Genomic DNA, 109,095 nt, shown 5'->3' on the forward strand with positions numbered 1-109,095 from the left:
TTAACTATTTGTAGGTACCTAGTATTACAGAAACTGTCTAATTTCATGTCCTCAGGTTTTACCTAGGAATCACTTATCTGAAAAATGCACCTTTGCACTGCAACAGTGCAGATTGGCTTTCTCAGGTTTTGTAGACTGCACCTATAAGTATTTTCTAAAACAAAGGAACACTAATGGGAGAAAAGGTGAAATGGGCTACATTGATCAGAAATATATAAGAACGATATGGGGTGGAAAGACCCAGAACTAAACAAAGCCTAGTTAGGAGGTGATGGTGTGCAATTCATAACAATAGAATCCCAGGTACTGATGAACACTAAGGTACTTCAGTATGTTCCCCCCTTTAATCAAGACTTTGTCCATGAATGAGTCTCTCAAGGGTGCTTTTCCAGGAAAGCAAAGGATGAAAACTATGCACAATATTTCCTGAATATGCACTTTGTAAGATACTTAATATACACTTAATAAAACCCAAGAAATACCTATAGATGTTGAGAAAAAGGTATAAAAAAAAAAAAAAAGCGGTGCATCAGTGATCCCCAGCCTTTCTATATAAACAGCGTTGCACTTCATTTGTCATTACTTCCTTAAAAAAAAACAAACACAAAAACATGCACAGCTAGTGCACATTGCACACTCTCTCTTTCCTTAGGTGATTATTGCCACACTGTCATGTGCACTGACTTGAATGGTATGCTTGCTGAAACTCAAGACTCCCATCAAGAATGAAAATCTGTCCTGAGCTGTCTGCACAAATGTGTTCTGGCAAAGTCTGATCAGAGTAATCCAGGAATGAAAGTTTGACCTAAGCTGTTTGGTTTTATCAACTCTAGACTCACTCAGTGTGAAATGCCACAGATTGAAGACTGTCCTCTCCCTAGGCAAAGCCTGAGTGTGACTGACCTTCAATAGCAGCCTGAAGGGAATACATAATCACATGGAAACACTTCAAAAGAGGAAAATGGAAGACAAGGGATGCAATAAATTGGGATGAAGTTCCAAGACTAGGAGCACAAGCAAAAGTTATCACTCCTTCAAAAATCCCAGCACCAATCAGTTTGCCAAGATAGGCTTAAGATCAATGATCTTGATCAGTGATCACAATGATGCTCACTGACACTAACAGAAAAGCAACCTTTTCTAAATTTAAGAACTGATTCTCAGTTCAATCATAACCTGTTTATGCAATTTTTCAGTATCCATATTTCCTCTCAAAGGAAGCACATCTGATATTCTTCAGTGCCACATGTGTTAGGAAGCATATAGAATTTATATGCAAATATATAAGTAACCTTTGTCAGAGTAGTACACCAATTCCTGTGTCTTCCCTATCATTTTGAATGCAGAAGGACTGAAATATATTGGAACTGAGACAGTTCTAGCACAGCTACTAAAAAGAAAGTTAGTCCACATTCCTTACTGGCTATGGAGAACTATTCAGTGTAGTGCACCTCAGTACACTGAGAAACCTAAGATGAGAGGAGTGGAAAAAAACAGTATTTCTACAGGTAGAACTGTTTGTGTTATTGTTACAGAGGAACCATTTTACACAAGGGATCACTGAGTGGATATGCTTGTGTTTCAGAGCTCACCGTTAGAGAGTGGAGGAAGATACCACCACTGGAAATGCAAAATAGCTATTTTGCTTAAAGGCCTGCATTCAGACTGAGCTCAAGAGATGGGGGTTATATTCCACTAACCAATCTGAATCTATTATCTAGATTTTATTCATCTTCACGATGAAAACAATTATAAAGGCACATTTTGCCTAGACAGAATGTAAGATGTGTAAACCAAGAGCTTGTCTAAAAAGGCAGCTAAGTACAAAACTTAAATAAAAGAGATCAGGACTGGCAGTTACCATGGCACCTAAAATATGGTGGTACACAAATACATATCTTCTAGCCTCAGAATTCTGCCATATTCCTTGCTATTCACAAGAAGAATCCACATAGCAAGCATATTTTTTTCAGCAAACTGAAGAATAAAATCTTCTCCAAATGTAGATTTTGTGACTGTTCTTTAAAAGGATTGTTGGCACACTGGGCATACATGATACCATGCAGTTACCCAGCTGGAGGGGAAGTGGGTTTAAAATTTTTGCCAGCCAAGCTTAATATGCTAATAACTAGGTCCTGGGAGATTCTTTATCTTCCGAGAAGTGAAGCTGCTGATTTCTTGAAGAAAAATTGAAGTATTTGGAGGGCTAGAGAGACAGAGAAAAAAGGAACCACAACTCTGTTACCATGACAAGTAGCATGCCACTAGAGAATTTCATGTGGTTATGAGGGTCCCCAAGTCCCAGTTCCCAGAAATGCTGCATTCATTATGGTCAGTGCCTGCTTACTGTAAGTTGTTCCTTGGGCCAAGTGTTGGCACAACTCTAGATGTCTTCCTGGGGAAATTTCCATGAGCCACCTTCCAGATGAAAAGAACCTGCCAAAGGCCATGTAGTACCACAGTGGCTTGAGCCACTGGAGTTCACACTTAGGCTGAAATAATTTTGTAATGCAAGACTGGTATCAGTTATAGTCTGAGGGCTAGGTTATACTCTATGAAGGCATTGTAGGAAATGCATCCTGGCCTGGCTGGACAGAGCAAGACATAGGGAGACGCCCAGGTGTCTGAGGTGAAACCCATAAGTATCACCTCATAGGTCTGCCAGAATAAACAAAGGAATACATGTAAACTACGCAGCTTGTATGGAGAGCAAATATACACTTAATCTTCTAGTGAATCACCTTTTTCACACAAAGATCATCAGTGATCCCTAGCAGAACAGCTGCTCAGACACATTCGGCTGTGGCCTCAGAAAACTCCCACACCAATGTCATGAGTAAAAAGCTATAAAAGAGCTGTTCTGCCAGGTTGGAGGGTCAAATAGCAGCCTGTAAATGTTTGTAATAGGGGAGAGTGTGGCCACAGATATTCATTTCTCTCTCAATGGCCTTATGCAGAAGTAAAAAGTCAAGAGAATTTTATTATTATTTTTTTTTTTAAACAGGAAAACAAAATATAGGTGCCCCTCACAAGAAATGAATCATTTCCATCACACTTTATCTTTTATATTGCTGGAGGATGGCTCTCAGTTTTGAATTTGCTCTGATTTTATTGTTTTTTGTTATGAAAAAAAAGATATATATTAGAAAGTGTCAACTCCTGAAACACTGATTTAGAATGAAGACTCTTCTGAAGAGTCTCATTCTTTTTATTTCCTTACAAGAGAACCAGGCAGGGGAAAAAATGAGAGTGATTTAAAAATCTCAGTACCAAAGAACAAAAACTTCTCAGTTTCAAACAAGAACCACTGACTAAAACAAACTCACTTCTTATTATATGCCATCAATTAAATGCATTATATCATGTTTTGTCTTCAGCTCATGTCTATGGAACTTACTGTGGTGGTTTTATTCAGGTGGGCAGCCAAGCTCCACCACAATCGCTCTCTCACTCCCCGTCCTCATAGGGAAAGGGAGAGAAAATATGATGAGAACGGTTCAAGGGTTGAGAAAAGGACAGGGAGATCACTCAACAATTACCGTGATGGGCAAAACAGACTCAGAGTAGGAAGATTAGAGAAATTTGTTGCCTATTACTAACAAACTAGGCAAGTGAGAAAACAAAGAAAGAAAACAAAACCACCTTCCCCCCATCCACCCTCTCCCACCTCCTCCCTCCGAGCAGCACAGGGAAATGGGGGAATGGGGGCTGCAGTTAGTCCCATAACACTTTGCCTCCATTACTCCTCTGTCACTTTCTGCCCCTGCTGCAGCATGGGCTGCAGGGGGACAGCCTGCTCTACTAGGGGCCTCTCCACAGGCCGCACGGGAACTTCTGCTGCGTGCCTGATGCAGGGTTGGTTCTCACTCCTCTCTCCCAGCTGCTGTGTAGCAGCAGGTTTTTTGTTTGTTTGTTTGTTTGTTTGTTTTCCCTTTCTTAAATATACTCTCACAGAGGCACAAACAACATCGCTTATTGGCTCAGCTCTGGCCAGTGGCAGGGCCCTTACCACACATGGGGCAGCTTCTGGATTCTTCTCACAGAAGCCAACCCTACAGCCCACCACTACCAAAATCTTGCTGTGTGAACACACTACACTTATATTGCTATAATTTGAATTAATAAATTTTAGCAAAACAGTAAACTCACAGAAAGAGTGTCTTTCTCACCTTATAAGATCCAGAAACCTTTCTGAGATAATGAAATTTCATGTGGACTATTCTCATACTTTTTTGTCCTTTATAATGACCTTTTTGTCTTGACAGACAAGTCAAGTTGTTTCCTTTTCCTCTTCTTGGAGAGTAGCCCACAGAGGAGCAGGAGGTCTGGGGGGAGCTGCTGCCCATGGTACAGACCCCGTGCTGGAGCAGTTTCCTCCTGGGGGATGGACACCATGATACGGAGCCGTGTGGGAGCAGTTCTTGAAGAGCTGCTGGATGTGGGCAGCCCCCGCAGGATCAGTATGAAATGGACGGCATCCTGTGGGAGGGACCCCACATGGAGCAGGGTACAGAGTGAGAAGGAATCAGCAGAGACCAAGTGTTATGGACTGACCACAACCCTATTCCCCTGTGCCACTTGGGGGGAGTTGGTAGAAGAGGGTGGATGAGGGAGAAAATGTTTTTAGCTTGCTTTCAGTTCTCACTGCTCTAGTTTGTTATCAGGAGGTAATAAATAATATTAATCTCCCTATGTCGAGTTTGTTTTGCCTGTGACAGTAATTGGCAAGTGATCTCCCTGTCTTTATCTCAACCCATGAGTCTCTTTTCATCACATTTTCTCCCCCTGTTCTATTGAGGAGGGGGAGTGAGAGAACAGTGCGGTCAAGCTTAGCTGCCCATCGGTGTGGAACCACCACAAACTTCCAGAAGAAACATGATAGTAAAGGTCAGAGTATTTCAAGCAGGAGCTGGACCACTGCTGAAAGGTTTATGAACTTTCAACTAAGTAACTGACTTAACTCTCAGTATTTCAGGCCACACACATTACAGTTGTTAAAGGGAGCAGCCCCTTCTCAACTTACAGTATTTCTATGTCCTTCTCAGCATTTGAATGGGGATGAAAGGCAGAAATAAATTAGGGGCAAGACTTGAAAACCGTCTAAATGAAGTTATGATTTTGAGTATCCCTCTTATATGTAATTCACAAAAGCAGGCGGTGGAACAGGAAAGAAAAGTAAGGATTTCTGCCATATACAGAAGGTGCTTACTGTCCTAAGAACATGATCCCATACAATAGTGCCAAATAGTAACACTGCAAGAAATGTGGTTTAAGTATGTGATGAGATTTAGTTTGAGAAAAGAATAAAATCTAATCAAAGGACAGGTTGGGATTGCTAGAAGAAAAGGGGAAGAAAAGTAAGAAGGGCAGCTCTGAAATGAAACAGAAAAACAAAACAAAACAAACAAACAAAAAAACCACACACATTTTAGCAGCAGCATTAGCAATTAGATCTAAAAATATTGGCAAATTTTGTATTCATTTTTTGCTTTTGATTTAAAAATTAAACCAAACATAATTATCAGTTGGTCACAACCAGACTAGATTCAATAAAAGTTAAATATGGAGTTTTTCTTCCCATAAACTCTATTTCCATCATGATTATAAAGTATAGTAAAAAGATACAACATAGTACAGGACTTGAGAAATCAATTATTTTTGGCTTACAGATTTATGTCAAAGTATTGTAAATACAAGTGACATGAAACAATGATCTATTATAAAATTATTACTATGTGATATCTTGTCTGAAGAAATTATATTGGCAGATCTTCACTTCCTCTTTGCACATGCAAGATGATGAAGAGGCTGTAAGTGTCAGGTATGTGAAATGCTTGAAATAGCTTTTGTGCTTATCTGCTGTTCCACTACAAAGCAAAGTCAGGCGATCAGGCCCAGCCAGCATGGGTTTATGGAAGGCAGGTCCTGCTTGACGAACCTGATCTCCTTCTACGACAAAGTGACGCGCTGGGTGGATGAGGGAAAGGCTGTGGATGTGGTCTACCTTGACTTCAGCAAGGCTTTTGACACCGTCTCCCACAGCATTCTCCTCAAGAAACTGGCTGCTCTTGGCTTGGACTGGCGCACGCTTCGTTGGGTTAGAAACTGGCTGGATAGCCGGGCCCAAAGAGTCGTGGTGAATGGAGCCAAGTCCAGTTGGAGGCCAGTCACTAGTGGCGTCCCCCAGGGCTCGGTGCTGGGGCCGGTCCTCTTTAACATCTTCATCAATGATCTGGATGATGGCATTGAGTGCACCCTCAGTAAGTTTGCAGATGACACCAAGCTAGGTGCCTGTGTCGATCTGCTCGAGGGTAGGAAGGCTCTGCAGGAGGATCTGGATAGGCTGCACCGATGGGCTGAGGTCAACTGTATGAAGTTCAACAAGGCCAAGTGCCGGGTCCTGCACCTGGGGCGCAATAACCCCAAGCAGAACTACAGGCTGGGAGAGGAATGGTTGGAGAGCTACCAGGCAGAGAAGGACCTGGGAGTGATGGTGGACAGTCGGCTGAATATGAGCCAGCAGTGTGCTCAGGTGGCCAAGAAGGCCAACGGCATCCTGGCTTGTATCAGAAACACTGTGACCAGCAGGGCTAGGGAGGTGATCGTCCCCCTGTACTCGGCTCTGGTGAGGCCGCACCTCGAGTACTGTGTTCAGTTTTGGGCCCCTCGCTACAAGAAGGACATCGAGGTGCTTGAGCGGGTCCAAAGAAGGGCGACGAAGCTGGTGAGGGGCCTGGAGAGCAAGTCCTATGAGGAGCGGCTGAAGGAGCTGGGCTTGTTCAGCCTAGAGAAGAGGAGGCTCAGGGGTGACCTTATTGCTCTGTATAAGTACATTAAAGGAGGCTGCAGCGAGGTGGGGGTTGGCCTGTTCTCCCATGTGCCTGGTGACAGGACGAGGGGGAATGGGCTAAAGTTACGCCAGGGGAGTTTTAGGTTAGATGTTAGAAAGAATTTCTTTACTGAAAGGGTTGTGAGGCACTGGAACGGGCTGCCCAGGGAGGTGGTGGAGTCACCATCCCTGGAAGTCTTCAAAAGACGTTTAGATGTAGAGCTTAGGGATATGGTTTAGTGGGGACTGTTAGTGTTAGGTTAGAGGTTGGACTTGATGATCTTGAGGTCTCTTCCAACCTAGAAATTCTGTGTGATTCTGTGTGAAAGTCATCTGTATGTAGGACAAACATATACACCAATTCTATGACTTTAAAAAAGGAAACTTCAGCCAGAGTTAGGAGTTGCTTACTGTACTCCTGTGAATATTCTTGCCTGACATTGGCTTACAAAGAACCAGTTTCAGAACTGCAAAATATTTCAAGGGTTTTGTTGAATAAACACATAGCATCCTCCTCAGATGCTTAGCTGGCTGCTTTCTCAAAACGTTACACTGATCTTCGTGGTCATTCTCTTTCTATCTGTTCTGATATAACAAGATAATGTTGTACTGTCTCAACCAAACTGTTTATCTCTAAAGTTTGGCTAACGTTCTTGTGGGCTATAACACAGGCAAAAACATAGGCAATATTTTAAGTATAAATGGGACATAGCACCTCCCCACATGACAGTATCTACATGTCATTAGCTCTGCTGAAGTTAATGGGGAGTAAGATGGGGGGATATGGTCATGTGAATTTTATTTAAACGTCTTAGTCCAGAAAAGAATATGAGAAAATGGAAAATTGCTACTATATGTATGACAAAAGTTACAATTTTTTCTTGTTTAAGATAACTAGCATGTACAAGAGTATGAAAGAGGTATGTCACACTGTTTCAGACTGCGGAATGCTATAGCCAAGGTATCAGGTTATAGCAAAAAACTCAGATGTGTGCCAAACTATGGAAAATATCACAGTCATGTATGGAAACCCCAGCAACAGCCAAATATTTTCTGGAATATCTGCCAGAGCAGAAAGAGCTCAAATCTGGTTCCACAGGCCCCATCTGCAAAGTCTTCTTTCTACCTGTCTATAGTTTTCCACCATATCTAACCAAAATATGCCTGATTTAGTTGCTTTTTTTCTCCTTTCTGTGGCATGGTGAGAATTACCCTAACTCCCAAAAGCTCTGCAATATGCCTATTAAAATTCTAGGCCTAGGCAAGACCTAAAAACACTGTTAGTGTCAATGTTGTTACACTAATCCAGTATATATATGTGGTCCTTGATGAGATTATTCTCCATTCACTTAAGGAATTCACATGGATAGCACTATGCTGTCATGAACAAGACATACCCTGCTGAAAACCATACCTGCACTGGCAGAAAAAGTCTGTTAACGTAAGAAAAAATTAGACAGCTTCAGTGCTGATCGATATTCATACGTACAATGAATTAGTTCAATACACTGTAGGACTCAGCAGTACAACTGCTAATGTGCAGACAAGATATGGAAACATTTAATGTCAGAGTTCCCAAGACTATTATGATTTTATTAAAATAATTCAAATTCAAATAATTCACCCAGGTAGTGGAAATGGCACCTGCATCTCTTTTTAAATGTTCAGGCACAATGTGACTGGAAAAGAAGTCAAGAATGAAAATTCAACTTGAATTATTTGATTGTAAAAATGCTGGATACATCCATTGTGAGCTTTCATCAGACTGACATTTCTTATCTACTGAAATATGTTTGATCTGGACCTTGGACCACTAGTGCTGATACTCAACCCTAAGCCCAGAGTACCAGGATATTCAAACAACAGAAGTTAGTTCTAATAAAAAGAATGAAACATTGTGATATGAAAGTCCAATAAGATCTAGAGAACCCAAGCTTCTGTCAGAATATAGTATTAACAGTATCAGCATGACATAAAAGTCTTACCTGGCAGCACACCTACAGAAAACACTTGCCTCTTACAAATTCCTCCACAGAGAAAAGAGAATCAAGATCAATCAAAATATAAGGTAAATATGAGATAATGCACAGGGGGCAATCCTGCCACAGAGGTTTAGAGAGCTTGAGTGCTCTGCTTCCTCTTCAAAAATAGTAGTAAGTACTATGTTGGTGAGTGAAGCAATGTTCCTTACAGTTTTCTTCCATGGGATTTTCTCATATATTTACCTGGAAAGCAAAAACATCTCCAAGAAGATGGTCAGGAACACATATTTCCTGCGATACCAACTCCTGAATCAGGTGATTGGTGTTATCCATGCATCCATATTAAATTTTGTCCTGATCTGGTTTCCTGTATCATCTTCCTTGAAAATTCCAGAAAGCTTCAAGGCCCCAAAAGAGACACAACTGAGAACCCTCACTATTTCAAACACTTGTGTACTGTCAGGAATAAACAGAGCGATGCTTGGCCTCCCAGTGAACATTCCTGCCATGCATTTCACACCATCTGGCCATTTCATGGGCTCCCACCCATTTTTGTCCCACTACCCATTTTTGTCCCTCTGCATGCTCTGCCACTAACTGCATATGGAAAAAGGGAATACCTTCTGGTTTCATACACTGTAAATAAGCATTTGTTCCACGGCCTACCCTGGTGCAATGCCCATCATTTTCTTTCATGTCTGCTGTCTCTCATTTTAAATGTACTGTCTTTTGGGTGTTTTGTTTTGTTTTGTCTTGTCTTGTTTTGTTTTTAGATAAGGGATTATCTTCTTTTTCCCTGCATTTTGACACAGTTTAACACAACGGTTTTCTGGTCCATGTCTGGGCTTTTATGCTCTGTCTGCATGAGCAAGCAGAGTGAACCAGTAGGAGCTGACACAGAGAGCTGAAGGGCTGTATGATATTTCATATAAGCATTTCGTGAGTGCACCAGCTGCCCTCTGGAGCACATTGTGCATTTCATTTTCATCTAAAACTTCTCCACAATCCAAACCAAAGTATAATAAATGGGAGTTTCATTTATAAACTACACTTCTGACCTGAAGCAGAAAACTAACTCAGACAGATGTCTTAACATTAGTCACATGAAAAATGAACAACAACAAAAAAAAAAGCCTCTGCCCTTTATACACTTTCAACGTTAATTGCTCAGCCATGAAGGTCTATTCTTTAGGCATGATTTTTCTCTCATGTATCAACTTGTGTTGCTAGATAATGCTAGCGAAGTTATTCTCAGTTTACTCAGGTGCGATGGAGACCAGAACTAGGCTTTGGATCCTGGGGCATACCACCCTGCAGGTTTTACACACATTTAAAATAAGTCGTTTCAAACTTGTCTTCTGGCTGCATACAATCACAGTCAAAATCCCCTAGTAAAACAGGTCAAGCTCTTTCCATCTTTCCCACTTCAATTTTCTTCACTCGGTCTTCCCACCTTCCATCTCCCTTTTTTCCTGTTTGTTTGGATGTCTGCTTTCCTCTCTACATGTCTTTATTCTGTGGCCAGCTCCACCCCCACATCCTTGCAGGCAGCTTTAACAAGCAAAACCTCCTCATCCATTTTTTTTTTCTCCTCAATATAATTTTACACTACATCACCCAGTCTTGTGGCTTTAGCTGCAACTGAGAAAAATAGCTCATGGTCCACCTTACAGCCAGTTCAGCCTTCCACTATGCCCACACTTTCTCCATCCTTGCCCTAGATCATCACCATGGCTTCCTTGTTTTTTCCTTTATAATTGGAAAAGCTGCAGCTTGATTTCTGTATTTCTTCTGTACTCCGGTCACATCTCTGGTTAAGAAACACCACTTTAATCTATATACCCTCTCTGGAAGTATCTTTCCCTCATACACTTAGGTACACACGTGGAGACTACTCTCATCCAGGAAAGGACTTTGTACCTGCTGCTGCTGAAACAGCAAGTTTTTCCAGTGCAGGTTGGTGTTGGATGCCTACCAACCCAAGGGCAGGTGGCATGTGTGAAGATGGGAGCTGGGGATGGAAAGAAATGGTGTTATGTAATATAAACAACATAGCACACTTTTGCAACATACCAAGGGTTTACAGCACTACTCATACTCAGCAAAGAGGTAAAAAATCTATCTCCATCGCCTGTCTTAAAGTTCTTAACAACTTTGGCACATTAGGAAGACACCTGTTTTAAATCACTTTCACATCCATCTACTTCCCTCTGCATTCCCTGGAATATCCTGCCAGTAGATTCCAGTTATTCAAACTTTAATCCATTATAAATGCTGTTAATCTAGTAGGACTGCTCACATGATTAAAGTTAATCATGTATAGATGTCTTAACCCAAGCACTCTAAAACTTACCAAATCCCAAGATAAAGTTCTGAAAACACAGGTGGAAGCATAAATGAAGCTACTGAGAAAAATCAGTGTAGAGATTCAATACTTTGAGAAAGTATATGTAGCAATGCTACTATTGAACCACTATAGAAGAGGGAAACAGAAAAATTTCTAAATAAAACACCATGCTTTCAGCTAGTTTTAGATTACTTTACCATACCAGCAATGAGTTCAAATGATTGTCATATACTGCTCTGAAACTGTGAGATATTTGGACAAGACAAAACATATCTTGTTTTCTCTTGTATTTATCTGCAAACTGTATCAACTACTCCAATCTAGACTTATGCATCAGTCAAAAATCAAAAAGCCTTAATGAGATGACAGAGAACAGCATTCCTATATTGCAGCAAGTGTTAGCATACCTGCTACAACGAAAGAAGTGCAAAGCCTCCTGGAGTGCTTCTAAGCTATGTTAGATTGGAGTAAAGTTTTCCTAATCATGTCCAACATGAAATTATTTAATTCTTCTACTGTAACTACTGCACTGGATAAGGAGAAATTTGGGGGTTACAACAGAAGCTAAACGATTTATTAATTCTACAATAAAATACATATAAATTCTACAATAGTAGTTTTCAGTAAACTACTAGAAGCCTAATTACTCGTACAAGTAGTATTCTAATATTTGGCTTAATTGAAGACTAGATAAAATTCTCATATTTTCATGTTTTTCTATGTTATCAGCATCTTTTTATTTGAATTATGTCTCAGAGCTCCCTTACTAGCAGACTTTAAGTACTGGGGGAACCATAAGCCAGCACATAACTGGCATACATAATAAAGCAATAGAGTTTTAATGAATAAAAGTATCATTATGTTCTTTACAGTAGCTTTATATTGTAGTAATGTGAAATCTCACTGAGTAAAAATGATTCTGAGCCTGTCTGGTGCTGATCGTTGGTAGTCAACTTGAGCACTTGTGCTTGTGTCAGATTTCACAACAAAATAACCTACTCAGCCTGCAGAGATCCCAAGTGGAATCATTACCCCAATCAGTGTCAGGGAACTCTGAGGATCCATAGCTCTAACTATGTGAACAATGCTCCCTTATGATGACAGCATAAATCTGTGGCATATCAGATGTGCAAAATGGTCTTAATTCCTGACATTCAGGGCTTTTTCCAGTGCTTTTGAAGCTGTAATTATTAAGTACCCTACAGGGAATTATTTTAATCTTCCCTGCTTCTCTTAACAAAGAATTGTTTTCTCAGCAGTTTTACTAAAATAAAGAAATAAAAGGAATGACCTTCACATATTTTATCAGAAAAAAACCTGCAGCCAATTATCTGAAAACAAGCAGCAACGCTTTGCAGTAGCAAAACTGATGACAGTGTAGTACAAAAATCAGAATTTAAACTTGGAGAGCCACAGAGGTCTCTCTGATTAGCTGGGCTGACAACCTGGTCCTTTTGTCTTACATAAAGTGGTCTCAGCAGTTACAGTATTGTTAAGTTATATAACTACCCAATAATCATAATAATAAAAAAGGATATTTCAATCTATACCCTGCTAATGAGAGGTATAGATCTCATTGAATGCTTGGGTATCTGGAAGAGCACTCCTTCTACTGATGGGATGAATTGAAAATCTGACCACGTATGGTGTCTGTTTTCTGAGCATAACCAACCCAGTGCTTTCCTTTTCCATCAGACTAGACCGTACTAAACATCATCTGCAGCTGCTTTCATACCCTGTCCAAGGATTTACACCAATTAGCCAGGCAGCCTTTGGGAACTACCTCTTGGAGAAAGGAAGAAATGAGTTTAATTTTGTTTTGTGATGTGCAGCAGTTGTTGCAAGACTGCTCTGCCTTAGAAGTCAAGGCAGTGAATTTCTATCTTGTTAAAAAAAAATAAAAATGCTCTTAACCTCCCGTTACAAGCCTTGCAAAATTGGAGCTTTCTTAGGCCAGAGGCCAAAAGCTTTCTTTTTACAATCTCTAAAGTCCATGTCAGGTTTCTGATTCACTATAAGCACAATACTTATTGTGAAACTCAGTTAAATGCTCTCCTGAACTTACTTCCTCAGCAACTTTATGGTATGAGAGGGAGAGTTTAATCCCCTTCTGAAACTGAACAATTAACTTAAAGTCAATTATGAAAACAGTGGGTCTTTATGCCAGTGATGGCTCACAGGCTTTTCAGCAGCATGTTGTTAGTCAGCAATTAAAGTGTTGCCTCCATGCCAAGGTTTAACATGATACAGGTGCTGCTAGATAATCTAAAGCCAAGTCTATGGAAAGCAGTAAAGCAGAAGGCTCTGTTGGGACAGATATCCACTCTCCTTCTCTTACTCTTCAGTGTTATGCAGATATGGTGGTTCCCAGAGACAAGAAAGTTGGCTGCTTCTTCTCTCATATGAAACACTTACATATGTTGATGGCTATGGGGAGATCAATAAAACTTCCCCCCAAATCCTTTTGTCTCTGTCCTAGTCTATGTCCTAGTGTACTGGCTGTACTCACATTGTTAGTGTATTTTCCCTCAGCATTCTGATTCTTCTCTTGAACACACATTATGAAAGTCATTGCATTTTGGAAAGCCACAAAACTGATCTGATCATTTACTATGAACTGCAATAATCACAAAACCTCCCTACCATGTATCATAATCTCTGGAATATTACCCAGTGCAGAAAATCCTGGAGATTTCCAAGTGTTTCCACTGGAGACTTGCTGACATGGTTCCACAGGTTTCTGCATCCATTCTCCTCACCTTGTTTTTGTAGAGTCACAAACGCTAGACAATACTCAGCCCCACTACTGAAGAGTAGAACAAGTACACTGGCGTTAAAAGAAGTAAACCCAGGAAACACACAACACTTTTTCCCACAGGTATACAAGGCAAGAATGCAGGGTCAGTGCAAAGAAGAACCTGTCTCATCGCATCTATTTCAGACAACCACATGTGCTCTGAAACTAGGGAACCAGCTTGTGTTTTGTGTAAGTGTGGATGTTAATCCAAGCTGTCCTGTGTCTCTGTGTGGGATCACCAAGTCTCAGTCTCATTGTAGCACATAAAGAATGAAAGGCACAGCCATCTCTCTTCTCAAAGAAGTTATTTGCTCAAGTTCACTCAAGTGGTCTTTAATCAGTCCCACACCTTTGGTATGCCTTGACACCACTTACCAGTGAGGTCCACTCCTGGTTTCGGGAGTCCTGAAAACCCAAACAGTAATAATGCTTATTTACATAGCATGCATGTGCTTCATGTATGTATGGATATACATTCAGATAGATAGATAGATAAATAGTGCTTTAAAAGCACAGAGTCACAGGTCTATGTGAAAAAGGCTTTGAGGCAATGGAGTCAAACATTATCCAAAACAAGCCAGACATGTTTCAGCTTGAGCCAGCATGTTCCGTTGGAGGTGTGATATGTTCTCTAATGACCATGGTTAGGGATTATCACATGTCCTTCTAGAAGGATGGATTTCTCCAGCTGACAGATTGAAGAATTCAGGCCCAGAGAGCTGTCACTGCTGTACAACTGCCTGTGAACAGGACAGAACAACTGTGCCAATCATTTCTTGTGATCACAAATATTCACCATAGGGTGCTTTATTACAAGGATGTAAAAAATGTACAACAGCCTATTCTAGCTGTAAGGGCTGTGTTTTTGATGAAAAGATGTCATAGAAAAACCCAACATCAGAACAACCAAAAACCCCACAAGTTTCGAGGAGTGAAATTACACCTGAGGTGAGTTTCCACATGCTTTTCTTTGAAGTGGCTGAAAACTGAACATTTTCCCCAAGCACCTGAGGAAGGAATGTACATTGAGATATTTCAGTGAGAATGTGATCCTGTTGTCTTCCATGGGGGGAGTATCTAGTAATTCTCAGGCTGATAAAGTGAGACTATGGGAACAGATTTGGTGCCATGTGTACCACAAATCAAAAGCCAAATACAGAGAGCCCACAACTGTTACTTGGGAAGCAGCATAAACTGCAGAGCACAACTGTGATTCATCCAAAAAAAGCCCAAAACTTAGAAACTGGTCCCACTGTGCATAGTGTGTTCCCGGCACAAAGCCTATACGTGCGCTCTGCAGAATAAGGCAATAGAACCAGGATAGCTGGAGGACAGAATGGAAAATGAATTCCCCACCAAATCGATGTACATCAGGCTGTACAAACCACTCTATTCAGCTGCTGCCACCAGTTAGCATCTTCCTCTCTAAGAAATCCTTCAAAAAGAATGAGATATTTACTTGGATACCTCAGATTTTTAAGAGAAGTAATTTAAGCACAAGTCATAATAAAAAGGAATAAAATAACCTTCAGACACACTCGGGGGATTAATCTTCCTCCCTTTTTCATATCTTTATCTGCTTTTCCCATCCTTCTCCCCTTATCTCATTCATAGGTAATATTAATATTTGCCTAGTCTTGATGTTATATTGGGTATCTTGAAAGTGAGTAAGGAGGCAAATTGCTAACCATAAATAAATGAAAGTCTGAAAACACAGAGCAAATACAGAAATACATAAAGGTCAGTTGTGTTGCTTTGACTGTCTTGTGTCCTGACTCTTCCCACTTTACTGTATTCCTTCATGTCATTTTCTGCTTTTGAAAACATTGCTGTGGGGCTTCTGGTTTAAAAGCCAGAAGCTTCTGGTTTAGAAGCTTCTTTCTTTCATCTATGAAAAGATGTAAGATGATTTCCATCATCTATGGAAAGATGATTCTTTCCGTATATACCTTCTTACTCATTTTCAAGGATGCCAGTGACCACAGGTATGCCTGTGCCTTTAAAGTGTTTCAAGCTTCAGGAAGACTTTCATCACCACAGGGCTAGACCCAGCTGAATTATTTGTGACATCTGCAGAAGATGAACAGGGACTTGGAGAAAAGGCTGTCAATGAACCTTGCAATGTGGCTGAATGCCTCATGTCTGCATTTCTGCTTTAAAGGGACTGTTCCTCATTAGCACTTAATACAGCCGAATATAGTCATGCATATAAGCCACATAAAATATGTATAGTAAACCATTGTTTTCTACCTGACCTAGATGAAAATTTTGTTCTCCCTTTTTAGCAGGTATTTCTGCTAAAAATTAGAGAGCTGGGGCTCCCTGCTCTCACTGTGCTTAGAACTACACCCCCACAGAGGAAATGTACAGATAGAAGTGAGATGTGTAGGATGTTTTGACTACAGTGACCTGTGTTCGTGAATTAATTTTTCAGTGATTAATTTTTCTTATAGTTACAGAAAGCTGCAAGCTAAAGGCATGGGAGGACTTCTGTAAAATAACAATGAACATGGCCAGAGGGGAGGGAAAATTGCATCAGGCATAAACACATTCTAAGTGCTGACTCACCCCACCCCACATTTCCTCCCTTGCTGCCTTCAAAACTCTCCTTAATCTCCTTATACTTTCAATTTACAGCTCAATTTACAACTTCAGTGCCCTGCCGCCCCCATTCTTTAGCTTTCTGTTTTCTTTCTACTCCTACACTTTTTTTCCTGATGCTTGCTGAACCACTGTTCTTGATGTCATCCATTACCTCAGACAGTCCCTTGGACTTAGGAAGGATGTCTGCAAAACAACTTCTAAAGCCCATCTGCGCACACTGTCTTGTATCTGCAACTGAGGGAAAACAGTCCTGAGCCTAATTTATTCTACCTTTTACTAATTATGAATAAAAGTGCTATGGAAGCACCTGCATGAGAAATTCAAATGACACTTTTTTTAGAGAGGTTACTTGGGTTGCAAGTTTAAAAGAGCTAATAAATGTGATTCTAAAGGATGAGGCTGACCTCAGCTTCATTTACAGAACCCAGACAGCTCCTTCACAAAGTGTGTCTGGAAAAGCACCATATCATTAAAAAAAAAAAAAAACACCTGAGATTGCATGTCCCAGTTTTGCATTGTCATAAATTGCAAAAAAAATAAGCCTACTCTAAGCTCTAAAACATACAACTTAGGTTATTTTATAATAACAACTATCTTCTAATTCACAGGACATATACCACAGAACTGACTGGAGAAAAAGAAGTGTTTATAGTATTGTTTTCTCATATTTGTATGCATCAGGACACGTTCTTATACCTGCAGCTAACACTGTGTTGGGTACTGGTGTTCCAACAGGAAGTTATGCTTAGAGCTGTCCTGGAATGACCCAGATGGGAATAAAATACATTTAATTGAGTATTTTAAAAATAAATATATTTGTTTTCAAACACAGGAATCACCATAGGCTTTACTGGTATAAGTCATTCATTCAAGTGGAAGTCTATGTAAGACAATGTGTCTACCTCAGAAATGCATACATGCAACATAAACAGTGTTAACTCATCTGAATTATTTCACAATATGGCTACAAGCCATAACATGAACACCACAATGCAACACATCTGGAAAATCAGTTGGGAAAAAGCTAAGAATGACTAAGCTAAATTTCCCAACCAACATACTACCTGTTTGAAGAAAGAAACAGAAGTGAGGACATGGTCCAGAAATTTTCACAGTGAGGAATCTGGAGACAGGATGCGTATCCCCCTGTCACATCAAGAAGCTCAGCAACATCCTCCTGCCCCAGAATGTGGCAGCTAAGAATCTATTCATGACACAGCAGTAGCCAATTTTTATTCCTGGAGCTGAATCTTAATTACCTTTCAGATTAACAGTTTTAAATACACATTGAACTTTTCTGTTGTACAATCAGCTTGTGAAGGGGTTGGTTGATTCATATGATATTACATGAAAGCCATTGTGTAATCTCACTAAAAGAATTGCTGTAGATCTCTCAAGCATGTAGCACATTAAAGATGCTATTTCCTTGCGGTCACATAAAACAGTATCAGTGCTCTTGTGGTTCAAAGAAACATCTGAAAAAGATACCATCCATCCTTAATATGCCATGAAGGCATATTACAGAGGATATTGACAAGTATTTCCATAGAATTATTACTTTTGTATGGAAAACTGGAAAAAAAAATAAAAAAAAACACACATACAAACCAAAAATTCTTAAGTAAATGTATTTATTAATGTTGCATTTCTTAATGCAGAGATACTTTTATTTCAAGTATACACTTACAATCCTGCTTCATTGTTCTTGATTCCAAAACAAAAGACAAGAACACCCTGGTCAACTGCTTTTTGATTAGAAGACTCAAACTGTGGTTTCAGATATTTATGCACAAATCTCATTGATAGCAGAATCAATATATTTGCACATGAACAGAGAATTTGCCTAAAAAAAATGAAAAAAAAAACCAACACTAAAAAAAATAACTCTTGCTATCTTAATATCCTTTTAACACAGAAAAGCTAATTGCATACATGAAAAAACATATATTCAGGATACTAAGATAAAGTCCTCAAAATCCATGTCACTGATAGCTACAACATTAACATGCAAATTAGTCTTTTAATATGGACAACCAGTTGTGACACAAATACAAACAACTCTTCCCTGATTCCATAGTTTTAACTAAGTATAATTCAGTGAATACTATTTGCAGAATGGACCTCTAACTGTCCTGTTACACCTGTGCTTTGCTTTAAGAAGTTAATTGCTGATTTTGCTATCAATGGTAATGAAACAATTTTCTATCCTTTCATATTTTACGTGAATATCAAATACAAAAAAAAGCGATCTCATTTATTAATGTGCAAAACTGGTGCAGCTCAGAGCAGAATACACTTAATCTGAAAACAATTATTGAAAAATATGGTTTTATGCTGAAAACAACTGCAATATCTTTAGTCTGTAGCAAGACAAGCACCTAGGGACACGTGGGCAATAGGAAATGCTTTTATAGTTGTTAGTAGCATCTTCTTTCGTCCTTCATACTAATAAAAAAACCTAATTCTAAAGCAGTAATGAAGAGCTAAACAGATTCTCTATTTCCAGTTTAATGATAGGATTTTCCTATGTAAATTTTGCCCTCTGAAAGTAAAATTCCCTTTTTACAACTCAAGGTTTCAGTCTCCAAACATACAGCTGGAGTTCCATCTAAATGCAACAAATGACCCAAAACAAGACCATCTTCTAGTTCTAGAGGTCACCTCGCTTGGGAACAACCAACCTGAACCAGGTCCTAAAGGAACGATGCGCTCACCATCCTGAAATACCGAGGCTGAGTTGGGCGCCAGTTATCAACCAGGGGGAGATCAGGTTCGTTCTCAGCATTCTTGGATAAGCTACGGAGCTTCGCCATCTGCAGGAGAGCAATATTGAAGTGTCATGACGGAAATCCCTTGGGAACAAATCCACAGCTCAACAGTTAAACCGAGGCACACCCAGCCCCAGAAGCTGGGAAGAAAACCTCCTTCAAAGTTGTGAGGTTGTCCTTCACCCCATCACCACTAGAACTGTACTCACCTTCTTTTCCTAGCACTAATATTCTTAGAAATAGTCAAGAGAAAAAACAATGGGTCCTATGTGAACAGGATTGTCAGATGTTAAGTACCGTCACTTACGTATTGTCTACAGAACTGTGTACAGCTACAGAAATAGGAAGTTCTTGGAATATGTGAATAGAGCAGCCTGTCCTAATAAGCTTCTATTCTAACCCTGCCTTAAGATCTGATTGTTAAGCAGCCACTGGAACTGAAAGGTGTTAAGGCTAAATTTTAAACTAAATTCTAAACTAATTGTTCACTTCTGTGGTGGGTCTGTAGCAGAGGATAAATTCTGCTGCAGTAACACAGAAAAAAATTACTAGTGACAGGAATATAAACCTGGATGATGACTTGGTCAAGTTTTCAGATGGTTTGTAAATAGTGTCTGCAGCTTCACTTTTTTTTGCTCATGTTTTAAATCAAGGTCTATTCCTGTTGAGGGATGCTGTAAAAATTTTGCCCATGCTTTTCAAAATTGTATAATGGTCTTCCTCTACAACTTTCAGATTTTCAAAGGAAGCAAAACACACACCCACTCAAAGATAGATTATATTCATTTGTTGCCACTGCCGTGCATGACATTAGATAGGAAGCATATCAGCTGTGATTCAGACACTTGACATTTCACGTTCTGAATGGCTTTCTGTGAAGAGGATTGCATACATTTTTCTGTGCATACACTTAAAAATGTAACCTCATGCGTGGCACACATCAAATTGGCTCATAACTGGCTTCAGTACTCTGATGAACCTAGCTTCTAGAGTACTGAGTTCAAGCACAGTGGAAGCAGAACTTCTGTCTGGGCTGTAAAAACTGTGTTCACTCATTCCAGTTTATGGATTCAGCTAGCTCACGCATCTCAATGCTGCTCTTCACCATGTGGCACAGCAAAGCCAACTATCTCAGTTTGTCTGACACATGATATATGAGGGTCACATTTACGATCAGCATAATATGCATCAGCTGGATTATTCATCTGAAACTGAGTTCCAGATTTCAGATGAAGAACAATTTGTATGAGAACTGTGAGAGATAAAAATAGTTCATCAGTTTTGGTAATGCTGAAAAAGTACTGTTAGAGAAGAGACTGATGCTTTTTGCTTTGTGGAAGACACCTACACTGAGTTAAAACAAACAAACAAACAAACAAAAAACCAACAAACAAAACCATCATTACATATATCCAGGCTATAACTACATAAAGGTGAAAAAAATTAGTCTGTAATTGGATAGCGGAATTCCACAGTTAAGTTCCTGTTCTTTCATTAAAGAGCAGCTAGGCCACCCTCTCTACATTTCACAGGGATTTTTGGTGAATTGATTTTTCCTACAGAGTAACTGATTACCAGTGCCTGCACTTATCCTTGTGGCTAATATGCTACTACCATCTGGCTGCAAAAGCATCCAAGTGATCCAAATGCATATGCACTTCAGATAAGCGCTATTAACAGGGCTGCAATGGTAATCCACCTTCTAGGATTAGAAATAATTAGTAACATGATCCTTTCCTATGAATACATTATTTAGACTGCAGATACTCTGGAGTAAGGAAAGTCTTTCTATTGCACTTGCATACAGCACTTCACATACAATACTAATTCTGCCTCAAAAGAGTTATCTCAGGAAAGAGACGATGTCCCATCTATATGTCAAAACTTTCTTTTTATCTTAAATGCTCCATTTTTTTGCAGTAGGGTCAGTTAGGGATCTGCCTGTATGTCTCCCAAGACTCACTAACTTCAGGTAAGCTGAAAAAAAACTATAACCCAAATACAGACTATAACCCAAATACAGACTATAACCCAAAGCTGGATCAATGATGTGATTGGATATTCCTTGCAAAACACATTTTAAATCAGAGATGCTCAGTAATGACTATACCTTCCCTAAAAAAATTTGTAGTTGATATTCTCTAATATAAATCTCTAAGCAGATTTATTTTGTAGAAACCAGCCAGAGCCTATTTGTATTTTTCACACAAGTACCAGCTTCAGAGTATCCCATATATTTTAATTTTTGGATGGGCAGAGAAACAGGAGGAAGATCAAATCCATAAACTGTGAGAATTAAGCTGTAAGTTATTTGAATACATTACCATATGTCACCTCTTGCCAGCTAAGGTTCACATCATACCTGAGTTCTATTATTTGAAAGATAAAGAGCCACATAAATGCAAAGTAGTAGCAAACAGATATTTTTTTTGTGATACATGGACATCAATGAATACAATGAAATGTCTTATCACCCTGATGACCTAAGATGAGAAGTTATGTGTCCATATATAACACCTACTTAACATGTCAGTCACTTGATTAATGTTCATTTTCTCACTGTGGAGTCTTGAAATTGGTGATATCATATCATTGCAGTCTGATAAATAGAGGAATAATCTCAGATGAGAAAACTGACTTGTGTGGTATTAGGCACTGGCTGAAAGGTGATGAAAGAGGGCATTCAAATTTCTATAAATGGGACTGGGGAGAATGAACATTAACAAGAAATACCTCTTCATAGTAAATGACCAGAGAAGGCTTTCAGGTTAATGTGAAATTATAGTTATCTGATGCTTCTCCTGTTTGTAAAGATACAGACAAGGGTATCAAGCATCAAACACAACACTTCCATAACTTTCTTGTGTACATGAGAGAATCAACAAACCTAGCAGATTTATATTCTGATAAAATATGTTTTTAAAGAAAAGCATACCATAAGACACATTTGAAAAGTACAATGTTCAAAAAGCTGGAAATGCCAAGCTGAATTAGATGAGATCTGTGGACTCTGGCTTCATTCAGTGCAATGTATTTATGGTACCTGTTTATTATTAGACTGACCCACAGCATTTCATTGCAGATGGTCACTTTTTCACAGCAGCTTTATTTCATAATTTTTCCAGTGATTGCCCTCAAACATCATGAAAAACAATAAACGCTTTACCTAAGGAAGCTTGAGAGAACACAAATGATTGAAAAAATCCTGCATAATCAAAGTTGTTGGTGCAAACCCAACAACAACCTTCAGCCAAATGCTTTAATGTTCTGATTTAAATGGCTAAAGAACACAAGTTAATGGTTACAGCTTTCCTACAGTGGGTCTGGGATAATGCAGGGTTTTGGGTTCTGTGTATGAGCCACGTCTAGATCCCTCCTTAACTACTAGCAAGAGTTAATACCATGAGAACACAGAGACAAGAACAAAAAGAGAATTACCTCTTTTCTTTAGCTGATGCCACAAGGGATCTCTTGCCCATGAGAGCAAGAACTCTCATAAATAGTAACTACTGCTTGCTACCAGTTCTGCCCCAAGCAGCTATAAACTCTTACCAGCTACATTGTGTTCTGACTTTACTGATTTATAAAGGTCTCTCTGATGGTTGCTGAGTTGAACAACCTTTCTAACAAGGGCTGGGAAACAATCAGTTGTTCCCAGTAGAGTAATAACAATCGGAGAATGTTAATGCAGAAGTCATACAGAGACAGATGAGAAGATGGGTCTAATAGGTTGATTGCATATATTAGGTTGTAGACTGCAGTCTTTTGAAGATTTTTGCAGGTTCTGTATGGATTCCCAAGATAGTTTCTAAGGCATCCAGTTCTTTACTGTCTTTTTAATCAAGCAATTTCTCACAGAAAGCAGTAAGCATTTCATTATCAAAAGATAAGATCAGTTTACTACTTGTAACTAAAAAGTGTGTAAAATATTATCTAATTGAAGTTTACCTGGTCTGAGCTGACTATGATAGGCTCTCTAAGTATAATCCAAGTGATGCACTCTTCACAAGGTGGAGTAGTGAAAGAACCATGGTATGTCCAGTAGTCATGAGACTTAGGGAAAAGAATTGAAGGATCGAAGTTTGGAAAAGGAGCTTCTTTCCCCTTAAAACAAAAAAGCAAACAACATTTTCAACAGCTCTAGTTAAGATTAAGTGAAGATTTAGCTCTGGCACAGAATTTGAAAACTATAAAGTCATGCCTCTTGATGTTTTTTGTCCTGAGAATTCCCAGCAATCTTCCTATTAAAAACAAACAAAAAGACCCACAAACCAAACAGAAAACATTGTTACCTTTGTTTTGATGGCATTTATTTCTTCAAGAATTCTCTTCATCTCTGGTTTAGGAGTTTTCCCTACCTGTAAGGAAGAAAGCATGAGCAAACCAGAGTTCTGCTGATCAGTTTTCTTCTTTCTGGTATTTTTAATATGTGCATCCAAACATATATTAACTATAAAATTATAATGCAACAACCCAACCTGTCACTCCTACCAGCTAAGTAAGATACGTATTTCATCTGTACCTTCTCAACCTTCTCTTTGTACTCTAACAGGTATTACGATCCAAATGAGGAAATCACATCAGTACAGAAACCCTGCATCACAGGTAATTACACAACACAGTTATTCCTATTGACAGTGAATTTTAGCCTGAGAAAGACAACCAACTCTCCAGACTCAAGTACAGACTTTGGAAAAAGTTTAATTCTAGTTTAAAGTCAAGACTTCATGGTCAGATCTCTTGTTTGCAATTGCTGATCTCAACACAGATGTCCATCTATCTCTGGTGAATATTAATTAAACAAGAGATAACAAAGGCTGGTATTTCAGGCTAAGACTGCATGCCCCAAAAAAGGATTTTTAAAAAGGATAAGTCCATTTTGCCTAGTAGAAAGCTCATGAAAAGCTTAGGAGATGTATCTGTCTCTGAAATCAGTCCACGACTAGCACAAAAAACAACTGATTGCTATTGGTCCAAGGGCTACTATTGACATTGTGTCCCTAAAGAAGGGAAAAATGCATATGAATTTACAGTTTCCAACAGCCACATGGTGACACTATAGCCACTGGGACAAGCGTATGGAATATTGAATGCCATTGGAAATATCATGACTCATGCTCTGTAACTTGAAAAGCATGCATTACTGAAAGTCAAGCCCTTCACTGTGGTATAATCCATAGAAAATACAGAAAAAAAAAACTCAGAAGTTTTTGCTTTTTAACCCTGCAAGAATAGAAATGTGTACAGTAGGAGTACAGAGAAGGAATATGTGCTTCTACTTACTTGCAAAAAAATGGCCAAAACAGCTATACCATCTGTTCTTCTCACAGCATCAAGGTAATTACTGTATTTTGGATTCCAGTGTAACAAATGTAGCTGGAAACAAAGAGAAACAAATATAAAGAGATCCATTACTGAACTGCAAACTATTAGAGGCTGAATTTAGAGTTCTTCATGTATATGAGAAAGTTTGGGGCCACAAAGAGTGAGGATTAGGCCTTCAAAAAAATTAGATGTCAATTCATACATGAATTATACAAGTCATATTACAATTTAGACTACTATTTTGCTTTAAAATGAACTACAAACATCTCAATGTTAAAAGAAGTTTCATCCTAAAGCTGAACATAGACAAGATGGCAGAACACACACAATTCAGAAGTGATCTACCAATACGTGATTCATTACCATTTAGTTTTCAAAATACAGTAAATCTAGTAAAGAACTTATAAAAATGTATGTTCTGTATATTATTAATCTACACTCTTCATCTTCCAATACCATCTTAAAGGCAGAAAATTAATGTAAGGCATTCCTTCTAATTTCTGTGTCACTTCAGCCATAATACTATATTTTCAGAAAAGTGTTTTAGTAAGTTTCCATTGCTTCTCAGTAATTCAGTCTTGATGTCCTGTGTTTCAAGCCACAGTGTCTTAAAAACATGGAAACTTTTATTTCACATATACAATTTTTCTTTTCTTATGGGGTAAGAATTACTTTAGCACAATTCACATTTATAAGAATCTGGAGAAGAAGATGCCACAGATAGTTAAAGATAATTGGACTATTTGAAATGCTGACAAATGACAGTTCTTGTCCCACTGAACAGAAATGAAAATCCTACTTTATAACATATTTTAAAGTAAAAAGCAGGGAGTCTTACCTCTCCTGCATATCTCACTCCATTCACAACATGTTCAGAGCCATGGTCATCAGACGAACCCCAATGAAAGTGAAGTTGACGCAGCCTGTAGACTCCTGGAAGTGGCCCACCTCTCAACACTGCAATTGATAATCTGCATCAGCATTAGACTCAGGTATTTTATTTTTATTTTTATTTTTTTTTTGTTAAGAAATATATATACATTTAAAATACTAACAAACAGTTACTGTACAGAGCTCCTACGTTCTCAGAGAACTGCATACCTCTTGGATATCTGCAAGAGCACTTCAGGCAACTGTTTTCAGCTACATCCACTTACAGACAGCTGAAAATGCATGCCTGGCTTCCATAATAGTCAATTGAGACCACTGTTTTAATTAATTTACATAAATGTGAGCATCTGAGCTATGCCTATCTACACAGGGCTGGCAGATATGGTACAGAATCTGTAGAAAAACTGTACATTTGTAAAGTTATATCTGGAGGCAAGGTGATTTACATTAGGTCATCAAAAATGATATGAGATACCTATGTTTGGGTAACTGAATTAAGCCTCTAATCAGAAGTCAAGCCTCTGAAGTAATTCTGCTTGCCTTAAGTAGGCACACAGCAGACGGTGACCTGAATTGTTCTCCAGAATCCATTGATTCAGTGTGACTCCATCTCCACTGGCTAGGCCTATATTTAAAAAAACACATGAGACACCTAAATTTAATATTTACCTATATGAAAGCACAAAAAAATAGCTATGATTAAGATCACCTGCTGAAATGCAAGGTGTTAAAGAAATTCCTGCAAAATTCTACAGATTTTATCTGCTATAGCAGACGATGACTTCTTTGTTTAAAAAGCTACGAAAACACTGATGCTGCTTCTGCTGCTGTAATGGCTGCTCCCTCTGGCTGTGGAAGAGGGGAGCAAATGAGCCAGAAAAGCAATCACTAAGAATGCAAACCATCTTCCTACAGAAAAGTTCAGCCTGTGACAAGCAATAGCCTGCACTCTAGATAATCTTAGCATTTTTACACAGCAGATGAAGGCAGTGTATTTGAAAGGAGCTCACAATAAAAAGGGAAGAACTTCTCAACATTCGCCAAATACTAATCAATCTTGAATTCTCATTCACTTCTTTTTTTGGAGATAGATGTTAATATGCATTCCTATAAGCCATTCAGCAGTTCCCAGGAACAGGTTTCTGTACATTAAAGAAAAATGTCCTTAAATCTGAAAAGATAAAGAATGAAATCCCTGATCACCTCAAGAAACAAAGTACTAAGGACATTAAGAATATTCTTTAATGAATATTAAGAGCAAGCTGTTACTTTCAAATGCCTTTTACTTGTTCCCACAGTCATTCAGTACCACAGCTGGTGCAGACACAGTAACAGTAGTAGCTGACAAAGCCATCAATTCTCCATTAAAATAGATCTGTAAGACCAAATAATCCAGTTTAAGGTAAAAACGTGTCATTATTTCCACAGATGGGCCATCAGCAGACAATCGGGCATTAGGTGAAGCTCTGCATCACCTCATGCCAACATATTCATGCTTCTCTCATCTATAAATAGGCAGTGGGTTTTGCTTAGCAAACTTTCAGCAGATAGAATGATGCAAAGATTAAGATGCCTCTAAGCCAACATCTCCCAATGGACAAAAGTTGTTGTTTTTTTTTTTTTAATATTATTTATTTATTTAAATTTAATTGCAAGTGTGCAGTATAAAAAACAGAAATATATGAAATGAGAGTAAGTAAATTATGGGACTCCCTCAAAATAACAGGGCCTAACTACAGGGAGAGTGTACCACCAGCCCAGGAAGGCAAGGGAGAAGAGAATTCAGCACTTTTTAGTGGCTAGAGGGCTCTTATCATTGCAAACTCTTGTCCTCCTGCTCTTTTTATCTAGGCTTGCACACTGACCCTCAGCAGTGCCTGCTACCAGGCACTGCAAAACACTAACAAAAATGTTGTGTCAGTCTGAAGAACTTGCTCGAATTCTGTGTCTTGCTAAAGTAAAACTGGTGGAGTTATGTAAACACAATTGTCTTCCTTGCTGGCTGTGAAGGCATACTCTGAAAGTCAAGTGGAAAAACACAGGGAGCACCAAACAGAGTCATGAAGTGAGTTGTGTTTATAAACACAAGAAGAACTAACTGCTCCTACAAGATTTATGATCCTTGCATGCTGCTGCATCCATAAAATGAACTGGTAAACCACAGTGAAATTAAATTAGTAAGGTATTACTGCTGAACAGCTGAAAAAGATACATCACCTTTGTTATGCTTTGTAACAACATACATGCTGCTTTGTAACAGAATGTGACAGTGTAAAAACTACAGCTTTGTAATGCCAGTGACAAATTTTAGCCATTATAAAATCCTCTGCTCAAATAGGATCTCAGTACTTAAACACGCTGGCTAATTGCAGGGGTCAAATGTGTTTGCTAAAAGCTTTCTGAACATACTTCCACAGTTCTCACTGAAATTTTCCTTGAGTCAACAGTGAATAGATACGCAAAAGAATTGCTCTTATTTGTATGTGAACTTTGTGCTCTTCAGGGGACAGACTGGGAAAAAGACTGTCCCTGACAGTCTGCCAGAGACCTTCACCTGAATGCAACACCCCCATTCCAGCTCTGTGCCTCTGGATCAGAGCCTGCTCTCACTGAGCTCCCACATTCTTGTGATCTCAGGTAGGGCTGGCATCCCGGTCTCCAGGGGCAGAAAGCTGACAACCCACTTCATAACCATAGCCTCAGAAGGCCCTTGACTGTCCAAGCATTTGTACCTCCAACAATAGCATGGAAGTCCAAAGTTTATAGAAACTCAGCTCCTAAATCCCCTGGACCCAAGTTCTGCAGTGCTCGTTTACACTCAATACTTTCCTGCAGACACCACAAATGATAAATGTGCTAAGAACTGAAGGAAGAAGTTAATTTTGCTGCCTTTAGCAATATGAAGTATAACCATGAAGTAAAGTGGTAGGCAGCATAGCTACCGGGGTACACAAGCACAGGGATTTAGCTGTGGTATTACTGTAACACCCACCAACTTCTTCCAATGTGAAGTCAGTACACAAAATGTTAAGTAACTTTTTGCAGTTACTCAACCAAATCTACCAAAACTAGATATCTACCAAAATCAACCAAAACTAGAGGGTCTATGGACAGACTTCCCCAGTTCTAATTAAAGTGACTGGGCTTTGTACTAATTGTTTATTCACCAGAAGCTGATTATCAAAATCTCATCTGCAAAGATAAACGAGGTTTCCCACAAGGTGGTACTCCAGGAAATGGTGCCCACAAGCACTTGTCATGCTATTAACAGACCTATAAGCAAAAGTTCTCACTATGTACAGTAATCATCTGCTTAACTTCTTTTTTCATCATCTACTCCCAAAAGGACACATTCCTTTGATAAGAAATCAAGAGAGTCTGAAAAAAATCATCAGGGTAGCCTTATAAAAAAGCATGCCTGCACTGAGGTCCTGCATAACTTATAAATAGCTGGAGATAAACTCTCCAATTGCTTGTATTAGAGTAGCTCCAAAGATAACAGCAACAGGCCCCTTTACAATATAAAATGTGAATTACATTAGATTGTCCTACTGCCAGAAACTTCTCTACAATAATTTGAGTTTAAGAGACTGTCCAAAAGATGAATATTCAAAGCCTTTCTGGCAGAGAAGACACAATGGAAGTAAAACTCTGAGAGAGGTGCGTAGTAATTTGTTTTTATCATCTTTGCAATCTACTAAGCAATTAGGGAATGTTTACGTCTACTTCATCTACTACTATTAAAAACCTAGATGTAACTACAGATACAAGTATGACCACTAACTGAATAACTTAGGAAAAGAAAAAAAGGCTTTAGTTTTCTGGCTAACTCTGAAATAATTCAGATAAAGTGATAGATAAATATATAGGTAGATAGAATGGTTTTGTTCCAAAGGAATAAAAGCTTCATTTTGATGTTATTGCTGTTATATATATTATGCAGCAAGTGGTTTCTTTACACACAAAATAAGTCACTATATGTATCCAAGAAGTTTCAAACTTGCTCAAGTCAGTAGGAGTATGCACAGTGGAATTTGTCCTGCAATTAGCATTATATTAGAGAAGGAACACCACCCACATACTCAACAGACAATGGTATAACAAAAAAGACATAACAATAAACACTGAATGTTTCTTGCCTTCAAAGAGTTGAGAAATACACCTACTTTTTTTTTTTTTTTCCAGTGAGTCACTTTTTATTTCTGAGATCAGAACACAACAGATACTGTGCAATTTATCTGAAAAAAATTCAGAAAGTTCCAAACCTTTCTTCTCTTTGTAGCCACAGTTCTGCATCTGTGTTATGTATTTCTGTACCTGGATACTCCCCATGATGCACAATCTCAGTAATTATAACAATAACTGACATTAATTCAAGATATATAACGCATTGATATATCTGATGCTGTTCCAACAAATAAAAGAGATGGTAACGAAAAAAAAAGTAAGAAATGGTCATGGAGGTCTTCCCATATGCCACAGCTACCTGTCTTTACTTATGTATAATGCTATCTGACACTAAGAATAATATTTTTATATAAATAACACTAAATATTACCACTTTGCTAGAAAGGTAATCAACCTCTTGATGATGTAGTAATCTGTGAGTTTTGATAGTGTACTACCTATTCCATTACACATATTTTGATACTCAGTTTTCATGAAACCCAAGTCATTTAATCTAAATTAAATTAGTGCATGTAGGCATTTAAGACCAACAAACCTATAAGCAAAATTCTGCATAGTAATTATAGCAGTCAATCCTAGTTATATTGTAATGAAGCTTATACTGTAGTTTAATTAGTCTGTTCACTATAGAAGATTGACTTTTTAATACTTTACTGAAATTGACATTTCTTCCTTTTCTTACCATTTCATGTGCTATAAATAATAACACAATTCTGTTGACCTTGATATAAAAATAAAGAGTGAGGTATGCATTTGATTTTTCTCTTTTATCTTAGTACTAATGCCATTTCATACTTTAATGGGATGTTTTTCCTTTGAAATATAGCCAACATTGTCAACATGAAACTTCAATGGTTATGCCAACGCAAACTAAATACTTCTAGCACCTGTTGAACAGAACAGACACATCTTTTCAAAATACATAGCCCCACTAATTCTTAAAAGATCTACATTATGAGTGTACCATATTACTTCTTGTATTAACTGTGAGTGATGAGATAAAAGATTCTGGGCATTAAAATATTTTGGATATTGAAACTGAAATACTGCAATTTCTCATCCTCATTAAGACAAAATTTTATGAATGTCAAAGTGATTAAGTGATTAACTAAAGTGACTTAGTGGTGATATCTGATTCAGTACTTCATTTATCAGACATTACATGGGTACAGTTTTCCATTATAGTGACTTCAGCCATATACATAGTTACAGATGTTCTGCTGGGCATGTCAAATAGCCCCAAATGGATTTCAGTCCTCATAGACAAAGCCTAGACTGCATGGGCCCCTGGAAAGCAACACAACAGCACTGTGGCAAGTACAGAAATTTACCCTTAACCTTAATACATGCCGCAACAAGCTTATCTGCAGTTTTCTCCATTCCCTAGGATTTAACCCATGGACTTTAAAAGTAGCCACAGGCCTTTCCCACCAGTTGTGAGGGGCACTGGAGTCACAGCATCCTGTATGTGCCATGCGCATGGCGCTACATAAAGACCTCCTTACAGCCATGAGCATTCAGAGCCCTCTGTCTTTCACACAGGCTGAGAACTATTCGCAAACATACCATAACAGCTCAAGGTAAAAACGTAACTAACCTGATCTATCGAAAGAGTCATCAAACACAATTCTGCAGGTTTTCCCATTATTGAGGATGGTCTTCGCTGCACCGGGGTCGTAACTAGCGAACCACGGCAGGAGGGAGCGATCATAATGCACTTCTTTGTTATTGATTTCAATAGGTGACTGATGGCGTCCTTTGGCAATCGGGTAATTTTTGTGCCACTGGTCTGGTCCTAGAAAAAAATACAGAGAAATATCATGAAAACCTTTTCCAGCTAGGTATGAATTGCACTTGTTTCACAACAATTGCAAGTTTGTCTTTGCCGTGCTATGGAACATAAACAAAATGTATTAGCAAGTGGGTTACTAATCACCTGGCTGTTAGTCATGGCCTGTCAAGAGCTGTGTAACAAACAATTAGATCATTCCAGCTGGGATATTACACACCACACGCTGTTCAGCTGAACCCAAACCCACACAGCACCCCCCAGATACCTTATGTAGCGGGTGCCTGACAACACACCGGGGGAGGAGATGAAAGGTGTGTGCTCAAAGCCAGGCAGTGGCTAGAAACAGGACGGGGTACCCCCAGAGGGTGACCCAGATGGCACACCTAGCCTCGGCCCCGGGCACCCCACTGCAGAGCAAAGCCTGTGCCGGTGCTCACCGTTGTCGCTGTCGTAGCCCCACGGGTAGTAGTTGGGGTTGATCATGGTGCCTCTGCCTCGCCCCAGCCCCTCCCAGCGGCTCTGGCAGGACAGCAGCCGGCCCTGACGGCTGCTTTTTATACCCTGCCGCCAGCTCCATGCCCGTCCCCGCCGAGAGGGACCGCGGGGCCCCGGGGCGGGGAGAGCCGCGCTCCCCGGTACCGCCCGCCGCCGCCCCGCCGTCAGGGGCCGCCCCGCATTTAGGGTGCACGGGGGGATGGCGGCGGGGGTCCGCTCTGTGGGGTGGCCCCGATGTGTGGCGAGCACTTAGGGGATGGAGGCAGGGGGTCGTCGGCCGTCCTGGATGGGGCAGAGATGCTGGAGCACACCGGGGCGGTGCTGGGAAGGGCTGCTGAGGGGACAGGGCTGCTGCTGCCTGCCCCAGCTCTGAGTGGGGTGTGGAAATGTGTGAAGCAGTCTCAGGGCTGCCAGAGTGAGCAGTCCAGTTTCCACAAATTTTCACAAATTTGGACGTAACTCCGCTGAGGAGAGTTACAGGTTCCATCGCCTCAGTTCTCTCCCTTACACAGGAGCAGCAATTCACCTGTGCACAGCCGGTACAGGCCTGCCCCAGCTGCTCAGCCACACTGCTGCTTGCCCTCGTGTTTCTCCAAGCTTAATGGACTTTGTGTGGACGTTTCTGGAAAGCCCACTTGCTGTGAGGCTGCCTCAGGTTAGATTAGGCTGGGTGTCTCCTGAGGGGACTGTGTTAGCAGTGTTTCCCACTTGATCCACAGTGCAGCACCAATTTGGAGGTCGTCTGGGAGGGACTGTGTCTGACAGCTTCTGCATGCAAATGGTTATCACAGATTCACACCCTTGCCTATAAAATTTCCACATATACAATTGGCATCCAGTGTTGCTCCCTGTCTCCCACTGTTGTCGTAAACAGCTTCCCCACAAAAACGGTGGTGTCATTTGTCCCTGGCTTTTAAAAAGGTGCTGCTTCCTACTGCAAGGATTCTTGGAAAGTGGAACTCACCCGAGCTGAAGATCCAGCTCTGCCTGCTGCAAATAAAGTCTCCATTATCGCATTAAACATAGGATCTGTTTGTTTTGCTTCTGTTCTCTTTTCATTTAGCAGGGTGTTATGCATCAAAGTGCACTTAAAATTGTAAGCATACTTGTTAGCATGTGCACGTTCCTTAGGCGACACACATGTGACGTGCAGAACTCAAATAACTTCTGAAAAATATTTGTTATCCTGGCACGTGGGGAATTATTAGATGAGTTAGATACGGAGACTAGCACACTGTTGTAAAATGGATGACAGACTAACTGGGCAGAAGAAAAGATATTGGCCTGAAAGGTGAATTACTGTGGTTTATGCTTTTGTAGACTTTCTGAATAACAAGTGGAATTATCTTAATAAATAGTAGTGAAGTGGGGAAAAAGTACAAGTCTGTCAAAGAAAAATGCAGATGGCACAGGTTATAAGTGTGGGGTTGTCATGTGGAAAAGTCCAGGACCCCTGAACACTGTGTAAGCTACAGTAGCAGAAAATGCTACACAATGGTCCAGAATCATGGTCTTGGCTGAAAGGTTTGTTTGTTCATTTGTTTGTTTGTTTCTGATCCAAAGTGGAAGTGAAAGAGGACAGGAAAGAGTGGGATTTTTAGTCATACAATGTCAATAAGGAAGGCCAGGGACTGCTTATAAAAAGCAGGTACAAAACAGGGCTTATCTGGATGTGTAGTTTCACTGGAGCTGGAGAGATGCTGGTATGACCTCCTCTGAAATAGGTTTGTTCTTCTTGTTGTGTGTACTGAGTAAAGCAGAATGAAGACTATTTGGAACAGGTGCTGGGGAGACCAGAGCACCAAAGAGCCTCTTTTACAAGAGGAGTCTATAAAAGCGCAGTGTTCTTTGCATAGCAAACAGGGGGAAGAGGGAAGTGACAGCTGTCTGTATATACACATCAGAGAGGTAAACACCAAGAAATGGGAAAAGTTACTGAAGCTAAAGAGCAAAGTCAATCAAAAAACAAACACATATGCATGTGCCACAAACAAAGGCAAGATAACTGATGAAGGTTTTGAGACACCCAAGGCAGTCCAGTAGTTTTTTAGTAGGAAAAGGGGGTCATGAACAACATAAACAGGAGCTACGTGTTCATTCTCTACGGAGCACATACTATTTCCCACCTCTTCCTCATTTTGTTACTCCTAGTTGCCACCATCTTCTTACTGTCATGACCCACACACAAATCTCTAGATCCAGAACAACTTCTGGTGACTCAGACCCTTGCCTGTCTTCTAGATAGAGCTACATTGCAAACATAACCACAGCCTATCTGTAGTAGCCCAGGACTATGAACAGCACCCTGGAAAACAAGTATAAGCATTTTCCAGTTTCTCAGCCTATTTTTGTGAAAACAATTTTATGTTGCTTCTTAAGTCCAAATTAGTGGTAAGTCAGGGAAACCACAGAGAGAAAATATCTGAGAAGAGAGAAAAAAATAAATGGAGTTCTGGTATGTGAGTATAGACATATGCATTGAAGCTAATCTTTGGGTCTCACCTGCCACATACAAATATTTCCACGACCTCACAATTTGTTTCAAATATGTGCCCTGCACCCACCAAGGAACCTGTCTCGGGTCACCCGTTTTTCACAATCAGACCATTTCTCATGTTCAGCCATGTCGTTGGGGCAGGATTACTTTGGGACTGTTAGGTAGGCATCTATGAATTTACAGTGAAAATGTGCACTAGTAGAATAGTAGATAATAACTAGTAGGTTGCAAGGGTGCACAATGCCCCCCAACACCTCTCTCCAGGTTAAATATTCATTCCTGTCTTTCTCAGAAAGTTCCTGAGAAGAATAACTTAAAAACATTGACCTTACTAGCAGAAAATCTGGTATGAGAAAACTATTAAAAGTGTTTGTTGGGCTTTTTTATTGTTGGACATGGCCTAAGCATTATTAAAGAAATGTTTTAAGTGAATACACAGATTGAATAGAAGAGAACAGTCACAATTAAATTTAGTCTAAAAAGGTTGAAACAAAGAGCTTTCACAGAGAAAAATGACATTCACTTTTGGACAATGACATATCCCAGTTTGCCACAAACCAGGTTACAACACACACACCAATGCCTCCAATGCAGACACTACCGGATTTAGTGAAATACTTTTACAGACAGCATGGCAATAACTAGTTTCAAAGCTATAGGAGAGTTATGGAAGAAAGTTATATGAGAAAAATTAAAAAATATATTAACATGTTCTCTATGTGATCTCTATGGCACTCTTTATGGCAAAAAAATAAAAAAATAATAACAAAATGCCCCCAAAGTACTGATATTTCACTGATTAAAATGCATGGCTATGTGTCTTCCCTGTGGAGTTCCGATTAGTCATTCATTATTTTTTCCTATACCACATATTTTCTCCATATACATTGCTAAGATTAACATCACTATAGGTTTAAAGAGAATCTTTTTTTACTTTGAGAACATAAGCTACTTCCTCTGGATCCCGCTTTTTTTCCCTCTGGCTCCTACATATTTTTTTTTTAAATGTGTTTCCTTCACATATGTGTTTATAGGCTGTATATCCTAAGATATAATAATAAGATATAATAATAATCTTAAGATTATTATTGATGCTAATTAGTCTTTATGTCTAGCACTAACAGGACCTATCATGGTAGACAGCACACAAACATATATTGAGACCTTTTTCAAAGGCCTGAGAGACAGATGGGAAGGAGGTAGGCAGTCAGGAGCACTAACAGTAGCTCATGATTACAAAGCAGATTAATGACACAGTAAAAAATAGTATTCCAGGATGGTTGATGATTCATCCCCTGCACAGATCACTAGAACCCAGACTTTCAAAAAATTTTGTTGTTCTAATTTCTTGATGGGAAACAGAAATTTATTTCAGGGCAGATCACAGGTCACAATTTGGTGGGTTGCGTTGGAACTAATAAATACCTCAGCTTTAGCTAATGACAAAGTCAGAAAAGAAAGAAACAAACGAACAGATTTGATTTCTGATTTAAAATCCACTTTAGAAATAATAGTAAAGTTCAGAGATAAAAGTAGTCAAGAAGTGAAGAAGACATCAGACAACACCCATTCTTTAAAAAAAATAAAAAGGCACATTCAATACACAGAACCCTATACACTTTATAATAGAATAGCTATTGTGGTGTTACTGTAAGATTACCCACATGGCATGTACACTGAAATCAAAGTCTCCATTCAAGAATGAAATCTGAGTTGAGACATCTGCTCATCTGTGCTCTGGCACTGAGTCTTAGAACAGTAAGAATTTGACTCATCTCTTCATAAAAATGGAGTATGAACATGGCTGCTGTGACATTCCTGCAATTTGGTGACTCTTCTCCACTAACGTATAGTTTGTGTTTTTTATTTGGTTTACATTGACCTTAAACTGTATGTCTGAAGGGAAAATGTCTAGTAAAATGTTAAACAGATGACTATGTCTCCCAGGGTAATTTGTTGAAGCTTATATAAACCATTTACTCTCAGTCCTTGGTATTAACTGATTTGATAAAAATTCTCAGGCTTAGGATTGGAACACACATAAGGAAAAATTGGAAAAGAAATCCAACCTCTTTATAAACTTAAATAGCCATGCTACTTCCCAGTCTAAGGTCCCCAGCCCTTGCTCTTTCTCCCAAAGGGAGACTACCCGAGCATGTGTGCTGATGCTTGTCTTTATCAGAAGATAATTTAGAGGCAAGACAAACCTGAGCACTTTTAGAATTACTGTACAAATCTTGCCCCTTACTTATTTTTTTTGAAGGACTGAAATATATCTGAACTGAAATAGTTCTGCAATGTAGCTAATGAGAGGAAAGTCCTAGAAGAGAAAGCAGAACATGAATCCACTTTGCTTACATGTCATGGAAAAGTGCTCAACAAAAGTGTCTTCTGTGTCAGTAAGCTAAAAACTCAGAGGAGCACAGTGGGAGGGTAGATCTGCAACTGAGAGGATCTTCAAGCCAAAGCCTTGATGCTGCTGATGGTGATGGCTATACAGATACAAAAACTGCTTCCAGAAATAGATAATAGGTTGTCTTTGCTCATGTTTCATAACCCACTTCCAGAGAGTGGAGGAGGTTGCTATTTCCAGCTATCCTGACATAGTGATTCCTCCCAAATGACTTTATTTAGGCTTTGCTCAAGGGACCAGGAATTAGTGCAAGGTCCTTGGCTGATTAGAAGACTATTACCTCTCTTTATTGTTTCCATCCCTCTAGATTATTCACTTCTTACATATGCATAAGACAGAAAATCATTAACTCAGGAGTGTGTAGTCTCAGCTTGAACATGTAGAAGAATAATTCCAGTTCAGAGAGACAAAGGCATACAGCTGGCCAAGGGATTTAGGTTGGGCAGTTACAGTTGCTTCTTATAAATATGTTGTTTGGACTTTATACTTCAACTAGATATTTTTCCACATAATAATAATCATGATTAAAACTAAGTTTGTTAGGATAAATGAAGAAATTATTAGAAGCTTATTCTGAATTTGGGTCCAAGGCATACACAAAACAGTTTCAATAAAAAGCTAAATATATTCAAAGTATCAGCCTAAGAATTGCTATATTTCTCATTAGCATGTGTATAAATATTAGCATAAATACCTGGATCTAGATTTATGCATTTCCAAAATTCATTAAATCACTATGTGCAAATTTTGCTTTCATTATAAATAAATGTGCATTTATTCTTCCAAGTTATTCATATTTCACAGAATCTCAGCAACTCAGATGCTTTCATCTCCAGCTGCAGAAATTTCCCAAGCTGACATTGTGCTGAGAACATGAGGAAGAATCTATTAAGCTATGGCTCTACCTAGCCACATCAAAGGGTCAAATTATATAGCCAGTGAATTTTTTTTTTATTTTTTATTTTTTTTTAGTGTGTAACATTGCCAGTCTCTTTCTTTTGCAATAGTAAAAAAGTAGAGGGTGGGATAAGTCTGTGGTATTTTTGTAATTCCTGTTACGAGGTCTAGAAAGAATCAGCTCCTGCTGCGTTAGTTTATTGCAGGACTTTCATCCAAATAATCTTGTTCCTTGCATACTTTGTTTTCAAAACTAAGTGAAGAAACAAATATAAAGACTGATTGAGAAAGTTCACTGTTAAAACAGAGAAATTCCTTCTTCCATTATGAGGCAGATCAACACTAATTACAAGATCAGACTCTCATCACGTGCTACCTACCACTTATACCACAACCCCAAATTTGGCTTATTCATATAAACACTGATATAAATTACATTTTTAATTCAAGCATTTTTCTTTTCCAGCCAGTATTTCCTTCCTTTTCTCTTCACACTTCTTCCCCATTCCTATCTTGTTTGTATGATGGAGAACAAGGTAATGGAAGAGCACTGCTCTCAAGTACTGAGCCTTTGTCAAAACGCTATGTCTACTGAGGCCATACTTACTTCTTTGGAATTATATCTATGTTTATAGAAGAGTGCTTCTGCAAGAGAATGAGCACAGTAACCCACCCATTCACTTCTGTTTTACACCCAGAATAAATTTATACTAAAATTTACAAAATGGAGTGAGGAGCAGAATGTATAGATATGAAACCTCTGGGAAACAACCTATCTATGGTTCCCGAGTTGTAAGCAGTAAGACTACAGCAGGTATTTCACAGTGCCTTCACAGATCACATCCAGAGACTTTAAATATGAAGTTTGGTGGTAAGTATACACAACAACTTAAGCAGAGACATCTGTATGTACTTTGTATAGGTTAGGGATCACCAAAAGGGTGCAAAGAATTCCTACTTCAGAAGAATGGCTACCAGCTCCTTCTGAAAAACACTGGCAAAGCAGTTATTTGAAGAAAGGAACATGCACAAATTCTTTAGTTCCTCCACCTTTATTGAATATAGTTCTCCCCTTTCCCCCCCAAAACAAAACAAAACAAAACAAAAGAAAACAAAACTTGGAAATCAGCTGATCACACCCAGAAAACTAACTTAAGAAATATTAAATAGAAAATATTTTCCAATCTGTCATGTCATGATTATAGCTCAACATAGCTGTGTTTTTATGGTAAAATATATGTAGAGAGGATACCATATGAATTTCATATTTTAAAATCAAAACCAGTTGAAAATATTGCTGAAGGCAATGGCACATTCTTTTAAGGGAGTGAATGAAGCACTGCTTTTCAAAAAGATATAGTCTGAAAGTGTCATCTTTGTCTCATATCTATACATGGAAAGTATCTGAAGGGGATAAAATCCCAGTATTATTAGCTACTAGGAAAGCCTCCTTGCTGAACTGCTGGTAAGCTACACTGCTACAGGTATTTGCACAGTAGGCATGTTATTCAGTAAATCTGGAAAATGCACATATCCAGGAGAGTAAAAGTACAAGGGAGATGTACTGACAAAAGGGAGATGTATTAGTACACACAACTTTGTATATACAAGCCTGCCTAAAACTGGTTTATAAAGACTCAACTTCAGACCTGCAGTGTATTTCAAAACTGTGTTGAGATCAACATCACATAACTGATTTGGCTAAGCGTTATGACATCATCTTGATGACATTTCTCTGTCTGTCTGCTTGGAAGTAATGTGATAACTATAGAATGGGCAGCACCATAGCACTCTAGCAGCTAAAATACCTCCACAGTTTCCTGCAGATCAAATAAACAGCCAGCTGCTCACACCAGTTAATACCGCACTGCCCAGCTATAAACTGAATTCTTTCCTTATTCATCTTCCCAATTAGGCATATTTACATATAAATCATTCACTGATTTATTGGCTGAACAGGAAAAAAAAATAAAAAAGGAAGAAAGAGAAGAAGAGAGATGTGAAACCTCTCTTGAGTGGCAGAGAGAATAGCTTAGGCCACAAGGAGAACGGGAACTGGGTATGGAAGAAGAATAGTAGAGGCTGATATGAATTCCTGGGGCAAGCAGAAAGGAGTAAGAAAGGGGACTCAATAGGAAGGGGCAGCAGTGAAGAAAAAGATGTAAAAAGACTTGTGGCATAAGAATTATTTGCATGACGGAAGATAGCCTGGTTGCCAGGAGTGCATAAAACAGAAAGGAGAAAAGAAAGGCAGAACACAGTGTCTGAGTGCAGAAGTGTAAAGAGATAACGGCAAGGTCAATAAATATGTCCAGTAAAAGCAGAAATGCACTGTGACAATCCTCCAGTATATAAAGTCTCCATCCTTAAAGTCTGGCAAGCCTATGATAAAAATGAAAGATGAAAATCAAAGAGATTCTGATAATTTAAATGAAATTAAGGTAGCTATTTATTCAGATACTATGAACAAGGCTTGCTGCAGTAAAATATCTTTCTAAGATAGACAGAGTGACATTTCTTTTATTTTACATAATGGCAAAACTGTAATGACCTGACCAGTGGCATGAAATACACCCTCAGCAAGTTCAGGGATGAAATGAGATGCTGCTCTCCAGAGGCACACAGAAAATCGGGTTCATGGGAACCTTGTGAAGTTCATCCAAGGCAGTGCAAGGTCCTGCCCTGGGCAGGAGCAAGCCCAGGCACCAGGACATGCTGGGGGAGTGATGTTTTCCCTCTCTTCAACACTTGCACAACTGCTCTGGAGGCCAGCTTTGAGCCCAGTAGCACAAAAAATACATTCACAGTGTTTTGAGTCCTGTGGAGGGTCAGTAAGTTGTTTAGTGCCTGGAGGAGGTGACATGCAAGGAGAAGCTGGTGTTATTCAGCCCATAGAGCAGGGTAAGTAAGATATGCCTGCTTCAGTTGTTCCACTTTGATGCCTTCATGCAGAAAGATTGCAGCATATTACAGAACAGATTCAGAATGACTGTTTTGTGCCTAGTACAAATATTAATATAGTGTAGCTTCCATTTTAGTTATGAATTTGTGGAAAACAATGCAACAAAACAGAAGCTGCAGAAGGCACCATATTGTTTTGCAGCAGACTGGCATGTGTAAGATGTTCATGTTGTGTTTTTCATTGAGCATGCCATAGTTGGTGTGACATGTCACAGCCAAGAAGCCAGTTTGTCATATGCCTTCTACTTCACTGAAATTTGTGCCAGGTTATGGAAAACATGGTAGGCATGAATGGAAACCTATTAACAGCCAGATCTTTGTCTACCAAAATAAAAAGAGCAGCATACTGAGTGAAATTAGGTTGCTAATATGTCACAATTTATCTGTTTTCTCACAGTTTATATTGTCAAAGAGCAGAATCTGATACTTGCAGACTAAGAGTAGATGGCTTATAAAATATCTTTTGGCCAGCAATTATTCTATTTTTATTGCTACTGATCTACAGAATTGCCTAGCTGCTATGGCTTTCTCCACTCTACCACTTACCTTATTTAAAAGTCCTCATGAACAGAATTCTGTACTAGAAAGAGAAAAAAATGCCAAGTTTGCTAGTATCAGTAATTTTGCACCTTCTCAGGTAAAGGTTTTTATATGTGGATGAGCTAGAAAAAAAAAAAAAGTAAACACATCTAAGTGAATGATCAAAATGTGTTGGCAGTCTTGTCTGGAACGCTGGTAAAACACTTGCTGTATTTCAGCATATGTTCCCATCTACCCACTTTGCAATGCAGTGCAGCTACAACACATAATTGTGAGCTCATTTGGATACTTTCTGAATGCCATCCAGCCATTTCTGTTGACTGCATTGTTTTGTCTGCTACCTTTCAATTCCTTTCAGAGCCCTGGAAAATATTTGCTTTTGTGCCTGTGTGCACTCACACAAACACACATTGCCCATGTGTAATTGCCAGAGGCAACAAGTTTGCTGCATTTAATATAAAGCAGGCTAGCTGAACAGACAAAAAAATACCAAGAGGAATATTACTGGGTGGGCAGAGGACCATGTGAAGTTCTGCATAATAGCTAGTATTAGGACAGTAGTGGAGATGCTAATGCAAGACAACCCAGAAGCATAGAAAGAACTCACTTGCAAGTCTACCTGACACTCTGACCAGAGCTGGGAACTCACAAAATCCTTCAACAAGTCTGGCAACTCTAATCAGACTGCTTCTGTGAAAAATCCAACAAGTGTATTTTTTCTTCCCAGACTGTACAGTTTGCAGCCTGCACTGACCATCTCCTGTGCAAAGGGAAGCATGCTTTCTTAGACCAGTTACAGGTAAGCAAGAAGACATCACCACAAAAAAAGATTGATGGTGGAAGGGCCCTCAGAAAGCCCTCCAAAATTTAAAGAAAAAGAAAATGAGAGCAAACTTTAGAACAAAACCTGCCACTAGAGACAACCCTAGGACAAGTTAAGCAGAGAGAGAGCCAACAAGGACTGTTGGTCTTATCAACTACAGAGAGAGAATGAAGCAGGAGAAGGAACCATGTCCGTAGCAAGATTTGAAGCCAGATGCATAACACTGAGCCATAGATTATTTTGGAAAATGAGTGAGAAGGATTTCTGGGCTGTGGCCAGTGTAATTATGTTTATGGAGTTGGATTTATCTTCTATTACGGTGAAAGCCGTACAATTTCCTTCCTCGGGTGCCATCCAGCGAGTGTACCAAATGGAGTAATTCTAAATAACAAAGTTGTTTGTATGCATTAACTAAGTGTCCATATCCTGATGGAATAATTAGATCATAAATTCCAGCCAACACTAATGTTCAGGGTAAATGGATTATACAGTGATTCCCAGTGACAAGGAGTCTATGGGAAAGCTTTCTCTAGGTAATACTACCTTGGTGCCCTATCCATCTGAGCTGTTTGGCAAAACTCCACATCCCCATTTCAGAGAATATGAATGTTCTTGCTTATTTCCACCACCAGTTCTGACTACTGAGGTTTGACATTTCGTATGCAGCAGACAGACCAGATGGTGAGACAGAAGCTGAGGCAAGGAGATGTTCAACAGCTTCTCTCCTTCTGACTGATTATAACCATTCATTGCTATGATACTTATTTACCAGTCCTGATTTTTTTTTTTTTCGCTACACACTCATAAATTGAATTAACTTACTCCTTTTTCTGCCACATAAGGTATTGAGTTTCCTTGCTGACATGGAAATATGTCCATTCATGATGCCTATCTAGGCAACACATTTAAAATAAGATACCTTTTATTCAACAGTTCAATCACAGTATATATTTCCAAGTGAAGAGGTTAGAGTAACATGAACAAGTGCGTTGTGAACTACCCCTCACAATCATACAATATGAAGATATGAATGCAAGTATTTATTTTAAGAAATGGATCCACTGCTTAACTTGAAGCTTTATTGCTCTACATGTAGTATGGCCGAGATGCTATTGTGAGGATCTTCCAGGCAAATCTTTTCTGAATCATGGACCTTAAATTCCTGATTAAAGATGCTTCAATACAACAAGAAAACAAACAAACAAACAAAACAAAACAAAACAAAAACAATAGAGATTTCCAATGTAGTGTTGCTTTTTGTGCTGCATTTAGAGAATTACAGAGAAATAAAATAGCAGAAATATCTAAAAACGACTAGCCCTTTAGGCAGATCTTGTGACAAGCAAACACCCACCTTGCTTCCAGCATGGACGACAGAGAGCTCAGCAAAATAGCATGAGCAGCAAATTTTGTCAGGTTTCCAAAAATTGACTGGTAACGCTCACTTTTATTAATTTTAAATAATACACTTTAAATTAATTTCATACTATTAATTTTTAGCCCTTGAAAGTTCAAATTGATTGAAATATAACACAAGAGAAAGCAAACCTCTTTGTAACTCAGTTCATACCTTTGAATAAAAGGTTACAGACAGGGATCTAGCAAGAAGTTGCTTTTATAAAGAACTGCCAGGCAAGATTCTCTCCCTGAGATCTTCACTCCTCATCAACTCTGAGATAAAAATAATGATTGCTGAATCCATAGCAAATATACCCTTTGTTTATTAAGGGTATGGGAAGAAGGTATAGGAGCTCTGGTTGGGAATGTTCAAAATGATTTATGAGACTCCTTACAGTGGTGCTGAAATAGTCTTAACATGAACACCGGTGTATGAAAGCGATCTTTTTAATTTTTGGTTAGTACTGTACATATCTTCTTTAATGTAAGTTCTATCTCAATTACTACTTTTAAGACAGAAGACATGTTCCATATCTTCAGCCTTAGATTTCACTCGTTCCATGCCTTTTTCAGAATTTTTCAGTGGAAGGTCTAGCAAAGTGCTCTAAGACACTAGGCATGGAAAGGTTTGTTTCTAAACTCGCATTGCCTACCTTTCCTGACAGAGACAATGAAATCACTGTTTCAATTATAGGTCTTACACATTGTTGGGCAACAAATCAACTTTCATCTGTTTATTCAAGGGTCAGTAGCATTTGTTTAGCTATAAATTTAGGTATGTTGCAGACACTGATGCTATCCATTGCTCTATGATGTCTGACAAGAAAAATTGTTCCTTGATTATATTCTTTCTCCTACAGAGATTTATTACACAGACAATGCACAACACCGTGGGAGCTATTAAATTAGTGTTTAATGGCTCGAAGCCTGCAGTGTTAAGGGGAAAAAAAAAAAAAAAGCCATCACTGTTCTCTGAAAGAAGTGAATTTTTAATGGAGTGTCTTTGCTTTTTAATTCAGCAGAGAAATTTTCATTACCATGCAGGGTGATTGAGACATCATGTGTAGAGAGAAAAGGGATCTGTAGGCTGAAAGAGCTAGTTAGACAGCCTCTCACTGACATGCAGGGCAATGCATCCTTTAGTCCTGGTCCCATAATTACTCAGGTCAGCAACTAATGTAGTAGTTATCATTGAGAGATTTTAATCTGTAACTCCTCTTACCTTGTGGTAGGATTCTCTGAGACTTTAAGAATGGAATTACGTATCCTCGCTGGACTTTTCTGAGCTTATGGAAGAAAAATAAAATAAAATAAAAAAGCACTTATATGCAGAGGCTTTGCATCACATAAACATGCAGGCAAAATATGAGATTTTTATGCAGAAATGGCTACCAGTCTGTAGCTATCAACATTTATTTAAATGCAGAATCCTATAGTCCAAGTATCAAAGTAGGGAGTATTCTTTACCATACATACAACATTATTTTTATATTAAACTCTATTTTAAAATCTTTACCATGACTTTCCTCCTTATTCTGTGTGGGAGGGCTTGTGCATGATTCAGTAGCACACATCAAGCTGGACTTGCCAGCGAGCAGGAGGAGAGCTGCACCTGAGAATATCCAAGGTCAGAGCTGGATAAATATAGCCCAGGGGCTAGGCAAGAAGCCTGAACAAATTTACAGCCTGGTCAAATTTACAGCCCCTGCAAACTGAGGGTCCTGGCATGAAGATCAGTACCACTGATGAAGCTAGGCAAGAAACATTATTAGTGATGTTAATTGCTCCATGATTCTGCCATTAAGTGGTGAAATGAACCAAGGTGTATATTACATTCAAAATCAGTGGCATGGGATGGGCCATCTACAAGGAGTTTTAAATACAAAGAGAAAGACATTTCAGCTTCTCTCATTGATATCATTCCCACCTACATCTTTTCTTCTCAGAGTTTCATCCAGCTGTCTGCTCTATCGCGTAGGTGAATAGCTGTTAGACTTCGTGGAGCTCCAGGTAGAGTATCCTTCAAGCTGTCACCAATTTCCTATTCAAGATCCACAGCAGGAACTGTGGATGGGGGCCAGGATCTTGTCTCTGAATGGCTCAAAAGGAGGAGGAGAGTCTGACAGCAGCCAGCAATAATCAAAACAGTGCAAGAAACTTTGAAAGCAATGCGTGGGAGATGTAAGATGTGTGAGAGGGGAGTGAGCTTGTGGATGCAGCATTTCTCCTTTTATCCTTTTCAAGATTCTCCATGTTACTCCATTACCTGTACCTCCATTCGCTTCTCTCACAAAACTATTTCAGCTCCCTTACAAAAACCTTAGAGCTTTTTATTAGAAAAAATGCTTCCGTCACCTCTGTCATGTCCAGAAAATAGAAAGAAGTGTGTAGGAGAACCACACAGCTATAGAAAACAGGGTAAGCTGGTGTAATGGCCTATCCACACCTCTGCTGATTGAAGAGTACAGTGGCTGCCAAATATTTGTGCCCCATCAGGTGTACAATAATGTGCAGAGTGGCAAAGAATTTCACTGCCTTCACCAAACATCTTTTGTTTGTGACCTGAGTTACATTCACACACCCCATTTGGCAAATATATCAATACTTTATTTCTCTCTTGCTTGCTTTTTCTCTCCTCTTTCAAACACCACTACAGTATAGTTTTTATATAATAATCAGATTATTTCAAGGATGCTGTTAACATAGCTGGCTCTTAAATCTAAACTCTATAATTTGAAAAATGAATGTATTTAATGCCTAATATCTGTGATGTGTCTTCACTGAGGAGGGCTTCATTCCACCAAATGCCAAGAATCAACAGACAGATCACTTCTGGGGTTTATTTAAACATGGCTATGGTGAGAGTTTAGTATTATGAATAGTCTTTATGTAGTACAGCAATACAGGTCTAATTTACAGGTCTGAATAGTGCTGGACTGAGATTCCAGTCATCAAGCACTGATTACACACTTGTCAAGGTAAGGAAAACCAGAAAACCATTCTGAGTCAAATTGAACGCCTTCATCTTAGCACACTTTGCCATAAAGCTGTCCACAGTAACTCCCTTCTGGGAGATCCTAGTGCTATCTTTTCTCCTTTATTGCCTTGGATTGTACTATTCTTACCAACTACATCATGTACAAAATTCTTTGCAAGGTCTGAAGCCATTTGCTTCCCTTCTAAACAAGTATAAAACCTGTACAATGGAAAGAAACATTTGCCTTACCTTTTAGATTTCTTTTAGTCTCGAGCAGTCATTTTTTTCCTTGAACTGAGCATGGAAACTTCCTCTCATGCTATGCCTTTCCCTTTTCTGTGTCATGACACCAAAAGTTTAAAATCCTGAAGTAAAATTTCTGAAATGAACACCCTTTTCTGGATATGGGCAGCCAGGCCAGCATTACAGTCACCAACAGGACAGAGAAGCAACATGGGCATTGTGATGAATTTGTCTGTTGTTCTTCTAGCTCTTATTCCACTACCTGAATCACACAGAATCAGAAGTTAAGCTTAGAAGGGCCCTCTCGAGGCCATCTGGTCCACCCCCCTGGTAAAGCAGGGGCACCTGGAGCAGGTTGCCCAAAACTGTGTTCAGACAGCCTTTGAAGATCTCCAAGGGAAACTCCACAACCTGTGGGCACTCCAGTCACCTTCACATTGAAAAAGTGCTTCCTGGTGTTCAGAGAGAGCCTCCTGTGTCCCGATGTGTGCCCATGGCATCTTGCCTTGTCACTGGGCACCACTGAGAAGAGCCTGGCTCTGCCCTGCACCCTCTGTTCAGGTATTTATGGATATTGATGAGATTCCCCCTGCACCAACCCTTCTCCAGGCAGAGCAGTCTCTCAGCCTCTCCTAACAGGAGAGGCGCTCCAGGCCCTTCACCATCTTGGTGGCCCTTCCTTGGACTCTCCAGCACGTCCATGTCTGTGTTGTACAGGGGGGCCCAGGACTGGGCACAGTACTGCAGGTGGGACCACATCAACACCGAGCAGAGTGGAAGCATCACTTCTCTTTTTTTCTGCAAGCAAGTGCCTAACGCAACCAACAATTAGCCTAATGCGAAATTGTTGGTGTTGTTGGCTCGCCTTTGGTATACGGAAATTATGGATGAGAGAACTCATTATAGTGGTAGGTACTCTCTGTAATTATTTGAAATCAATAGGGGTAAAGGATACTCAACTGGAAGCATTGTTCAGTAAAGGGTTTGGTCTGTGGCTTTCTGTATCCAAAGTAATCAAACCGCAGAGGAAACCAGAGGCAGCATATAGCCCAGGAATTCATCTCCTTGTTTGACATAAACACATACGTACCCCTCTCTGCCTGAGGGGGCATGTCCAGGGTCAGGGTGTGTTTAGTAGGAAGTTAGGTGAGGAGAAAGCAGCCCGTACCTCTGTTATTTTTGGAGTCCTCCAGATGCTGCACATGGGGCTTTGTGAATGACCAGCTCCTTGGACACTGTACGGGGGACATGCTAGTGGCAGGAATGACAGAAATGAGGACTGGCCTACGCAGGAAGTAAAGATCAAAATATCGGATGTAGAATTTAACTCAGCCATGGGTGTGTGGTATCTATTACTGTAAAGCAGTCTTTTATGTCGTGTTCTACCTGTAATTAACACATGGGTTATGTTCAGACGATCAGCTGATTTTACATGATCCATCACTGCATGAAATGAGCCCCATTTTGGCTTGATTGAGGGAGAGCAACTGTCTCTACTGTTGTAGACAAAAGTATAACTTCACAGTAGATGGGATGATGATCATACATTCCCCAGAAACTTTTAGGATGCTTGAATCTTTCTTTGTTCAGTGCCTTTGTTTCAATGCTTATTTCATTACTCCTGATGGACCAGAGGAAGTCTAGACTGCATTGTAGCTCAGGCCTCCTGTTATTTGCAAGTGGTATCAGACACTGTGAATGTTGGGGAACTGGCTCCACCATGTGGGCTATGGAAAGTGAACATTAGAAAGTCTAGCAAGAAACTTTAAGGGACTTCTAAATAATGATGATAAGGAAGCACACTGTATAATTGAATAAAATACAGCAAAATTTTGCCACCCTTTCTCTAGGCTATTTGTTAGTGGTATAGTGGCTATGGGAGAGCTACATTCAGAAAAGCAGGCTTTGGTAAGAGAGAAAATTGGGTAGAAAGTTAATACTGCATGAATGCTGAAAACCCATTCTCTTATATATATATATTAAATGAGAGGTACATAAAGTATTCAATTACTTCTTTGGTGTACCATATCCATAGCTGGATCTTCTCCAGACTGCCTGTTTTACTTGCTTTGGCAGCTTCACATTGCCTCTGGAAATAATGCTTTCCCTGAGACCAAGTGGGTCACATCAGAGGAAGCAGCTCTGCCAAGAGGCCCACAGCACCCAGGAAGCCATACCAGTGAAGTCCTGCAGGGAGCGACGAGGAGAGGCATGGCCAGTCACCAGAGGCGACCAAGGAAAGAGGCTACAAAGGGACTCACACAGAACTGTGTGGTATTTTTTGCAACCTAGCATATGATATGGACATTTCCTGACTCAGAGCAAGCCTGAAGGGAATATTTTCTTAATAAATTTGTTTGAGATACTCACATTTCTATTCTGCCTTTAGTAGACCTGACTTTTGTCTGTTAAAAAGCAAACAAACAAACAAAAACTATTCTACGTTATGTCACGAGACTCACTTTTGGGGTTCTGAGCCTTTTGATGGTGCTCGAAGGACAAGAGAGACAGTAGACCCTCCTTTTTCTAATTCCCAACACCTGCATTTGGTTACTCACCTCCACGGTAGGGCCTGCAATGTCTGAGCAGTGCTGAATGTGAAGTGAGTCAGTGCTGGAGGCCAGAGCTGATGGCTTCATGAAAATGTTCCTGCAAACCAGTTCCAGTGGATAGGCTTTTGTGCAGCCAAGGTTACATAGCTTGCCTCTTTTTGGTAACAAATACAAGCAAGCAAATTACTGTGTCAAGGAGTAAAAGCCTGTATGTAAGTGGTTAATATAGAGTAGCTGATATTAATTATTAACCCAAACCTGTATGCAGGCTCTCACCTCATGGAAGGCAGTTTATCTGCTTTCACTTGCAAAAAATTACCATTGCTTAGCTACTCTGCAATGCTTTTCTGTTTAGAGGCTCTTCTCTTTCTCCTCTTCCATCTTCCTTCACCACTCGTCTGCAGCCTACCGCAAATTCTGAAAATGCTGAAACTTTTCAGCAATCTGTTCCCCTACTCTCCCCAGACTTTTTGTGAAGTCTCCTTCACTTGTAATTGTTCTCTTGTCATTATCATTAATTCAACAGAATAAATCACAGGGTGGCACTGTTTTGCTTTCATGCCTGAGAACAATTGATGGAACTGCCACCTTCAGTGAAGGCAGCTTAATTTTGTAGATCACACAAACATGCACGTTAGAAGGGGTCTCCAGAGGTGATTTAGTCCAACCTCCTGCTCCCAGCAGGTCCAGTTAGAGCGTGCTGCTCAACAGCATGTGCACTCAAGGTCTGAGCATCTCCAAATTCAGGTGCCACTGCCCCTTTGGTTTATATATGTAAATATTTGACCACCCTTGTGTTTTCATTTTCTTTCTTTTCCTTTTCCTTTTCCTTTTCCTTTTCCTTTTCCTTTTCCTTTTCCTTTTCCTTTTCCTTTTTCTTTTTTCTTTTTCTTTTTTTTCTTTTTCTTTTTCTTTTCTTTTTCTTTTTCTTTTCTTTTTCTTTTTCTTTTTCTTTTTCTTTTTCTTTTTCTTTTTCTTTTTCTTTTTCTTTTTCTTTTTCTTTTTCTTTTTCTTTTTCTTTTTCTTTTTTTTTCTTTTTTTTTCTCTTTTCCTTTTCCTTTTCCTTTTCCTTTTCCTTTTCCTTTTCCTTTTCCTTTTCCTTTTCCTTTTCCTTTTCCTTTTCCCTCCTCCTTCTTCTTCTTCTTCTTCTTCTTTCTTTCTTTCTTTCTTTCTTTCTCTCTCTCTCTCTCTCTCTTTCTCTCTCTCTCCTTCTCTCCTTCTTTCTTCCTTTATCTTTCCCATTATATCTAAAAATTCCCCATGTTCCAGATTCTGCCACTTCTCATCTTCTTGCTGTACATTTTTGGGAAATGTCTAGCTTTTCTCCCCTTTTCTCCAGATTGTTTTAAGGGGTCTCCTTAACCTTCTCAGGTTGTAACAAACCCAGCTCTCTCAGCATCAGGATGCAGTATGTTGTGCTCCAGCCCCCTGAACTGACCTTCCATTGGACTCAGAACACTCTGTTGATGTCATCTCTTTATCTTGGAGTCAAAAACTGGACCCAGTACTCCAGAAGCAGCCTCCCAGCTGCTGAAGAGAAGGATGTTAACACTCCTCTCAACCTGCTGGCTATGCTCTTGCTAAAGCATTTTTGATTAGGGAATAGCAAGTCTTTTCCTCATTTAAGTGCATAGACATTTCTATTCAGTTAACTTGTCTTGACACGAATACTGAAATCTTGCCTTTTTGATATTAAAATCTCTGAGGATGAATTTTCATTTGTTCTTCTTTGTAATTTGAATAGAAGCAAATTGCAATAATCAATGCAAGATTAATTTAAATGACTAGCACATTTACTCACTGTAATTGCATAGAACATTATCTCCCGATGGATCCATGATGAACTGGTAAAGAAATCTGGCATGTGTTACATACAGGATTAAGTGGGTTCTGCATATTCATACAAGTATTTTGATGTCCAGTCCAAATTTAGAAAGACAAAAATTTCCATAACAGTAATCCTTTTGTATTATTATTATTTTTACTATCAGAAGATCTCTATCTGCATTCTAATCTGAATTATAATGAACATAAAACTTCACAGTCTTTCTGTCTCTCCCTCACAGATAACCCTAAACTGGTCCATTTCATTTTATTGCACTTTTTTTTGCAGATCATACTGATGATCTGTACAGAAGCCCTAAGCTGAAGATACTTTATAAAATGTATTCTTAAGACAAGGTGAGTCAGATTTGTTCTGTAATTCATCATTAGCTGTACATGAGCTGTACTTCTTTATGGGAAAATGTTACAATATATTCTATCAAATTCTCATTTTTGGAAATAAAAATAATTCCTGAATGCATGCTTTAAATTGCAATATATACAGAGATAAATGGGAGAATTCATGGAGATGAAAGGCAGATAGATGAGGTGGAACACATACCATATAGATAAATTTGCCGGGGGACAAAAGGCCTCAGGAAGAACCAGATTGTTTTATTTTGTGAAACTGACAAAATGAACATTCTTTAACTCTGATTACTCAAAAGATAAACATAAGCAAGTGAACACAGAACTCTCTCTTAGAGATACAGTAAAAATAATATATACTCTTTGCATTTTGTAGTAGAAATGCATAACCATAACTGCTTGCATATCAACAGTCATACCAGGAATTTATGGTACAGTTTTGAATTTACAGCCAACTGAAAAGCAGCCACAGCTTGTGGGAAATTATTTCAGCTAGTAAAAAAGTGTTGAAACTGCAGGAATAAACTTCTAATTCTCTAGCAATTGCTCTTGTGAGGTGTGGGATGCTCCAAGGTCTTCAGTGTCTCTCAAAACCTAATAGAAAGCAATTTATTTCAGTAATTTCTCTGGACTGCTGAAATTAATGCATTACATACATAAAAGTAATCAAGGATTTAGTGCACCATACTGATTAGGATATTTTTTACACTTTTTAAAATTTATGTGTCCACAGTTTTTTTTCTCTGTTTAAGATAGATGAGATAGCAGGATTGTAGTCCACAAAACATATTCTTATTTTGTTACCAATGTTATCAACACCAAACTATGCAATTCATCAAAGGGAGAAAGGCAATGGTACAAGACTATGCACTCTTTATTCTTTGAGACAAATGCAAAAGTCTAAAGCATATTTGCAATAATGTTAGTAAATCTGAGGAATAACTGTTTGAAGACAGAATAGAATGAGAGCAAATGCATGGGGGAATAACCTATATTTCAGGCAGGACTTCCCTGTGTGCCAATATGCAAAGCACGTATTTGCTGTTGGAGCCACAACTACTGTGCCAGTAGTTGATACACTTCTGTCTATTCTGCCACTCAAGAGCAGTAAAAGAAACACTTAACTAAAGTAAAGGACATCTGATGTGTGGGTAGCAACTGCATAGTGTCATTACAATTAAGATATTATTTCACTTTAAAAAGTTTACTTCGTGTGCTTAAGAAAGTATAAAAGAATAAGGAAATTTCAGAATGATGTAACCACTTCAGCTAATTGATGCATGTGCTTCTTCCAAGAAAACCAAAATTAATATTCAAGTTAGTGATATTCAGGATCATACATGAATGCATGAACTTGGGAAAAATATGAGAATATTTGAGTCCAGGCAAAAAATCAAAATAAAAGGGAAACGTGTTTTATCTGATGTCTCATGTTTTTGAGGATCTGTTTGACTGGATACACAGAAACCATGTTGAGATATTAAAATTAACTACAACAGATGAAAAGGTAGTTACTAGAAGGGCTGTCCATCCTTGTATTACAAGCAAATGCATCAAAGAAAACAGTAGCAAGGTTTTCTAGTAAGTTCTTGTTACTTTCTATCACCACTCAGCATTAACAATAAAACCAAAAAAAAATCAGTTTCTTATGTAAGTCAGTTTATTGGTTCTCGGAAGACACAAAAGCCATTATTTTAAGTGCAGGTAACTTATCCTGTTTTATTGCCCCAATAATAAGAACTTAAAACATCACAGTCAATGCCTTTTAGGTAGAGAGACTCAAATTCTTGTCTCGGTTATTTATGTAGAAACTTTCTCAACACCAAGATCAACTGCTTAAGGATATGACAAGAAATTTTACATGTAAGACATAGTATAATAGAAAAAGTTGTTTATGAGCTTTCTATAGAAACATTTTTATGTGTTGAGATGTACAGACTCAGAAGTTTAAAGATTCAAGAGACCCCTAAAATTAATGCTGTTGCAAGTGCTGCACTCCTAAAATCAAAAGCTGATCTTCTGATAAGTCAATGCCAAACATTCGTAAACAGGATTCAATCAATACTTCAGTTTCTGCTGACAGGTACTTGTTTCTTAAAATAAAATTGCTTCATACTAAGCAAAACAAGCTTCTAATAAACTGAAATATTAATTCTCAATGAGAATTCAGAAATTATTTGAAAAATTCTAAGTGAGTATAAAGGATCAAAATCCACCTTCCCTGAATTCTCACTGAATTGTGATAGTAATAACAGCGCAATTTAGTCAGTATTGCCTATTCCTTACTTCATCGCTGGAGCACATTTTTTTCTAGCAAAGATGAAAGGTGAAATAGTGAAGGGAGACTGGAAAATGCCTCTTATAGCCACTTGTACCCCTGATTTTTTCAAGTTTTGACATATTCCTTATGTATGTCACTGTGAACATGTTTGTTGCAGTATCTCCAGAGCTATTTCTGCCACCTATTCATGAGTTAAAGGAAGATAATCCCCAAACTTAAATATCAGGAGACTTTACCTGCCATGACTTTGACTACCCAATCTCCTGATTGGTACCACCCTGAGAAGTCATCCCAATGGTGAATATTAAGATATTTACTCACATATTCTGCATGTGGGATTAACCTAGGTGGTATTTGTGTTACACTGTTTGGGGAGCATGCCAAAACGATAGCATTTTAGCATTGTGAAGGACAGAGGAAGATGTTTCTGTCTGCCAGTCATTCTTTGCTCAGATCGTATGTGCCAGCTGAACTGCCTCCCTAGAAAGTGACAGTGCTAAAGAGACTTCACTTAGAGCCTCCAACTATGCAGAGTCACAGTAAACAAACACTTAGGAGACTTAATCTGGATTTTTTTAGTAGCAGGGAAGACAAATGATACGAGTCATCAGCAAAGACCCTCTCCATATGCAACAAAATCCCTAATAGGTGAAATCATTAATATGTAGACTAAGATGCCAAAAAAAAAATAAAAATAGGCAGAGGATCAAAGATAAAATCCATCATCCTGAGAGGTAACAGTAGAGCAGCAGGAGGAAGGCACTTCACCCCCCAGCAATCCTAAAGCTGCTGTACTAAATACAAGGCAACCTGATACCAGCAATGCTCTAGGGCTGGATGGGTGAAGTAACAGTAGCAGTGAATCAAGGAAAGATCAATGGGCAGCTGCAGGACATGGCAAAGACAGCAAATGCTGCAATGACAGCAAGGTATGTCTTTTTGTCTTCACACACAGAAGCCAAACATGCCTGATTGTATCCCCAGAATCCTGGACAACAAACTATGAACAAGAGAGGAAAAGAAAAATGTGGTACGTTAAAGAGGAGTTTATTCTTTGGATGTTTGCACAATATGGGACATCTGAGAAAGATATCTATTAAAGATGCTGTAGGAGCAGGCATTTTAGCTCCTGTTCATGCACTGTTTGACCCATTGTTATTCCTGCTTTCCTGAGCTACTGGTTCATTTTTCTGCCTTTACTACATTTCCTTTGAAATTCATTTTAAATATTGGGACTGAGCCCATTTTTCTTCCAAGACCACATGACAGAAGTGACACTATCACAAATGCTAAAACATTTGTGGTCAAGGAATACGTGTCTCACATTTCCTCCATAAGGTTAGTGATTGCATAGAGTATCTTCTGCTTTAAAAATCAGATTCAGTTTTACCACTCAGAATGTTAAGCTGAGAAACACAGATCTTGATCCAGAGGAAAAGCAGTAGAGAGCAAAAACTAACTATGCTTTAGAATGCAGGGCTTTTCTCAACTCAGGCTCCACAGAGCTTTACTTGAACGAGGCTCTCACCACCCTGCCCTTCACAGGCTGAGGTGGGCGCCAGTTATCAACCAGTGGGTTCATGGCTTCGTTCTCACCATTCTTGGAAAGGCTACGGAGCTTCGCCATCTGCAAGGAAGAAAAATAAAAGGTGGCCACGTAAATTCATCTGGAAACAGCACCTTGATGCCTAGAACAAACACTGAGACAGATGAGGAATTTGATTGTACAACCAATACATTAATTTGTATTATCATTAGGATTTACAGGTTCGAGCTAGTTTGGTTCTTCTCACTTACAACTTTTAGGATGTCAGTAGTTTTCCTGGACCAATAGTTTCTTAAACCTGCTAGACATTACTCTTACTTGCCACTTGATACTGAAGTACAAAGAATGAACTGAGGCTGCTGAGAGGACCGACTTTTGTGCCTCTGGGGCAATTCTGCCTGCACTGGTCTTCAGGATCCCACAAACACTCCTGCTGAAGCTATTCCAGATCATGTCTAGGAAGACAGCCCGATTCTCAAGGCCAGCTCTGCAGTTCAATTCAGCTTAACTCTTTTTGAACCCAATTTCTCACAGCCTTCGGCTAAAGCTCCCCTTAACAAAACATGCAAGGTAACATATGGCTTGCAAATCATTACACTGACATGGTGCATGACTGTTGAGAACTGTTAAAGGAGTAGCAGAACTAGCTGGAGTTTACCTGGTCAGGGCTGACTTCAATGGGCTCCCTCAAGAGAATCCAAGTGATACACTCCTCACAGGGGGGTGTTGTGAATGAACCCTGGTAGGTCCAGTAGTCCCGAGATTTGGGGAAAAGAATTGATGGATCGAAGTGCTGAAAAGGAGCCTCTTTCCCCTTAAAAACAAAACAAAACAAAACAAAACAAACAAACAAACAAACAAGAAAAAAAAAAAAGAAAAATCAATTAAGTAATTCTAGGCATACACAGCATGAAAGACACCAGCATCAATGTTATAGGGGAAGTAGTTAAATATCAAGATTAATGCAAGAGATCAACCTCCTTTTTGTCTCATTAAGTATCTGCCCTGAAATTAGTAACTGAAATTTTGACTTCATTAATAAATTAAGAGAAATTGCAGCCTGAATTGTACAGGACCAAAGCAAATTCATTTCTATATTTTTCTATTCCCTGTGCCCTCAAAACTAATTACTGATTATCAAAATTTGTTTTATTTGGGGTCATTTGGGATAAAAGTTAGGGCTCTGTAGGTTCTGGTACCATTTTTATCCAATAGAACAGTGGCCAAGTGTTTATCCAAGATTCATTCTTCTTCTCTATCTCAAGGAATTTAAATCTGCATCTTTCTTCCCCTGAAACTGTTCTCTACTTACATTGCTATGGTGACACTTTTAATCTTTTTTTTGGCACTGTTACACAAAGCAAGAAACTGAAATACTCCCTGGAAGGGTACAGGACCTTGAATGCCTTTTTACTAAAGGTGAGCATCACCAGACAAGGAAGAACAGCAGACACCAGACAACATTTCCTGTTTTCTTTTCTACTAAGGGGCATACTTGAGTATCTCAACAGCAGAGCAGTGTAATGAGATTTTCTTGTCTCCCCTGCAGGTGGCCAAGAACTAAACAAGAAAGTTTAGTTCTCTACTGGTTTTTAGGAAGCAATTCTGGAAAGCAAAATCTGTTCTTCCAAATTGCTGCTCTTCTAATAGAGAATCTTCTCTAGACAGAAACAGAGAACTACCCTACAAAGTGTAATGGGAGGAACTGAAACCTTTTCCACACTTCCTTGCACAAAATACCACCAGAAGGAATAGCATCAACATTCCAAATGTCTTCCTGACAAAATTATTCTGTAAATTCAAGATGTGTTTGCAAATAGCTTCAAACAAAACTGTGCTTTTTCATTAAATACAGTACAGTGGCCAAAAAGCTACTCTTTTTGTAATGCATCAGTGACTGAGACTGCACATGAGATAAATACACTGATGACACCATCCATTAATCTGTCCTGAAAAATAACAGTCTCGGTAAAATGTATGTTATGACAGGAACAGAAAGTTTAAGAAATAAAATACAAGATCTGTATGATTGCACATGGCCTATCTTTCTCTGCTTTTCCCAGAACCAAAACAAACAGTATCTGTAGGAAATCAGATTTCTTCTATTTTTTCTGTTTTGTAGTTAGAAGTCATAAATTCTGCCCACGAGGCAGTCCTGAATATGATGTAATGGGGTGGTTATCACTACCACCTAGTCATAACTATATGAGACACAGTGTTTCAAAGGGCAATTTATACACGTTTTTCAACTGTAGCAAAGCTCTTCTGCATGTAAATGGCAAAAAAGGGATGAAAGGGTTACCAGAGGAAGCTCAAACTATATTAAGATTGATATCATTGACAAAGTAGGTGGCATAAAATTGACCTTCAATTCCCTCAGCAGAAAGAAATGAAATGTAATGAAAGCTAAGAAAAGCTAAGCTAAGGTTGAAACATTAAAATTAACAAGACTGAGTGAGGAGATAACAGATTTTAGATTCAGACCCTCACATCAATGGCAGTAAGTATTTACAAACTTACATGCTTTAAGTATTTATACACTTAAAGTAAATGAAAGAAATTCTGCTAAATTTGCGAGAAAATGTTTATAAACTTTGTAAAATCGAGTCCTAGTGATCTGGTGATATGTTCAATATCATATATAAAAATAAGTTTTAGCATCATTAGATAGAATCATAAGGCTTTTCATGAAGTGGAATGGTAAGGTAGGCCTAGGAGTTAAGTTTATGTTAAATAATGATGTTAAGAAGTAGCATCATAATTCTCTGCAAATAAACTCCCTTCTGCAGTTTAATGTATGTAATAGGTATGGACTTTTGTCCTTGGATAAGCATTTTGTCCTCTGGCCTCAAATTCAAAAAGCTTTTAATTTCTTCTTGGTGTTTGTACACTAGCTTATTTACACACAGCAGTGCCAATAAGATTATCAGCTATGCATGCAAGGACTAACAAAATATCATCCTCAGCATGATTACAGAAGTAAAGAGTTAGATGCTTACTTCGATAAAAAAAAAAAAAAGAAGCGTCCTGCTTCACAGTCCAATCTATCACCTCCAGTGCTAATGTTAGGTACCAGAATGATGCCAAAAAGAATGAATCTCAACTTCTAATTTCTACTCCTGATGCTTTTCAACTACATTTTATCAAAAAAAAAAAAAAAAAAAGAGAGTGAGAGAGAGCAAGTTTTGATACCTTGGTTTTAATGTTATCTATTTCTTCAAGAATTCTCTTCATTTCTGGTTTGGGAGTTTTTCCAACCTGTAATGTAAAGCACAAGTATTGTATATTTTTATCATACTCCACGGTATGTAGATGTATATCACATCCATCAAGTTAGGCAGCAGTACCTTTGCAGTCCCAAGTTTAATTATTTAATTAAAAAGGCATCCATGTGGATTCCAACTCTGTGCTTATTGGCAGGGCCAACCGGGCATGAACCTATGGACAACACCCTCAGAGCATCCAAATCAAACTGGCACAAAACTATGTATGTTAAAACGATGTCCAGAATAGAAGACTGATGCTAACAGAAAACAGGCTTTGTAATTCAAAAGTGTGCTGTAAGACTACACAAGACATCTCCCACTGTCTGAGCAACAAACTATACACCCAGTGTCATCTAGACCCTGCAGGATTCAGTCCTTGGCTCCTGGTTTGGAAGCAACCCACAATTTCTGAGATGTATGGGCACTCAGGAAAGTGCTGGTAATGAAGATACAGGGCTCTCACAGACAGAATATCCTGCAGCACATATGCAGTCAGATCAGACCTGATGTAAGACATATGATGAGAATAATGTCATGAACCTCTAAAGCTCTGGAATCACTTTATTGCTTGTGTTCATGACGTTCACACCACCAAAAGCTTTGACATGGCTCTGCATCTGAGAGTAAAGACAGTATGCATAAGACATGTTTTTAATGATGTCTTTTTTACCAAAAAGATTAAATTCCACTATTCAGGAGATAATTCAATCTCTGTTCTAGCAATACTCAAAATCCAGTCATGAAACAAGACAAACCCAGAGCAGAACAATGACTCATGTCAGAGAGCAAGGAAAAAATGAAAGGCCAACGAAGATGGAGTTATACTACTTTCTTTTGTAGACTTTTTAGCTGACCTTGCATGGTCAATAGGAACATAATGTTATACTTCTTAAGTTGTGCTTTACAAGACAAAACTTTACTCCAGAATAGATCAAAAAAGATGACAAAGGAAAAATAATCAAAGGACATTGTCTAGCGGAATGTGTCCCTGCTCATGTCAGAGGGGTTGGAACTAGATGATCTTAAAGGTCCCTTCCAAACCACTGTGATTCTACATAGTCATAGGGGAGAATCTGTACAGGTGCTGAAATTCTATCACTATCGGTTTAAAATAACTACAAGAAAAAAGGCCAGGCTAGTTCACAGTATAACAGAATTAAAATGGCATTGGATTTAGTCTGTCCAAGGGCACTGTGGCAAAATTAATTATATCCACTTGCTACATTTGAATGAATGCAAATTAGCATTGATTAGGCAATAAAAGGGGACATATTCTCTGACACTGTGCTCAACCTGGAGGTCACACCTGTGGGTACAAAGAGAACAACATGTTTGAAGTTTGCATAATTTATCCTACTTGTGTGTTTGCATGTAAGTGCACATACAGGTTTGACACGAGGATTGATTTCTGTCCATAAAAAGATCAATTGCAAAATATCAGTATTGTAATATTTTTTATTAACCTGCTTTATTTCAAGGTTAAGATGTTCAGTGAGCTCCTTTTACTGTCAGTTCTTTCAAGTATTTAGTCTTTTGGAGTAGGTTCCTTGAACTCTCTTTGATTCTCAGCTCATGTAGGGATCATCAAGAGATCAAGGGAGTGAATCAGTCAACATAATCCTGCTGACAGGTAGATATAATAATACCTGTTAGCAGATAAAGGGCAGGAGGAAACACTCCTATATAGAGAGTCCTTCTCACTCAGTACACATCACAGCACAGAGCTGACATAGGGCCCAAGGACATACGTGACTTCAGTCTGTGCATCACTTTGACTGTTTTCCTGTAAAATGATATAGTATAAGGAAAAATAAAGGTAAAATATGGTAAACACAGAAAATATATGAAAACTGAATGTTTACCACTTACTTTCAGAAAAATGCCCACAACAGCCACACCATCAGGTTGTTTCAAAGCTCCAGCAAAATTGCCATGTTTTGGATTCCAGTGTACCATGTGTAACTAAAAATCAATAAAACTTCAGTTATAAATGCGAGAAATTGCCAATGGTGCAGTCTTACAATCTCTTACATTATATTAAGAAATTTCCACTAGACAGCAAGTAAAGGAATGGACATGAAAAAGGAAACTACACATAAGTATCTCCAGTTCATGTTCCCACGCTTCCACCTGCTCACACTTTCTATATATAACACTTTATATACGATTGAAGCATAAAGGAAAGAAAATGGAGTTTACCACACGTCTTTTAAAAATTCATCAGACAATTCAGCTATACACAGTTCAACCCAAGCATGTGACATGCACACATGCAGTGCATATAGCACCTACTGACATGCACTTCACTCAAGTAGATCTTCAGGTTATGCAGATATCAGCTCTGGGATTTACACTGGGTTTTATCTAGTACATTTGTTATTGCTTTTTATCTCTTACAGTTCTCTGCACATCATACTGGAGAGGAATAGAGATTGTAACCTGGGGGTTCCTTTGTATTTCTGCTTTCAACAATGCTTATTTTCAGGATATACTTTAAGTTTTCTATCTCCTTCCAGAAAAATATCCTGTATATAGCTAGAAGTGCTGCATTGTCTCAAAATAAGCAGTGTCTGGACCATGGTACCATACAAAACAATAGGAGTCTGGTGAATATTTTGAATGCAAATTCTTAACTTTTTTTTAAAACTATTTTATTTTTTAAATAACAACAAAATAACTTTTCCTGAATACAAACTTGTGTAATGCTGTTTCTTTTCCCTTATGGATAAAGTTATAATTGCTAAGGATAATGGTAGAGTAGCCATGTTATCTTTGGCCACATTTTGGCAAAATGTCATGCATTCCAGGCATTCTTCTCTTGTCTATAAATACCCAAATACTGAAAATAGAAAAAAAAAAAAAAAAAGGCAAAGTAAGAAGTCTGTGCTTGAACTAACCAAAAAGTAGCTTGAGGAAGCAGAATTTGTCTGTAGTCAGTCACAGAAAGTAGAATACTAATGCAATTTGGCTGTGCCTAAGGAATGTGAGAGAAAACAAAAACAAAAACAAAAACCATCACCCACAGTCAGTTCTGCAATGTATGTGCATCCTGACCCTGTAAAATATCTACCAGAATTTTCTCCTATGATGGGTGGGCAGAGCCCCTGTAAGCTCTGCACCTCAAGGATATAGGTGATTTACAGTCATAAAACACTTTTTTCTACTCATAATGTTTCATGAAACTAAATTAGTAATTCAAGTTATGCCACAAATTATTAACAGCCAACAAAGCATCAGCAGAAAACAGAGTTTTCTATTTGGAAATAATATATCGCTTTGCCTCAAGGATTTTTAAAACGTTCTACAAATACAGCAAAAACTCATTCAATGAGGCAAGTTTCATGTTAGTATTTGAAAAGATATGTTTGTTGTCAGATGCAGCATATTCCACTGCACAGTGATGAATATTCACAAGTTTCACAGACAGAGTTTAGAGAAAAGAATAAAGAGATTTTAGAGAAAAAATAAATGCTTGTAAAAGGGAGAATGGTTAATCTGTTCAGATGCACAACCAAATTCCAGTTAGTATTGAACACCACTGTTAAAACTCAGTCCTACCTCTGCTGCATATTTCACCCCATCTATAACATGCTCAGAGCCATGGTCATCAGATGAACCCCAGTGCAAGTGCAGCTGGCGCAGCCTGTATGCTCCTGTGAGCGGCCCACCTCTCAGCACTGCAATTGATAATCTGCATCAATGCCAGCCTACAAACTAGTCTGTAAGCAAACTATGGTTACAGCATGGTTGGGTGCTTCTAAAAAGAAAAAATGTTCCTAGGCACATAATGCTTACCACATATCAGCAATTTGCATAAACCCTGACTCTCAAAACACCACTCCTGTTCTTCTTGTTAGGTTTGGGGACTTTTTTTTTCAGCAGGGACTGCCTAGAGGACAAGCTCTCAAATGTATTTTTTCATTCATTACCTAAGGCAGGAATGAGACGTGTTTCCTTACACAGAAAGCTGATAATGCAGTTCACAACTGCAGTGCCAGAAGACCTTGCTTAAATAGCATTCAAGTTTGAACTTCTAACAATAGCTTTGAAGTTCAAAGTTAACATATTTAAAACCTCTTGTACCCAATGGTGTCAAATTAATTCTTGATATCACGTGTTTTGGAATACCTACAGATAAAAGATGTGCTAAACACATAACAGAAGGTTTAACTTTGCAGTTTCTCTTTTAAGTTGGTATCTGTCATAGCCATTGACAGAGGGCAGAGAGGCAGAAACAAAGCAGTGCCTCAGGTTTTAGGCATGCCTTCCTCTTACTTTTTTGAGTATGTTAATATATAAGTAGATTATCCTAACTAACTCAATACTGTATAGAGCCCTCAGTAGAAGATGTATCACTTTATTCTTGTTTCACTTTTGAATATAGGAAAAATGGCATAGACTTTGTGGCCCAAATTCTTGATAGTATTTGCTTGCCCTTTTACACGGCAATTTGCACAAGGGACGAACTTTCCTTTAAGAGCTGAATTTGCATTCAACCTAGATTTATATACTAAATCAGTATGAGAGTTAGAAACTCATTTTTCAGTGATTTCTTACTAATGGCATTTCTGAGAAATCAAATACCGTGTAGCACTTGGAAACGGCACTCCATAATGGTCCAGATATCTCCAGCATAAACAGAAACCTTTCTAACTTAAAAGATTTTTCAATGAGATTAGACCAAAAAAAAAGTGTTTCTGAAATTCTTTTTCCTGTTTAGAGCTGTTAAACATTGTATTTGATTCCAACAGGCAAATCTACTACGCAGCAGCCTGCAGAAAATTGGGAGCAGGGAGTTCACATTGTGTGTCCAGAGAAGCAAGAGACATATTGGAGAGGGAAAATGATTTACAGGAAGGGCTACACCCCTCTTGACCGTATCAGGGTCTGTCTCCAACACAATTCCCTGGGCAGACACCTTCTTGAGCAGCCTCTTTCTAAAGATTTCTGCCTTCAGGAATCTGCAAAGACAAATCAGATCCATCCAGAAAGGTTCATAATCAATTTAATTCTTTATATGCTTTTAAGTCATGGGATTGATTTTATGCAGTGCTTGTGGACAAGAATTCCATGTTAAAACAGAAGTGTAATTTATTATTTTTCTAAGGCTTCTATATAGAAGCAGCAGTAATTGGTATTAAAGCACAAAGACATAAAGAGATGGTGCTTGTCCTAAATAGTTTAGATTCTATCTCTGAGATGTGAAACAATAACACGTAGCTATAATCGTAAACAGAGGAGTCCAAGGAAACAATGGGCTCATCAGAATACACAGGAGTGATTTTAACCTTTCAATATACCATTGATGTATATCATTAATTATACAGCTTCCTAAGAACAGAATTACAATAAAAATGCCATCAAAGCTGATGCAAAAAATAAAAATAAAAAAAGGAAAGTTATGGTTTTCCATTAATTAGATTGTTTTCCTTCTTGTTAGAAGGAATTCAATATCAATATTGCATACTCTTCAGATGTTCTCACATTATATGGTATGTGAATTTACTTTTAACTTTAACTGCTGCTGCCTGTTTGTATTCAGAACCATAAGCTAATACACCTCTGGAATCCAGTTTTGAAAAATTTAACTTGAGATGCAAGACTGATCTCTCAACTAAGTAGCAAAGCCATTTCATGGCTTTTCTGAAGTGACTTCTACAAAGCAGAGGGAAAAAAATCGTTATCAGATGTCAAAGGTTGAGTCAAAAGAGTCTAAACATTTCCAGAACTTGCTGAACAGCTTTGGGATTACCACTCCAAGTAGATAGTCGCAATCATTAAGCTATGTAGTCTGCATGCAGTATACTTAATGTAGGTGTAATGCTTCTGCAGCACTTTATAGGTGCTGCAGAATATGTACTGAATATTACTGCATGAATATGCAGTAATGATAACTGTCAGGATTTTCATTTAATTGTAGAATTTTTTTCCCTTTTGAACATACAGTTGTAGTTCTGCTGTTTACACAGTTAAAAATTCCATCTTTGGCATTTTGCTTAAGCAGGCATTTCAGGCTTTGGGCTCTGTTTACCTGCTTTGTTCTATTAAAAATAACATTACCATGCTTGTTTTCAGGTAATACTACTCTAGTTCACATAGCTTCAATGACTGTCACTGTTGAAACAAGTATGACCATGACCATCAAGAAAAGCCAGAAAAAAATGTCCTATGCAGCGAGAGGTGCTGTAACAAGTTGTTTTTAATTGGTTGCTTCCTTTTGCATTCAAGGAAGTAAGTCTTTACAAATTCTTATAGGACACGGTAACAGCATTTGTGATTTGACTACATCTATTTCTCCAACCTGGAAAAGTCAGTAAAACCTCAGTTTTGGGTAGCTGCTCATACCAAAACGATGTAGCTAACTTTTGCCAAGAAAAGTTATAGATTCAAAGGCTGATTTTTGTGATGTAATGTAAATATATGTAGAAGAGATATCTGCAGAACTAGAAAGAATAGCCAGGACAAGCATGTAGAAGTTTCCCTGTTATACCTAAGACACAAAATGAGTGTGGATTGGATACCTTCCCTGGAAAGAATAACAGTAGTGTCCAAGCATTCAAATATATTGTAACATGGTGAATCTCAAAATCTGAAATAGCCACATCGCTAAACAGACTAACAGGCTAACCTGTCTGCTGAGGATGTGAAGCAAACTGACAAAATCTAGATCAATGCCTGTGACAACATGCAAGTTTTGTGCTTATGAAGTGTCTACGACAGCATATTAAACCCTTCTGGATAAAATTCACTCATTTTACACAACACCTGAGGACTTGGTGTCCATGTAGAAAGTTACTTTTGGGAAGTACTAGCCGTAATACCTGGCTGCTACTCAGTCTCCCTTCTCCACTGAATCTGTGTGACAGGGGTGTCCATGCAGCTGCAGCCTCCCTGCCCAACCTGTGCTCAACTTAAAAAAGGCAGGGTGCATAGAAATAAACTCTGGACCACATCTCACCTACCCAAATAACTTCTTCCGTGTGGGCTAGCTACAGTGGGGTGTGTTTTGATTTCAAGCACTATGTAAGCTTTAACTCCTGACAACCCCCAAAAGCCAAAACAAAAGCTGACCTGATCTATCAAAACTGTCATCAAAGACAACTCTGCAGGTCCGCCCGTTGTTCAGGATGGTTTTGGCTGCTCCAGGGTCGTAACTGGCATGCCAAGGAGCGAGCGAAGAGTCGTGCCGCACATCTTTACTGTTGATTTCGATGGGCGACTGCTTGTCTCCTTTGGCCATCGGGTAGTTTTCATGCCAGCGCTCGGGTCCTAGGTGGAAACGCAAGGGCAGGTCACCAACACCTCCCAGCCAGACCCCGGCTCTCAGCGGAGCGATGACCCCCAGCCCCGGGGCTGCCCTCTGGGCTCCCCCCGGGCATTTCAACCCAAGGGAGACCCCTCTCCCCCTCTCACCGTTGTCGCTGTCGTAACCCCACACAGACTGTGCCATGGTGTCGCTGTCTGTCCTATGCCTCGCCCCCCCGGCGGCGCTGGCGGCACGGTGGTCCCGTCTCGCCCTCCCCGGGGTCTTTTTATAGACGGCCGCGGCTTCATGTCCTCCCCCCCCCCCCCCCCCCGAGGCGGGCAGGGCTGGGCTGGGGGCGGTGCGGGGAGAGCGGCGCTGACTCGGCGGTACCCGGGGCTGTGTCCTTCGTCCCCGAACCCATCCACAAGCAGGGGTTTAAACGCGATTTTCGTCGCCCCTTCGCAAGGCAGAGGGATGGCGGTGGTGCCCAGCGAGTCCTCTGGGACTCCGGTGCGCAGCGCGCACCGCTCCGCCAGACCTGAGGGGGATGCATCGCCCTGACGGGGGGAGACGGCGGCGGGCGGTGGGGCTGGGGTGGGAAGCCGCGGAGGTGGGCTTGGGCGAGCTGCCGGCGTGGGCACACCTCAGGGCTTCCTCTCAAACTGTTTTCACACATGCTCCCATATTAACAACCCCAAAAGATGCACTTATATGCCTGTATGCCAATTATATGGATGTATCATAGTCGGAGAAAAGCCGTGTCATTATGCAAAGCTAGCCTTTGTCAGCCGCAAAATAAACCTATTCCTTACAGTTTGGTCAAATTCGCGTTTGATTCTGTCCATTTGATTCTCATGTACACAGGGAGCCTTACACCAGGCAGGGTGCAAGACCATGTGTTTGCTGGCTGCTGAGCCCGCGGGTGGCTCAGGCATGCAGGGCCTACTAAAAGGTAGGAAATTAGAGGGAAATTTGGTTGGAAATTAGAAGACACTTCTCAGAAAGAGTAGTCAAATATAGGAACAGGTTGCTCAGGGAGGTGGTGGAGTCACTGTCCCTGGGGGTGTTCAAGGAAAGGTTGGACATGGTGCTTAGGGACATGATTTAGTGGGTGACAATGGTGGTAGGGGGATAGTTGGACCAGGTGATCTTGGAGGTCTTTTCCAACCTTAATGATTCTGTGATTCTATGATTCTGTGGAAAGGTGCACACTCAAAGGCCGATCCTCCATTCTCCACAGCTATTACTCTCTGCTAACACTGGCAACAAGGAGCATTGGTGAGGCCTAACGGGCTGAAATTCAGCCTGAGTATCTCATAGACTATCACTAAGCATTGGGACAAATCAGAATCGAGGCTGCGTATTTCAGCCTCTAAATGAAAGCAAGCATTTATTTTCTTTTTTTTTTTTTGCTTTCACTAGGCAACTTGGCAATCTATATTTTGGTCAGGAAAACAGCTGTTTTTCAGATGATGGAGAGTTAGTGATCTTTATGGTGATAGTTGGCTTTCTCCCTACATTTTTGTTGAATGCTCAAAGGTTTTCTTTCAAATGCCTCCTTGACTACAATCTCCCATGACTTTGTCACTCTGTGTTAGCAGTACCGCAACCATATTGGTCTCCTGCTAAATACTATCTCAAACTGCATACCTCAAGCTAAATAATATCTCAAGCTAAATGTTTGGGGATCTGCCAAGAGGTGTTGCACACCACAGAGATTTCCAACGCAGTTTCAGGGAGGTTGCCCAAATGCAGCATGTGCCCATCAGCACTGGAAAGTAGAATGAACATAAAAAACTTCATCTTAGAGATGGCAAAAATTCTAAAACCCTTGTATTGGTGAGGTACAGGGAAGCACTTGAGAAGCTACATTATACAGAATGTAAAATTAATTTGGTCATATCTTACATCCCACAACCAGCTAGAGGATAAAGTCTCCACACATAACTTACTTACATTGCTGGGTTAATAAATAGCTAAATTTGGACTTATTCAGGGTAACTACAATGATACAATGATGTGCTCATAACCAAAGTGTCCTTTAAAAAATGTAGTTTCTCTATCTTTCTTAGACAGAAATAAGAAAATACTAGGAACTGATTTAGAAACAATGGGATGGAATATTATATCTTTTCAATTTCAAAAAAAAAAAAAAAAGAGAGAATTCTGAAACGAAAGAAAATATAATATTTTACTCTGTCATCAATCAAATGGATCATGACACATTTGTTTTCAGGGACAGGCATGTAAAATTGACACCTGTTGCAATTTTAATTCAGAAAGCTTAGACATTAATCCTTTTCAAATGGTTTCTACGCTATCTTCCTAGAGAGAAACATTTGTGAGCTCATGAAATTCTAATTGGAACAGCTTATTTTCTTCCTGTATAAAGAGACAGGTTTAGTAGGCTTGTTTATTGATGGCTCAGTGAGACTTTTAATCAACTTCAGATATACAAGGAGTGCTTTTTGGAGCCATGATTTGTATTACACACTAAAAAGTGCAAGTCAGTGCTTTCCCTAGTGTTCCATTTCATTGTTCTTCATGACATTTTGCACAATCTTCTCTATTAAGGAGTACCATGATGACAGCAAAAGCCATATTTACATCTTCCAGTGAGCTGGACCTGTTGCACACACAGGAGTCGCTTTTTGTCACCTTCTCCAGATGTAAGGCACTGACTTACACACGTAAATGACAAATGCTAGGATCAGCAACGTGGGTACTTGGAGTCAGCCCCAGACACTGAGTCATATCACATTGTTTCATTGACGTTGTAGTGTTATTATTCTTTTCCTTTAGCTTTCATCATCGAAGGTAGAGCAAGGAGAATTTGTAGTAGCTTTATCTACATTAAAAGGTAATCACAATAAAATGCTCTTAGCATCCCTTAGGATTTATCTTCATATTCATCTTTCTTTTCTGATATTGGCTCAGAAATTCATTATCATCTAACTTGAATAACATCATTTTCTCCAGAAAGTAAATGCATCTGTCATAGAAAAGCCATTATAATCAAGAGAAGCCCACAATTTTATACATCTAAGAACAGTGTTCCTAGTGCATTCAAAACTGCATTGCAGTAATTTCAGTAATTTGTTTCTTTTCTTTTTTTTCTTTTCTTTTCTTACATGTCTAGAGAGCCATCAGACATCTGAAATAGCAAAGGTGAAACTACAAAATCAACCTATATCATTAATGAAAAATATCATGATTTCTGTGAACCCATCTGCAATATGTATACTACACCAGCAGTACAAGTGTGCCACTAATGAATGCATCTTCATAGTATCTTCTGAAAAGGAATTATATTATACCCATTTTTCAGGTGGAATATCAAGGTATGAAATATTTAAGGATGGCATCCGTAAAAGTAGTCCTACATCTCTTAAGCACTTCTTAAAGTCTCACTGAAGTTATTTACCTGTGAGTACAAAAGAGCAGGGAATCCAATAGTCTCTTACTCTATGTTTTCATCATGTCATGCTTATTCCTGAACATATCTACATGCATTAGTACTCAGTGGTAGCACTGTACGACACAGCAAGTTGACATCTATTTCATCAGAAAGATAAAGATTTAAGAAATCAGAGAAGAAAAAGTAAGATGAAAAGACTAGTGAATTGAATCAAACTGACTGAAGCAAATGGCGGATTTCAGCATCAGCATTAGTGGTTCAGACTAAAAAATATTGGTAAAGTCACTACCTGTGATTTTACTTGCAGAAACAAAACTGCGTTTGTTCCAAGTGTTCTGATTTTTTCTTAAAGGTAGAAGTGATCTGAGCATTGATAGGAGACTTCAAGATGAAGTGTAAGGGAAGGCTGAATAAATACTAAATTTGGCTTCTCTTAAAGTGTCTTTATAGAATGGTGCAGGAATACAGCACATATGATGTGAGGACTTAATTAAATAAAAAGCAAGTGACATAGCATGGAAAGTGATTTTATTAAAGAATGTTGCTGATGTTTTAGCTTTGAAAGATAGCTGAGAGAGAGTTTCTTATCCCTGCTGTATCCGTAAATACAAAAATATCAAAAAGTAGAATCCAAACCCAGTGCATATAAACCAGAAATCTTTGTTTTCTGTTACAGTAATAAAATCATGTATGCAAAGTAGACAAGTACCTGCATCACACCTTCCTGTAACTGAAGAAAAATACAGTGGGATGATGTGTGACCAGAAGTGAAAGAATTTACCCCACACGGTAGATGTAGAAACACTCGTCTGAAGCTGACACCCAACCACAGGACCACAGTTTACTTCAAAAGCTTGTCTGAATAAATGGAACATAGTAGCCCTGTTCAATACCTAGGCAAGCAGATGCTGTTCATCCAAAAGATGATTTTGTCTCCTAAATGAGACTGAAAGAGAAGGACCAGTACTAATTAATATGCTATAGCAATGGAACACTTTCTGAGGGACTTGCAGTTCAGATGCAATATTTGCTTCTGCCAGACCAACCAAAGGCATAATCAAGCTCATTTCACTTATGGAGATACATCACCTGAGATCAAAGACACTTTATTTGGTAAGGAAAGGAGAAATAAACAGAGTTTGGAAAATGGCTCAGAGCCATGGCTTTATCCAGGGCATAGAAAGCGTGCACAGGAGAATGATGCATGGAAAAGTGACTTACTTCGTCAAGCTTTGGACCCCACCAACAATGGCTAGCGTGTCCAATACATTGACATAACTAGAACAACCAAAGTGCTGTTCCACCTCAGTATGCCGATTTCCAGCAGTCTCCAAAGGCCAGCATGACAGCTAGGAATGGCTGACTGTAAGGGGACACACAGAAGTAAATATGCCAGCAGGATGTAATTCAAGAATTCCCCTGCTCAAAGCTAAGCTTTCCAGGTTCCACCATGCTTAGGGCTATTTCCCGTGGGTGATTTCATGCAAAGGGCTTTACCGGACGGAGCACAGAACATGCCCACAATGAGCACATGGTCAAATAAGCAAAAGCATTTACTCAGTCCCTGTGGCCAATCTAAATATAAAATACCTTCCACTATATTTAATAGCTTGTGGAAGAAAACAATACAACAGAAAGGAATCTGATAATACAAAATATGGAAGGGGCAGCAGTGTCTTTTTAACATATTGCACATTGTGTGCCAGGCAGTGCAAAAAAGGCATGTCACTCAGTGATTTTGATTGAAGGGTGCCACGGTGGCATCCAGAAAGCCAAATTGTCATATGTCTTCCACTTCACTGAGATGCCATGCTATGGAAAACATTGTAGGCATGAATGGAAACCCCCATTAACAGCCAGACCTATGTTGGAAGACTTGCCAAAGGAAAAAAGAGAGGCATATTTGTTCAATTTTGTTGTTTTTATACACAACAAGTTATTTAGCTACATTAATTTACTTGTTGAAAAACAAAATCTAGCACACCTAGATAAGCATTACGCAGATTTTTTTTATGTGTACTTCTATTTCAGGAGGCATATAGCTCAGCAGTCTTCAGTTCAGACTCTAGGAATTTGCTTGCAAAATTACATCATTCTCCTGCTACAGTTCAGAACCTACATTACCATTTGCAGAACTTGGTATTTAATCCATGAAGGGAAGTCAACATGAAAACAGTAAACCAGACCAGATCTGGCAAAATGATCTTAAGTTTTCCTTGTGTCAGTCAATTAAAATCAATATGGACTGAATATCATTGGTAAAAATAAATAAATTAGTAAATTTACTAAATAACATGTATAGATCTGATACAACAAAGACATGCTGCCTTTTTAAGTCATCTCGTCCAGATCTGAAAAACTAAACTGCATAAACTCTGCAGGGAGATGACTCTTCTGTTTTTCTCATAGGAATTTGCTTGTATGGCATTCACACTGAAATCCAAATCTGAGCTGGGCTGTCTACTTTTATACACACTGGCACAGTCTGACTTGAAATAATCCAAGTATGAGAATCTGACCTATACTGTTTGCTTTTATAAGCTGTGGACGTGTCTATTCAGAAATTCCAGCAGATTGGCAACTCTTCTATATCAAGGTAGAGGTTTATGTATGACCTTCGTCTTGTATGATACTTTGGCAGTATCATCTACCTGAGAGCAGTCTTAACCAGACCACAGAAATGCTGAAATGAGGTTGGTGGACTTTATAAGAGCTTTACAAAAGACATCTTGATGATATATGTCACATAGTTAGTGATGTAGAAAATCAGAAATACTTCAGACATATTTTCCAGTGAGACACATCTTGCTAAAAGAGAATTTTATAAGGAAATCATGGGATTTGTTTTCAGCCTTTGAAATATGCCCTCTGCAGACAGCAGAGGTTTCAGCTCTTAATCATCTTCCAAAAATCCCTGGAGAGATGCATGTCCCCCAAAGCCCTGAGAAAGTTATTCCTTTTGAATCCATACCATTTGTGCACTTCTAAAGGTCAGAGCATAGCATCCCATTTCCATCAACACCTGTGGTTCTCTTCACTTTAATGGAGTCAAGATTTCACTCTGAGACCACAAACCCGCTTTGAAGCTTTGAAAACAACATTGGTAGGTCATAAAAAGATGACTTGATGTGTGGAAGTATAAACATTTATGTGTGCGTAGCAAGTGTAAGGAGTGGATAATTATAAAGGAGGCAGTATGAGGAACCCCATGCTTGTCAAGTACACAAATTTCAGCAACACATTGAAGAGCAAGTGTTAGCAGCAGAGAAGAAAAAAATACATGCTAAAAAGTCTCCTGTAACTGACAAACACTATAATCTGGAAATGTTAGCATTCTCAGAAGAACAGTTTAAGAAATTAGCAATATATCAAAAGGTTTTTTTGGTTTGTTTGTTTTTAAGAAACCCCACAAAAGTATTCTAAAAGAATGATATGCAGTGATCCTCCTATACAATCTTTAAAAATCTATCTGAGGATGCAGTAAGAGAGCAGCACACCATTTTGTAGTTGGTAACCTGCTGCAGTCTTATGGGAAAAATCCTCAGATTCCATTCTCTGTGTTTTAAGTCCTGTTTCTATGAATTGAAACTAGTGCGTCTCCATGGGCTCCTCTACAACATGCAACTTCTTTAGTATGACCACTTAAGCTCAGGCTGTGCTTTCTACATCACCTTTGCTCTTTAAAGTTGCCAATGTAAGAAACTGTGAAGTGCTGTTGATCTGCAAGTTCAGCCAGTGCAGTGGACTTTCCAGCACAAAAGGTTTTCTTAGTTTCTTTCTCTCTGTTCCTACCCTTCTGTCTTTCTGTTCCTCAGCCTTTCCCTTTTCTTCAGCTTTCTCCATGGTGTTACTCTCTATTCTCTACAAATGTGTTAGTTGCCCACAACATCTTCACATTATATGTTTTGAAAAAAAAAAAGAAAAAAAAAGAAAAAAGGAAAAAAAAGAAAAAAAAAAAGAAAAAGGGAAGGGAAGGGAAGGGAAGGGAAGGGAAGGGAAGGGAAGGGAAGGGAAGGGAAGGGAAGGGAAGGGAAGGGAAGGGAAGGGAAGGGAAGGGAAGGGAAGGGAAGGGAAGGGAAGGGAAGGGAAGGGAAGGGAAGGGAAGGGAAGGGAAGGGAAGGGAAGGGAAGGGAAGGGAAGGGAAGGGAAGGGAAGGGAAGGGAAGGGAAGGGAAGGGAAGGGAAGGGAAGGGAAGGGAAGGGAAGGGAAGGGAAGGGAAGGGAAGACTATTTTTCTCCTGATTCAATGCCAAGACTTCATCTCATATAGTCATTTTAATGACTCTGCTCACATACCCACAGTAGTGCTATAGTATAGAACTATGTTTGGGATATGGAGACAAAGTACTCAAACCCTTGCAGAACTAAGCTCTTAATTCTTGATCTCAACGGTGTTTCAGTGCTACCTATAAAAACATTAAAATTATCAATATAATGCTTAGTGGAGGTTTCTCTATTAGGAAACTCTTTGTGTCATGGAACTGTTATTTTTAGACAAGGACACTAGTTTCTGGCAGAAACATCCTACACCCTCCTAACTGACCTGCAAATTAAACTTTTAATGGCCTTGATGTGTTAAGTTACATACAAATAAGGAAATTATGCTTCATGTTTATGATGAAGACAGTGACTACTATTATTTTGTGCTGCACTTTGTGCTTTTTTTGAAAGCAGTAGCAACATCATACCAAAGAGTGACACTGAGAGGTGCCCTCTAGTATTTGCGGCTTCTGCCACTACAATAATGGTCATGGCTTGTAATGAACACATTATGAAAAAGCTCAGAAGTAGTGAACACAAACTCTCGCTGATGTCCCAGCTTGCTACCTAGTACTTGGAGCATGCAAGCCCTGTTCTGTAGGAACTACATGAGCAACCTGGAACTACAAACTTTGGCCCTTCCAACAGTAGTGTTTGTGTATCCTCCCTGAACTGTCACAGGTGCAGAACCTAATCACTGTCTTCATAGGAGAGCACGATTTTGACTGTGGAAAGCAGATGAGAACACAAATAATTCTCTTTGATTCTTCACATTTGCTGGAAGTGTGGCTGGTGTCTTTTCCCTAGTATTAGTGATTTCAAGAAATGCAGATTTCAAGATTTCCGCAGACTTGAACAATCATTCTAGACTTCAGGAATGCTTTTGGTTTGAAAAAATAATAATAAAAAATAAATCAATGACTTCCTTGTGTTCAGAATGCACACTGAGGTGCATTCTCGGACGATATGAATGATGAATCAGTTCACTGCTGCAAAATGGGGAAGCAAAAGGTAAGATATGTAATTCTTTAGGATATCTTATTTGCCAGTCTGAAGAAATATGCTGGCCTATAAAAAATAAGGATTAAATATTTGAAAATGCAGATCAGTAAAAACCTACAAGAAGTCTCAAACCAGTCAGTACTAGCAGTTTACATACCCAGGCAATATATGCATATTTCTTTAACATCCCACGTAGAAATAGCAGATTTCCCAGTTTTTCAGAAAGTAAATTCCTCCAGTATAGCACAACTGCAGTGAAAGGCATATGACAAGAAATGAGAAGCAATTAAATCTAGTCCAGTCTCTGACACTAGTGTCCCCTGAGAACCTGTGGTGTAACTCCCCTCCTGTTGTTAACGTTAATGTAGTTGTGCAGAGAATTCTGCACTCTACTCTCTGTCTCAAAAGACTTTTAAAAATAAACAATGAGATTTCTGCAAACTTTTTTATTCATCAAAACTGTGCCACAAATGCTACATGCTAAATGTTAGCCACATGCTACTGATGGGGGGGGCAATATGATCAATACTGAGTGTCCACAACACACATCATCACCAGTCTATTTTTATTTTTTTTTTTGTTTTCCTGTAGAGCTGAGGTCTACAAGTAGCATGCTGGGTGGAAAGAAGAGCAGACTATACAGTGGCAACAACCTGAAATTTATTTAGTATGTCTCGGTTTGCTTTTGTAAACATTACTGTTTGTACAGGTAGTTTCATTATTCATTCTTCCGTGTGCCTCTGGCTGGGCATTTTCCCAGCTCAACTACATGCTTTTTACAAAGGTTCTCTCCAGAAATTATAGCAAAGTATTTTAAGGCCTTAGACATGGAAAATATTTTTCTAACGTTGCATCACTGTATCATTCTTGACAGAGGCAATGAACCCAGTGTTTCAATTATAGGCCTTACACACACAATTGGGCAACAAGCCAACAGTTTTCATCAGTGTATTCCAGGACCAGCAGCATTTGTTTAGCTATAAATTCAGAGATGCTGTTGGTTACGATCTATTGTGACTGGGAAAATAAGTGGCATGATTAAGCTCTTTCTATTAAATTAAGTGTAATTTAATTAATCATAGAATCATAGAATCGTTTGGGTTGAAAAAGACCTCTAGGATCATCTAGTCCAATCTTTAACCTAGCACTGCCAAGTCCACCATTAAACCTTATTACTAAGCTTTACATCTACACGTTTTTGAAGACCTCCAGGGATGGCAACACAACCACTTCCCTGGGCAGCCTGTTCCAATATTTCACAACCCTTCAGTGAAGAAATCTTTCTGAATATCCAACCTAAACCTCTGCTGGCACAACTTAAGGTCATTTCCACTTGTCTTCACTTGGTATTTGGGAGAAGGAATCAATCCCCACTTCTCTACAGCCTCCTTTCAGGTAGTTGTAGAGCACAATAAGGTCTCCCATGAGCCTCCTCTTCTCCAGGCTAAACAACCCCAGCTCCCTCCACCACTCCTCGTAAGACTTGTTCTCTAAACCCTTCACCACCTTCTTTGGACACACTGCAGGGCCTTGATGTCCTTCTTGTAGTGAGGGGCCCAAAACTGAACACAGTATTCAAGGTGTGGCCTCACCAGAGATGAGTTCAGAGGGACAATCACTTCTCTAGTCCTGCTGACCACATTATTTCTGATATAATCTGCTGTTGGCCTCCTTGGCCACCTGAGCATACTACTGGCTCATATTCAGCTGTCTATTGACTAATACCCCCAGGTCCCTTTCTGATGGGAAGCTTTCCAGTCACTCTTCCCCCAGTCTGTGCTATTGAAGTCTTACAGAAGTCTAGGCAGACCACAGCCACAGTCTTTCCGTCATCCACAGAGTTCATCACCTTTTTGTAGGAGATGAGTTTTTTCAAGCAGGACCTGCCTTTGATAAACCCATGCTGATTGGGCCTGATCATCTGGTTGTCCTGTAAATGCTGTGTGATGGCATTGAAGATAATATATCTTTGCATGTGGACATGTCTTCATTTTCTGGTAACAACTTTTCATACACAGAGAACAGGAATATTTGTTTAACCAAAATTTGTTTGCAAATGTGTATAAAAAAACTTCTTAATACTAAATCCCAAGTAATGAAAAATATAAAATCTTGAATAAATATTACTGCTATCTGAAACAGTACCATTAGTCAAATTATCTGAATTAATAATGTCAGATGTCAGTTGCTAAAAATAAAAATAAAATAAAAAAGTAAGAAAAAAGATATCTGGGGTTAATACATTTTTTAAATCCACTTTTATTACTGATGATTTTCATCTTTTTTTTTTTTTAATTTTGAAAATAAGTTTAATTTGAAAATACAGTGTTACTTGACAAAGAAAATGAATGTGCCAAACCAAAGTGATTTATTTTCTAACATTTCTCTCATTCCTTTCAACTATCCCTATCACCAGGTTCAGATCAAACCCACAGTGAGAAACTGCATAAACTACTTGCACGAAAAAAAATAAATAAATAAAATAATAAATAAATAAAATAAAAACCCAGGGATCTCCATGAGATTCCATATAGGCTTATTCTTCTAGGTACAGCAAATGAATGAAGGTCTGTAAACTCAAATACCTGAAGTTAAAGGCACAATGCCCATGCTTAGGTTCTCACTTTTTTTTTACCCAAAACAACCTGTGGAGTTTCTGTAGTAGTGTCCAGTGGGTCTGCTCACATTCTGAAGATGGAATAACGTCAGATGCTGCTTTCTCTCCAGACGATCTGCCAAGTAAACATAGGTCCAGAGATCAAATCACAAGCCTCTTCCTTTGGAAGATGACACCTGTAGTTCTCCTGAGCTTTTTGCAGAGTACCAGTGGACCACTGCTGACTCAGAGCAAAGACATTCTCATCTTTGATGAGAACAAATCTCCTGCTAGCTCACAGAAGGAAATACTCCTCTCACAAACACCTAATATACTGCAGCATGCAATGCAGTATTTTAGCTTAATAATTTAGTTTTACTCAGCTATTTGCTGTGGTGCTCCAGATTACCTTGTGATCAATGAAGAAAATGTTTTAAATATTGCCATCATCTGAGATTTTATTTCTGCTTCTTCTGAGTTTAATAAAGGTCTATGTTTAACTACATCCTTCAGTATAACAAATTAAGAAATTGTAACCATGTCAAAAAATTGTGTTTACTACAGTAAAATTACAGACAGCCTACCCAAAGCACAAAAGAAAATACAAAGAAGTCCACTTAAATAACTGGTTGCATAGTCTGTGAAGTCAAGTGGCCCTTTCCCAACATGATCTCTGTTAAAGTAATGAGGGTTTAAGACACCCCATGTGGACTAGAAGTGTTCTTATATCCCCCAATTTTTTTTTTTTTAAACAGGTATTATATAATAATGTCTTATAATAATAAATCTCTTTTTTGAATCAATATAATCTATAATCTATTACCATAATATTTTCTATTTCACACATGACAACTCTTATTGAACCTGGCTGAATTTATCAACTTTGATAGTCACCCATTGCTTATATAATAATATTTGTCTTTCCTTTTCCTTTAGCCTGCTGATTAACTTCTAATAACACTGGCTGCAAAGCATCCTTAAATACCAGGAAGTGGGCATTCTGGATGTGCAGGGTGATTTGATACCCACACTGTCATTCTGCGTGCATTTGATATGTCTACTGTATTTGACATACAGCAAGGTGAGACTGTGCATGTGAGTACTGCAGTGTACACAGTAGTTTTGACCCGTTCTGCATTTACTGCTCACGCACTGCACAGAGGTAACTGGAACACACCATGTAGCTTTATTAGAGTAAAACCTGACCCATGAGAGGTGCATTTTGTCTTAGGGAGTTGGTTGGGTTTTTTTTTGGATCCCTCATACATGGAATGAACACAATTGCCTATTGAAGCATTAGTTGTCTTTGTCTCCTTACACTGCTTTTGGGAGGTTTTCTAATTGCACATTCAATTTAGGAGTTTACTGGTGTTCACAGTCCACCTCATGTGACCATACTCACCTCAGGCTGAGGTTCAGGAAGCCCAAGGTCATATACAGGAGTGTTTCACCATCAGAAGTTTACATTTTAAAAGTCTCTGTTGCTTATATGCAACACTAAATAAGGAGTGCTGCTAAACATGAATGATGTTGGTATTCCAACTGTGTTGCTGCTTCTCAGACAGAACCATTGGGCACAAACTGATGTCTCTCCTTTGGCAATGACTGCACTGGTGACTCATAGAATCATTTATCATTATTTAGTTTAGAAAAGACCTCTAAGATCATCAAGTCCAATCTTTAACCTAGCACTGCCAAGTCTACCACTAAACCCTGTCCCTGCTCCCTGCGGGCAAGTAGCACTGACATGCTGGAAAAGCCTCCCGTGGTGGGGTTGGATCACGTACTAGAATCAGGAAGCATTCTACAAAGATTTGGATACAAACACCACCAGCTATCAGCTCTGTCTCCTTGTTCTGTGCAGGTGCCCAGAAAGAAGAAAATCCGTGGCCCTGCCAGACATGTGAGGCACTGGCTCCCTATGCTGAGGTTGTGTAATGGGGATTTGGGCACATCCCACTACGCCATCTGCAAATCTCTTCCTATTTTTCTACTCCTATACTGAGACTAAAAGGAGTGTTAAAAGCTGTTGCAATTAGTGAATTTTTTGAGAAAATAAAGGACTGAATGAAAACCGAACAGCTTACAATTCCTGCGTATTCTTTTTTTAGACTTGTTATAGGTTTAGGCTCAACAAGACTAAGATTTGCTGGACAGATATTCATTGAGTCATTTATTTCTATTCTCCTAAAGCTTTATTTATTAGAATGAGGAAGAAAAGAGGACTTAGATGGGCTGCTGATACATTGTTACAGCGACAGATTTGTGCTATGGAGGATGAGACGCTTGCAAGACATCCTCAGCCATTTTTCTGCCCTCCAAATTTCAGGCTAGGACAGTGGCTGGGCAGGTAAGGCACCTGACACTGGCTCAGCCTAGCAAAGAATTTAAGCACATGCAGTGTTTTAACTTTATAGCCAGCTCTGGTGCTTTCACTGTAAAGATGCCTATATAGATATACACAGTTAGGTGAGTATTTTTTATTTTTATTCTTTGTCACAGGTATTGGAGTTTTATTTTAAATAAAAGCACTCTTTTAAAATCCATATATATATATATATTTATTTTTTTTCAAAAATTAATATATTTTGAACTTGTTACAGACGTAGCTTACCAGATTTTTGGGGTGTGCTGGGGTGCATTTAGGGTAATCACGCCTTAGCTATATTTAGAAAATGCATCAGCACACCATTTTATTTATGTTCTCCTGTCTTTCTGGTGGTACAAACTGCCTCTCCTTTGTAAGACAGCATTTACCACACAATAAATAAATAAAGCCTTCGCACTGCTAGTAGTCCTGCTTCTTCTGTGTTGCTGGCCTCTGTTATCCACAAGTTTGCAGCAAAGGCCAAGCACCATTTCCCAGTCCTTCATGAGAGAAAAGACCTCTCATGTCCTTATTCTCTACCAAGGTTTGAAGTGTTGCATGTTTCTGTACTTTGAAAACCCCCTGGGGACCAAATGTGATCCATACAGAGCAGGCACAGTCGTCCTTCATCAGGTTATTATGTTAATACCATGGATATTAAATAAAGTGGAAATGACACCACTTCTGAGAAGAGTGAATTTGTTTTTGTGAGACAAATTCTGTTCTCTCCAGTAATCTATCCGCTTTCTTAATTTACAGCACAGACTAGAGATTAAAGAAGTGTCATCTGTAGACAGGTAAAGAAAATTGACATAAATTGGTGACACTTAACTGTGATGTGCTTATTATATTCTAATATAGTAAATAAACAGTTCTGCAGAAATCACATCAACATTAAAGAAAAAGTATCTGTTTCAGAGAGCTTACGAGACTGTCCTGAAATAATGGCAGATGATACTATGTTTATAAGATCTACTTCTCTGTCCGCACTTACTACATGACACTTGATCTCACTATGGTATTGCACTTTGGAATGGAAAACAAACAAACAAACAAAAAACATCAGTTTAGTTAGACTTTTAGGAAGCATTAGCTGATTATAGCTTTTATAATCTCCTTCATTTAGGAGATTATAAAGTCTTCTGCTTGTGATAGCTGTGATCATCCCCCTCCTGAAGCATCGCATACTGTCACTTGCTGGATACTCTGTTTTTCCCAGAAATATGAAATCCCTCTGAAATCTCAACCCTTTTAATTTATCTTAGTGAAGTAGCAGATTCTGGACTATTTGCTGTTTTACTTTATTAATATAGTAAATAATTTTTAGTAAATAATATAGTTAATATAGTAAATAAAGTATAATAAATTAGTTAATATAGTAAATAATTTTACTATATTTATTTAATATATTTAATATATTTAATTTACTATTTAATATAGTAAATAATTTTACTATATTAACTATATTAAAAAATTCAGACAAATTCAGCCTTTTATCCTCATGGTTTTTCTTTGTGTGTCTTAATCCAAATATTATGAATTCTAAAAATCATTGCACAACAATGTTCAAAATTCCCCAGGCTATGCCCACATCTCTGACTCATTCTTCTTATCTTTAACTCTGGATGTATTCTTTATACAACACATTTTTGAGTCCTATATCTGATCTTAGAAAATAAACAGAAAATAATCAAGTTTTGCTGAAACTCAATATACTTCTTATCTAGTGTTCCAATATTTTTCATAGTGACAAGGGAAAAAATTGTAACTTTTTTAGACAAAACTTGAATCACAGAACCATGAAAACATTCAGATTGAAAGGGAACTCAGGGAGCCATCTAGTCCAACCGTCTGCACAAAGAGCAACCCCAAAATATCTGATGTCTTAAAATGATATATATTAGTTTCACTTAGCTTATAAACTGTCTACAAAATTTATTCATAAAAAGGCTGCTAAAATCATTCTGATTTCATTGATACAAATTTCGGAAGGAAGTAAAACTAGTGGTCTCAGTAGTCTCTGGATAGTATGAACGTACTTCCAGCATGGTCGGCCATATAAAGATAAATGTATAGGGTTAATGTAAAAGAAATATCCAGGTGCACCATACGCTGATGTTCAAGAAGATAATAGTGAAATAATAAGGGAGAACAATACATTTGAAGTCCAAAGTCTCACATTAGATGAGGTTAACAATTCTACAAGGACAGCTAGTTTTAGTTCAAATGCAACCAACCAGAATATCACGTGGACAATTTAGGAAGCATCCAGAGAACTGCATCTGTAAGAAAAATAATGAACAGACATTTTGTGTTTGCTGTATTTGGCCATGGGCAATACAAAGATGAGAAAAAGAGGGACCTACCTTCACATAACATGAGCATCTTCATCAAAGTACAAAATGGTTGTTATAAAGGACAGAATTATTTCATTGCTACCACTGAGCAGTACTAAGATAGCCTTGTTCTATGTATCTGAATTAGAGATAATGAAGGCATGCAAGTGAAGGAGCCACAGGCCAGAACTGCTGTCTCACCAGGTTCTCCTACACCTGTATTTATTTTCCATCTTCCAGCTCCATTTTGCCCACATTTTATTGTGCACCTCCAAGACTTCTTTTTTGCATCCCTCCCAGCCCAAACCATTCCACAATTCTGTGATTTCTCAGGTCCTCCATTTCCTGTTGGAATGTGATAGCCTCGCCCCCAGGCTCTTCACAGTTTCTTCTTCAGTTTCTAAAATGTAGAACCCAAGGCATCTTTATTTAGAACTGTTTTCTTGTCACCTCAGAAAGCTGACAGAGAGTGTTGCTTACTGCAACCATCTAAGGGGTTTTAATCCTTTACTGAAAAAAAGAGGAGGGTGAAGTCATTTTGAATGAGAACCATTTTGTAAGATACTGATGCTGGGAACTGTGAAAGTGGGAATAAGTGCAAAGAAACACAGAGAATTTAAATTTTTCCAGAAGAAAACATTCAAATTTTCAACCAGCTATCTTTCCAGGAGCAGATGTTCTTCAGAGCTGCAGAGTCTCCCTTGTGGTCTCACAGATCCCCGCTCTGTCAGCACACAGAGTGATGCGAAACAGCCAGGGAAGTGGTAAGGGACAGGGAGATTTTGGCAGGATTTCTTTTTAACTTCTCCAAAGAGGTAAAAGCATGAGTATGAGACTGAGCTAGCATTGACCTCTTTCCCTTCAGTAACACCCCTGCTTTCTGTCTGTTGTCAAGCTGAGATCAGTTCACTGACTCCTTTCCTCCATCTCAGTCTATTTACATCGTTTCAGGTTTTCAAGGCCATCTCTGCAGAGAAAAGGACTGGAAAACTTTTCTGTTTTTAAGCTGCGAGGAGACCCACAGTCTGCTCTGCTGACCTGGGACTCAGGCAGTTCTCTCTGATCCTTTGCCAGTACACTAGAGTGGTGTAGTGGTTGGGTTGTTTGTTTTTCTGCTTTTCTTCTGGGAGAGGAGTAGGATAAGTAGGTAGTAGGGGAGTGTGATTTCACGGTGGTAGGGACCATGGAACACATGGGTAATCTCAACCACTAAGGGAAACTGGGCAAGCAGATCCTGTTTTTGATGTTTTCAAGCTTATCATCCTGTTATCAGAATTTTGAAAAAAGCTGCTGTTCATTTAAGAATAGAAAAGACATCATTATTTATCAATTAGAAAACAAAACAAAACAGCAACAACAACCCACTTCCTCTTAACCCCATTTAGCATCATGGGGCTCAGCTCCATCCCAATGAAACGTCTGGTAGTGAACGTGGTTATGAACTAAGTGCTTTTTATTGCTCAATCTCTGTATAATTTGCATTAAATCTTGATCATTCATCACATTCCTGTACTTCTGGTTTACACACTGGGATGCCCCACTTGGGATGCTGTTTGTTTCAGTTCAGTAAGAACTCTACCCAGGGCTAAGGCAAATGCACAAATGTGCAATTTCTTTTAGTACAAAGACATAAATGGTGTGTCTGTAGGTGGCATTAATGGTTATGGTGTACTCATGAATGCTGTGGCATTCCTGAAGCTATTTCTATTTTTTAACAAATATGATTTTTAGATTACAGTTGTTACATTACAGTAGGTTTTGAACATGCCCTGATGAAAGAAGAAAGATACTGCAAAATTAGATTTTGTATCAGCCATGCTGCCTACATACTATCAAACAGCTGGATACATTTGGATACACGTAAAAATTGCACTTTTTTCACAAAGTTTAATGTGGAGTTTAAAAAGGGAGAACACTGTTAACAACATCCTTAGAATAGAAATAAGTGAAACTACAGCTATTTAAATATGCTTATTTGCATATGTACATATCTGAATCTTAAATTTGTAACAAAATGTGCATGTATTTCCATGCAAGTGTTTTTTTTCAATATTTCAGTAGCACAAAAGAGAAATACTTGCACAAAACAGTTGACACTGGAATTATTATTTTTTCCTATCTATTTGTTATTAAAAACTCTTTATGAAAATGTGGGAAATGATGATAGAACCACTGCATATCTAGAAGGCTCACAGAGATTATTTTTCATTACTATTGTCAATGTGAACAGTAACATTAAAAGCTATACCTAACTAAAATCAAAATAGCCAGCCAGAAAATAGATCTAAATATAGCCTTGATTCAAGTTTTAAGCAGTATTTAATTAAAAGAGGTTCAACAATTATAAAAAGAAGAAGAACCAATCAGTAAGCATATACCTTTTGTTTTTCTATCGTTGTTTTGATAGAGGAGTTAGATCTTCTTACCTCTTCAGTGTGAAGAAAGCATGAATTTTATGCTTTATCACTGACAAAAGGAAAAATACTCCTCAAAATTTCTGCTGCTCCAGTGTTTCTCTGCATGGAGTATGGCTTGGATTCTCAAGAGAGCAGAAATAAAAAAAAAAAAAAAGTATTTAAATTTGCAAATACAGCTTACAGTAAAACATACTTTAACACTTTCTGTAGCATTTTTTAAAAACCTTTGTATCAGAAATTGTTTTCAGACAAAAACCTTACCATATAAAAAGAGCTATTTTAAAAGATGTCACTGAATTGCTTTATTTCACTCAAGTTTCAGGTCAAAAGCATACAAGCCAAATTTCTTACTGGTGCTTTTTCATTGTGCCCAAGCAGGCAGCAGAGGGCACAGCTCCCTGCTGAAACCCTCAGAGCACACAGCTCTGTGACCTTACTTCGTTCTGCTTCAGACTTTTGCTGTCTGTCGGTAGCAATGCTTTGATTAAACCACGGCAGAGTCCACAGCCAGTGAGACCTCTGAAAGAAGGCATTTATATTTCATTATTTATCTAATATTAAATTATGTTCAAAAACATGAGATTTAGTTATGCTAATCGTAATTCCCAGAATATAGGTATTATCACAAATCACTTCAGTAATTATTTATGTACCATGTTGCATACAGAACTCCAAAAAATGAATGCATTTGAAATAAAAAATTCTGGTCACTTTGGACAAACATGTGCTCCTTGCATACAGCTCAAATTTGTGCACAGCCCTAGCAGTAACACTAGGCAAAGCTGTATTCAAACTGATCAGCAACTCCAACTGAAGAGTCCAAATCCTGAAAATTTATCATACAGATAACAATTCCCAAGGGTTTACTGGCACAGAAATGTGATTTTCAAATTCTGGCTCCAAATCCCAGGCTCTGTGGATTTTTTTTCAAGGTGACAGACAACAGAGAAAAGCAAGCCTGCTTTCAGTAGGCTTGAATTTTCTGTATTTTTGTTTTGCTGGTAAATGTTTAAGCATTTGAAAATCAAAGGGTTGAAAACCCCTCATGTAGAGCATGTCAGATATACTATCATAGCAGACCATTTTTCTCTTTTATTTGTTATATCTATAAAGAAAACTAATTCTGTTGTAGCTATATATGTTTTTGGTTGTTTTTTTTTTGTTTGTTTGTTTGTTTGTTTGTTTTTTCCCCATCATTTCTAATATAGATTGTTTTATATATCAGTAGAACTGCATATACCTGTATATTACATGCAAATTATCAAGTATTTGGTATACTACCATGTATACGTATATTGCCATGCTATCTCCCCCATATGAGGTTGACTTTTGTTGTTTTTCTTTTTTTTGTTTGTTTGTTTGTTTTTATGCAACTTTATGTTTAAATACATTAAGTCAAATTCAATATATTTCCTGAATATGAGGTACATAATGTGACATTTATAATGCTTTGTTGGTATTCACTTGAAAATACAGACTACCTGGGTTCAGAGAACTCCTGGCAACAAGAAAAGAAAGATACTTTATTATTTGAACCCAACCTTTCTTGCCTGCTTCAGAACTTGGCTGTTCTCATAACTGGGACAGAGAGTAATAGGACAGACGGTTTTATCTTTTATAGGCCTGTCTGCAAATAAAAATAAAGAGATGTATTATCTTTCATCACTTGAAATTAAATGCTCACTACTAAAAGCCTCAAGCTGTGGCCCATACCAGACAAAACTTCCCAGTTAAGGTGACACTTTTCCCCTCACAGAGAGGAGCCAGGTTTGATCCTGCCCACCCTGGAAAACAGCTGTATCTTTCCCACTAGCCCCACACAGAAGGTAATATGAAATGAGGTCTTTCACAACCCTTAGGGTCCTTAGGGTCCTATTAGCTCCCTCCTTCATGCTAGAGGTCAATATTTATTATATCTTATTTTATTTTTAAGGTGATCCCTATCTCTTGAAGCCTGTGCCTGAAACCCTATTCTGGTACACACTCAGCAGCCAGAAACAGCATTAAATTTAAGCCTGGAGTGCCAGTGAAAGTTGAGAATATCCAGTCCTTTGCACAAGAGTGGAAATGCCTGATGGCTTGGAAACATCCTCCTTCTCCCAGTTAACTCCAAGGCTTTCATAATGTGGTAATTTTCCTGCCACAAGTACATCTACAATAGCTATAAGGGAAGATCATCCAATATGTCCTATTTAACATTGACTGCAGCATTTCAAATAACAATATCTCGATTCTCTGTATACATTAACTAAAAAGGAGCACTGTGAAAGCCAGTGAAATATTTTTGAAACCTTTATTATTTGGTAGGATGGTTTTCACAAATGAATTCATTATCAAGATATTTAGTGTTTGACACTCCACAAATGAATGTTTTCCTTTGCATGTTCTTTCAGTTTAATGTTTTCCAGAAATGTTTTCTGCTATTTATGGGCAGTGACCTTAAAATAAGATTATTTTACATTAATCTCTATACTATGTTCATGTTTACTTTCATACTCATAAGTAAGGTCAATAGGCATCCTGCTTTGCATAAAGTTAAACCCATCTTTAGTGGTTTGCAGATTCAGAGCTTTAGACATTAAAATTTGCCCACACTGATTTGGAAAGCCAGGGATCCACTGCTATTTATACTGTGAAGGCTTTGCCAAGGATATCACATTTCTTTAAATCCAGTTTCCTGGAAAGGTGCTAACACTTTCCCTGCAGAGTGTGGATAGCCTAAAATGTGGAGGCAATAATCAGTGCTTGATGGAATACAGGCTTGTGTTTTAAGAAGCTTGTCCATGATCCTTAGCCTTCTTACACCCTGTGCTGCTGTCACATTTTTTGTGGTTGCTGTCTCAGCATTTTATTCCCAGAGTTCTAATACATTAGTATAATGTGACACTGCCTGGACCACAAGTGCTCTGGAGGATTCAAAAGGGCCACAAAAATAACGATAAAATGGTTTAAATCATAACATTCAACTTACATTTATAGATATGCTAATTCAATCCCTATTACAATTTATAAGAACCTTTTACAACCTTACACATTAAAACCTTTAGAAAAAGTTCAGTGCTCCTTGAGTTCAGAAGTCTTTCATCCTAGCATGATGGTGTTGTAAAAAGCTTGGACATGTTTTTTTCTCAGGTAGAAAAGGGAATCATACAGTGCTGTGCAGCATGCAATACTGAGCTATCAGCCACCCTTTCTAAGCTGCATCACTTTAGTTCCTGGGACTTTGTCTTCTAAACAAAGGCTGATTGTACAGCCTCTTTGTAACTTCAGAAGTTAAAACAAGTGATAAGAGTCTATTCAAAGACATACTGGCTTCTTTTCCTTTGCATTCTGGTTCAAGAGCTCTTAAAATGGCTCCTTCCTAATATTATTTGCTTTATCAATATTCTCACAGCAAAAATATATGTTTTTTGACAGATTTTAATTTAAAATTGTAAGAACCAGCAGTTTAGACTTTAACTAAGGAACACTAGTAATTAAATAATTTAACAACAACGATAGGGTCACAGTTAAAAACTGAACTGCACTTAGTGGGGTATAAAAAGGTGTAAGGGCAGGAATCATAAGCCAGTTGTGTTGGGTTTCAAGAAGCAAACCGGCTGTCGTGTCAGTCACCCACAGTCTGCTGCACTGCTATCAGAGATCTAGAATTACTTCAGAGCCTGGCTGATGAGACAGTAAGAAGGTCATAACTCTGAAATCTGGCTCCTCTTCCAAGAGATCACTTTACTGAATCTGTGCCATGCTCACCTCGCACTGAAAGAATATTTTTCATAGTCAGAAAATTGACATTGATTATCTGATCAAGCAAAAGATACTATGGCAGTTTTTCCATATTATATTCCCCTTGCATCCGTCTAACAAGACAAGATTTATATTTCCCTTCCCTATTATTCCTAAAACCTCATTTCTTTCTTTGTTAGAAAATTCAAAATGATCTCTCCCTAGTGTTCTATATTGTTTGTTTCTGAATTTCTTTATATTATATTGTGCCCATACTATGCTGGAATGCCCCATCTGTTTCACTCAAACCATACACGATTTCAGATTTCTATGGATGAGTCAGTCACTTGCTTTTTTCAGTGGTTCTACAGCTAGTTCTTGACCATAGACAAGAAGAGGATCTTTGCTATTGTGTGTATCTCTAACTCTCATTGATCATCACCATCTGCAGATGACTGATAGCAGAAAAGGAATTGAGGGCTCTCTGGCTCTTCCAGTCACACTACCATTAGTGTGACTAACTGCAGATGATTTGCTGCTCTGGTTCTCATAGGAGCAAAGGAGATTATCCTGCATTGTTACAAAGGAACAGTGATAACTGATGTCAGGATTACCATTCTGCAAAATTTATAGATCTTACTAATGGCTGGTAAATCCACCCAGCCCCCTCCCCCGCTCCCTCCCACCCTTTCCCCCCCATGCATTCAAAAAGTTCTGATTCTCAAAATGAAAAACTCTTGAGCTTCGAACACCTATGCCCCAGTTCTCCAGGCTTAGATGTCCCTCCAGGACATCAGTCCTAGGGGTCAGGCAGAAAGCTCAGACGCTTACTTGTCACTAACAACCTTTAGCTTGGGACTCAAAATCCAAGCCTTCTCCTGCACCAGCAGAGAGTCTGCCAGTACAAAGTGCCCATGATGAAAGTGGCCTTTCTGGGGCTCCTGGGTTGCCTGCTGTGCAGCTCTAGAGCAGTGGGTTGAATCTTTTTAGCATCTGGTGCCAGATTTAGTTTCCAAAGCCTCAAAACTTAGTCACTGACACCAGCTTGAGTCTGTTTCAACACTAAACAGGGCAGTAATTTATCACAGCCACTCTGGATAGCAGCAGCCAAGCCTGTGTCAGGCCTCCCCCTGGCCCCGCCAGGGTGCTGAGGACTTGTTGCAAGCCCACTTACTGAGCTTCTTCAGCCTCCCTGCTGGAGAATTCCAAGTTTAAACCTGGCCAGACCCAGGATACCTAATGTTTCCAACTGATCTGCTGGTTTTGCTGTTTTCATTTTTTACGTAGTTTACATAGCAAGGTTGTCCAAGTACCATAAATTGTGCACCCTTCACATCAACTGAAATGTGGCGATGTAGTGAAACATTGATATAATCTTAGTAATCTGGCTAGGAAATTGGACGGGGACTAAGAAGGTGAAGCTGTCTCTCTTTCAGCTTAAGTTTGCGGTGGTAATTTATCTTTGATGTTTTCCATTCTGATAAGACACAATTTCTGAACAGCAACAAAAATTAACAGAAAACTGCTGTCCATCTATGTCTGAGATACACCTAAAAGCTGTTATATAACTAGGCATCAATGCCACAAGTTCTGTAGGTTACAACTTTACTTGCACAATAGTATCTGAAATTCCTGACGTCAGCTGTGGACATCTGCAAAGGCAGATATCAGTAGTTTCCTATTACTGAGTAGTCTGTAAGAAAAAACAGGAAAATATCAACAGGTTCCATTTTTGCAACTCAGGATGACAAGGCAATGCTTACATAGTCTATGATAACCCTTATTTTATATAGAAATTATTATTATATATGCTCAGTTCAAATGGTTACAAATATAGGTAATAGCACTATTTAACTATGCTGCAGTAATTGTCAAGCACATACTCCTAAAAATACAATCCTGCTTATGAAAGTTTAAGCCAGACAAAATCCCGTATGTATTAGTAGAATTTAGCTTTAAGACAAAGAGAGTCAGGATATCATACCTTACTGCTGGTGAAAGAGGTGATTGTGTGTATTCTTGAACTATGAGACAGGACCTACTTCTGGAGAAAACTGCTCTTTTATTAATGAGAGCATTATCAGTAATATAAATGTAATATTTAAGGATATGCTGACCATTTTGTTTCACATTGACATTTTTCACCACTAAAAGCTACTAAGATTGCTTATTTCTTAGTAAATTACAGAATTTGTTCAAAAATCTGCACAGAAATATCTTAAATCAGTGACACATTTTCAAAAAGACTGAGCATCTGCTGCACTCCACATACTGTACTTTCATACCAAAATTATCCTTTTTATTGTGAAGATTTACTGTAAAAGTCTTTAGGCAACAGTTGAAAAGTTAGAATAATGTATATTTTAATTTGACATCTAACTTATATCTGTAGAAATACGAGAAATGACCAAAAGGTAATCAGACTTCAAGCTGCACCGTTTCCTTATTACAATCCTTTCTTTTATCACAATTTCTCATGCCATTCTGAAATCACATTAAATCAATAAAGGTTGGTTAGACAATATTGCTGTCTATACTGTTCAAGAACACCAATGGTTTCTTTTCAAAGAAGATAGTACCTTGCAAACAGAAAAAAATGACATATTTGAACTGGAGTTACCAAGGTAACAATGGTAAAAGCTATCTTTAATAGCAAGACAGATTTATTCATAATATAATAATGTTGCTTTGCTGGAATGAATATTCCAGGTACAGGAAACTTGGAGAGGGAATCTTTATCAGCAAGTGTAGTGATAGGACAAGGAGTAATGGTTTTAAACTTAAAGAGGGTAGCTTCAGATTAGATATTTGGAAGAAATTCTTCACTCTGAGGGTGGTGAGGCACTGTCACAGGTTACCCAGAGAAGCTGTGGATGCCCCATCCCTGGGGCCAGGCTGGATGGGGCTTTGAGCAACCTGGTCTACTGGGAGGTGGCCCTGCCCATGGCAGGGGGATTGGAATTAGGTGATCTTCAAGGTTCCTTCCAACCCAAACCATTCTATGATTTCTTTTCATTGTAAAAACTTCAGAATTAAATAGGGTTATTAAGATATCATGTATCTGTGTTATGTATTCAGGTGGTTTCAAGGGAAAGTGTCATGAATTAAGTATTGGTACATAACCTGAAGTAGAAAACTTCAGGTCTTTATTGGTTTTGTTAGGACATGACCACTGGCAGAAGTTATACCCTATTGCCAGTGGAGACTGCCAATTGATACTACAACCAAGGAGGTAAAATAATAATAATAATAATAATAATAATAATAATAATAATAATAATAATAATAATAATAATAATAATAAATCATCTCTGGGGCTTCTCCAAGTCACCTGGAAACCTTCCACATTCAAAGCGATTGTCCATGTTAGATGTTCATTTCATCTGAATTTTGGGACTGTACCTGGGAGACATGCAAATTTACTATAACCAAAGCAGTCTTATAGACAGACCTTGAACTGAGATATTTAATAACTTTTTAATAACTTATTTTTTTCTTATCCATAGGATTAAAAATAATCTAGTATCAAAATATGCTAACTTGCAAATTGGAGAAAATGGTTTGCATGTTATAAAAACTTTGAAATCTATGACTTGAGTCACAAAGACTATTGATTCATTATTTTTACCTTACTCCACACATTTGCAATGCTGACTGACAAACCTCTTGTTGGAACCCACAGACTGAGGCAGTTTCATTTCCATTTCCAGGGACAAACTGATAAGCAAGGCTTGGAGCACAGAGTGGATGGAGGCAAATATGCCTCAGAGGCAGAGTCAATGAAAAAAAAAAGTCGAAGTAGTCAAAGTTACATTTTCAAAGTCCATTCACATACATCATCCTGGGGGAGAGGAGAAGAAGGGACAGAAAGTATATGCAGATTGTGTTGATAATTATTTTATTTTGCAAAAGCAATTCCATCTCCGCGTGTGCAAAGCTAACTTTGTAAGGGCAAATTAGGATTTTGTGGTCTGTACATATTAAGCTATCTTTTCTCATATACATCTATATTTAAATAATGAAAGAGGGCTGGAAATTGCAGGTACAAAAGTAAGTAACACTAGTGAAATGTTAAGAAGTTCAAATGTGCAAGTACATTCAGCATAATACTAAATCAGCTTCTTTTTGGAGAGTCTGATCAGCCAATGTCCTGCTATAATTGTTGCTGGAGCTCCTCACGGGCTGATTACTGTAAGGTGGGCTTTCTGCCTTTTCAAGAATAGCTAGGAAAAGGGAAACTCAGAAGAAAGTAATGAAGAGAAAGAGGTAGTAAAAATTACCTAATAAGGGCCCCAGCACCTGTCAAGCATGTTAACTGTCTTCAAACAATGAAGCAAGGTCTGTTTTACAGAAAATAGAAAACACCTCTGAAGTAACAGATTTGTGTCTTTGTTCTAATAGTTATCAACATGCCAAAAACAATCCATGCTCAATCCGCATAATGTTATCTTTGGCAGCATTTTAGATTTTAGGAGCATTACAACATGTTAATGTAATGAGGCAGATTATTCGTTTTTAATTTAGGCATGAGGAACATGCAGCCAGAAGTGTGTTCCTAATAGGAAATTTTCCACTGTTGAGAGTGCTAGAGCTATCTCATTCGATACAGCCAAGATAAGAAAGGGGTGTCCCTTTAGAATTGCTTCCTGCCATAAAGAGATAGTGCACTTAAACTGTGTTTAAGCAGCACTATTAAGTGTTTATTAGTTTGTTTTGAATCAATGGTTTAAAGGCTTTAAGGTGAAAAGACAGCAACTCAGTTTTAAAATATACCAGATGACTTTTTCTTTAAATAAGAATTTTAAAATTATGTGCATTATACAATAATTTTCATGTTCTGTCTCTAAATTTTATAATCTCCTCCTTGTTATACAGGAAGTTTTGATACTTTTTTCTGACCACATTGCTGAAACTTTACAAATTATCTCGGACTGTACTATTGCCAGAGACTGTATAGTTGCTAAGAAATTGCTAAGCATATTAATAAGTAAGAAGGTGAATAATTAAAGAAATTATTATGATTTCCATGTTCAGTAAGTTTTGGAAATTATATTTCACACAAAAACCAGCATCAGATATAGTAAACAACATACTAGGCTGAACAAAAGTTCCTTAAAACCGTATTAAAGAAAATACTGCCAAAACTGAAAAGTTGTTGAAAGATTTATGTTGAGTATGTTCATGGCCATACCACCAGTCTTTCACAGTAAAAGGGACTGCTGTGAATAAATCCTGCACCATGTGTAATAAAGTGGTTGTACTCCTCAAAATGCTGTTTAATTAATTACATTTTTAAAGACATGGAAGTGGAGGCATGCACAAGAGACTGTTAGCAGTAGAGTTAGAAAAAATATATATCCCTGTAGGTTGTGATTTCCACATCTTTATGTACTTACCCCTAAATTGCTTTCAGGAATATGTGCAGATCTGCCTACTCGAACATAAAGCCTGGATATGGGCACTGACACTGTCGGAGCAATTCAGCAGAACCCATAAATCAACAGGTGTTTGCAAGCATGTTCTCAGTTTCATGATCAGAGAGATCCCTGAGAGTGCAGAGTAGCATTTGTCAGTATTGTACACAAATTGCAACATTTCTTTGTGATAGAACTAGTAAAAATGATCCTGTTAATTGCTTTTTAGCCTCATCTTTTTCACTCAAGTACTCAAATGTAGCTAAGTCTTTTGATGAGGTGGATGGCATGCCAATTGTAACTGTTTTCCTGAAGGTCAGTTAATAACATACTGAAAACATATGGGTCTCTCTTTCCTTATCAAAACTGTACTCAGTGATGAGGACTGAAAAAAAAAAAAAAAAAAAACAAAAAACATGCAGTGGAGGTGACTGCCTCTTACCCTGACTCAGCCCACATTGCCATCTTTGCCCATGATACTACACTTTCTGCCCCAATCCCCATTTCATTCACGGAGTCTTCGAGAAGAGCTGTGGTTTGTAGGTATGCTTGCTTGTGAGTTTGTGTTTTTTCACCTACTTCTGCAACAGGCAATGCAAACCTTTTGTGTTTGCTTTCCACTCCATTTATTAAGTGAACTTTCACAGAAAGAATGTTTGAGTCATGTGTGCTGCTACAACCTGACAAGAAAATTTTAAATCATAATTCCAAGAACTCTTGGAGCCATGCGCTTGACATATTTGGCAGTTCAAAACCAAATGAGGCAGTAAAAAGAATTTCTTATTATTAAGGAATTCCTTTTAAGGAAATATCATAAAACTATATTATCGCATAGCACCAAAATATAATTACTCATAGTTCTCATTATATAAAGGATACAAGCAAAATGCTCTTTCTGAATTCCTCCACAGTTAATTTCAAGGATAAACACAACTCCTGTAGAACAAAGCAATCATACACTTCCGAACTACGGATTAGTATTCCCACTACAGTTTGTATTACCCTGCCAAACCAAAGCAATAATTATTTCCTCAAAGTTCTAAATTTTATCTCATTCATGGAGGGTTTGCAAAACTAAATTTATCAATATTTGTAAAGATTATTCTTGGTTCTCTTTGAATAAAACTACTGTCAGGCATTAGGATTTTTAAAGTATTTTTTTATTTACAGCTTAGTTCTTGCAATGAAAACCTGAAGGATATCTTGAAGGTCTTGGATTCAGCAAAGACTAAGGTAAACATCATCACAACCTGATCATTATAATTATACAGAGTAGTTACATTAACATTTATGCCATCTGTCTTTTTGAAGACTTTGCAATAATGCAAGGGTTCAGCTGAAGGAGGCTGTTGAGAAAAGGGGCTGAAAGCATGTTCATGAGCATGAGTTTATGGGATATCATAAGATATTTTGTATCCTTGGGGCTCCATCCTGTAGACAGCTATGGGTTCTCTTTTTAAGAGTACAAATTCCCTGGTTCCTAACTAATCCTGTGCTTTCACCCATTCCTCTGTCTATTTAAATTTACCCATGGCATCCATCAGCAGCACAGCCTTGCAACTGTAAGTTTTGCTCAGTTGAGGGAAGGAAAAGAGGGAGAAGAAATAACTCCAGACCTGTACTTTTCTTTAATCTTGTAAATTGAGGGCTCAAGATTTACAAAATAATAGCTGTTAAGCCTCTGATAGAGGTACAAAATAATCTGAGATAGGATCTGAATATCTGAGTTTTAGTGAGGCACATTAAAAACATAATACAGCACTTCCCATAGGATTTTAAAAATGTAGACCACGGATATGCAAACATCAACATGTGTGAATCCTCCCATTAACCTCAACAGGCAGCTGAAAATTAATTTTATACTGAAGTGTTTTGCTTGCTCAGGAGCACAGAGTTCAGCATCTTGAAAACAGAAACCCTTTAGTTAATGATGACTGAGCTCTTCAGTATCTGATACTATTGGGGGAAAGGGATAGATGGAAGTTTTTTTGTTTGTTTGTTTGTTTTTTAAAGTAATGCTTCTCATTGTTGTTGCCTCAATGTATCTCAGTGTTAAACTTGTCACTAGGGCAAGTGATTCACCTCTGCTGCTATGAGAAAACACTAGTGTTTTGCAATGACCTCCTGTGATGCAGGAACGTACTCCCCTGCAGCCTGAGATTTTAAGTAAATCATATCTTACTTGTGGGTCTCATTTAACCAGCATATCATCCATAGGGTAAGCAAGCTCAGTTTTCTGATTTTGATTCTTCAAGCCCACTGCCTAAATCTTTGGATTACTGGACCTACAATTGCTCCCTGACTCATCCTCCCCTCCATGAGAATGTAATCTGGATTATCCTTGAAGAGCCTATTCCTACCGGCTCAGAGCAGGTACAGCACTGCAAAGACCAAGGCCTTTTGTGTCTTTTAGCTTCTGGGACACTATCATGTTAGAATGTATTGCTGCGTTAGGTCAGTTTGTCTCATTTTTATAATAAAATCAGTATAATCTTTATACAGCGTTATTGTTCTTGATAACATTTATGATTCTGCCTCAGCCTGGTTAGGCTACTCATACCTTGCAAAGTCTTGTAGGGACTGAGATAGGGTGACTTCAGATTTGCGGAGTTACTTCCATTGCTCAGGTACAGGTGGTTTGCTTATTTAAACTTCCTTGTATTGCTGCGTCTCCCACAGCAGTAGTCCTTCCTATCTCCATTGCTACAAGACTTCCCAAAAGAAAGTCTCAAAATGCATATTTATATCAAATCTAAACCCCAAACCTGTCTGAGTAGGGGATTTTGTGGTGTGCCACAAGACTAAACGGCCAGGGTGCAGTGCTATAAGGTGTTTAGGAGCTGCACTGGCTGCTTACCATTTCCTAACACTGTCAGACAAGCTAAAACTCCCTCACTAGCCTTACTGAATAAAGTATTCATTCTGCTCTAAACTCTTATGAAACTGTGTTAAATTACTGCCACCTATCTTTCCAAAGGTGTTTGAATTATCTCTCCAGGTAAGGCTAGTTAAGTACTTTGAATCTTTGAAAATAAAAAGCAAGCATGTAAAAATATATTTGGTATATTTCGATATGATCCTTATAAGGATCATACCGATAAGGATCTATGATCCTTATTACTCATAGAAGGTTTTATTAATTGAGCTACTCAATGGGTACAGGACACAAGTTGAGTACAAATAACTAGACATAAAAAGCTACGTTTAAAGAATCATAGAATTACCGAATGGTTTGGGTTGGAGGCGACCTTAAAGACCACCTATTGCCAACTCCCCTGTCACGGGCAGGGACACCTCCCACCAGATCAGGTTGCCCAAAGCCATATCTGACCTGGCTTTGAAAAAAAGAAATGTTGAATTAGTTTGAAGGTGTTGTTTTTTACTTTCATAACCAGCAATATTTGTAACTTATCAAACCTTTTTACATAGGGGACAGCACAGTGGCAGCAGTGTTTGAATGTTTCTGTGGTAACTCAGCATAGGGGTGAATAGAATATCCAAATCACTCATTCCAGTGTATAGCAGCATAATTTTTATTCACCACTGGATTAATTCAATATAATGAAGCTTTATTTATTTTTTAAAAATAAAAAGGTCATTGGGAACTATAAGAATTTCTTTCTGATGTGCAGTATAAAAGCACAAAGCTGCATACATTCTCTCATTCCTCATGGCATTTAGCTGGCCCAGTTCCCCACAATCCTGCCTTTTGCTGAAGGGGAAATACCTTTTCCCATACTGAGCAATCACTGGCAACCCCGTCGCTGAAAGGCAGAGTGCTGAGAGGCTAATTCCAGTCAACTAAAGCAAACCTGGAGAACAGCCTATTCATCAAAAGCACCACGTCTATAAAAAGGGCCATGGAAAAATCTACCAGAGAAATGAAAACATTCATGTTCTTAACTGCAATATTGCTGTCCTGCCAGGAGCTGTTGTAATTCATTGTACCATTAGGCTAGTGTTTTTACTGAAATTAATCTATACTGTTTTTGTAAGAGGAAACTAATGCATTTTAATGCATGAAATGTACTTTAATTTTTAATGCGTGAAATTAACTTTATAATTTTTAATTTATCTTCACATTCCTTCTGATATGCTAAGTAAACCATGGTGATAAGAAGCAAAGTAAATGTTGAGAGTGAAATTAATTGGTACTCAGCCTTGCACAAGGAGAGTGTATGCAACCGTATCAGATGTAATTTTTTTGTTTGTTTGTTGCTTTTTTTTTTTCAATTAAATTGCTTCTGTTAATGGCAATTACTAATGGTTATTGTTTTAGCTAATAAAACTGGTTTCTTTTTCCAGTTTACCTGATATACACTTAATTGAAATTAAATTAATAAATAAAGCACCTTGAAATGAACAGTATTGTACCAGTGCTGTGCTATCATTGTTTTCAAAGAAATTATGCAATAATTACTGTTTTATTCCACCTGCAGCATCTAATGAAGAATTACATATATGCACACACATATGGCCATGCAAAAATAAAGCACCATCAGGTTCACTGTTTCTCAAGGAGAGCAGCACCCAGCTTTGCAAAGGGCTCCACAGTGACAACTGAATTATTTAATAGCCAGCGGTGGCAAAGCTCTGAACAAGATAAGGTCAGACTCTGCAAGGAACAACATGAAGCACTAGAATAGAAATTAGGTTTCCAGGTAGCTCTGTTATGCAACTTGAATGTTATTTAACTGAAATAATGAAGTACCTTCATTAAGCTATGTTAATATTATCTGTGAACAGGAAGATAATAATTTTCATTGCTCTCAGTTCTCAAAAAAAAAATGCTTCTGGGAAAAGCAAGGGTAGAAACACCACCTTATCTGTTGGACTGGTTTAAGAGGAGGTGTTTTCCTCATGATAACAAAAAATTAATAAACTTCACAAAATGATCACAACGGGCATACATTTAAGAAATTGAAACAAATCTATTAGGCAGAGATAAAAGGAGATGTTTTGTTCAGATTCTCTATAAAAGCTCTTTCACAGGTGTTCTGAAGCTGTATCTTGCAATTTCTCAGGTTCAGCATGGGCATGAGACCTGTGGCTTCGATCAGTTGGAGACATTTGCACATGTGAAGAAGGGTGACAGAAGGTGGGCAGCTGGATCTACTGGTTCATCTCAAGCTCATCTCCAACATAAATGACTACACCCTATTTCTTTTTGTGCAACTCCTCTGGAAAATTACTTTAATAAAATACATGTGAAAATATTAAGTAGAAACAACTGTGAAAATCAAATGGATCTACTTACGACAACCAAGAAAATGAATAAGCAATTCATAGTCTATGAAACTGTAAGGCAACGGAAATGTCCTTGATTTGATCAAGGAAAGGCAAACTCATTTCATAGTATCTCTAGACTTTGACTACCAGTGAAGCAGAGCTGTCTTATCTTTAGAACAAAGAAAGAGAACAAAATTCAAACAGGATTATATTTTAAGACATAAAACTATCACTCTGTTGACAACTACTGATACCTGCTGTCAATATAAAAGAGGGAAAGGAAAATTACTTAGTGCAGTAGTTTGAATGGATGATTTCTCAGTGTCAAAGATTTAATAAAACTAACATTTTCTCTCTCTCTCTCTCTCTTTTTTTTTTCTTTTTTTTTTTTTTTTACCAGAATTAATCATTTTCTCATTTGTTGTTCAATATTTTATCCATACATAAAAATATTAATATCTGTGCAGTGCATCATAGCCAAACTCTACAGTAAATCACTCACATTCCGAAATACAAGTAAATGGCAAGCTACCACTTAAACAACTCTTCTGGAGAACTTCTGCTAAGCATCTCCTCTGCTAAAATAAAGTTCCCTCATAGCTCTACAGCTGTGAAACAGTAGTTCCATTTAGCATTTCACATCTGATCAGCAGAACAGGCTTCAGGTCAGGCTCCAGCAACACCTTTCATCTTGAACTCTGTCAGACATGTTAACTAGGACGCCTTTTTTGGGTTTATAAGACAAAATTGGAATGATTACTGTTCCATATTCATTTTTTTTTCTTTAGAAAGGCTTTTCTAGTTCAACTTTTCCTTCATGTTGAGGGAACTGATAAAACTTTGTAGATGTGATAGTCTAAGGAGCCCTAAGTAATGGTTCATGACAGAGTGTATGGATTTTTACCACAGGGTTTATAGATCTCTTGGAAAAGGGAAGACCTTGTCTTACGGGGAATCTTCCACAGCTCTAATCCACGCTGTACAAGATACAATAGTGCAGGAACTGTACTGCTAAGCAAGCCCAACAGCACAGGACATGAAACACAGTGTGGAGGCAGCTAACAACAACATTGGATAGTGGAAACATTAGCTGAAAAAATGCCACAAGTATTCATAATGCATTGCTACCTATGTTTGTTTTTGTTTTGTTTTATATTGTATTGGCACAGAGCTCAAATAGAAAGCATTTATTTTAACTGCTTAATCTGTAGGCATTACGTCTTTTCCAGTTCTATGAGGTAACTGAGAGATAGCACCATAAACACTTTAAAATCAGCAAACAAAATTATACCAAAAACTTCACCATAGTATAGCAAGAGCTAAGTCATCTAAAACAGCATATCTGTAGTAAAAATGCACCTACAGGGTGATGTTCATGCCCATACAGTATACCGTGACTAATTTCTTTAAGAGCTATTGGATACAGTGCTAGGCCAGCCAATTGCCTGAGGTTCTTCAAGAAGGGTGCTGAAGAAGGAGCTTGGGTGACAACAAGGCACCTGCTGCCTCAAGGGACCCCTTTGTCACCAAGGTATCCCCAGAGGGCATGCAAGCAGTAGTGCTGCTGTGGGGCTCCCACATCCCAAGGGGTCTGGAGACGCCTGTGCTACTGCAAAACCAGCAACAGCCGCAGTGCTTTCAGTGCATGCAACCCAAAATGGTTGCTTCCCTCACTGCAAAACTATCTCCACCTGATCCCCGCTGTATGCCTGTTACATTCACTTCCTATTTTGTCTGTGAAGCACTACCACTGGCATTTGGATAAATCTGGGAAATCGAGGGGCTGGAATCTTTGAACAGTGTTCACCCCTCCTCGGGAGCCCCGTGAATTGAAGCCAATGCCACCCAAGCAGGAGAAACCCCAAGGAATGGCAGAAGGGAGACCGAATGTGTCACAGGCCCAGCGGCCCTCAGAGTGTGTCACCCAGGGGGGTGACAGCTGCTGGAGTGACACGTCCGTAACTGAATACAGCAGGGGAAGCAGTGTGATTCCTCCGAAATGGGGCCACAGAGCATGGCCTGAGGGACAGGCCCATGGCTTATCTCTGCATGGCCCTATCCAGGCCCTGGCTGCAGACATGTGGCTGAATTTAGCCACGGACAAGGCTGCTGGCCACTGAGCTCACCCCTGTGTAGACAAGCACAATGTTGCCAGTGTTAGACAAGGCAGTTTCCTACACAGTATTTTTGACCTTTTAGTCACAAAATCACTAGCTCTGCGCAGGAATCCTGGCAGCATGAGGATGTGCTTTTTTGAGACAGCGCACCTTCAATTTTGGCATCTAATGCTGGACAGTGTTTGTGGCAAGCTAGTTCCCCCTCAGCACACAGGCAGCTGCCCCAGAGGAGGTAAAGCTCTACACTTACACAGCCTTGCCTAATTGATATAATTTATTTCAGTGTTTCCTACATCCTTTTTCCAAATGCATGCTTTGCTCTCAAGTATCTAGATAAGATGGTTCAACAGAAGCTAATAGAGGCTGTCAAAGCTGTGACTCGGACTGCTCTTATTCTCACTGAAATCTGTAGCAAAGCTCATGTTGATTAAAGCTGTATAGGATAAAGCAGTGAATGAGGCTGAAAGACTAGAAAAATAGTGTCTGGCAGGACAAAATCTCATGCAATAAAACCCCATCTCTCTCTGGGACATTCGGTTACCAGACAAATGTAATAACATGGATCAATATGAAAGAGCAAATCACCCACTGCCAATTTTTTAATAAATGGAACCTCTGAATATATTCTCTCCTGTCCTGTTGTAAACTTGCTCCTTCAGCTGGAGGGTTGGGGCAATCTGGTCACCTGGACCACCCCTTACAAGCAAACTGCTTCCTCATGATAAGGAGATGCTAACCTTGGCACACCACCAATGTGCTGTCAGGAAATATTTAGATTTACCCTTGGAAAATGTGTTAGATCAGATCTGGCAGCAGTGGCACCAAGAACCATGAGTAACTGATGCAATAGGACCACTACTGTCTTATGGAGAGGTTTCTCATGAGGAAGACCGAGAAAGAGATATTCACAGCTGCACCTGTGCAAAGAATTTGGCTTCCCTGCAGTCCTCTAGGGAACTTCCCCTCCTTCTTTCACCAAAGAAGTAGTCTTCTATGGATTTGCACTGTTGTGATGTGTGGTCTAATATCCCATAACAAAAACAAACACTTATTTTTTAATTATTTTCATGGTACCATACAGGACATTTCTGCCACGGCAACATTTGCTTGAGGCAAGGTCCAATGTAGCCATCATGTCTTCTATCTTAAAAAAAAAAAAAAAAAAAAAGAGAGAGAGAGAGAGAGAGAGAGAGAGAAATGCAAGTGAAATGCCTGAAATGGTCACTCTCCTTCTACTATTCAGAGTGCTTTCAGCCCTTAAACAAGCCCTGTAGGATTAGGCAAGACTTTACAAGGCTGCTAGCGAACAATGCATTTTGCATTTCCATTACATGTCCCACTGCGAAGTTTGTAACTTGGATTATTTCATCATTTGGTGAAGGGAAAGAAAGGCTCCAGAGAAAGCCTCCAGACAGCTTTATATAATTATTGCAAATGAAAGCTTTGCCAAGACCTACAGAATTGTTTCCTATTTCACTCATTGTACCCTGCTTCTGGCCTCCTAGTTTTCCCTGGTATGAACATTGCTGACCTATCCTCTGATCCCTTAGCCTTCCTTCCAAGTATTTGTTGTATGTGTATTTCTTTCTTCAAGTGACATTTTAACTCATTCAAGCATATTTGATTGATGAGAGGGAGGTGAAGAACAGATGTTTGGCTCAAGCAGTTGAAGACCAGACACTTATGTACAGGAGATCAAGCTATAGGCCAGTCTGAAATCTCATTTCTGTAATAGTACAAGTTGTGAAAAGAACATAGACTGAATTCAAATAAATGCTTCAATATAACAACACTGTAAGTATAAAATAGTAAATATTAAAACCTAATTGTGGTCAAGGCCATGACATACACAGTATCTATATTCATGTTCTGTAGATCTCCAAGAATAGTGGGATCCAATTACTCCAATGGCGTGGTTAGACAAATGATAAGATTGAGCAACTACCAAACCATTGTTCCCAAAGGTTATGCTTTGAAATCTGTAAGCATAACAAAAGAAGTGACCCATATTGCTACAGGGATAGAGCTACCATTAAGTAGGAGATTTCTTAGGTAGTCAGTATATCATGGAAATTAAAACCTGGTTTTTAAATGTCTAAACAAGGAGTTAAGTACTAGTTTGAAAATACTGACTTGATGTGACTACTGCAAAGCTACAAAGAAAAATGGTGTGATGTTAGGAAGAGAACAGGGCTTCTGCTTAGAGCTCCCATGCTGGAGGTGGCTCAGCCTCCTAGATCAGACCTACCATTAAAACACAGCTTTCCAAAAACAGCTTTCCAAAAACACCTTCCATCGCTCTTCATGAGACAAATATATGATCTGCCCCTGACCTGAAGTCATGTCTTACACATCCAGGTTTCCAGGCTTTCTATGAACAGGAAGGCTCCCTCTTTCCTCATAGACAAAGAAGAGGGTAACCAATTTGTAATTGCTCTCATCTTCCTTAATCTCACCCACACACTTTGACTGCAGGCTTTGACTGCAGGACCATCTGGTTTTAGTCTGACTGCACACCTAATGAAGATGGTGGCTGTTCGTATAGTTAAATCAACACTCATTTATGTGCTGGCTTTTGTGACACAAAAGTCACAAAAACTTTAAATTTCTGCTGAAAGACAACAGACTTATAAGCAGAACAAGCATTAACAGAAATTTCACAAGTAAGGAGAAGCACAAGAAAGACTTACAACAGGATTTTGAAGATGCATTTTGGCACCTAAAATGAAACCTGGGCTGACTGTTGGTGGCTAAATCCAGTAAGAATTCCAAAAAGCGTATGCCTGCCTGCCTCTCTCATTTACGAGACTGGAATGTGCTGGAATGCTGTGTGCAGTGGTGCCCATGAAGCAGCCAGCTGACAGAGAGTTAAATATCCAGACTGAGTGGGGACAAGTTGTCACACAGGTACTCCACGAGGACTCAGAAAAGAAAGAGGCCACTGGTTAAGTCCCAAGTGGCAGAGCTGTGCAGGGCACTCATAACAAACACCACAAATGTTAGTCATGCCCCTTCATATGAGCAACTAGAGAGGGACATGATTTGGCCATGGGACATGGTTCCCGGCCATTGCTAGGAAGCTCCTCAGCACAGTTTTGGAAAATGTCAGCTACAGCACTCTGTGAGAGAGCCCAGATGTGGTGGAGTCAAGGTTCCCAATAGACCATACAGAGGAAGATACCCAGGAAATTTCATCTGCACATGCCTTTTTTTCCAGGACCAGAAAATGGGCCCTAGTCTTTATTTAACATGATAGGCATAGCTGTTAAGTTCTGCTGCGAAAAACAGCAGACATGCTTGATTTTTTCTCTGGAGGCTTTGAAGGAGTCCATCAGGAGGCATCTGCTACACTGCTTTCAACTTGAACACTTCACTTCTGTAACTGGATAGTATTTACATCGTGGGTGTGATATTGTTCCTCTCTGTAAACCCAGAAAATAAAATAAAAGTGATGTCAACAATAATATAGAAAAAACAAAACAAAACAAAACAAAAACATTTTAGCTATCTAGCCATTGATTTGGTTAGTGGTTTTAAAGTTTGGCTGGATAGCTTTCCCCCTGAGAAACAAGAAAGGTAACACTCACTGCCAATAAGAAGCATTAGCTAATGTTTGTACAGTGCCTACCAACGAAAGAGTGCTAAGTACTAGGAGTGAAGCACATCTCAGCACTCAAAGATCTGCATGTTAAATAGTTGACCCGGTGCCCAGACTGGGATGACTACTGACTCCAAAGAGGCTGGAGATAGCCTTAAGCCCTAAGAGAAAAGAAGCCTAGTGCATCTGTACAAGCAACACCATGTAAAACACAAATAAGCAGCAATAAATACTTTCCATAAAAATATGTGGATCTTTCTTTATTTTGATACAAAGAAGTTCAGACAGTCACATTTTCTTCTTGCATCAATTACCATATGCAGAATACATGAGAAAATTCTTGTGTTTAATCTTTGATCTTTCTTAATTTTCAACGAGTTTTAGCAGGAGCTTAGTGCAAGCAACTCCACAACATACAGGGAATTACTTTGTCATAAACTACAAACAAACATCTCCAAACACACTGTCATGATGCAACACACCCTCACTAGTCACTAGGGAAAAATGAAGCACAATCTTGAGGCCTCTACATTATTTAAGCAATATCACACACATGCAGTGGGTATTCTCGAGTGCTGTTCAGCTCCGATATCTTGGGTGTTCCCACTCTGCTATTAGGTGGTCATGTTGCAGGGCTAGATTACTAGATTACTTCCTGATTGCAGTAATGCAGAGATGGGGCTATGTAAGTTGTATATACCCTCCACACACTGCCACCGAAAATGAAACACAGATCAGTGGTGAAAATGCCAGTTATCCAATAAATAATAATGATAATAACACCCCAGAAAGGAACAATTGTTTATTGTCCTGTCCATGCCTACAGCTTCCATCTTTCCGTAACCATACAGATCTATTTCCAGCTAATCCTCATTTGAGGTTTACTTATAGGAACTAAGAAGCATGCCCAGGGCTCTAAAAGTGGTGCTTACATGTCTCATAAATGGGGGAGACAGGTTGGCACGTGCTTTCTGGAATTTCAGAGAATGAGGTGGGAGCTGTGCCACAGCTGAAGGTAGCACCACAGTTTACCTGAATCAGAAAACTGAACCAGAAGCTTTTTTTAAATAGCTGGCCAGATTTTCTAAATGAACTGTCATTGGTACAATTGCAAACAAAATCTGTGCAGGGATAATCATCTGCGCTCATTTGTATTTCCTGCATGTGTTTGTCCTTGCACGGAGCTTGCCCCTAGAGCCGCGGCCGCAGTGTCACCTTCTGCCCACATTCTGCCCAGCTGCTTTGGTTGCCACTGCCCAACCAAGTCAAGTCATGGTGGGCCTACAGAGCTGGCTTGGTAGTGTTGACCTGTCCAGATAAATTATATAAATACACTTATTTTGATGCCTGGGAAAATAAAATCCAGCTAGAAGGAAACACACAAAAACTTGATCATATAGTGGCTGTTTCTGGAGTACAGCGTGAGGCATATGTGGCACTATGCAGTGGTAAATGCTTATGAGGAACAAGTGAGCATTTAAGTACAGTTTCACCCAAATATGATCCTTTAAATCTACATGGTGCTTTTGGTTACATCTGAAAGTCATCGTTTAGTTTTTATATAATCTTTTTCCCTTTTGCGAACGGAAATAAGCCCCAAACTCCGCAAGGTACTGACACTCCCCTCCTGCCCGCAGGCCATGCCTGGAGGCCGCAGGGCGCTACTGGGGCTGCAGTGCCCACGGACACCTGGCAGCCAGGCCAACGCTTTATTCACAGTGACACCTATCGGCAAGAGCAATCTGCAAAGCAGATCTTTCCCTGAAGAGTATTTTTGGTGGTCATGCTCCTCCCGTCTTCAGCGTTTTTCTTCTCCTTCAGGGCTCCCCACTCAGATGTTCACATTCAGCTCAACATTTTACACTATTGAATATAATTTAGTCTATATTGGTATTTTCAAACCCAATACCTGTTTCCTCAATTAATCATCCGTCTATTTCCAGAGCACATGTCAAAACTGAGTGTTTATTTTTGTTTGTTTGTTTGTTTGTTTGTTTTTGTTTTGTTTTGTTTTGTTTTGTTTTGTTTTGTTTTGTTTTGTTTTGTTTTGTTTTGTTTTTAACATTGGCACTGTTTGCCGGTACATGAGAGTGCTGGACATCCCCAGTGTTCAGGAGACACAGCTTCTGTGGAGGTAGCATAGCATCAACACTGTGCATTTTTCATTCTTACATACTTGCTTGTTGAATGTAGCTGTCCTGATACTCTCCACAAGCAACACCGAAGCCTCTCTAGGCAGAAATCTAGAAATCTACTTAAATGTAGATTTCAAGAGGCTGATGCGATCCAGTTTCAGCTCAACGCCATAACACTCAACAGAAGCTGCTCTGTTCTAGAGTCATAGAACTCTTCCTATAGGGTTTCTGTGTCGATACACATGTAACATGTATATATTATATAAAGTATATATAGATAAGTGTATATACAGAGAGAACATATATCGTTCAGTATTCTTTCTAAACATTTTAGAAACTATATTTAGGAACAGTAATTACATTAATACCATCAGGCAGTGCATACAGATGAGACCATTTCAAGAGTTTGCTGAGCATACTTGCTGAAAATACCACACACCATGTTACAGCAACTCAAAAATTATTAACAGTTTTACTTTGATTTTGCCATACACAGCCATTACTATGTTTCAGTCAGTTCAAAACTAATTCAAATAAGTTTGCTGCAGCACATATTCAGGAAACGTTTTGTTCTGGGTTTTGCTTCTGTGGTTTGTCAGATCAAGTTTCTATGGACTAGTTTTGAAGATGAGCTAAACTATTTTGAAATGTTGAAATCATTTTTGGGGGCATCAGGCTAGAAGTTCTTTGGCTAGTCTGTGCAAACATTTTTAACAGACTTCAATATAGAATCTGTTGTTGAATAGCGTGGTACTACAACTCTTGTACAGTTAGTTTGATGTCACAATACCAGTAAGAAATTGTTCTTGGTTATATTTGCAATCAAACAGGTAACAGAAATACTATTTCAAACATCTTCAGCAATTTCTTGGATTCTGCAGACCTGGGGACACAGCATTCTTTTGATTATCCATACCTGGGTCTTTTTTTTTTTTGGTATAACAATGGGAATTTTAAAACAATTTTGAAACATAAGTTTGTATGCTTATACCATTAGTGATTTCCAGGTAAATGTTTTACTCATGAAATCAAAAATACATAAGAAGCTGGAGTTTGAATAGGACAAAAGGAAAACAGAAATCAAAAACCAGGCTCTCTGAAAAAAAATAAAAATGTTTTGATCAGCAAGGATACTGTAGTGCCTTGTTTTCCTCAAAAAGGCCAAAGTTGTTTTGTTTTGTTTTTAATTTAATTGAGAACACATTTCAGTCTGTTTATGCAATTGTAAACAAGAGAAAAATAAAAAGCAAAATGTTGGCGTGATGCTTTATTCAAAATATTTTCAAATCAGAGACACAGTAAAAAATCTAAATCAGATCTTCACAAAAAGCGCATTTCATCTTTTTGTTCCATGTGACCCATATGATTTACATTTGAAAAACGGAAATGTCAGGATCGTTTCTGAATTATTCAAATGTATCTACACAAGCATGTGGGTGAAATTTGATAAAATAGAATTGACACAGTAATTGTCTCTGCAGCATGTCAATTCTGTTATGTGGAAGCAGAGAATCTTCTTTTTCCTAAGAGAGTCAGGCACACTCCTTTCAGAGAAGTCTACTGTCTCCAAACTCTGCTGCACAAATGAAGTCAACAAAGATCACATATGGAAATGGTTCACCACAGTGAAACCTTTTACTCTGCATGAATGATGGTGAGGCTGATGGAAATTGGAAACACAATACTAATTTAGAAACGTTTTATTTATGCACTGCAGTGTTATCACCTGTCTCACCAAAATTGCAGACATCCAGAAAAGGCCATCTTTTCATAAAGGAAGAACCTCATGAATAAAAAGTATAGACTTGACAGTATCTAAGAAATTGAGTCATAGACCAAAACTCTGTTAGGTTAGATCTGTACAAACAGTGGAAAGAATATGAAAAACAAGCAGATGATCTTAATGCAGAGAGTTGTATGAAATAAAATTCTACCAGATTTTTGTGGGATGATTGTCACAATGCTTTTTTATACTATTTAATACATCATAAAAGAAACAAACTGCTCTAGAGCAGCATTCTTTTGGCACTTATACAAATGCTGCAACTTGCCATAGGTTCCTCAATTGTTTGCAACTTTTAACAACTGAAGGCAAGGTTCATCTCTAGTGGTCTGCTTCATACTTAGCTAAAAGTTTACAAGAATCTGGATCCTGGCTTTCCTCTCTATTAAGTCTATTAAAAATGTATTATATATCTATTTCTATTACATTACTTTATTCATATCCCATGTTCTACTTCAGTAAAATTATTTTAAAATCAAAGACCTGGAAGACTTTTTATTATATATATATATATTTATTTATTTATTTTCCCACAATTGGTTCTTTGAATTCTTTTAGGTCCTAGTTCATATCTGGAAGGCCAGCAAAGACCTGTTTGTTAACACAATGGGGAGGGAAATCTCTGCAGGGACAGAACAAGTAGGTGTATGGCAGCAAACAGTTGTCTGCTTCATCTTCAGGCCCCTGTTCTTCAGAAGGAAAGACAGCATACTTCCCAGGTTTTTACTTCAATATAAAGAAAAATATCAGCTGTTGTTAAACTCTGCCTGTGTAATGTGAAAGACATTATGAGCATGACTTGCAAAGGCTATAAACGGCGGAGCGCACTGCTTCCCTCCTGTGCCAAAA

At 38.7% G+C, this 109,095-nt stretch overlaps 2 protein-coding genes and 1 long non-coding RNA gene across 6 annotated transcripts; 1 reads left to right on the forward strand and 2 right to left on the reverse strand.

Moving 5' to 3' along the window:
* Positions 1–18,194: 18,194 nt before the first annotated feature.
* LOC101802933 (carbonic anhydrase 3) lies at positions 18,195–32,168 on the reverse strand. 2 transcript variants are annotated; one of them, XM_027452431.3, is made up of 8 exons: positions 31,961–32,168; positions 31,329–31,526; positions 25,491–25,609; positions 24,611–24,703; positions 23,620–23,685; positions 23,276–23,431; positions 19,241–19,372; positions 18,195–18,402 (listed from the first exon to the last, which is right to left on the reverse strand). In XM_027452431.3, the coding sequence occupies exons 1-7, from the start codon at positions 32,004–32,006 to the stop codon at positions 19,253–19,255; spliced, it is 798 nt and encodes a 265-aa protein (XP_027308232.1). In that variant the 5' UTR covers positions 32,007–32,168; the 3' UTR covers positions 18,195–18,402; positions 19,241–19,252. The 2 variants fall into 2 exon arrangements, with proteins under 2 accessions (XP_027308232.1, XP_038031409.1); XM_038175481.2 differs by lacking the exon at positions 18,195–18,402 and having other exon boundaries at positions 18,409–19,372.
* A 20,986-nt stretch (positions 32,169–53,154) lies between these two features.
* Positions 53,155–66,157, reverse strand: LOC101801612 (carbonic anhydrase 3). Of its 2 annotated transcripts, XM_005009129.6 has the most exons (7): positions 66,019–66,157; positions 65,677–65,874; positions 62,164–62,282; positions 60,475–60,567; positions 58,532–58,597; positions 55,998–56,153; positions 53,155–55,420 (listed from the first exon to the last, which is right to left on the reverse strand). In XM_005009129.6, exons 1-7 carry the CDS (start codon positions 66,053–66,055, stop codon positions 55,301–55,303), a joined length of 789 nt encoding a protein of 262 aa, XP_005009186.1. In that variant the 5' UTR covers positions 66,056–66,157; the 3' UTR covers positions 53,155–55,300. The 2 variants fall into 2 exon arrangements, with proteins under 2 accessions (XP_005009186.1, XP_038031377.1); XM_038175449.2 differs by lacking the exons at positions 62,164–62,282; positions 66,019–66,157 and having other exon boundaries at positions 65,677–65,841.
* A 27,658-nt stretch (positions 66,158–93,815) lies between these two features.
* On the forward strand, positions 93,816–98,879 carry LOC106014711 (uncharacterized). 2 transcript variants are annotated; one of them, XR_003495757.3, is made up of 4 exons: positions 93,816–93,927; positions 94,555–94,617; positions 95,602–95,757; positions 98,409–98,879. It is a non-coding gene; the product is annotated as an uncharacterized lncRNA (long non-coding RNA). The 2 variants fall into 2 exon arrangements; XR_011807187.1 differs by lacking the exon at positions 95,602–95,757.
* Positions 98,880–109,095: the final 10,216 nt, after the last annotated feature.

Source organism: Anas platyrhynchos, chromosome 2 (genome assembly GCF_047663525.1).
Source record: "Anas platyrhynchos isolate ZD024472 breed Pekin duck chromosome 2, IASCAAS_PekinDuck_T2T, whole genome shotgun sequence".
Lineage (NCBI taxonomy): Eukaryota > Metazoa > Chordata > Aves > Anseriformes > Anatidae > Anas > Anas platyrhynchos.

Excerpts from the sequence above, each read along its gene's own strand:
- LOC101802933 (XM_027452431.3), bottom strand. The coding sequence starts at position 32,006 with ATGATCAACCCCAACTACTACCCGTGGGGCTACGACAGCGACAACG. Across the intron at positions 24,704-25,490 it reads GAGTGAGATATGCAGGAGAG|CTACATTTGTTACACTGGAA; the intron begins GTAAGACTCCCT and ends CTTTGTTTCCAG. Across the intron at positions 23,432-23,619 it reads TAAATGCCATCAAAACAAAG|GGGAAAGAAGCTCCTTTTCC; the intron begins GTAACAATGTTT and ends TTTTGTTTTAAG.
- LOC101801612 (XM_005009129.6), bottom strand. The coding sequence starts at position 66,055 with ATGGCACAGTCTGTGTGGGGTTACGACAGCGACAACG. Across the intron at positions 60,568-62,163 it reads GGGTGAAATATGCAGCAGAG|TTACACATGGTACACTGGAA; the intron begins GTAGGACTGAGT and ends ATTGATTTTTAG. Across the intron at positions 58,598-60,474 it reads TTGTGGGCATTTTTCTGAAA|GTTGGAAAAACTCCCAAACC; the intron begins GTAAGTGGTAAA and ends TTTACATTACAG.